At 41.2% G+C, this 117,705-nt stretch overlaps 2 protein-coding genes across 6 annotated transcripts; one reads left to right on the top strand and one right to left on the bottom strand.

Moving 5' to 3' along the window:
* Window positions 1-62,190: 62,190 nt before the first annotated feature.
* CEP162 (centrosomal protein 162) lies at window positions 62,191-101,104 on the top strand. Of its 5 annotated transcripts, XM_081856413.1 has the most exons (29): window positions 62,191-62,326; window positions 63,413-63,501; window positions 64,768-64,858; window positions 69,758-69,893; window positions 72,814-72,963; window positions 73,913-74,099; window positions 74,903-74,970; window positions 75,809-75,891; window positions 76,583-76,610; window positions 78,494-78,616; window positions 79,577-79,762; window positions 81,569-81,638; window positions 82,370-82,601; window positions 82,635-82,658; window positions 84,227-84,485; window positions 85,975-86,120; window positions 87,414-87,644; window positions 88,044-88,181; window positions 89,264-89,376; window positions 90,856-90,961; window positions 91,509-91,635; window positions 92,550-92,713; window positions 93,425-93,529; window positions 95,287-95,520; window positions 96,335-96,993; window positions 98,316-98,457; window positions 98,795-98,893; window positions 100,281-100,415; window positions 100,721-101,104. In XM_081856413.1, exons 3-29 carry the CDS (start codon window positions 64,799-64,801, stop codon window positions 100,943-100,945), a joined length of 4,230 nt encoding a protein of 1,409 aa, XP_081712539.1. In that variant the 5' UTR covers window positions 62,191-62,326; window positions 63,413-63,501; window positions 64,768-64,798; the 3' UTR covers window positions 100,946-101,104. The 5 variants fall into 5 exon arrangements, with proteins under 5 accessions (XP_081712539.1, XP_081712538.1, XP_081712535.1 ...); XM_081856412.1 differs by having other exon boundaries at window positions 82,370-82,658; window positions 87,417-87,644; XM_081856409.1 differs by having other exon boundaries at window positions 82,370-82,658.
* A 2,896-nt stretch (window positions 101,105-104,000) lies between these two features.
* On the bottom strand, window positions 104,001-108,689 carry MRAP2 (melanocortin 2 receptor accessory protein 2). Its single transcript, XM_081857459.1, is given in 5 exon segments — window positions 104,001-105,011; window positions 105,014-105,369; window positions 106,589-106,688; window positions 108,323-108,459; window positions 108,595-108,689. Coding segments are annotated over 5 exon segments (687 nt in total). The 5' UTR covers window positions 108,654-108,689; the 3' UTR covers window positions 104,001-104,976.
* Between the last annotated feature and the right edge of the window lie 9,016 nt (window positions 108,690-117,705).

The raw sequence follows: 117,705 nt of genomic DNA, 5'->3' as shown, positions 1-117,705 counted from the left end.
GGAGGAAAAGGAGAAATGTGTGAATCAACTGGGATTTCTGGTTTTTCTTTTCCTTAAAAAAAAAAACACACCTACCAAAAGCGGTATCAGATACATAAGATGAGTGCCCTTTGTATTCTGTCTTGATTTCTCCACTTCCTCCAGAAAGCCTCCATCTACCACGTCGCAGAAGGTTCAAAACTGCAGTTAGAAGTCACTCTTCCAAAGAAACAAAGATCAGCAATGGAGAGAACAAAAGGCCCAAGTGTAAAAGTGGGTCTATATTGTTGCCATTTCATTGTTTATTTAAACAAACCTAAAAGAAGCAGAAGACAATAGTGGGATAAAAGGTTCTGCAGCAATAGGAAAAATAAACATGAATCTTAAAAAAAAATAAAAATCCTGACTGTTACTGAGCAGAACATAATAAAAATATGGATTGCCTTGTTTGTTTACTTTTTCATCCTAAATCTTTCCAGTTGCAGGACAGATTACAGGATCTGCATTTTTCTTTCAGGTTTCCCATTACTAGCAATGAGAAAAATAACAAAGAGCAAATTCTAAGAGTCATCCTTGCACGATGCATTAAGAACTGCAACAAATATTTATTTGAGGCTGACCCTACCAAGGGCAGCTATATTATTCGGCAGAACGAGGTGACCATTTCAGGCAGTAGTTGCTAGGAGGCAGCAGTGACGGCCCATTGACTGATCCTCCTGAGGACCCTACCGCCATTCCCCTGTCCTGTGGCCTGTCCTAGAGGCCACAACCTGGCCTGCTTCCTCAGATGCTGTGGGAAATGCTATCCCACCATGAGAGCTCAAGCAGGATTCAACTGCCACTTGCTTGTTCTTCGACTAGGCAGCCAAATGTCTTGGGCTAGCCCCAGGAATGATGGAAACCCTCCCACAAGAAGTTGGCTTAAAATGTAGCCACTTTGGGCATCAGCCTTTATCCTTCTCTTTTCCCAGCTATCATTGAGGTGAAGGTGGTATTAGCATAGATCAGGCTTGTTCAGAATAAAGCGGGTCACAGAATTACAGTGGGCCATAAGGAGCCTTTCATAGACTGATGTTTCTATGATCTATGGCTTTCTCCTCACTGAATCATGGAATGCCTGCTGCATCATTTCAATTGCAATGGGACTTTAAAAAACCATAGTTAGATATGCTGCAAATGTCCCAGAAATACCAGAACATCCCTTTTTTTTATTGTGAGAGAACAGCATTGATTTTGGTTGTTATGATCTTGTGCGATTCCCCCCCAAAAGCATTTATTTATTTGGGGGGGCTGCGATATTTCGCAGCATCCAAGTCATACTATGTTCCCCAAAAAGCACTCACAGGGGAACCACAGCATGAAATTGTATGAGATAAAGAAAACCAAATGTATGAGATACGTATGAGATAAAGACAACCAAAATGGCTGCCATGCTCTTCAGATAAGAAATAGGAAGATGGCATCCAGGAAGATTTTGGCTTTAAAGTGTTGAAGGGTATGTAGTTAGTGGGATTTCAAAAGAAGAATTTGTTTCTAAAACTGAACATGATTCAAACAATTATTTAAATGTATAAAACGTTATCAAATATTTTTTGCTGTTGTTTAGTCGTTTAGTCGTGTCCGACTCTTCGTGACCCCATGGACCAGAGCACACCAGGCACTCCTGTTTTCCACTGCCTCCCACAGTTTGGTCAAACTCATGGCTATCAAATATAGCCAATCCTTTTTATTTTAAATTACTGAAGCTGTTATCATCCCATCCACCCAAGAAAGCTTTTTAAAAATTGTTTAGCTTCATCGCTACTAATAGCTATCCAGGGAGCTACAAAAAATTGTTCTAGCTGTTTTATGGAATTCAGAACGGAAAAGTAATAATTGTTCTGAGTATTTTAATGATCTATTTGTGTCTCAGAAGGGGACTTGTATGCCATCCACTCTCTGTGTCTGGTCCTGGTAATGGATGAGGAAGTATTAGCAATGAAACGCAGCATAAAATAATTTCATGCATTTTCCTTATTTTCCTTCATGTGCCCCTAGTGCTAATTTATGAAACCACGTGATTCTCAGGCAAAAAATGCTGTAAAATCTCAGACAAAAAATGCTCTAATTTTTTTAACGAGGAGATATATTTTCTGTTAAATGGCACATTCCATCATGTGACCTCTGTAAATATTTGAGTTCAGTGTTTTGTTTTTTAAAGTTTCTAACTGGTTTAAAATATCAAAGGTATTCTGATTGTCCATAAGGAGTTTTCAGTCCCCTGTTCTAAGGCCTCCCCCTCCCCTGCTATATACTAGCACCATGGCCACTTCTGTTGAAGGCTTGGGCAGATGCCTGAGGCCATCTTTCAGCAACAGTATCAGATTTGCTTATAGGACTGAAGTAAATATTTTCATGGTCTGTCACCTTGGTTTTATTAAAGGTGTTGGGCTACCCTACTAACCAGCTTTGGAAAAGTCTCCCTTAGTCTTTATGTTGTCCTTGGTATTAATAAAAGCAGTTCACTTTCAGCCTACAGCAAGCTTTCTTGCCATGGTTTATTTGGAGCACTTTTACAATTAAATAAGTTTCCTCAATATGAGGTATTTTACTTGGTATTCTGGACTGAAAGCTCAACATTTTGCACAGCTGTTAAGCACAGCCCTAAACATGCTTATGAAGAGGTAAATACCACTGAGTTTAATGAAGGCACGCTAGTAAGTATATTTAGTGTTATAGGAGTGTGAGTCTGATTGCACTGAAAATGTATTTCTTGTATTAAAGAACATTTTTTTGGGGGGGGGGGAATTGAATGATAAGTTTGACTCACTTTAGAGCTCCTCCGGGCATCCTTTTTATTGTTCATTAATAATGATTAGTACTCATTATGGTTTTGGGGCAGTTAAACACAATCCCACTTTAAATACAGCTTGCATCTGCGAAAGCTTTGGGCTTTGTTTCCTGTCACGGCATGCCTTGTAGCTTCTTGCTCAAATCCTTGTGGATTTTCGTGCCACAAAGGTACTGGGGTTCTTATCCTGCTTTTGTATAGTGGATCGTTGCAGAAGCATTGCAGAACAACTAATAAAAGGGAATGATGATGTGGACAATCCGGTATAAATCTGTTACTAATGCCACTAGCATTGCACCACCAAAGTTGGATCCAAAGGTGCTGCTTAGTTTATGGTGAGGCTTTCATCAGTGAAATGTGGAGGGAAGCCATGTTCAGCTATCCCACTCCCTCCTGCAGTCCCCTATGTGTTCCCAAAATCTGCTCTGGAAGGTCTCCCATTTTTTGGGGACAGACTTAGGGGGAAGTGGGCTGCAGGGTGGGAAGGAAGAGTCACCAAAAATTGTTCCCTTCCTCATTCTACTTGTAACAATGGACACAGCTCATTATTTTTACATATTAAAGAGTTTCTGTATCTTTAATCTGGGCAGTTAGTGTGCAATGAATTTTTTTACTCCCTGCAAAATCAAAACAATTAACTACAATGGTAGCAGGATGCGAGAGAAAATATTTGACTTTTTCATTGCACTGTTTCATTGCACTGTGTCTTTCCAGGGAATTAAGGAACTGAAGAAAGACTCAAGGCCCCTGCTCCACCTTCAAAATCATATAGGAAGTGTTCAGATTTGGTCTCTCCCCCTCCTTCCCCTTTTCTTCCTACCAATATTGATACACTGCTGAGTTTAAAAACTATAAGCAAAAATGCCTTAGATACCCTTGTAAAGAACTCTGTGCCTGCTGTTTATATAGCAAGGGCAAAGCAAGTGTATGCTACAAGCTCCACATGCAAGCCAGAAGATTTGTGTGTGGTCTGAATGGAATTTTTTTTTTTAATCATCCTGTTTGGGAACAAATTCAGGATCTGTTTCTGTTGGCAGTTTCCTCCTGTTGTGAATATATTAGTATCGTTCTCAAGGCCTCTGTAGAGCTGCAATGTTAACAATGTGAGCCTGGGGGCTGATAGACAATTGTACTCCATCAGGTCAGATGTTGCTAATGAGATGAAGAAGAAAAGATTACCTCACAAGAAAAGAAAATTCGTGTGGGTCAAACCCAGCTAGTGGGCTCTAATCAAAATCTCTTTTACCATAAAAGTCCAAAGAACATCTTATCTTGACAGTGAAAACATGATGGGAACAAATCCACCATGTTTTGGGAATACAAAGTGGATCCAAAGGGTGCCCTCTAAACGGAAAAGATTAGCAACCACAACAAAAGTCAAGAGCTCTCTGATGTCCTCTAAAATGCGAAGCGATGGCTCATGAGGCCAAACAGTTTTGTCATTAATCACAAGGCAGGGATACTTTAAGCACTGGAATTCGTTCATAGTGTTAGCCAGGCCTGACCCAAAACATTTTCCTGCCTAAAACAAAGGAGAGGATGGCGACAAGAAACCAACCGACAGTTCCTTCCACGCTGCTGAAACTCTTCATGTCAGTTCTTCATTCAAAATGGCAGAGAGTGTGGTTATCAAATCATGACATTCAATGAAATATGGATATGCTTAGCAGGGCATGTTCAATGTAGGAGAGGCCCAGTCATTGCAAAAAGGAACTGAGACAGAGCAAGCTGTGTCTTGCACACTGTTGTTTCTCGAGACGATATTTACTGCAACCTTTCATGGGCACCATTAGCCCATTAGCACCATGTTGACAACCCCTGCAACTGTACATGTGTCTGTGTGTACACACACACACACCCTCCAACATTTCTACCATGAAAATAGGGGCGTCCTATTCCACAGTAAGAATAATTTTATTATTTATACCCTGCCCATCTGACTGGGTTGTCCCAGCCACTCTGGGCGGCTTCCAACATAATACAACATCAATTTTTTATTTTTTATTAAATTGCTATACAGGGCTGCCTTCAGATGTCTTCTAAAAGTTGTTTAGAAGTTACTTATCTCCTTGGTTTGGGGGTCGCTTGATTCCATAACCTCCTATGAAAATAGGCACATACTACCATACGCTCCAACATTTATCCGATGAAAATAGGGACATCCTAAGGAAAAGCGGGACATTCCAGGATCAAGTCAGAAACCAGGACAGCTTCTGTAACTCCAGGGCTGTCCCTGGAAAAGGAGATACTTGGAGGGTCTGCACACACAAATACATATGCAGAGAGAGCAAAAGAGAAACAAATTTACCAGCTCACATTCACAGTACAGTGGTACCTCTAGTTATGAACTTAATTCATTCCGGAGGCTCATTCTTAAACTGTTCTTAACTAGAGGTGTGCGTTCGCTAATGGGGCCTCTTGCTGCCGGCACACGATTTCCGTTCTCATCCTGGGGCAAAGTTCTCAACTTGAGGTAACTCAGGTTAGCAGAGTTTGTAACCTGAAGTGTTTGTAATTCGAGGTACCACTGTACCATGAACATCCTTACAGCCATCTTAATTTACATAATACAGTTTGATATATGCCCTCAAATATCTGAATAGGTATCATTTTTTGCTGAATAAATGAAGTATTTCACATAAATTCTAAAGCAATTTCCCATTAGGTTGTATGGTACGCTCCTTTCCTAGTCATCCTTAAATTGCTGATCTTCTACTGTACAAGCTTCCAGCAAACATTTATAAACAATAGAAACTGGTTTGATATTGTGACAATCCAAATATTCCTTCCAGCACTTTAGGGAATGCTGAAGCGCTCAAAGCTATAAATAGACACCAACACATGTGCCAGGTGAAAACATTCAACCAGGTTTTTGGCTGACAAACATCCTATATCCTTTTAATTTGGGGCGTATCATTTTGCTTTGTTCTTGTTCTTCTTTTTATTATGCATTTTGTGCTTTTATTGTGTATTTTTATGCTGTGAACAGCCCTGAGATCTATGGATGAAGGGGTAGTATACAAATTTAATAATAACAGCAGCAGCAGCAGCAGCAGCAGGTGTGTAAAACTGAAAATATTGCCATTCAACACTCATTGGTAACCTAGCATCATTAGGGGGTGGGACATGATCAGAGATTAATAGTGCAGTTCTATGCGAGCTCCATGAGTTTAATAGAAATTACTTCCAAGTAATTTCTTCCAAGTAATCTTCTTCCAAGACTCAAAATGATTCATAGAAATAAAGTTGAGGGTGAAGCAACTGCATTAAACAGTTTATACTTGAATTCCTGGGTAAAATTCAAGTTTTCTTTGTCAAATTACTTTCTCCCCCCACTCCAGCGCATAGGATTACTGTGTTGGTGATATGAGTTGTCCGATTTCTCTCCATAGCTGCAGGAATGCTGCTTTCTTAGTCTTACGGTGCCCAGAAGGACATTTTGAATGCGACTTAGACAAAGTGTTGTAATTCACTCCCTTAAATTTGATGGCCGAACATCCCACAAAATGTGAAAGGTTGGGGAAGTAAAACTTGCTTTTGAGAGAGTTGTTTTGGAAGATTAAAGCCTGTATTTTAATAGCAGCTAGGGAAACCCAAACTAGTTTTGAGAATAGCTTTTAAAAATATTTTTACTTTCTGTTTTTGGCCTTTGTGTTGTGAAGGCACAGTGACCTAGCAGAGGGTAGGCATGTTTTCTGAAAATCTCTTTACTAAGCTTCTATGCAGATGTTTCCTAACTCCCATCTCATTCCTTGGTCTTGTAAAACAAATTATTTTTTTACCAGTTCTGCTAAAACTACAAGAACTTCTTGTTTATGTTTATTATTATACATACGGCATAAGACACATATTACATGAATATTCACTATGGGTTTCCTAAACCACCTGGTGCAGAAACAAATGTATATAAAAATGCATATAACTGTATAAAAATACTCATTTATTAATCCTTATAATATTATGCTGCAGAAATATAGAGCTGCATGGGGAGTGACTCTTTTATACATATTATCCATGTAATATATGCATTTTTACATGTAGTTTTGCATATAATTAGTCAAGTGTTTTTTTTTAAGCAACAATGCTCTAGCTTCTCAAATTGCCAAATTTTATGTATAAATTAAAACAGATTCCTCCTCCATCTCTACTGGAAGGGCCTAGAGTGACCTGCAGCAAAAAAAAAAAAAAAAAAAAAAAAAACCTACCTTTTGGTTATTCATTGATAAAGGACGATGCTCCTCATGTCTGAAATCTTGTGCACGTTTAACACTGCGGAAGAATGGTTGAACTTAGGGAGACTTGCATCTTAGGGCTTATCCACACTTCCTTTGTCCTGCTGCTCTTCCCTCCCCTTGGAGGAAACCATTCTTTAGAGCTCAATCAGAGCAAATGACAATTCAGGTTTTCTACAGATTGACGTTTGCTCCAATTTAGCACTAAAGACTGAGTTTTTCCCTGGGAAAGGAGCGGGGCAAGGGGGAAACCACTTGGACCCATGCTTTCTAGTGTGGACGAACCTTCAGTTAAATATGCACAGGATGAGGCTGTTACAATATATTATAAATTATGCAAATTAATTATTATTCCTACTATTTATAATATTTATTTAGTGGCATTGTATGTTGCCCATTACACAGATCATAGAAAGATCTCAGATCCTGCCCAGAGGGAATACAATCTACAACAGAGAATGGATTTTTATTTCCCCCCTGTGCTTTTTGCAGAATTTTCAAGTTGCAATACAATAAAATACAAATTAGAAGAAATAAAAAAGAAATAAAAATATGATTAAAACTATACAGCATCTAGCACAGGGCACTGTAATTGTTACAACAGGCATAAAAATCATTAAGTGGCCTGCGAAGACTCTCAGCGATGTTCAAGCGGTCCAGGTGAGAAAAGTTTGGGGACTACTGCTCTGCCCCTAATAACAAGGTAGGCACCAGGCGAGTTTCTCTGTGAAAGGAGTTCCACAAACCTGGGGATTTTTTGCATTAGCATACCATCACTGCTCCCATCAGGGTCACAGACCCCCCTAGCTTTCCAACGCTATATATGTGGCACCTAATGGAAATATGAAGCCCACAACAAGGGCAATTTCACTGTTGACCAATTTTTGCCCAAGTGGGATCACATTTAATCACACAAAGTTCTTCCTCAGGAGAAATGGTTCAATAGTTATGCAGATGCAACAGCAGCAGTCTGGTTTAATTTTCTGTCAGCTTACAAGGTGTGCCTCCCCACACTTTTTTTTCCAAAAAAAAAAGTATTATTTGAAGGTTTCTTTCCCCTTTTGCTAGATTCCCAGATTCAGGACTGAAAATGAAGCGTAAATCTTACTGCCTAATAACCACGTCCGCTACTTCCATAAAATGCTACTTAAAAGTCGATAGGCTGCACATGTTAAATACATTAGAGCTGTTAACAGACCATTGTAAAGTAAGCAGAATTTTTAATAACCTGCATGGAACTTTCAGAGATGCTGTTTTCAACAGGGACCAAGCTTCATTTATGCTGCTTCGCAGCTTGCCTAAGGGAAACCCTTCTGCCATTTCGAGTATTAACAGAGGAAAAGAAAACAGGAACAGTGCCTAAGATGCAGGAAAAAGGTTAACAAACCATGAGCATGTGAATGCCTCTTGCTCCCCCTTTTTGCGCTTCCAATGGGAATTTGAACAAGGCATATTTTGATTTTAATTAGGATAACTTAGACCCCACTTTTCCATTATCAACTAACCCTCAAGGCAGCTAAAAGTATCCATGTTAAAAATGGAATTAATCATAATCTAAAACTAGAAAACAAGACAGAATTTTTTAAAACACACACACAAATAATACAAAATTTCATGTCAAATAAATAAGCATTTCTCAATTCTCGTTTTTCAGAACTTATTAGCAAATGCTGGTTCATCCTTTGAAGACATTTTGCTTCACTTGCTTTGTGCTGCTACTTGTTGCCAAGTAAGTGAGCTGACCAGATAATAACACATATCAATAAGCAATATTAACACCCAGGCGCTAAACCAAGTTAATTTCAGTGACTTTTTTCCAACGTGAGTAAATTTAGAATCAGGGGATTAATATGCCTTCTCCAATAATCCAGGCTTTTAAAGTCTTCAGCCCATTAAATGCTCATGAGAATTCATGAGAATTTTGTCCTTGAAGCTCACAAAATTAAGGGCAGTTTAGTATCTGTTTCTAGCCCCCTCCAAATCTTTGCAACAGTTAAAGATGTAAATGTAACATAAATATTTGGTTGTGTCTTCTACCATCTCTGACCATCTACCAGTATTTTTTTGAAAATTTCCATCCATATACCATAATGCTAATGTTGTAATGAGTTGGATATATGGATAGTATACTACTTTCAAGGTGAAGAATTGTGAACATTGAGCTAAATTGTGCCAGAACTGTTTTGAAGGAACAATTCCATCTCCATTAATTCTGATAAGTTTCATAAGACCCTGCATGAAATTATTAGCATAATTTGGACATCATAAAGCTGTCTCTGCACAATTTACAGAACTTTGTGTGCCTTGCCATATTTTTTACTTGGCAATTATCTGGACAGTTTTATTCTGCTGTTGTAAAATTGTAGGGAGGTATGCTAATTTTCCATGGTCATAGTTCTCCAGTTTCAGTGGTCTGTGACAATGTTCCAAGGATAAATTGACTAATTTTTCAAACAATATTACATCTCAATTTAATGTTGCTCTGCAAAATCTGCTTCGTTTTATATCTGTAACAAATAATCCAAATTAGTCTTCATTATTCAGGCAGCATTTTCAAACTTGTTGGCATTCTCCTTCAAAATAATCATGTCACTGGAAATGCTTCTAATTTAAGGGTTCATAACCTATAATAAGGTGCAAAAGATTAATGTCCCATGCTATTTTACCACTGAGAAACCAATTATAAATTGTACAGAAAATGGAACCGTAAAAAAAATGGAAAGCACTACATTATTCATACACTTCCCCTCCCACACTTACCTGTTAGTTGGCAAGTAGGAAAATTGTACAAAAATACAAATAGAGGGCTTGCAATAAAGCAGTTATCGAAATGTGTAGGATAATCAGATATTTTAGATCGTAATTTAAGTAACACTTATATTCAGCTTTAAATCTGATTGCAACCAGATTCTGCAGTTTCTTTTAACACTAAATGTAGTCTCTCTCTATTTTAAAAGATTGCTTACTGCTGTTTCTGAACTAAAATATTTCTCTCTCTCCATTAGCTTCTATATTTAGTACAGAAAAAAAATTGCTTGCATGTATCCTGTAATTTGCTACTAGCCTAGCTTTTTTCAATATGTGTTCTGTAAGTAAACGTTCGTTCCCACCTCAGTTTAGTTATAAGTGCTTTACCATTAAGAAGAACTCTGGAACTTTCATGTTTTCTCAGTTTTAACTTTTATCACCACAAATGATTTGCCCACACAGCTCTTAAATCAGTAAGCGCACAGTCTGGCTAGAATATAGCTGTGTCACAAACCCCAAATCCACTTACTATCAATCAGGGAGCCAATTCACACATTTCGATGGCCAAAATGTATTAAATTTATATTCTTCACTTTTTGTTAATTTGGCCTGTTGAAACCCGATAGCAAATGTTAATGCACACACACTTTCACTACCACACAGCCTAGCCTAGAGCAGAGTATATGTTGATTATCTTACCCTGTCAATGGGATAGCTTAAGGGCAAGTTCGGGGAAAATAACAAGCCTTGAAAACACACAGCTGTTATATCCGGCTGTGCGGAATGGTAAAGGTGTTCAGGAGGAATAGCTGGGCAGGACTCCCATTCCTCTCTGCCCCCCAGCATCAGGGCAAGCCCAAGACATTTTGGCACCTGAGGCAGACCCCCCAAAATGGTGCTAGATAAGAAGGGGTGAGGGAATAGCTACATCAGGAACAAGAGGGGAAGAAATACTGACATCGGAATCTGCTGCTCCAGTGGATTGCGGGTCTTGAGACAGCATCTGCTTCCTGAGGCAATTACTTCACACTGTCTAACGGTAGAGCTGGCCCCTCTCCAAATCATGCCTTGTCAGCCTGCTGGAGTCAAAGGGCATTTTCACACCTAAGGCTAAAAGTAGCTTTCATGCAAACCTATATTTAAGAATTACATTTTTTCAAAGGCTTCTCTTCTATTTTCTCTTGTGTGTGAGCTATCAGTAGAGGCTCAAAGGCTAGTATTGAAAAGCTTCCACATGTTGCGATCTGCATGTGTGAATATACTAAATGTCTTGCGAAGTAGCTTTTGTGTGTGTGGGAAAGTTATGACAATGAGTTCTTTTGTGTTTCTCATTACCCAAGCCTTTAAAGGGTTCATCTATCCCAATTTCAGGGTGGATTATTGTGACTTTCTCCTGTCCACTTAGTCTGCATGACTCACTGGGCCACCAAACAATCCTTTAAGAGCCTACTAGAATTCTGTGTCCTTAAAAGTGCCTGGTCTAATAGGGACATTGCTTTGTTGCTCTGTAATATAGTTTAAAAGGCTTAATAAATCTTTTTGCAGCTATTAAGAACAATGAGCTGGCCTCTGAACATAAGCATAATTTTATTTCATTTACTTGTAACTTTCTTGGCATCTATTTCTTGCTTTCTTTTATACTAAATATGGGTTTTATTTTTTTAAAAAACCCAACAACTAAATTTGGGGTTTTGGTTGTTGTTGAGCCAGTGACAATTCCAGATATCAAACAAGCAGGATTCAGGAGGAAACCTTGCAAGGGCTTTTTCTGTTAAAACATTCCTTTCTGTTTGTACCTATTTGGAGGGGAGGGTGAATTGCAAATGATTTTTCAAAAACAATACAAAAGAGGGAAACAATGCATTCTGGGAATGCCCTATTGTCTTTTTAAATAAAATAAAATAAAATAAAATAAAATAAAGGAGAATCAAATGCACATTCCACTGGGTGTTTTGAAGGAATTCCGAGGGGGATGAATAGCAAGCATGTACATAACCACACACATATGTATAGAGAAATTTACAAGCTACAATATCCAGACATCATGAGGCTCTGCTAATAATTTTCCCAACCTTACCAGACTGTAGCTACATTTATGATCTGTAGATTTATTGATTTTTGTTATTTTATCCTTTCCATAATAGGAAACTACCCTAGGACCATTGACCTACTCTTGTTATAAATATATTGTCATTTACTTTCATCATTCTGCAGTGCATGTGAGCCTGGAGCTCTAGATGTTATTATGAACCGGCGGTATTATGAAGAAGGTGGTTATAACAAGGCTTTAAAATAACCATTTAACCTTTCATACACATATCAAACATCCTTTTTTACACGTTTGTAACTGCAACACATCTGGGCAACCAAATGCAAGAATTCATAGCAATGGCCTAAGTGAATGCAAAATATGTGGCAGTTCTCAGAGTGTACAACTTGAGGAATGGATGATGATGAACATAAAGCTCTCATTGTGTTTTTATGCAGCCTATAAGCTTTTGTTATAATTCCCACTTTACTCACTAAACATAAGCTTCTGGCCCTTCTACAGTTCCCTACAAACATGAAAAATTAAGAGGACCAATATAGCCCGGACTCAAAGCATAAAGACATGGTTTTTTTAAAAAATGGCACAAATTTCCCAACAGAACATCCCCTTCCCCTACACACATGCCAAACAATGACAAAGCATGTTTTGCTCCTTGCTCACACACACTTTGTACCAGTGGTGGTTTCTCCATCACAGTCAGTAGTTGCTATCTGCTATACAGTATTTAAGGGGACAATCTGATGGTCCATGCACCAATGTAAATAAATTCATAGGCGCTTACACCAATGCAAGGGCTATTGGATCATCCTGCAAATTATCTGTTCCTGCTGCCTTATCAAATCTGCACTGACAAAACTGGCACCAGGCTTCTCCAGTGTTCACCAAGATTGCCAGATAATCACGACTCAGTTACGTGGTGGCTTAAACTGGACCATTTTATACAACAGTCAGTAGGGCCTGCAGTGCAAACTTTCAGTACTGACTGCTGTTGGCTCACAGAGGAAACAGGACAAGTTGTGGTACCATATGGTAGTATTGTTTGGGTGTTTGCACGCTCAGGGGTGAGGGTGTACATATGGGTTAAAAAGTAAAGGAGGATAATACACACACACACACTAGTTCCTGACTAAAACCATCCCTTGACTTAGGCTTGTCCTAATAAACATGCACAGGGGGCTGATGGGTGTTCCTATCATGTTGGCTCATACCCAACATTGCGTGAGTGGAAGGTAGCTTGTATAATCAATTTTCCCTTCCCTTCCCCCTCCATACACCTTCTCTATCCCTATTGAACATTACAGTGAGCATCTTGCAGGAGGGGAAATTATGCACAATGTTGAGGACATGAAGGGACTGCAGCAGGAGGAGTGGAAGAGAAATGTCATTTGCACAAGCTGGCTTCTGCTTGCGCAATGCTGAATACAACTCTTTAACTTTTTAGTCCTGATAGCAGGTGGTCCACAGAGTCACCACAGGAAAATAAGCTCTGTCTTCAGTCCAACTCACAAAAGTTACCAGTAATTGTATTGATGCTAATAAATTACATTCTGCTATTTATTATGGAATGAGTTCACTGAGAACTTTGTCTGAAGAATGAAATCCTCACTTAACATTATTTTGTAGTATCTGCTTGAGATATTCAGGATATGGAATGCTATATGGCACTGTAGTGTTTTCTAGTGATTTTTGGTGCACTTCAGGTTTCTAAAATGGCAACACCAGGGAAATGTGTGTGTGTATGTGTGTTTATCACTCTGAACTGAAAAAGTCCCAGCATTGTTTAATTATTATTATTATTTTAATCCCTGCACTTTCATTGACAGGAAACCCATTTAATCCTATTTTGGACATTATTTTTAGATGTTCAGAGATTTGGTTTTTCAAATCAGCCTATATTTGGAAATATTATTGTGGCTTCCATATCAAACCTTTGGAATTCCTGTTATGCTATTTAAAACTTATCCAAAGCTTAAAAGATTGACATTTCAAGATTATTTCCTCATCTGTTGGCTCTTATTGAATTTATTTAAGGAAATTGCATTTGACAGGACCAATTACAACATGTCTAATGGCTAAGTTATACTGAAACTGAAAAGTGAAATTTGACAGAGAAAGAGGGAGAGCCCATAAAAGGATATATCACAAGTTTAATTCTCATCCCAAGTGAAATTATACAAAATTTTGATAGAATTGTATGCATAATATCTTGGTTACTAATCATTTCTGTAGAACGCCATGTTACAAAGAAAACCAGGTTCAAATCTCCACTCAGCCCCAAAGGTCTCAAAGTGACTTGTCACTATATCTCAACCTAACCTGCCCACACCTGCTTCTTGTGAAGAAGAAGAAGAAGAAGAAGAAGAGTTTGGATTTGATATCCCACTTTCTCTCTACCCGAAGGAGTCTCAAAGCAGCTAACATTCTCCTTTCCCTTCCTCCCCCACAACAAACACTCTGTGAGGTGAGTGGGGCTGAGAGGCTTCAAAGATGTGTGACTGGCCCAAGGTCACCCAGCAGCTGCATGTGGAGGAGCGGGGAAGCAAACCCGGTTTCCCAGATTACAAGACTACCGCTCTTAACCACTACACCACACTGGCTCTGTGAAGCATGTATGCTGCCTTGAGCTCTTTAGGGGAAAGGCGGGCTACACATACAGCAAACAACTAAAAGAAGGCTCAGATTTGTATGACTTTATATACATATACCTCTTGTATCACATGCTATTGGAAAGTGCTATAGTGTGCAAGTCTGAGCTTTCCATTGACATTTACTTGGCATTTAGCCTTTGTTCTGATCCAGCAAGACTTTCTGATATTCGTATATTCTCAAGGGAAGTACAAATGACTGACAATCCCCTCAGCTCCAATCCAGCATAGTGGAGTAGGAGATGTATATTGTGCTCTAGGTGGCTTAGTTTGGGTCCCAGGCCTTTTAGACTCAACTATACATGATCTGACAGTGGTTGCCAGGTGCAAAAAAAAATTCAGCTTCCTTACCCCACTATTGCCACATTGGATCTAGATGAGACCTTACACACCAAACACTGGTTGTAGTATCTAACTGACAGACAAACCCATCTTGTGTGTAGATCATTTCTTTACATCATATTTTCTTCTGTTGTTTTTTTTTTTAATAACTATGCACAATTGATCAAACACTTGCTCCTGCACAATCCCCACTGGTTTGTGATTCAATGGAAGTAGAATTTATTGGATCATAAACAGGAAATGCAAAAAAAAAGCATTCTGTTACACTCAAACCCATTTATGCATATAATGTGCAGGGAGCTTTCAATTTGCCATGAAACTAAAATTAAATAGCTGGTTACTTTGACCCCAGTATAAAAATTGAATTACATAGCATTGCAAGCTTTGATGCCTACAATGGGTACACTAATAAGTATGGCTTGTCTTTGTAAATCTTTTCTTCTGATGTAATGGGAACAACTACAGTATTGCATCACCCTATGTCAACGCTAACTAAATTTATTTTTGCCAGTGACATTCATCAGCAACTCAACGCCATGAATTGAGTTGTCAATTCTCTCTTTTGAGAAAAGGCTTTTGTTGTATAAAAAGAGCGTTCCTTCTTCTAGAATAGGGCCCACCAGTAGATCACAGTAAAAACTAAGGGTGAAACAGAATTCTGTAAATGTTTAAATTTTGAAGACTTTTTGAAGTTGAGTTCTTAATTCTGAGCATTTACAAAGTTCACAATTGAAGGATACTTTTTAAAATGTAAAGGCTTTATTTTGCTAATGAATGTTAAGACAATCGTGTTAGTAATCATATTGCTAAATTCACATAAATGTACTCTCCCACCTGTCAAGAAAATCCCTAAATCCAATAGTAGCCATAACTCAGGGAGGGAAAATCCAGTTGGGAAATGAACCATCTCCTAATTGTTGCCAGAAAACCCAAGCAAAGCATTTGCTGGAAACCACCAAGTGCAAATAAACAATGGTGTTCAGTGCTGCTTCTTTGCCTTGAACCAGAGGTGGGAAACCTGTGGCCCTCAAGATGTTGCTGGACTACAACTCCCATCGCTCCAGACAATTCAGCATGCTGGCTGGGGTTGATAGGAGTTAAAGTCTAAGAACATATGTTTGCCCATCTCTGCCTTAGTTCTGTGCTTGTTAGTACAGCTGAATCAAAGAGCAGCAGCATTTTACTAGTGTTTCATATGGCCTCCTCCATAGCGGATGTAATGAGGCAAGGTTGGCAGCAACGAGGGGGAGAAACTCAATTCATTTTGCATTTAAAGGCGAGCCCACCTGATTCACACTTCCCAAAATACTACACACACTGAAACAGCCATCCTTTGAAATTTGCATGTCTCTGGATGTTCTCTATCTAAATAATGTGTACATTAATGCATATGCGGGGATAAATTGTGCATAGAAATGCATATATTAATTTAAATAATGGGGGGGACGTATTCTATTAGACAAAGCTGCTTTAGGGAAATGTGCAGATTTACATTAAAATTGTGGTGAATTTTCACCTAAAAAAAAAAGCAAACTGATGTGGAAACGTGGTGAATGGAAGGTTGAAAAAAGAGAAAATGAAAGAAACCAAAACTTTTAAGATTTTCCCATCCCTAGTGGCAGCATATGAGAGGAGTGTTGCAACACCTCATACGTGAACTCCCTGCCCCAAAGGGACCCTTTCTTTTTGTGTTCTGGTAGCAATTGAAAATGTTCCTTTTCTGAGCAAGCTTTAGTTTAATATATTCTTATATATTAATCACTACGGTTTGGATTATTGTTGCTTTTATATCTGCTTTTTTGCTAAGCTGTTTTGCACATCTCCTTTGTGGAAAGGAAAAGTGGGGCATAATTTAAAACAAAACAAAACACCCCATTTTATTGATTTGTTGTCTCTTGGAAGAGGCATCAAGGATGAAAAACACAGGATTGAATCTGTGGAATGAGGCTTTTCCTCCTTCTCCTTTAGCAACCTGGACACCCCCAAAATCTTATCCAGAGGGGCCCCCAACCTTCCAAAAAAATTGTGGGGGCGCAGGGGGAAAGTAAGGAATGGGAAGTCCCATTGTGTGAGCATATATTTGCCACTCTCTTGTTGCATTCCACCCAAAATATGGCACGGGTATGTTTGCTTGTTTGTTTGTTTGTTTGTTTTTGAGCTGGCAACCAAAGCTACAAAGGTGCCATCCCCCACTGAAATTTTATTGATATGTCAAATTGCTAACTGGTTAGCGCAAGTGAGATTAAACAGGCTATCTACACAAATATATTAAGAACGTAACCTGATATTTTAGACTTTCAGTTACAGCCTGAACAGATATAGCCTCACAAAGAGCTCCATCTGAAAATATTCCTCCCAGATGTGATTTCAGCAATGGTCCATCGTACATCGCGTTGATGAGTTACACTAAGGAAGCTAGAAAAGGCCAACATATCGGTTTTAAATTTCATATGAGGTTTTCACTTATGTCCACTTCAGGAAATGAATAGTGCATTCATAAATTGTGTTGGTTTTGTGGCAGTGGGCAGGCAGGGCGGGGGGGAGGGGGTATCCAGGAGATGAACCTTAGCATTTTGATTTAGCCCCAGAGTATTAAATTTCTTTAACACTTTACCACATTAGAATATGTTTTCCATCTCAACAAAGATGATGCAATATCATGAACTGGGGAGTATGGGGTGGGGAGAGAATTGGCAAGAGTGGTCTTCCATAACAAGCCATAAAAATTTATGATGCGCATAGTCTGATAATGGCACGCAATGAATTGAATATTTCCTTATGGATGCTATTTGAGAAGATATAGCATGTGAGGCTATCATAACACTTCAGTCAGTCTGCAATTGCTACTTTAAACTGTTTTCCTTTTTTACTGTCTACATAACATATTTTTTCGACAGTGTCAAAATTGGGTCTGACTTCATAGGGAGATGAAAAGGTACATTATTTTCCCACATGAGTTGTATTTTCTACAGCAGTCCTTCTTACATCTTCTGTCTTGTTTGTTTTTAAATCCTTTTCTTCCCCTCCTTCTATCTTTTTTTGAGAGGGAAGCAATGGAGCTTTTATGCTAGTGAAGTTTCTGCCACCCTTCCAAATTTCAACATTCATTTTTCTTCCATAGGAGCTTTTATAAGGTTAATTGCACTATAATTGGGGGGATCATTCATGGACCAGGTCCTTTTCCATCCTTCAGATTTTGCAGAACCTCACACCTGTTTTTCTTAGGTTTGGGAGCTACATCAGTCTATAAATCCTCCTTTGTTTCCTGGTATAGTTTCTTATGAAATAAAACTCCTCCCTCCCCTTCTCTCTCCATTTGCCCAACTGTTTTCAATACTTACAGTCATGCCTGAAGTTGTCAATCAAGGAACAGCTTATCAGTCTGGGCTTTTCCTTTTTAAGCTTAAACGTGGTGACTTTGGAGACCTGTCAACACCCAGTTGCTTTTAGCCCTAACAATAAAGTCACACTCTATCTCCTACCTAGTAGCTTTAGATTAAATTCTGATGCCGTATACGTCATATTTACATAGTTAAAACTCATAACAAAGCAACCCACAGGCAATAGGATGTAATAACCATGCAACAGAGCCATTTCCTCTCTCCTTTTCTCTCTCATACTATGTTTTGTGTAGTTTATTGGATGTGAATGTTTTGAAAATGAAAATCATCTGGGGTGGGGGGAGTCCTCGCCAGGCGTGAGGTTTCAGAAGAATTCAACTGAAAGAATATATAGAGCTGTAAATACTCGGCCACCTCTGGTATTATAAAACAAAAAATGGGCTCAATTTTCCCTTTTATTTCCACAAGATGAATAGATTTTATTTTAGAGTGGGGGGGGAGGGGTTGGAAGCATGATTATATGCTCTGACAGTCTATTTTTAATATGTTTTATTCTGCTCGCATTAAAGGAGAACAATTAACTTGGAGTCAGAAAGCCTTAAACACCAAAGGTTTTACAGTTTTCGGTTTAAGGCACAAAGGACCTATTACAAATACAGTGCGATGTGAACTTTGCCCAAGGACTGTGTTTTAAAGACCAGGTCTCTCTGTAACACTTTTTAAAAACAAGCCACTCAAGGGAATCTGACATTTTCTTGTCAGCATTTATAGGGCCAAGGAGCAGAGCCAATGAAAATAGCCATATGAAAAAAAAAAGGCTGTTACGTACCCCTCCCTCTTAATTGGTAAGCTACAGGTCGCATTGAGCCTTGAGTCTCAATCTAGAATCCAATGTATACTTTAATGCACAGACAGAGTGTGTGTGCATGTACTTACGGGCTGCCCATAGGCTTCTGTTCGGTGTGAACATAATGCTGGACTAAATGGGTCTGTAGCCTGATCCAGTAGGATTCGAAATGGACTGCTGGCCCATTCTCAGAATGAATAAGTTGCCACTGCAGTTCACCCTCTTTCCACTAAAATGAATGAAGACCTCGAAGACAGTGGATCTCAAGATGCAAATCAGAGCTCCCACAAGCAACCAGTGGATGAAGCTAAATGTCAATAAATAGAGATGTATTTAATAAGCAAAGACTTGTTTGCATCAGTGGTGGACTATGGGCTCTCAAATTTCAGCGGCACCCTGTGCAATGCTAAAATTCAGTGCCCCCCGCCTCTTTTTCACTCTGTTCTACAGCACTGTTGTGGTGCTCACTGCAGCGTGGCACGCAGTGCGGCCCAAGCAGTCCTGCTACTCTAAAATTGCCTCTGTTTGCATGCTGTCTGTTATATCTTGAAGGACTGTTGCTCCATGGTAGAGTGTCTGCTTTGGATGCAGAAGATCTGAGATCCAATACTCAGCATCTCCAGGAAGAGCTGGAAGAAACCCACATCTTCAAAACCTGAACAGATGCTGTCAGTCAATATCACCAATACTGAACTTGATGAACCAATGGCATGATCAGTATGACAGAAGGGGCAACATCATCCACCTGCTTGCACAATGGAGTTTTGCTTGCACAACGGGTCTTCCAGGTTTTCTTCTTCCCTGTTGCACAAACTGATGCTCACACTATGTTGGTGCTCGCTGCTGGTCCCATATATGACTGAGTGTGAGGACTTTTTAATTTTTTTTCTACTGTGTTTATAAGAGTCCAACTGGTTAATTGTACTAGCCACACTGGATAAGCAGTACTGTTTTTTCTTCTATTTCTGCTAGGTATTTCAGTCTGAATGGATCATAAGATATGACTGCAACAAGGAATCTTCCTTCCTTCCTTCCTTCATTCATTCATTCATCCATCTACACAGTGGAACATCCAGAGCTTTGGATTAAAACTAACAGCTGATTAAAGAATGATGTAACAGAATCCACACCAGTAGAACTGACATAGAAATCAACTGTGCAGTGACTGGGAAAATAGATCTGAAACCGAAATGCCTCATTTGGTTTCCCTACAAGGTGGAAACAGGAGTGAAGAAGCTCACAAAGTTTTCCCCCACCTAATCACAACTCTCCAGATCTGCCCATTAGAACCCACAGTGGAAATCTCCTCTCTCCCCTTTCCTTGTCTGCCAAATTGCTGAGATGAAGGAGAATACCATAGCAGGCAGCTGGCCTGGAAAGAGAAGGGAAGCCCATTCTGAGTACACAGTTAAGCCTTCTCACGGGGGAGCTGGGAGGGATTCCTGCTGCTTCTCCCATCCTGACGCAGACCCTGCCAAACTGTGCACTTTAGAATCCCCCCCCCCCCTTTTCTTAGATCTTAAACAAAGCCTGGTCTATAAGGTCAATTCCCCACACCAGAGTGTATGGCTCTTCTCCAAGCTTCTCCCTCTGTGTCCCCCTCCCCTCTTTCTTCCCTCTTCCATAATAGCTCATTGTTTTTCTTTCCTAGATGTGAATCCGTACTACATCTGGGTGTTGGGTCTGATCTCTCTAAGCCATTCTTTCATTCATGCCAGGTGGCCTTTTTCTTCCTATGATCCCTGCTGAGCTCGATATACCGGGGGCTTCCTGGTCACTCGCCCTCTGCTCCTCCAGAACCCCTACTTAATGGCGAGCCTTTACAAGTGCACTTTTAGGAAATTAAGGCCATCTTAGCCTTCTTCCCTCAGCCTGTTTATGCTTCCCTGGCTACGCAGCCAAAGGCTGACTTTGTTAGATTCATTCACTTAGCTTCTGGAGTGAATGTTGGTCTCTGTTTCAGGCAGAGAAAGTAAGAAAACCTTGGTATTTTTAACATATGGGGTCATAATGTGCAACGTATGCAGCCGCATGTGTAATGGAAATACATGCATATGTTTGCTATGGTGGTGATTGCCTCAGATCACACCATTATGCGCCAGAGCACCATCTGTCTTGTCAATGTTTCCCATTTGTTGGGTTCAGTAATATCATCATCTTCTTCTTCTTCTTCTTCTTCTTCTTCTCCTCCTCCTCCTCCTCCTCCTCCTCCTCCTCTTCCTCTTCTTCTTCTTCTTCCCCTAGCAATCATCTAAGTGAAATGCCTTCCTTCATATCAGCAGCATCCCCAAATCATTGGGTGCTACTCTGGTCCTGTTTGAGGAGGCTGGATGGGGAGGAGAAAACAAGAAGACCCAGGAAGGAACACCTGATTTATTCCTCCAAAGGGAATGACACACCCGCAATTCATGGATTCGCATTTAACTACCACGAAGCTCTTTTGTTGATTCATTGCATCAGCTGTTGATTGAAGGTGACAGCCCTTGTTAAAGTGAGTCAACACATGTCAGAATACGGCATGGCAGGTCTGGGTTCAGACTTCTTTTGAGATGATTTCCAGGAGGTGTTTTGTCACTGGCTTTCCCTCGCTCAGCCCATGTTAAAGAAGCAATGGCCAAACGACATCTGCGACTAGGGATGGGGATGGGAATTAAATTCAGTTTGTGTTTAAAGTCAAATCGATCAAATCTGCACTTCTCTGAAACAATATGAGAATGGAAACACAGCCAACTTTCAAAAGCTGCATGTATCCGAATTTTGCAGTGCAGTTTTCTAGCAAAGCAATGTTTACAAAAATGCATACACTGGGGGAAAGTGTGCATAAAAACGAATATGTTAGTGAAAATAACATGCAGTAATACATTGTGTTAGGTTAATGTGCTTGCAAAAATGTGTACATTAAGTCAAAAATGCATGCAGAAATGCGCTTATTATTCACACTAAAATGATGATGAATCCACAAATCCAGAAATATGGAGAACTGATTTCAAGATAGGAAAAATGAGAAATTGAGAGAACAGAAACTGACAGAGACTTCTTTCTGTATCTGCAACCCATGTAGAAAAAGAAACTGATGCAAACCTCAATTGGCTGAATGTTGATCACATTTTGGTTCCACAAAAAATGTCAAATTCAATTGGACTTGACCTACCTGAATCCATTTCCCCAAAATATTTGTAGAAAAAATAAACTTTCAATGCTGAGAAAAATATAAAGAATTATATCTGTCTTTAATTATGGCAGATTCGGAAATTACTCTGGGTTTCATTTTGCTATTCGTTTCCCAAAATGTTCCTAGTATAGATTTGAGAGCACGGAGGATCACAGAAGAGAGCTGGGAAATAGGGGGAAAGGGGGCTTTATTGAGCCCTGTAGGGAGGTCTTATACTGAAAGAATGAGAATGAATAGGGTTCTTTTATTGACCAGCCACCACTTTTCTTGTAATTTCAACATGATATATGATGGACACCAGCTTGATATTCATTGACAGCAGCAGCTTGACATTGTTAGTTGGCTAACGTTCCTCCTCCCCTCAATTTGGGCAAATATTTAACTCTTTCTTTTGAGTAGTTTTTAACCATACAATCTTAAACATGTCTACTCAGAAGTATGTCCTATTGCATTCAGTGGGTGTTACCCCCTGGTAAGTCGGGTTAGAAGGTGACATACATTAGAAAGCTCTTAAAAGTGTTGTTGGGGAGAAATAGTGAGGGGGAAATACTGTTGGACCTATGGACACTGTGGTTACTGAAAACAGACATGTTGCTTGAGCAGAAGGATAGCCAATTTCAATTTCCCAGCAGTGATTGCTACCAAATGAAATGCTTCTTCTTATAGGCAATCTGTGCAGCAAAGGATTATGTGTCATTGCCCCTACGGTTTTTATGTGTCCTTGCCCCTACTGTACACCACAGCTGAAATACAGCATTCATTTCAGGTAGCCAGAATTCCATCCATTTACATCACAGTACATGATATCAGTGCACAAGAGCCCATAGGTTCTAGAGGACCCACCAGACTTAGAAATCTTACTATATTGTTCTAATAATTTTTACAAAAGTTGTGGGTTTTATAGTAATCTCAGTTTGTTTTCACTTTTCCTCTCTGATAATATTCTAATATAACTTTGTCATGTCAATTACTATTATGCATAAAATGCATTTGCGTTTTATATACATTGTGAAGGCTTAATTAATTTTATTGTTTTCACAATAGGGTTTCATCTCGTCAGAAGGTATACAACTGGATACGTGAGTATAATGAAACTAAATTGGAATGGGTTCAAAATGCATTTTGCACAAGGTTCCACAATGAAGCATTGCTCCCACTAGTCCTGACTTTTTATTTAGCTTGACATGATTACTTATAAAATACAAAGTGTCTTCAGAAAGCTATAACACAAGTCTATTATTAGAAAAATACTTTTGAAAATTCATATAAAACAACAAGGAGACGGGACGTGCAGTGAAAATGAAACTTGCGTTCAGGAAGGCAGCCTTCGTGGCAATGTTTCCATTTCATTCCTTATTTTTGTCAGATTTCTCATTTGTTTTTGTGTACGTGTGTAATATATGTAAAAATTAGATGACGATGAGCAAACTCTATACAAAAGATTAATTTTAAATCTCTTGACTTTCATCTACACACACATCTGTTAGGGAGAGTAATATGTTCATTCAATAAAGGGAAGATAGCAGAGAATCCCATTACAAAATATCTGACATAGTGTGTTGATTCCAGAGAATTTAGGGCTGTGAATGAGGCCCTTTGATGTTTTTTATTAGATCATTTTCTTAATGATACACAGGGCAGGTTTCCATTTATGATGGCTCCTACGCAAACACCTCAGGAGGAGCCCATGTGGGCTTCTGCTGAGCTCACAGCTGGGCTCCAGTCATGTGGAGACATCATTTGTGAGGAACAATGCCTCCCTGAGAGGGCTATCGACTTAGCAGCACGTATCACTCCCACATGGAGGAACCTGTTCTCATAAAACAATACCTCCACATTCCCGATAGAGGGTGATATCCAAGATTAGTTCTACTTCAAGCCACTAAAATCAGTGGACCAACTCCGAAGTACAGCTCAGTTGGATAGAGTACAGATATCCTATTGATAGGAATGGGCAAATCTATTAGTTTCAGTTTTTCTTTTTTAACTGCTTGAGTGCAGCTCTCCACATTTCCATATCAGATTGCATTTTTTAAAGTCCCCTCCTTTCCAGTGGCGAGTGCCAACAGGATTGGAGCCAAAACAGGACCACTGGGAAATGTGAGAGAGAGACCAGTGTGCACGGGGAACTCCAAACTCTGCAGAAGTTATACCATTTAAAAAATATAATGTTTGTGTTTTAATGAGAACATTCTTGATCCAATGTGCGAATAGAAACACAGCTATCCTTAGAAATGCCCATTTATTTGAATTTTGCAATGCAGTTCTCCATCAAGGTTATGTGTACAAAAATGCATATACTAGTGCAAAGGGTCGTATAACTGCATATATTAGTGAAAATAGCATGCATAAATACATTACATTACAGAAAAGTGCATGTCAAAATGTGTTTATAGGAAGAAATTCACACTAAAATCCTAATGAATTTTTTTGAGATGTTTCTTTTTAAAAAAATCACAATTCCTGTATAAATATGGAGAATAATAAACCAAGAGAAGCTAAAATTGAGAGATTTGTCTATCCCTACTTGCCACCTCAGTTTGCTATTACATAGAATGATCATGGTGGTTTTGAAACCAGAGCTAGTCCTGCTATATATTTTGTATGGAGTTTTCATACTTGAGAGCAGCTCTAGCAACAGTTGGTAGGAATGTACTTTTGTAGATGGAATTGGTCTTTTTCGCTCTCACCAAATGAAGGCATTTTTTTCCAGACAAACTTCAATCAGTACTGCTTCCATTTTCAAAAATATGAGTTGAGAAATGAGCAAAAAGCAATAGCAAGTATGGTGTTTTTTTAAAAAATATATATGATGATTTTGTTAATTAGACTTAGTGCATAGTGTTATTTTGCCCATTCTGAAAACTGAAATTGCTTCTCAGGGGAAAAAGAGATTAAAATGGTCATTACGAATGCAGGACCTGTTTTCCAACATTGTGTTGAATAAATTAAATTGTACATTGTAGTTGCAACAAATGCCCTTATCCACCCCCTCCCTACTCACACACTGATCGGTTGAAAACGGTTGAATTATTTACAATATGCTGGAGCAGAAAATGGCAACCTCATTAAGCAAATCCACACCATCATGATCTGGGATCCAAGAAATGATTCCAAACCAAATGATTGTGTGTTTTTTAAACACACCCATAGACATGTCTTTCTCAATGCCAGTGGAGCCTATCCCTTCAATTGCTAGCTATAAACTGGGTGAACTGTATGGGGTCCATTGACATCATATGTACGGAACGAAGCCAGTGGAGGTATAGTGCTGAGAAATGTTGTTTGAAGCAGAGGCATTTACATGTGTACGCTGCCTCATCCTCAAACCCATCTCACAATTATTCTCATATGGTCGTATATTCTCTTTTTGAATTGTTTTCTTTTGGTTTTATTGCTTGCTTATGTCACATTACACGAGATTGGTGAATGTCGCCCAATGCTGGGGATTGAATCAGGGTTTGGATTTTCCAGGCATTGGCTGCCTGCAACATAGATGTTTTCTTTATTACAAAGAATGAGATGTGCAGAAAAGACAGTAGATAGAACTTCTTTTATCTCCGTCTCCAAAGTCATTGTGTACTTCACAATTGTAGAAATATACAGGACATCTAAAGCACCCTCCCATCGCATCCCACCCCAGGAAGAACACTAAGTCCAAATTCTCAGGGCTGCTGAGGTAGTTTGTCTATCGCACAAAAATATGTACATAGGCACATACAGTGGTACCTCGGGTTGCAGACGCTTCAGGTTACAGATGCTTCAGGTTACAGACTCCGCTAACCCAGAAATAGTACCTCAGGTTAAGAACTTTGCTTCAGGATGAGAACAGAAATCGCGTGGGGGCGGCACAGCAACAGCGGGAGGCCCCATTAGCTAAAGTGGTACCTCAGGTTAAGAACAGTTTCAAGTTAAGAACTGACCTCCAGAACGGATTAAGTTCTTAACCCGAGGTACCACTGTAGTGGTAAAGTCTATCCTTCTCTTTCTTACATTTTAGAGTGATTTAGCTTTCTCTTCCTCTCCCCTAATTATTGTTATTTTTGCGGATTCCCTCAATTTTAACATTTAACTTTAAATTTTGGTACTTGACATTATTTCTGTCACCAGATTTGTTGTTTGTAATTTCATTGTGTTGTTTTTATGATGTATTTTAAAACTTCCTTATATGGTGTTTTGAAGGCCTTCATCTGAAAAGCAGTAAAACAAACAATATTAAAACTAACATAAACATAACAGTAGCAAGCAGAGTATGTGGTGATGAGCCTCACTCAGAAAGGAATTCCAAAGGACTGAAGCCACCACTAGTAAGGCCCTACTTCTAACCCCCACTGATGACTAGGGAAGGAGTTGGAACCAGAACTGGGCCTACCCCCAAATACCTCAGTAGTCAAGCGAAGACCTTCCTTTGCACTTTATATGTACCTATCTGCTGAGCTGCATTGCATTTATCCTTTCTTGGAAAAAGCAAATAAGACTATGGCTATTTATTTGACTCAAGAACAGCTTACATATGGTTCCCAGGTGATCACCTATCATTCCAGTCAGCATACAGGGCCAGATCTGTTTAGCTTCAGCAGAAGAAATGTGTCATGCACCTTCAGACCATTTTCTGCACTTAATTCAAAACATCAGTGCTGACATTGTTACTATTAACATTGCTTCTTTTGTTCCTGGCTCACCAGGACTCAGGCAAGAAGCCTTGCTCATTGCAAGGCTCAGCCCTAGAACATATGAAGCAATTATAAGAATACAAGAGAGTCCCTTTGAGCATGTGCAGAATGCCTCTGCTTCACTAAAGGGTGATCAAAACCAGCCCCTGCATATCTTGAGATTACATAGATGGAGGTGTTTCCAGATCAGAAAAGTGATTTTTAAGAAGGACTGGCCCCTGGTTGCTTCTCCCGCTTCCACCCACAAATGAAATTAAATACTGGTGGGACTGATTTGTTTCAAGCTGAAATCACTAAAGATAAAATGGAGCGATTAAATTGACTTGGTGTGAAACAGATTCCAAATACGCTTCCAGACATTTATTGCTCTATCACCAAAAATCCCTGAAACTTTTCCACTTACCTGAAATATTTCATGTATCCTTTGACTGCAAAGGATCCATACCCTCCAACATTTCTCTGATGAAAATAGGGACATCCCATTCTATAACGATAATTTTACTATTTATACCCCACACATCTTACTGGGTTTCCCCAGCCACTCTGAGCAGCTTCCAACATATATAAAAATATGGTAAAACATTCATGTTGGATAACTCCATGCTCTCCAACATTTCTCCAGTGAAAATAGGGACATCCTAAGAAAAATTGGGACATCCTGGTATCAAATCAGAAACCAGGACAACTTCTCTAAATCAGGGGTGTCCCTAGAAAATAGGGACACTTGGAGGGTCTGCAGTTCTGATCAAAGCAGGGAAGAAAACAAAGATGGGATTTAGCATTGATTAAAATGACATGTGGGATGTGACATTTAAAAAAGACCTTTCAAAGTACAACGTATTTTAAGAACAGACCCTTTTATGACTCATACCCGTTGGCAATGGTCCTCCATTTAGTTCTATATCCCTTTGGTTTCTCTAGAATTTACATTGCATAACTGTGTACAGTATTTCAGGAAGTGTTTATAATTGTCACATTCCTGTTTTCTGAAGTCTTTCTTTGCTTAATTAATAACTGACTTTGTAACATTTTTACATATCCATTGGTGTGGTTGCGCAGGATCTAATCACTGCTAAATAATATCAACCAGGGGACAGAATGTATTGTGTGGACAGGCGGAGTCCCCCAAACCCTGGGCGGCCCCCGTGTGGAATAACGACTCAAGAAAACATGCTATGGGATTAAAATTGGCCACAACTTTATTATGTTTCAGATGTGGGTAGACCTTGGCTCAGGCATTGGGTGTTTCTCCCTCCCAGCCCCCCGCTGGGGATCTGGGGAACATCAGGGTTATCCAGTGGGGGGGATGGGCTGGCTCTGGAGAACATATGTTCAAGCAGAGAGAGCCCGCCCCCATTATGCCACCATCGCAGGGGAGAGCAATGACGACCTCTAGGCGTACGACCAAAGCCTCCCCTCAAACAACCCCTTTAACAGGAAACCCTGGTATCGCCGTTGCAAAGAGGAGGGGGGCGTGGGTCACCGTTGCACGCCGCCCCCCATTCAGGGAAGATAGACTAAAGGATTCCGCCCAAGGCCTGATACTGCCAAAGTTGTGACGCTTTGCTACGGGAAAGGCAAACCTGCCAATGCAGGGGAATTCCTTTCTGGCCCTTCAACAGCGACCTTGATGTAGCAGCGCCCGCGTACCTGTGGAGAAAAGGTTAACCTGCAAAAGAAGTCTTAACTGAGGGTGGGTAGGGCGGGAGAAGCTCTGGAGCCAACTGACAATTCCCAGGTAAGATCCTCCCTCTATTGTGTGGGCAGGTAGTCCCTCCCCCTACCTGGCCTGATCACCTTGGCAACGCTTCCTCAGGCGGGATTGGACAACTGACTGAAGTAGGCAGAGACCTCCAGGTATCCCACCTGGGGGGAGGCGAAGCCAAGCCTGTGCTAATGGTGCCGCATAAGGTCCAGGGGCTGCACATGACCACGCAAAGGGCGTCCCCCATTTAATGTGGGGAGCGGTCATTGTTCCCTTGCAGCCCTTGTACAGCAATAAAACTAATTAGGGAGGCAGATACAGGCATTGCACATTTTCAGAGTGGTGGGAGCAGCATTATATAGTGCCATGACTCACCACAGCACATGCATATGTCAGTATTTATTTTTTGCCCATGGAAGACTATGCTCACACTGCTCTTGAGACTTTCAGCAAGCATTCCAATACAATCCTATACATGTCTGCTCAGAAGTCCCATTTTATTTTAATGGGTCTTACTCCCATTTAAGTTTGTAGAGCCTTTTGGGAGAAGACAGGCCTTTATATGGGACAAAACTGGTCTGCACAGGAGCTGGGGAGCATCTGGTTTGGAACAAATCATCGCACAGGAATGTGGGTGGGGAAAATTATTATGATCATTCAAATGCAGAAGGGGTAAAACTAGGCATTGAGAGTACAGGGACACATGATAGCTATTCAAAGAGGTCTAAAGCCCATGGCCAAAATCAGAAATGTTCAATATATTTGGATAGAAACACTGTATATAAGTGTTTATACGCTAGCGCTAGAAGCCTCCGAGCCAAGATGAGTGAGCTGGATGCACCATATCTAGGAAGCACAATGGAAATAGAGAACCCCAGTGGGTGATACAAACCCTATAGGAAGAACAGGGAAAGGTGTACTGGAGGTGCTGTCACTCGGTACGTTAAAGTTAGAAAGCCCAAACGAGGTGGAATCCCCCACAGAATCGTAATTGGCAGTGTCATTGGGCCCCAAGAATAATTTGGTACTAGGGAACTGCTATCATCCTAATGGTGGTGGTGGTTCATTTTTCATTTGCAGGCAAACTTATCTAATTCATTCTCCCCCCCCCCCAAAAAAAAATCTGAATCTCCCATTCTGCTACAAAAAAATGTGGATTCTGGCTACTACAGTTAAAATTAATCACAAATTACACATTTCTAAGGGTAAGGGAGGCCTGGAACATTCTACATTTCTTAAGTGTCAAATTTACTCTTTTCCTCCATCAGATTACAAAATTTGGCTTTAGATGATGATAGACAGACAGACAGACAGACAGACAGATGATAGATAGATAGATGATAGATAGATAGATAGATAGATGATAGATAGATAGATAGATAGATAGATAGATAGATAGATATAGATGATAGATAGATATAGATAGATATATAGATGGATAGATAGATAGATAGATAGATAGATAGATAGATAGATAGATAGATAGATGATAGATAGATGATAGATAGATGATAGATAGATAGATGATAGATAGATAGATAGATAGATAGATAGATAGATAGATAGAGATAGATAGATAGATAGATGATAGATGGTAGATAGATAACTTCTTTTTCTGGACCAAGCGTGCTTCCCAGTCACCCAAACATCCCCGTGAAGGTGCCAGAAATCCAGAGTTGCCAAAAATACAACTGAAAAACCCCAATGAAGAAGGAAGAAATTTAAGCAATGCTATCATGCTAGCTTTAGTCTTACCTAAGTGCAAAACAGTCTTAAATTTTACATTTTAGTTTTGCCTCTGGAAATACAGGAGCATTAATTACTTAATTAAAAACAATTCTGTCTTCCAACATGTAGGATGAAATGGCCCAGGCCACAGGAAATCTCTGGGCTGGTTCATCCTGACCTTTCACCTCTCACACGTTATAACATTGTTTTCCTCCTCCCTGTCCATCTGCTTTAATCATTAGCGACACTGTTCCCCCCCTTCCTTTCTTTTTTGCAACTGCACTATGAAGTAAAGTCAGCTGTCATCAGAGCATATTTAAACTCTGACTGTTAGATTCCACTGAATCAGCTGTATGCCCACAGGTCTCATTACAGCTAAGGAAGAGCAGAAGTGCCGTTTCCTAAAGACTCTAGGGGGAAATAAGCGTTTCTACATTAAAAAGTGGTCTTGGATCTTTTCTAGGTCTTACAAGTGAGTGGTAAACTAAGGAGCCATGCAACTAATATAGTAAGAAAGAGGCATCAATTTCAGAGAGAGAGAGAGAGAGAGAGAGAGAGGGCGAACAGTCTTCCAGGCCTAGAGAGGCTGGATTAGAAACAGCAGTGGAAGGGTTGTGATATCACCAAACAGAGCATCTTGGGAAGCAAAACACACTGTGACTGCCCAGAGTCCAGGGCAGGCAGGCTTCATAGAGTTGCCCCAGCCTCTGGTGTACGCTTAGCTGGGGCAACAGGTGTCCCCAATGCTGCCTGCCTGCCCAGGGTCCTGGTCCTTGCAGGACTTTCTGCAGTCCTCTTGAGTGTGGGGAGCTGGCAATCCCACAGCAGCTGCAAATAGTCCTCTCAGTGGGGGAGATGGCAGTCCCTATGGAGCTACTTTGGGGCTGCAGGTCCAGGAAAATTCTGTCTCTGATGCTGTCTTTGCAGAGTCTTATTATAAAAGTTGCTTTAGAATGATTTCAACTGAAGTTAATTAATGGACCAGTTTTTAGATATCATATTGAATGTTTATTGTTGTGAGCAGCCTGAAGTCCTTTCTGGCTGAAGGGGAGAATATGTGACAATAATGGTCACGATAGCCCATTTTGTCACTGGTAAAGCTATCCAAGGAATTTAGGCAGTAAATAATGCCTGTTAAGTCTTAGACATGAATCAACTATCAAATAGTTATTTTTAGTTGCGGATAGAAGTCTGTCTTTTGAAAAGCAATTAGCAATTGTGGCCAAAAGCAGCCTTCTCTTTTGGTTTAAAAAAAAGGTCATTCACCAAAGGTTAGTTATTTACATAAATTTAATGTACACTGGCTATCTTTATGCCTGCTACTTGTTTATAGGACTGCTCACTAGGTGACATCCCACAGGGAAGCTGGCTCTTCTTCTTCAGAAGCAGGGAGATTTGTCCCAACCTTCCATTCTAACCACAGATTTTGGCAAGTTTACATAACCATATAATACTCAGAAGGGAGATCCTACAGCTCTGGGCTGTAGTACCCTTTCAGCAGGAAAACGTCGTTTTTCATTTCTTTATTTAGGAAAAAAAATTATTGGATGCTTAATTACAAAGCTCTCCAAATGATAAGCATAATAAAATCCATAAAAATGTGTCTTTTAAAAACACAGATAAAATATAGTTATCTATATTTATCTTGAAATATTTCAAGATAAATATAGATACATAAATTGTAGATGGCTTCTTGCCCACTCTCCTTGGTTTCTCTTCCTTCCCTATATACCACTTTACACCAAAACACGCTACAGGTTGTTGCCTGGCACAAAGTGATGGAGGACAATTATTTTTTGAATTTTGCATTTTTAAGTTGAACTGAACTTAATTCACACCTTCCGGATTAATATGCCTATCACAACATAATTGCCCTTTGGGTTTTGTACTGCTCTGAATTTTGCTGCACACTTCCTGGCTCAAAAATCATACCAAAAGTGAGTAAAAGGAGACATATTTTAGGGTTAAAACACATTGAGAAATGCAGAGAAATGCAAAATATGCATTTGAATAGGTATTTTACGATGAAATATATATTTGAATACATATTTAAATATATTTTTTCATGTGGATTTATGCACATATGTGTGTGTGTGTCCCCAGACCTCATGGAATCTGGCTGTGCCAGGACATAGTCAATGGCTTGTCTTTCTCACCCTCAAGTGGGGGAAATGACAGAACTCCCTTTGGAATTCCTTTGTATACTTAGACCTGGAAATGGAATCTTCACAAAAGGCTCCGCTGGCACCATGAGCCAAACAAGAGCCCAAAGAGCCGAGGTTCAGCCCTGTAGCCCAAACACAACTTATCATAATCCCTTGCTGCCTTCTGTGCTTGTATAATACAGGCCTTCTTGAGTTACAAGACACTTTGAAGATCTCACCTTCTCCCATTACTTGTCTTTTACATAAAATATCTGCAGATGTGAGCCTGCTAGCCTGTCGGAGTGCTGGAGTTCATAATTTATATAAGCCAAGACTTCCATCGTCTTTATGTGCCTCGAGACTTATCACGCGGGGAAGCGCCTGAGGGAGGGAGGCAATCCTGCTGCAGGAGCACCCCCTGCTGACATTGCTGTGAAGACTGATGTTAATAGCCATGCTGCAGCTGAGATGTCGTGGGGATGATGAGGTGTGAAAATTAGCGGCTCAGCTTGGTCTCTGCCCAAAGCTGCTGGTGAATGGGGAAGGCTTTCAATGGGCATTCTGGGAAAGGAAGGGACAGGGCAAATTGGCAACCCCAAGTGATTACGTTGCCTTAGCTGAGAAGAAACATGGCTGTGTTGAAAGAAAGGATTTCTAGCTGTTCAAAAGTATTGCAGTCTAGGGCTAGTCTAGGGCTATAGTAAGCATGTTGCTGAAGGAGAATTGAAGGGAATGTAACAGACCTGTTGTACACCAAGAGTGAGGAGCCAGGGGCAAAAGTGGGTGGAGCAAGGAATGTGATTCCCCCCCCCCCTTTGTACAGTAGGACACTTTCTACACACCAGAAGCCATATCCCTTATCCAGGCGGAAGGACACATTCCAGCCAGACAAAAACACTTAAGGAGGGTGCAAAGGAGGGCCAGTGAGGGGCGGGGTGGCCTGGGGAAAGTCCCAAGGGCCTGGAATCGTACAACTGGTTAATGTACATGCAAGGAAGCAGAGTAATGATGAGTTGTGTGGCCAGTAGGGAATGTGAAGAAATTCAATTTGCATTTAAAGGTGAACCTACCTAATTCAAACATTCCGAAAGCATATGTGAAGCAGACCTATGCTTCAAAATTCACACTTCTCTGATGTTTGTAATGCAATGCAATTTTCCAACCAAATATACTAGGAGAAAATGTGTATATAAAGCATATGTTAGTGAAAATGATATACAAAGATGCATTATATTATGGGAAATTGCTCTACAGCAATGTGAATATTAGGCAACATTGCATACAAAAATGTGAATATTAGGGAAATTCACACATAAATGTCTTCTTCTTTGGCTCATAGACGAGTAAGATTGTCTTCCATGAACATGGTCTTAACAGTGAGTCCGTAAGTGACTGCGGAGGCTAATTCTGGATCCACATGTACCTCTACAGTAGGGACACAAGTTTATGGGCGGGAGTTGATCATGGTGAAGGTTTGCTAAATGTGCCTTCTTTTTAGCTCGTTTCTCCCTTTCGTACTGAGCTTGAGCGTCTTCAAAGTCCATTACACCTTTGGTAAAGGCTGTTCTCTAATTGGAGCACTCACAGGCCAGTGTTTCCCAATTGTCAGTGTTTATACTACATTTTTTTAGATGTGAATCAGTGCCTTGAGAGCGTCTTTAAACCTCTTTTGTTGACCACCAGCATTACACTTTCCAATTCTAAGTTCGGAATAGAGTAGTTGCTTTGGAAGATGATAATCAGGCATATGTACAACATGACTAGTCCAACAAAGTTGATGTTGAAGAATCATTGCTTCAACACTGGTGATCTTTGCTTCCTCTAGTACATGGGCATTAGTTTGCCTGGCTTCCCAAGTGATATGTAGATTTTTTCAGAGACACCGTTGATGGAATTTTCCAAGGAGTTGGAGATGGTGCTTATAAGTGGTCCATGTTTCAGAAGCATACAATCAGATTGGTAGTACAATAGCTTTGTAGCAAGTATTTTGGTTTCCCTGCGAATGTCCCAGTCTTCAAACACTCTCCTCTTCAATTGGGAGAAAGCTGCACTCACCAAGCTCTGGCGATGCTGGATTTCAGCATCAATGTCGGCCCTTGTGGAAAGGTAGCTGTCCAGGTAGGAGAAGTGATTTAACACTTTCCAACGTTGCACCATTAAGTTGGATTTGAGGCACTGCAAAGGGGTTGCTTTGTGCTTGTTGGTGCAGCACTTTGGTTTTTTGGATGTTGAGTGATAGGCCAAGCCTTTCGTAGGCTTCTGTGGATCCTCTGAGTGTGCGCACATTACATTGTCATCAGCATAGTGAAGCTCTATGACAGAAGTTATGGTAACCTTACTCTTTGCTTTCAGCCTACTCAGATTAAAGAGCTTTCCATCTGTTCGATATATAATTTCTACTATGGTGGGTAGTTTTCCTCTGACAATGTGTAAGATCATGGCAATGAAAATAATGAATAGAGCTGAGGTGATAACACCACCCTGTTTAACACCTGATCCCACTGTGAATGGTTCACTTTGAGAGCCATTGTTATCTGCAGTTGTTTCTGTCATATTATCATGGAGGAGCCGAAGGCTGCCGATTTCAGGGTATTGTGATTTACAGTGTCAAAGGCCTTAGTCAGGTAGATAAACGCCATATATAGGGGTTGGTTCTGCTCTCCACATTTTTCTTGATGCTGTCGAGCAGTGAAAATCATGCCCACTGTCCCCCAGAAGGTCGAAACCATTTTGGGATTCAGGAAGGGTAGCCTTGGATGTACATAGTTAAGAGGCAGTTTGCTAAGATCCTTGAAAGAATTTTGCTGGCCGCAGCTAATAAAGAGATGCCTTGTTAGTTTCTGCAATCCGTTTTAAAAAAGGTTGATAATTTTGGCATCTGCTGGGATCTCCCCTCTCCCAGATTTTTTCGATGAGCTTGTGAAGTTGTTATATAAGTTCAATTCCACCCACTTTGAAGACTTTGGCAGGTATCCCATCAGGTTTGCTGTCTTTGTTGTTTTTCCTTTGGTTAATAGCTGTACACAACTCTCCCAGATTTGGAGATACTGCAAATATTCAGAAACTTAATATTCATGATACACGCATGCGCGCACACAAATATGTATCACATGTGGAAATGTGGAGGAATTCAACTTCAGGCTGGAAAGAATGAGAAACTGAAAATGCCAGATTCATCCACCACTCACTAGCCACATACAATATCAGGTGGGCATGCACACATCCTCTGCAGAGAAATCAGAGGAGCAGAAGTAAAGCATGGTACAAAATACTGCAGTTTGATGCTGTGTGTGTGTGTTCTTCCGATAGCACCATAGCTTTGGTGGAAGATATATCACACCTGTGCACAAAATGAAAAAATATTCACCTACTGACTAAAAGGTGGATCACGGCAAAAGTCTTAAAAAACCCATGTAAAGCAAATCTGAAGACGTCACTGCCTTATATTTTCCAGCAGTTACTCTAAAGAGACTCTTGAGCCCTGGTCTTAAGGAAATGATCTGGACAGCTGTGCCTTAAATATGTGTCATTTCATAAGCTGCTATTTGCAACAGGACTGTACCATCACTAAGAAAATTACCTCTTAGTGAGATTCACCTCTGAATAGATGTAGCTGGATGTTCTTCTCTGGATTTGCTAATATTACTAAGGTGCTGTGTCCATGCTGCCTTAGCCTCTCTATGAAGCAACTCAGCACTCACCAATTTCTGCCCAGCACTGCATAATAGGTTTGCCATAGTAGATGGTTCTGAGAAGTATGACTTACACTCTTTTTAAAAAAATCTCACATGCCTCTTGTTGGAATCTGAAGGGCACACACAGTCAAATGTGGCTCATGAACCTTTAAAATCTTTGAAAGGGACAGCATGGAAAATATCAGGCCCTTGGTTCTAAATATTTGAAAGTGTTGTGTGCCCCAGTTTCCACAAAGCACACCCTTCACATCTACTGAAAGGCTCATATAAAACTAAAGATGCGTGCGACTTTGAAGGTAACAAAGTTTGCAGCCAACATAACAGACTCAATAAATTGGCAGCATCAGTGCTAGCATATATTTTAAAGACACTGAGGACACTTGGGATGCATTGGTACCAAAACAACGACTATTACAAAAGATGGCATTGCCTCTGAAATTGAACTCAATGACCCTAATATTTGTTATGGCTGCCCATTAACATACTGGGGAAGAGGAAGAACCTATGGCACTCTGGGTTTCTTTGAGCTGAAAATTCAGGACTTTCGTTCACAATGCAGCCATGAGTTGTTGTTGTTGATGATGTTTGTTTGTTTGTTTGTTTGTTTGTTTGTTTGTTTGTTTGTTTGTTTTGCAATTGAGAGAAAATGGTGGTCTCATCTTTCAGCATAGGTGTAATTTGTAGCAGGACAGATTTGAGGCAATTGGTAGGCCTTATTATGCCAAAGACACAAACTGATAAGTGGCAAAGAAGAATTCTCAATAGAAATGGCATGAGGTAATAGTATTTATGATAACGAGCACCAGTCCCCAGTTGGTGTGAAAGGTGTGGCTGCTTATGCAGTGGTGGAAAGGGGCATGGTTGCTTCCAAAGGAACTTGCTGTATTTGCATTTACAGCATGTGGTGGCAAGGAGCCCTGTGTGCTAGCTTCTGCAAGCTATGGGTAGCTGGATTCCCAATTTTTGAAACTCTGTGATATATGTGTGCATATTCAGGATTGGAGTGAATTCAGGCATCTCCCTACTCACGTATATTCACATATATTACCATCCCTGAACAAAAGCATTTTCTTGATACTTTTGAGCTATTTTCACATATCCCATTGTGAGCAGAAGTGAAGAAGGCTGAACTTTCTACAATGAAGTGTCTAAGTATTTGTACTTCCTGATTTGTATCCACAGAGAATAAGGTTTATGCTTAAACCCTTTAACTACTTACAGCAGCCAGCAAGAGGATAGATTTTCAAGTCCTTTCATGTGAGAGAAGGGGGGGGAGCTTAGAAGTGCCAATATTTTTCTTCGGCATCAAAACCTCTGTGCATTTTTTACCCCTTTAGATCACTAAGTATGTGGTAAAGGAACTACATCCTGAACTTGCCCAGGCACTGGAAATCAAAACACATATTTTATATTCCATAAATGCATCATTTTTGAAAAGTAATCTCTTTGTGCCTGTCTTGATTTGGAGAATGAACTTGAATGACCTAAAATTGGTCTGTGATTTCCACCACCCGCCTTCCACATCTTCCTCCCCACAAGAAGACACAGTTTTCTCTGTGAAATACATTATAAATCAGCTAGAAGAAAACATTCTGTGTGTCTTCTCCTTCCTCCTCCTCCATCACTACCACAGCCAGACTATCCTCTATTTTCAAAGTTCAGATGATGATTGGTTATAACAGAGAGACAATGGAGTCATAAAGGCACAATGAATAATGGTTTTCAGAATGAAGTGTATGCCCAGACGTAAGCTCCCATTTCCAGATGGCTGACAAAAAAAGTGGGGTGGAGACTTGATTTCAAATAAACGTGAGCATGTTTTTTGTGCAGCTTAGAAAATGAAGGATAGGACTACTTCAGAGCCATTATTTTAAGCAGAGTAACTTGTGCTGAGCTTACAGATCTGGTATGAATAAGATTTTTGTCTTACTTGAATAAAAATCATATGTGATTCCAGGCAATGGCCTGGACCATTTGCTAATACTAATTGTTGTTGGTTAAAAGTAGAGTAGAAGATTGTTAAAGCCTTCCCCGGCAGTAACTTGATCTGTGGAAATGTACTTTGCAGGAACTGTGATGCTTTTTGCAGCTGTCAGGCATTTAAGACAGCCATGCTCACGTGACTCTACATCTCCTGTTTAGTAGCTCAGTAATAGTTTATAAGAATGGCACCCTTTTGCTAGTTAAATGATTACACATTCAACCTCTTTCATTCTTATCTTCCCACCCCTGCTCTGCCCTGTGCATTGAAATCAACAGAAAGCTCACATCTGCCAACATTTTACTTCAGAAAAATAGATAACTAGATGATGTGGCTCTTTGAAAATAAGGATATGAGATTAACAAAGTATTTTAAAATGCAGCCAGCATATTAGGAAGCTTCTGAATCAGAAGTCGGAAAAAGTTTGTTGTTGCATTATAACCAAGCTTATATCAGCAGCACATTGAAAACATGGCTCTAGCTCAATGAGAAAACCAAATCATATCAGACTCTTCCAGCTGACCTACTAGTGATTCAATATGCCAGCAATTCCTTTGTTCATTGATAGTTTGAATGCCATTCAGGCTCAATCTATCCTATACCTGGCAATACAGAGTTGTATGCAAGCATGCCATCGTCTGTCCAAACCTTTACCTTTACCTAGGTATTAAACCTAAGTCTAGAGTCTCTTCATAATCTTTCAGTACAATAACAATATAGCCAGTTTAGTGCTTTTGAGTCCCACTGAAATCCGTCTGAGAGTTAGACTATGTGAGTCTGTTTGTTCAGTAGCAGCACGTGTGGCAAGGCAGAGCTTCTCTCCCAAAATCAGTGTCACTGCTGTTTACATGGAAGGGTCATGGTGGGGCAAGGTACAGAAAGGTCAGGACTGCATGAATGCACTGGAAGAAACACCATTTTGAATATGGTGCTTCTGTTGGTGTACCAGATGTACGAAGGCATTGGTTTCTGTTCTGACCTGTGTTTGTCACATGCAGCACTGTTTCCATTCCACTGCAGATTGGCCTCCAACCAAAAGTATGTTGTTTGTCTCAAAACACAGTAGCAGAATTTTAATTAATTAGTCATGCTATCAGTAATATTTCAGGTAAATCTCTCTAACCAGTCTGTGATTAAACTGGAGATGGAGCTAAATGGGTAGTTGATTAGTGGTGTTTATATAGGGATAGGAAGTAGAACAAGTACATATATAAACCTCTTTAAATGCAACACCATTAAAATAAATGGATCATCTTTAAAACAATCGTAATATGTCTAAGCAATTATCAAACTAAGTATTATTGCATAGTCAACATATTCTTTATTATAGTATGCTTTCAAAAATTATTACTTTTGGCTTTCAGTCCTTTATTTCCTGGTCTGTCTGTCCCACGCCCATACCCAGCTAGAGCATGTAATAAAAAAAAAAGCATACAAAAAGTATTATTATTATTTTGAATCCAGAAGAACAACAAAAGCAGGCACTACTACATTAATATGGTGTACGTGGCATGGATTGTGCATACATTAATTCAGTGCTGGAAATAGTGAACCATAACAGAACCTTTGTGCCAATACTGGTGGCAGCTGGTTGGATATGAAAACACTGGGGCTGCACCCTCCACATCTTGAGGGGGTGGGGGGTGGCCCTGCGTGAATACTATTGAAGGGATTGATATCATTGATTGTACCACCTAGCTCTACACTAGTACAGATCTACTAATTTATATAGTTATTGATAGGCGCTAGCAAAGCAAAGTTGTTGAAGAAGAAGAAGAAGCAGAAGCAGAAGCAGAAGCAGAAGAAGAAGAAGAAGAAGAAGAAGAAGAAGAAGAAGAAATAATAAGCTTCTAGCTTCCATTTGGTAGATCAAATATTGTTTGAATTGCATATTCAAACCATTTTATCCATAATTTACATGCTGTTTGATGGGGTGGGGGGGGGTTATTTTCCTGTTATTTGCATCAACTCACATCTGCTTTTAACTATTCCCATACAATTGTCTTACAGCATGCCTCTTTCTTACATGATCTGACTGTTGTGGAAAACAGTTTATTTACAGATGAGGACACTGCTCAGTAAATCCTGACTCAAATAAATTACATTAAGCAATACTTTCTATAGCTAGCAGCACGTTGAGCTAAACTACTTTGGGTAAGTGCCTAATGCAAATTTGAAATGGCCTTCCATTACCTGAAGCATACCTCAAGATGGAGATATTAAAACAAGGAAAGGTCTTGCCATATACCTTCAAGAAAGTAACAAAGGCTACTAGCCCTCTCCACCCATCCAGGTGCCCCACCCTACAACTCTGCTATCAGTTGCTTGTCATATTAACCTACTCCTGAAATTGGGTGCCCAGTGATGGCTTTTTGTAAAACTTTTTGTTGGATGAAGTATCTCTTCATTCACTCATGGAACAAAGCACACACTCAAAAAAAAGTGTGATGTGTGCAGATGAAGAAAATGAAGTCTATGGGAGCCTCTATGAAAATGAAGTCTATGGGTGTTTCTTACATACCTTAACTTTGCCGTAGTCTGGTAGGTGTTTTGCTTTTGCATTCTTGCATTCTCTCTCTCATTCTCTCTCTGTGTTGCTATGCCACTTGGTCAAGTTCAGATGTAAAAATCATAGTCCAAGGAATCAAGATTCGGGAAACCAAGAAGAATTATGTCCCAACACTATCATGCCCATGTTCCTGGGGTCCCACCACGCTCAGAAGAAGATTTGGATGAGGATGAAGTTCAGGCCACTTCCCTGAGGGAAGAATCTTCTCCTGTGCCTTCCTGGCCAAAGAATGTGGCCCTACCACCATCTGTGGGCTCAAAGGAGCTCCTTCATCTCCTAGACCTCACAGAAACTAAAAGATACAGAATCAGGCAAGGGCCCTTTAAGAACACAGCTGCCACCTTGAAGGAGGTGGGGTCTAATATAAAACAGGCCTTGTCTGCCTTTATAAGACTGCAGATGCTTCAGCTCTCTGTTGATGGAGCATTGTTGCATGAAGGGCCACTGGGAACTGTCCAGGGTCCTGATTACTGACTTGACTAGAATATTCGTTCTACATCTGACTTGGCATTGCCTTACTGAATTGATTGGACTTGGCCCTGTCCGGCTTGTCTTGCCAGAAGGAACTCAGTCTGTTTGTGCCCACTTCTCCTGCTACATTTTAAACCAACTAAAATTTCTGGCCAGTCTTCAGAGGATGAATAACTGTGCCCAAGTTACAGCTGTTCTGGAGGGGTAGGATCAACTGATGGAAGCTGCTTCATGCCATGGATTCAATTTGAGTATCCAAAGATTGGCCTACCTTGGGCATTACCTTCCGGAAATTTGTGTCTTAAGCCCCGATCTATGAGGGTCATTTATACACGGGCACACACACATGTGCAGGGAGCTATTTTAATATCCTCAGTGAGCAGCCATTTTTCCATGCTATGTCAAAAGCTGTCTTTGCAACCTGTGTTGTTGCTCAAAATGAGTTTTCCCTGTGTCTGTGGCTCTTCTTCCCCCATATTTCCCTGGATTGTGGCCATCTAGAATACACTTGCTAGGGAGACTTAAAAGAGGAAAATTCACACTCATTTGTCCTTTTATGCAGAATGGAAAAGGTTTTCCTCAGTGACACCCTGTGCCCTATAAGAACAAAAACAGTACAGTGGTACCTCGGGTTAAGTACTTAATTTGTTCTGGAGGTCCGTTCTTAACCTGAAACTGTTCTTAACCTGAAGCACCACTTTAACTAATGGGGCCTCCTGCTGCCGCCGCACCACCGGAGCCCGATTTCTGTTCTTATCCTGAAGCAAAGTTCTTAACCTGAAGCACTATTTCTGGGTTAGCGGAGTGTGTAACTTGAAGCGTATGTAACCTGAAGCGTATGTAACCCGAGGTACCACTGTACTGAGATTCTTTCAGGTGCCATATTTATAATGTGAGGAAAGCAGGACTCCTATATAACATTTCCACAATTGGCTAACACTTACCATGTGGGTATTCACCCACAACAGGGTTGCCACACATCCTGGTCTTACAACCAAAGCAGGCGTACATATATCAAAAACACTTTTCACCACACATCCTCTTCCTGCACCTCAAAGCAGTCAAACACAAAGAGAAGAGACCTGCCAAGTTTCTGCAGTCCCTTCTTTATAACCCTAAAGAAAAGTGAAGTGCATTCTGAAAGATTATCTAGGAGTCCATGCATGACCCTTGTGTGTGAGATTACCATTCTGCTGGAACTTGAGAGGGCTCTGGTTATGAGGTAAATTTGACAGCAGAAATTTCCCTTCATAGTGAGAGCATGCTAAAGATGAGCTGATTAGTCTAGAATGCAGGTGCAAGGTCCTGAGATTAAGAAGGAAAGAGGATTATGCTCCCCTTCATATCTAGAATCATATTTCTCAAAATGAATTACTTTCAAAAGCTCATTAAGCACCAACCCTGGGCCAAAGCAAATTATGTTGTGGAATGATCACCCCCGAGAAATGCTCCTGGCACCATTATTAACAGCTTTTAGGTGCCAAGCTAAGACCTTTTAATTCACTTAGGCCTTTGGTAACTAAGCTGGTCTCTGGGGTGGTTACTTTTAGTGGACTGGGTAGGACTTGTCCTTGTTATGCTATTGTATGAGTATTTTAGATGTTTTTATTATACATTGTATTAAAAAATTTTGGGTTTCATTGTTTTTATCTGTTGCACATTATCTTGTTAAGTCACCTTTAGATTTTGTTTTTGTAAAAATCAACACATGGCAGAGGAAGAAGAAGAAGAATTGAAATGACTGGATGAGCTGTGCTTTTACTAAGGGCATGCTAAAAGACAGCTAATGGAATTCTTCCATCATCCTTTTAGGATGTGTGTGTTTAAGGATATGCTGTAACCATATGAGCCAGTGCCACATTCCCTTCCGGGACATACGAACAGCATTAACTTGGTTCTATCTTCAAAATTCCAACACCCCATAGAAGTTAGTTGCTGACACCCCTAAGTAAATCAATAAGGCTGAGACTTGAAGTTTTATCCGTGAAATGTGTTGGCTCTGTGAACTTCTTCCCTCCAGGATTATGTCAAACTCCCAATTACTTATCTTAGTACTCCTGCAGGCCCCCATCTTTGCAGCACACACTACGGAAAACTCATGTTTCAGAGGGCATTGCATTCTCTATGAAAGCCATTCTAATCTGGCATTTCCACACATTACTACTCAGTCACAGCTCATACTGATTTCAGACAACAGGCTCATAATCTTCACGGCATGTTACCGTCCCATTCTCCCACCCATCCATTTCCATTCTATCTTATCCTCAGCATGTGCAGATATTACCTCATCCACCCTAGTGCTGGCTCAAGAGATTAACCCCAAAGTGATATGATAAATGCCTCATTCAACAACAACAACAACACAATCCCCTGACACTGATTTCTGAGTTTTGTTTTAAGCCTCACTGAAGAGTGTGACATTGCTACCAGATATTGGTTTCCTTCCCCCCACCCCCATTCCCAGAGGCCAGAGCCAAATAAGATTTCGTAAATCATATAGACTCATCTCTTGCCTAGGATTTGGGTGTGGAGATTTATCCTACACTTTTGATAACAATGCTGCAAGGACACAAAGGTAAGTATGTTTTCCCAGAAATCCACTGGATATGTGATGCTGTTGTTTTTAGTAAAGCTTTCCTGTGTGGAATTCCATATGGCTAACTTTTAAATCAGACCAGTATCCTCTACATCAGCCTTTCTCAACCTGTGGGTCCCCAGATGTTGTTGAATTACAACTCCCATCACCCCTAGCTAGCGAGGCCAGAGCTCAGGGATGATGGGAGTTGTCCAACAACATCTGGGGACCCACAGGTTGAGAACCACTGCTCTACATGAACAGCATTAGCAAACCAGCGATCTATGGTTCAGTTGGATGCTGGGTTGGTATGCTAGTACTGCATTTAAAAGGAGCAGCCCCTCAATTTTAAGAAGACTGCAAATACCCTCAAAGTATGGATATATTACCTACAGAAGAAGGTCTTCCAACAAAGGCCAGGTAGTTGGGGATACTCCAGTTCTGGATGGTCACATGATTTGCTCCAACTCTATAAATGTTACTGCCATCTGTCTGTCTTGAGAGACAATGGAGGAGTGTGCCTTTGTGGGTGAAGTCAAACTGTTGGAAGGTTGCATTGCCTGCTGTGGCTGCAGAGACCCATACAGGAGAGACATGTTTTGTTGCAGTTGGGCAAATGAAGGCATCCAGTTGTGCTATGGCAGATGTACCAAAGTGTTTCTTCTCTCTGTGCCCCTCCCGCTCTGTGAAGATTATGTACATATTCCCAGTGTCACATTTAAGAAGAGGGAACAAAATCTTCAGAAACTTACCAATATCCATACTGGTTTCCATGTATTAAGAATGTAAGAAGAGGCTGCTGGATTAGGCCACTGGCCGACTAGTCCAACATCCTGTTCTCACAGTGGCCAAGCAGATGCCTGCAGGAAACCCACAAGCAGGACCCAAGCACAAGAGCCCTCTCCTCTCACATAGCTTCAAGGAAGTGGCATTATTGCCTCCATCTATACAGGCAGAACACAGGCATGGAGTAGCCATTGGTAGCCTTATTGTCTATGAATTTGTCTAATCCTCTTTCAAAGCCATCCAAGCTAGCGGACATCACTGCCTCCTGTGAGAACAAGTTCTATAGTGCAACTACACTCTACGTGTATTAAAAATTCATATTTTTAAAAAAACCAATCCATAATATTCAGTTCACTCAGATCCAGTTTTGTCCAGTAGCCTGGACAAAAAAACCCTAAAACCTAGTCAATAGCCTTGTTCGTTCCCATTTGTAGCAAATAATAAGTATAAGTTGTGTCTTCACTACTTCAGTATCTTCAAAAATAAATAAATAATGTCATTGCTGCTGCCTTTTACAAGTGGGGAGAGTGCTATTGCACTCCTGCTTGCAGACTTCCCACCAGCATCTGGCCAGTGTGAGAATAGGATGGTGAACTAGATGGGTCTTTGGTCTGATCCAGAAAGGGAAAGGTCTCAGCACTGGCAGAGCACCATTTTTGCATGGAGGAAGAGTCTCAGTTCCGATCTCTGGCGTCTGCAGATAAGAAAGGGAAGGTTCCTCGACTGAAATCCTAGAAAGTTGCTGGTCATCAGTGTAGACAATACTGAGCTTGGTGGACTCTGTATACAGGCAGTTTCCTGTGTTATTTTTTTCTATTTGACTCAGTGTTTCCTGAGAGACCCAGTAAAAACAGTGACTTGAAAAGGATTATTTCTGCATCAAAGTAGATACTTGTCTGCTCCATAACTGCATGGATGAGATACAAAATGCCTCTATGTCATTTTTTGGGAAGCCTTTGTATGCACACACAAGCTGAAAGCGTGCCTGTTTGTTTTCAGCCCTTTAAAGTGGGTTTCTCTAACTTTTGTATTTTTCACTTTATGCATGTTTGTGTGTAGAGATGGACTGATCTGTTAATTTTGGTTTCTCTGTTTGTTGTAGGAGTCGTTGTACAGTTTTTATTGAAATGTGTGTGTTTTTTCTTGTTTCGTGCCATAAGTTTTTTGTTTTGGGGTGGGGGTTTCCCCTTCTTTGCTTTTATGTAATGCTTTTTATGTTTTAAAGCTTCCTCAGTTGCTTAGAATCTGTTTATGAAATAATAATAATATATATATAATGGATCATGACCTGTCCTCTGTAATGAAATAGGAGCTGCTCCCTCCCATATTCCAGTTGTCTTGCTGCAAGTGTACTTTTAAATCACAGGTTGTACAAACATTTAATTTAAAAAAGAAAGGCAGAAAAATACCCAACTATTAATTCATCAGATGAGTAAGCATGAAAGAACCAGCAACAGTCAGCATCTGTGGAGGCCAAAATCCCCAAAAGAAGACAAGAAAAACTACCACAGGACATTTGTCACCAGGAAAGGGTTGCTGTAGACTCAGAAAACAGTCCTTCGTCACTGGTCAAAAGGAGCAAAAGGCAAACAGGTTCTGGTTTATATGCAGCCGTCCTTTGTTTGTTTTCATTAAACACCCTTACTGATCTTAACCATCTGTATTTGTTAAACTTGTTTCGTTCCTCCGTACTTTGGAGTACAAACAATACCATATGTGTGCTCCTTCACTGCTGGCATTTTGGCTCATCACACTGACATGTGTCTGAAAGGCTACATTTGCAGTTGTTGTCCCAGAAGTGGATGTGATCCACTGTGAAATTTGAAATATTCAAGGTATCTCTTTATTTACTTTTTTGCATGAGAAAACATAAAAGGTGCCTAAATGGGTAATATTAATCTCGACTAAAACTTGAGTAGTGACACGCATTTAAATATCCCGCAACTGGAGATCTTCAGGAAGAATATGTATTTGTGTGGCTCACCAATGGGATAAATGGATTCTGTTTTTTGTCCATTTTAGAAATACAGTGGTACCTCTGGTTATGTACTTAATTCGTTCCAGAGGTCCATTCTTAACCTGAAACTGTTCTTAACCTGAAGCACCACTTTAGCTAATGGGGCCTCCCAATGCTACCGTGCCACCACCGTGCGATTTTTGTTCTCATCCTGAAGCAAAGTTCTTAACCCGAGGTAATATTTCTGGGTTAGCAGAGTCTGTAACCTGAAGCGTATGTAACCTGAAGTGTATGTAACCTGAGGTACCACTGTACTGTCCATTTTAGAAATACTGTGCAGAGACAATGTGGTGAACACTGAGGACAGAACATGTATGTGCACCGAAATATGCAAAATATGAAAAAGGGATATTCAATGCTATTTTAATACTGAGTTATTGCCAGGCATCAGCACACATTTTTTTCTCAGCGTAGGCAAGGTCTCTGGTCATAAGGGGTCTCTGGTCAATCTCACAGCTAAAAACTTTATATGAAACTCACAGCCAAGAAGCTGAGATGTCCCTTGTATGGAAGAAGGGTGTGTTTGCATTAATAATGGCTAAGGTTCTGGGGACTCAATCCATGCACAGATGCTACTGCACAAAAATGTCTTGCTTTCTCTATGCTTTTGCCAAAAGCCAAACCAAACCAATATTCAAAGACATGTGCAGAGTTCCACCTGAACCGGATTTCTCAGTAACAGAGGGACTGGCCAATATGCCCAGAGGTCCACTAAAAGTTCCTCACCATGGCAAGGGTGAACTGACCCCAACAGTGCCACCTACAACCAAGATGTACTGTCATTTTCTTCTGCTGTAGTCACTGTTCTTGTGTGGCATGACCAAGGGCGGCTGTATGCAATTTGGCTTCTTTGCATCCAATTCCATGGGGTTGGATTGTGGCCTTAAACAGATTTTAATCTGATTTAATTGACATTCCTCCTTTCACTCAGGAAAATGTAGTTTGGAAGACAGCTAACACTATGCCTAGTGATCCCTTTCACAGGAATACAGGAAATTGTGCCAGTTAAACTGTTTTACAGTCAAAGAATGAAAAGTATTTGAGAGTCTGTTGGAATTCTAAACTCAGGATTATAACGGACAACCCTTTCCCCTTTTGTTATATTTCCCCCCATTTTCTTTTTATTCCCCAGCTAACATTGTAGGGCACAGTAGAATATTATACCTTTGTTAACTATTGACCGTTCAGATGTTTGTGTGCTTTATTTTTTGACTTGTAAATTTAAGATAAAAAAAACCCCTGTTTTATATTTATAGTGCAAGCATGCCCTAAATGTACCAAAAGAAAAATACCTGGTTCTAAGCTAAAGTAGCAGATTAGGCCTGGGTCACTTCCTTTTAGCCTAACCTACAGGGTTGTTCTGAGGATAAATATGAGGGAGAACACATACGCCATCTTGATTTCCTTGGCGGGGAAGGGACATACAAAAGTAATTTTAAAAAATAAAATGAATGAATGTCACTAACCCTCACATCTGAGGGCCTTTCTTAGCAGCGCAAAGAAAACTTTGTGTAAATAAGAATCAGGCCTGTAAGTGTTTTAAAACCACATCACACGTTGGGGGCCACATCAGATGCGTTGGCTTTTCATTGTAAATTATGCCTGCTATTGTAATCTATCTATCTGGATCAAACATTCTTTGGCATTGCTTTCCAAAGATCCGGTTGCAGCGACTTTGTCGGCATTAAGTGAAATCAAACATGGCTTGTGAACAGAGGTTTAGTGATGAATAAATCATCCCAGAAAGCTGGAGAGAGAAACAAATCCTCAAACATGCCAGTGTTACGGTCCTTGCCTTTATTTCTCCTGCAGCTTTCCCCATTAAAATTCATTTGCAGCGTTGGGGTGACATGTGTTTTGCCTTATTCAGCCATTTGGAATACAGGTGTACTGCTGTGTTTTTTGATGGAGTGTTGCTATTCTGGAGTGCTCTGTCCAAAACACAATCCCACACATGCAATCCAAACCACCAAGGATGAGTCAGACATCATGTCATTGCCACGATAATTATTGTACACGTTTTCATGCAAAGCTGCAGAGCATTTTTCATTAGTCAACAGTCTCAGCGCCAAAAGCTACACCCCTAAAGCTTCGAGGCTGTGTTTTCCTTAACTTTGAGGAATTTGCGATTTACAAAGGCATATATTGTGCAACCTATACCTAAGCCAAATCAAATAGCAAAGTGCAGAAAAAACCCTCCAAACCGTATAATGCATGTATATATTTTTTTAAAGTACAAAAATGTGTATGTTTTTGTATATATCTCAAGGAAAGGCATTTGCTCAACAAGTTTTAGAAGCCTGATAAATTGATCATTTGTTCCGGGAGAAGTGGGGGAGGGGAATTAAGGATTTATCCGCTGTGTTTACATTAACAATTTTGCATTTTTATTGTTTGTTTGGACTTGCTCCTGAAAATTACAGCTGTGGTCCTTGTAAAAATGGAAAATGAGCACCCCTGCCCCTGTTTAAGAGGCAAAATGGATACTGAGCATAATAGTTCGAGAGAGAATTCTTGTTAAAAAAATTGTTTGGATAAAAAAGAGAATTGGAATGAACTCTGTGTTCAGCATATTTCCATAACATTTGCTGTGTTGTGACTGTTTTGTTTAAAAAATCTTTTTTTGAAATGCCAGGGAACTAGAAAAACCATTTGTTATCATTTATAACAGACATGAAATCAGGAAAACTAGAATCCCAACAACGTACTTTCCTGCGAAATAAATGACTGTGTGCTTTCCATTATCTGGAGGGGACAGGGAATCAAGCATAGGAGTGGTGCAGATCCTGGCCTACCTGTAAGTCAGCTGACATTACTCATGAATCCAACAGTATCACCTAAGTTGACTACATGTTTGCAAAATATCTTCTATCAGCTTTGACTGGTAGCTTAGCTGCAACCCAATCTGAACAGGGATACAGTGGTGCCTCGCAAGACGAAATTAATTCGTTCTGCGAGTTTTTTCGTCTTGCGGTTTTTTCGTCTTGCGAAGCACGGACTTTGGAAAAGCTTCAAAAATCACCAAAGTCTTCAAAAACCTCAAAAAAAGCTACCACACCGCGTGCTATGAGTTGCTCCTTGAAGTGAATGCACGGTTTTAAGAAAAAGGAAACAAACTTGCAAGACAAAGGAAACAAACTTGCAAGACGTTTTCGTCTTGCGAAGCAAGCCCATAGGGAAATCCGTCTTGCGAAGCAACTCAAAAAACGAAAAACTCTTTCGTTTTGCGAGTTTTTCGTCTTACGAGGCATTCGTCTTGCGAGGTACCACTATAGGGTGGCTTTGGTTGTCTATATTCTGGTTAGATGACTGCAATGTGCTGTGCATGTGGCTACCTTTCAGGGGCGCTGACTTGCCCCCACACACACATTGAGGGGGTGCAACCATGTGATGCATCACGTGTCACGTGACAGCCGCCCGGTGTGTGCCGGGCAGAGGCAGAACACATGGAAGGGCAATCCTCGAGCTTGCTCATTGCAGCTCCTGCCTGGCTCCAAGGCTCCCGGGCTGCCAGGTGGATGCTGGGATGAGTGAAAGCGAAGATCGCCCTCACTCTTTACAGCTCCCGCCAAGCTCCTGGGCTCCAAGGGCTGCCTGGTGTAGGCTGTGGCTGCAGTGCGTGAAGGGCGCCTCGCATCAGTGGGGGGCGGTAGCCCCCTCAATATGGGGTTGGTGCAGCCTCTTGTGCCCCATCAGGGCCTTCTTTACCCAGGGGAGCAAGGGGTGCAGGGCACCTGGGTGCTGAATTCTGGGGGGCGCCAGGCGCCCACCACTGAAGACGCCTAAGCATATTGGATTGAGCTGCTATACGGCAGCGGGTCAGCGACACCTTTGACACGACTGATCTTGCATCGCCTGCCTGCTAATGCTGCTGCAGGGAGAGCTCTCTGGAAAGTATCGCTCACCAAAGCCAGGAGGATGGGGAGTAGCAGGAAAGAGGGAGAGACAGACAGAAAGAAAGAAAATGCGCCTATCTAGCGACAGGAGTGTGCACAGGCTCTGGAAGAAGAACTCGTATATGCACACTCAGAAAGGCCCTCCCAGCTCCTTTAGAAATGAGGTTGCTCCCACAATGAAAGGCTGCCTGAGATGGCTCTCCCACGCATGCGCACAATGCCCGTCGGTCTCATCTTTCAGACACCTCTCTACGACCGTAAGCGCATGCGTGGAGTCTTTACACCGATTCCCAATGTGTTCTTTGTCTTCTTTAGAAAAGCTGGTTTAAAACAAAACACACACAAAAAAACTCCTTTTAGAGCCGCGCAGGTGTGAGCGCTATTTATCAAATGATAAATGTGGCATAAGGCATAATAAAAGTTAATTTGGGGGATAAACTAAATTTGGGGGTGCTGGGCGGATCTTTGCACCCCGGTGGCGCATATGCTAAAGACGGCCCTGTGCCCCATATACCCTGCATGCCTGCTACCTTTGAAGACAGTTCAGAAACTACGGCTAGTGAACACCATAGCAGCTAGACTCGGACAAGAAAGTGTTGTACTGTCTGTCAGTTTGTTACAGGACCCGATTCAAAGTGCCGTTTTTAACCTTTAAAACCTTTTATGCTTCAGGACCTGTACGCCATAAGAGACTGCCTTTTGCCATAGGAATCTGTCCAGACCCTAAGATCATCACCTGAGGCTCTTCTCTGTGTGCCACCTCCAAAAAAGGTCTGGAGTGCGATGATGAGAGAACAAGCCTTTTCTGTAGCACCTCCCTTCTATGGAATTCTATCCCCTGGGATGCCCACCTGGTGCCAACTTTGTCAGGCAAATATATTTTTGTTTCCCCAGGGGGATTTGGGCAGAATGTTTGTATTGTGACTATGTATTTAACATGCTTATTTATTTTTAATTGTTTTGTCTACAATGACCAGCAAAATTTTCCAGGAGTTCTCTCCCGTTTCACACGCGGTTCTCTCCCAGCCCTCTCTGGAAATGCCAGGGGTTCAACCTGTGACTTTCAGCATTCAGATCAAATGTTCTGCCACTGAGCAACAACCCTATAGATATTCTGAGGTAAGAAATATCCAATGATATTTCTTTAGTAATGAAAATTCTCTTTAACTAAAGGCTAACTCTCAAACATGAGAATACATAGCAATAATACTGATCCAGCATAGATTTAATCTAAAATGAATAAATTTACAGTTTGCAATCTGAGGTGATTTACACATAATCTTGATTCTTAAGTTCTCATCCCATAACAAATGCAATTGCTATGGGATTCTTTTGTTTTGAAGACTTCTTGCTGAAGCACTCTCTCTTTTTTTTGGGGGGGGGGAGACTTATGAAGATCCCTTCCCCAGGATTCTCAGAAGAAACACCCATTCATGTACTGTTTATTATACTTTAAAAGTAAAAAAAAAAGTGAATGTGAAGAATTCTCTTTTTTTTATTCAGGCTGAAGAGTGACCTCAAGATGTGGGAAAGTTGTCTATTGCTTATGTTATTTTTACACCCACTTTTGAGTGCTTTGAGGCTACATTTCCCCTGAGTTATGACAGATATTGCCACCCACCTCAGTTCTTCCTGCCTCTGCCCTAACAGAACCTCTTTGTTGTTTTATCTAATCAAATTCAGAGCTTCTGCTATAGTTGGCTCTCTAGGCTGTTCAAAGTAGTTATATTTCTGATTTCCCAGGCTTCAGAAGGACTAAAAATAACTAAAGAAAAATCCGAAATGGAAGGCTGAAAGCTCTGCCAGCATTTTGAAGCAACCTACTTAGAATTCAGAAACAATTGCCTACAACAGACAAGGCCCAAAGCTTAGTTTCTGTACTGACATATTGGATAAGACCATGGTAGGGAGTTGCACTGGACCATAGGAAACGATCTTGTACTGAATCAGATCATTGGTCCATCCAGCTCAGTCTACCCGGACTGGCAGAGCATTTCAAACAGGATACACTTCCAGCCTTACCTGGAGACAGGGAGAGAAGGGAATCAACTGACTTTGCAAAACTAGTTAATTCACAGTTTCTGAAACAATATGAGAACTGAAACAAACTTCTCTGAATTTTGTATACAGTTCTTCAACCAGCCAATTTTTACCAAAATACATATATTAGAGAGAGATGTGCGTAAAACTAATATATTAGTGAAAATAACGTTTAAGAAATGCATTATATTAGGGATGATGGTTGGGAAAATATGTACTTCAGTCACAGCTGCATACAGTTCACAAACTGCTGCAGAAATATGGAGAACTCAAGATTGTAAAAATTAGAAACAGAGAACAGAAATTGACAGATCTGTCCATGCCTACTTGGAGATATAAAAAACAAAACAAAAACCCAAGCCTTTGATGTTCTCTATAGTGTGTTTGAGAGAAAATGAAGCTATACCATGCTTCTGTTAAAGGTAAAGGGACCCCTGACCATTAGGTCCAGTCGTGGCCGACTCTGGGGTTGCGGTGCTCATCTTGCTTTATTGGCTGAGGGAGCCGCGTACAGCTTGTAGGTCATGTGGCCAGCATGACTAAGCCGCTTCTGGCGAACCAGAGCAGCACATGAAAAAGCTGTTTACTTTCCTGCCGGAGTGGTACCCATTTATCTACTTGCACTTTGACGTGCTTTCGAACTGCTAGGTTGGCAGGAGCAGTGCAATCAGCTGGAAACTGTCTTGAAATAGATGGATTGGGTTTTACAGACTGGGATCTGAAGTGAACTGCACATGCCGTTGGGCTTCAGCTCCCTTTGCATTCCTTAAGTTTCACAAGGTAGGGGTACCCCATGAGGTATGGGGCAGCTACTGTCAGAAGGAAATCTCACCAGTTACATTCTTTGGGCTTTAACATTTCAGTGCCACCCCCTTGCCTTCTGTTGTTTGTCCCTGTTGTGGCAGCCCCTGTAATGCCCTCTCAGCTTGGTGCCCAGTGAAGGTGAACTGGTCATGCTCCCCTAACTCCACCTCTGATCTCACCTGTTCCCATCATATGCCTATGGAAGCATTTTCCACTTGCACATGAGGGTGTCTGGGTTCCAACACGAGAGACTATTGTATAATTTACTGCCCGTAGACTGAAACCCTTTTTGAAGCATATTTGGAAGCAATCATTAATAATAATAAATATTGTTTAGCAGCTACAACTAAGCTTTGCTCAAAAATAAATATAAACAGGGGGTCTTGCTCATAGCCTTCCAATCTGAATATCAGATTTATTTTTTGTCCTGTACTTTTTTTTTAAAATGCAGTCACAGTTTTCCAGAAATCAGAAATGGTCAAAGCCACACATCATTTGTAATTCTGGAATGATGAGCAAATGATGTTGAAATCTTTTTTCCAAACTCAAGAACCTCACTCCACTCCAGACATCTCATAGTCACATACTATTGTATGCGAGTGCTTATGGCTATTCTCTGGCTGCTTTCCTTATAGTTTCAAAATAACAAGTTTGGAAATATAACCAGAAGCAGCCATTATACCAGGCAGACACTGGCCCTGATAGGACTTATTCTGGGTGAAGCAGAATTCATATATTGAGGAGGGGAGAATCAATTCACACAAACATGTCCCGGGGAGTGCCATGAGAGCCAGTGTTATGATGTGCGAATAACATCTATTGAATTTACAGGTTATTTTTCATTTTTCTAAAAATGAACGCCTCCCAGGAAGCTAATGGTAATTCTGAGTGCTATGTGGCTTGTACGTGTGCGGTAAGCCCTTTTGTTATTTTTGGTTGCAGATGCTGTGTGTTATTTTTATTGCATAGTCATGTAAGGAAGTAGCAGCAGTGGCCACAAACAGAGAGCACAGTTTAAGGAAAATTCTCCATTCACTGCTGTTTGTTTGCTTTTCATCTCGTATGAAACTTCTAACCTTTTATTTTTTAAAAAACAACAACACATGGCTTTGAAAATGGCCTAAGATTTATTATCATAATATCTGATTTCACATATTTTCAAGTTCAGTCCTGAAATACTATCTAATCAGATGCCTCAGGCAAGCTCAGCAGCTTCCCCCAATTTCTCTTTTTTAAAGCTTCATCACCACTTGGGCATATTTCTGTTTTGGAAATAAAACATACAATGTGCGTGTTTACACACACAAGGACACACACTACATTACTGCTGCAGTGTTCTACCATAAAACATATTGTTTAACAAATTATGAAGAAAATACCCAAGACTAATCTCACTTTGGGGTACTTTCCCCCTTTTTTTCTTAAAAAAATCTTTATTATTATGATGGTCATTTCTCATACAGAATGGTCGTTAATTGACATAAGCACATAGAAAATGCAGTAAGAATAATGAATGCAAAAAGTAGAAAAATAAAATTATAATACAGAGGAGAGGTGGAAACCGGGAGACAACTGAGACTTCAATGCTGCATGCAATTATCACATATAAGAAGAAAAGTCAAATTAGTTCTCAATAAAGCCTCTCCACATAGGAGATCAGATCAGATCAAAACTTTATTAGCAAAGCCAACAGGCCACAGCTATACAAGAATTAAAAATAAAAATAAGAATAAAAAGAAGAAAAGAGCAGGCAAAAGGAGGTCCGTCAGATGAACAAGTCTGTCACTCAGATGGTGGCCCTCAATTTCACAGCTCTCTCGATGTACCTCGCGACCTTCTCTGTTATCTGACTATCCGTATCAGATAAGAGAAAATACAGTGTAATGTCTGGTGAGCGGCCGGGGTTGGAGAGAATGAGTGGAGTAATAATCTCATTCCTTAGGTCTTTGTAAATGGGGCAGGATAGGAGGACGTGGGACACTGTTTCCGTGTTACCATCTCCACATGGGCAGAGACGTTTTTCAAATGGAGTCTTTTGATAACGACCTTCGAGTACGGCAGAAGGAAGAACATCCCATCTAGCCAATGTAAAGGCACGTCTGTATTTTGGGATGGTTAATTTAAACAGATATGAAGCTGGGGAGTCAAAATGAGAAGGGGGAGAGTAGGTATACCATGGGCACAGTTTCTTTAAGATAGTCAGGTTGTTTTGCCGTTCAATGTCTTTCAGGCGCTGGCCTATTAGACTCTTTGCTTTAATGAGGCCCATTGATAGTAGGGACTGTGAATGCAAACCGCATGTAAGGAGTTTTTGATGCACAGTTTTGAACCACTTGCTTTTGTGAGGGTCTTGCATTACTAGAGGCAGTAGACCAGGTGGATTTAGATTAAGACGAAGCCAATAGTTGAATGTTCTTTGCCAGGTCTGAGTTTCTACAGATGGAAGGCAGGCCTCGAGTCGTAATGCTGCGTTTGGAACACAGGTGGGGACGCCGAATATCTGCCTTAGGAATTTAGACTGAACAGTTTCAAGACTGGAGCAGTGGTTCCCCGTCCAGATTTGTGCCCCATACAGTAACTGCGCCAGAGGTTTTGCTTGAAAAACTTCAAGGGCTGCTGGGATGTATCTGCCCCCCTTCGTGTAAAAGAAGCGGGACAGCATCTTAATACTTTGAGCTGCTTTTTCTTTGGCACATTTTTGATGGACATCCCAGGACCCAGTCGACTGGAAAACGATGCCCAGATATTTGAAGGCTTTAACCTGTTCAATTGTCTGGTTATCCATCCTCCAGCTGTACTGTCTGTGTTTCCTCGCAAAAACCATAATTTTGGTTTTCTGATAGTTTATTGCCAGTTGCTCTCTCCTGCAGTATGCTGAAAGTTCACCTATGAGCCTATTTAAGCCTATTCTTGTTCGAGATAGGAGTATCGCATCATCAGCATACAAAAGTACTGATATTGATTTGTCAGCCAGTTTGGGGGCGTGGAAGTCCGGAGATGACAAACAGTTAACCATATCATTGATGTAAAAGTTGAATAGAACTGGGGCCAGGATGCAACCTTGCTTGACCCCCTTGCTGACAGGAACTGGTCCTATAAGATGGCCATTTAACGAAGTTCTTACATGCAGCACCGTGTCTTTATATAAACAGCTGATCAGAAATAATAGTCTTTTGTCTATACTTGATGTGCTCAATTTATCCCAGAGTCTTGCACGTGGAATTGAATCGAAAGCAGCCTTTAGATCGATAAAGGCTGCATATAGCACCCCACGGGTTTTTTTGGCATATTTGTCAATTAAATAGGCTAGGGTGAAGCAATGGTCTATGGTGGATCTGCCTTGTCTGAAACCCGCTTGCTCTTCCGCTAGAATAGCTTCAGTTTCCAGCCAGCTAGTTAGCTTAATATAAAGATGTTTGGCATATAGTTTGCTGGGTATAGGCAGAAGGCTGATTGGTCTATAGCTCGCCGGGTCTGGCATAGGTCCTTTTTTATAGATTGGAATAACTATTGCCTCAGTCCAACCATCTGGGAGTAAACCCGTTGAGTCGATCCAAGAGAATAAAGACGCCAGCAGGGGGGCCCACCAGCCAATGTTGGACTTCAGAAGTTCGGCAGGGATGTAATCATTCCCTGGGGCCTTGTTGTTCTTTAATTGTGCGATTAAGTTCTCAACTTCCTTTACAGTTACTGGTGGCCAATGAGGTAGGTCCTCCAATTGAATGCATAGTTTGTAATGTTGGGCTTCCTGGTCATAGAACAGAGATTGAAAATGGCGCAACCACTCCATTGGTTCCACTGTACAGATGGAATTAGTACGCTCCTGATCCAGTAGACCAGATATGGTTCGCCAAAAGCAAGTAGTATCTTTCTCGTGTGATGCCTTAACCAAACTGTGCCATGCGGCTCTTTCAGCTTCCAGTTTCTTTCTCCTTAGTAATTGTTTGTAAGACCGTCTCAGATAAATATAAGCATTAAGTAGGGGAGCAGTCCCTAATTTCCTATATCTCTGGTAGGCTGTTCTCATTTGTCTCCTTGTTTGCCTGCACTCCAGGTCGAACCAGCTAGCTCCGTCCTTTGCCCTCTTTGTAGCGGCGCTTTGTATCACTGTTGTTAAATGGGGTTTCAATCTTTCCGAAAGTAATTTAAAGCGTTCCATAATCGCATCTACTGAATTGCCTGACACAATAGCGGAGCGAATAAGCTTTAACTCCACTGACTGAAGAAAGAGGGTTAGATTTTCATTCAGTATTGGGGACCATTTGAGTCTTTTGGGAGCAGGTATACCCAAATTTACAGAAGGTATATATTGTGGCTCGGCAATAGAATAGTCAAAAGGCCGACCTGCAAGCTCTAAAATTAGAGGTAGGTGATCACTCAGAGTATTGTGGCCCACTTGAAACTTCCTTACAAGGCTGTGAGCAAATCTTGAGATTAGAATATAATCTATAACGCTTCCCCCAGCCTTGGAAAAATGGGTATATTCCCCGGGGCGATCCCCCTCTATGTTGCCGTTTAATATCAGCAGTTCCCTCCGTCTGGCAGCCTGCACTAAGCAGAGACCTGAAAAATTACTTCTGCTATCTTTGGACAGTCGTGTCGCACCAATATCCGTCTGTTCTTCAGGGTCCATAAATAGGTTGAAGTGAGTGTATAGACTATTGTCATCTGTTCCTATACGAGCGTTAAAGTCTCCACACACAATAGTCAGGGCAGACGGGTAAGTAGATTCGAGAGGCTCTAAAAACGCCTCTAGCTCAGCCCATGTAGCCTTGGCCACGGGATTTTTTTGGCCTGGGGGAATATAGACATTGACCAGCAGAAGAGTAGTTCTCTTGAAGCTAAGTAGAGCGGCTGTTGCTAAAGAATTGCAGCTGGGTAGGGCTGTTAGAGAATGCGCCAGCTCCGTGGAAATGAAGCAAGCTAGGCCACCACTAGATCTGCCGCCCCTTAGAGATGGAGAGGCAGGCAGGTAGTGGCAGTTATACCCATTGAGAAATATAGGGTCATTCTGCCATGTCTCCTGAAAGAAGATGATGTCAAATTGCTTAAGGTAGCACAAAAATTGTTGGTTGTTTTTCTTGGCGTGCCAACCCGCGATATTCCAAGACAGCACTTTTAGGCCCCGGGCCCTTCGGGGAGCTGGGTCTATGTCACCACGTCCAGCAATTCTTTGGTGTCTAAAAAAACACACCCATTGGCTCTTTTCGAGGATGACTGCTTGGAGAGAGTGTAGTGATCCTCTCTTCTTGGTGATTTGGGGCTAGATTTTGGAGTTGGGGGGGAAGCTAATTCGTTCGGAGACAATTTAAGATAGCTGTGCCAGGAGCTTTGAGATTTCACACCTTGATTTGGTCTTACTTTATTGTACATCACAGGGGGCTCAGATTGTAATTCCACGTCTACACATTTAAAGGTGCCTCCCACTGTCTTCTTATCCACTAGACATTTGGGAGATATGGGCTGCACATGCGGGTCCTTCATTGTCTCACCTTGGTCATCCTTTTTTTCTAGTCTGCTTCGAAGTAAATCAAGTCTTTTCAGGATCTCAGTTTGAGCTGGAGAATGCAGTGACCAGAATCGCTTTATCAGCGAGAGTTCTTCCTCCAAAACGGAGTCCTCACTATCACACGTGCGAGGCCAGACGCCAGTTGGATGTGGAGCTTCCTTTTTTTCATTTGGTACTGTTTGATGGAGATGATCCTGCTGGAACTTATGCTTTCTATTTTGATGGTTTTGGTGGTTGGTTTTTTCCCTTTTATGAGCTTCCATTCCTATGCCCTTGGGCCCCATCAGAGAGGTTAAAGGTGCTCTATTTTCAAATATTCTTAATAGGACTATTCTTTCTTTTTTGAATAGGTTTTTAGCTCTAAAAATAAGGCTGGCCAGATTATGATCTAAAAAGGTAATCAATGCTCGTACCGAGCAATCATCTTGATGTAGATACTCTATAGCGGCTATGTCGGATGCTTTTACTACCCCCGGTAAAATGCCACTTATAATGGACAAAAAGTGGTCTATACGGTCCGACCCTGCATAAAATCTAGGCGGTTTAGGGTAATTAGCAAAGACAAGCTTTTGTGGGATTAGGACTAAACTCCATTCTCTTTTGGGACACAACATCTGTCGAGCTTGAGAGGAGTGGTTCCCCTCAATAGTTTGGGTCGCCAGCTCACCTCTGTCTACAGATTCTGTGCTGGCCATAAGAGGACTCTGGGGCGGTATAATTGTAGCTGGATTAGTTCCTTTGTCCCAGCTCGGTGTTAATTCTTCAAAACTTGGTTTAGATTCTTTTATAGGTGTATCTACTTTACGTGTCTCTTTGATGGCACTCGAGTTGGATTTGTTTGTTCCACTTGTAGAAAGGGATGGAAGAAGGTTAAAGAGCTTCTGCCAATATTTTTTACAGGTACGGTGAGTTGTCTTAAGCCGCCTTAGATTTTTCATATTTTTGCTTTTCTTCATCTTAGGCTCAGCTTTTTTTTTCCTCCGGGGTTTGCATATTTATCTGGTTTTGTTGCAACATTAGCTACAGATACCTGAATCTATGGCATGTATAGCAAGGTTTGGAATAATTCTTTATTGGGATGAGCAAATAGAAAGACCTCTGTTTTCTATACTTGGAAGTGCAGCCTGCTGTGAACTGAACAACAAAGCCCAAGTCTTGAATTTTCACTCCTGCTGCCTTAGGCAATTGTAGCCTTAGACTTCAAGTAACCTAGCCACAAATTTGTCAGAGGACCACCAGCCCAGTCTCTACTGAACAAAGCAGAGACAGATGGGGCCATGTTGAGCAGTGACACTGAAAATCCATTCCAAAACAACACATTGTTTTACAGTTCTGAAATGTTGCCAACTCTACTTTTTTCATGCTGTTGCCAATGTAACACACTTATTTAAGATTACTTCAGTTTTGGTAAACCACTCTAGCATCTTGGCTTCACCACAGAGTGTCTTAGATTGTAAAGCAGAGAAGAGGGAATGTATGGCCATGCTGCTGTTGTTGGACTCCAACTCCCATCAGCTCCGGTCAGTGCAGCCATTGATTTGGGAGGATGGGAGTTGGAGTTCAATAATATCTGGAGGACCACAGGTTCCCCATTTGTTGTAAAGTGTGTGCAGCTGTACACAAGAGGCCTGGGCTGTGATCCTGAACACTACTGGCAAACAAGTCCTATTGAACATAAGAGGACTTACTTCCCTGTATGAGTACATAGGATAGTGTGGTTTCTGGCTATCCCCACTTGCTGCTATGCTGCTTGAGGAAAACATCTCTGTATCTTCCTCTGACTTTTACTTTCTTTCCATTAACAGTTTGCCTCCAGTTTCAGAGTGTGATTGCTAGAAAGCAAATCTATCTTCATGCAGAGCAGTGTAGAGGTGAGTGAACATGCAAACAGGGGGCAGGATCATGATGACAGCCCCCCCTCTAATCTACACACATTCAGTTTGTTATCTATTGATGTACACACAACCTCTCTCATGGAGTTCAACACTGAAATGCTGTACATATATGCCATCTCACACTGAAATGCTCCACACAGAAACTTTCCATGCACACACCTCACACTGAAGACCCCCTCCCCGTATCTTCCCCCCACTGAACACCCCACACCCTGCCCCACATGGAAATCTAATGCAAAGTGTGGGTACATGAATGGCAAGTTATAAGCAAGCAGTTTGAGAGTTGCACAACATGCATGTTGATTACAAGACGGATTTGTTATGGCATTGTCCTTAGTTTCCCAGCTTTGTGAAGATTGAGCCAACACTAGATAGCATTAACTCTGTACTCTGATGTTAAACTGGAAGGTCTTTTTAATCATACGATTTTATCATAAGATTTACACCAAAGCCTATGCACACTTCCTTAAAAGGAAGCCCCACTTAGTTCAAAGGAAAATTGCTCCCAAATTTAATCCTGGATCTGGCATTTCAGAAACAGGCTGCCACCATATTGTCTATGTTACAATCACCACAACTATTTTTATTTAGCCTTCCAGTACTTCCTTTGCAGCGGTGTGATTTTCACTGAACCCCCTCTGGAAGCCTGAGGGGGATGCATTCCTGGTATGTGTCGTGGGGGGAGCCTTTCGCCCTCCAGATGTTGCTGAGCTGCATCTCCCAACATCCTTGGCCACTGGTTATGTTTGCTAGGCACGATCATCTTCAATGCTAAACGCTTCTATGATAGCAAAAGCAAAAACAGAATTCTCAAGAAAATGTCGCACAAGCAGAGTCAATGATGCCTGCAGAATGCTTTTACGGTGCTGATGTTATCGACACGGCCAGTAGCAAGCTGTCTTAAGAAGTTGAAAGCGAACCAAACTCTTTCCTTTTGCTCACCTACGTCCATCTCCAGCCGCCGCCCCACACCCAGTTCTCCCCGTGCATTTTTCTCCTTCCCTCCGTTAGGCATTTTTCTCCTTCCCTCCTTGCTTCCATTAAGCCCCCAGCCCCCCGAAGCGCTGTGTTTCTTTCCTGGATTATTGCTCGATTTAAGACACAGGGCCGGTTCCTGGCTTCAGGCGACGACTTCCTTTTCCCCTCTCCCCAGAGAAGAAGAGCTACCCATAGAAATCAGAAATTCCGATTTGTTACCATGATGGCTGCGTCTGAGCACCAGCGCGCCCTGCCTCGAGCAGAAGGCGGCAGCAGAAATCAAGCCTTACTACATGGGTGTGCAAAACGGTATTTATTTATTTAGGTTTTAAACATTTAAAATGCAGCGCTTTGCTCTGCCCTCCTTTCTCCTCTCCAGCAAGTGGGATCACGCGCTGAGATAAAACGGGTCCGGAGTTGTTTTTAATTCGCGCGCGGGCTGCGAACCGTTTGTACCACGTGACGGCGAGAGGCCGGTCTCTTTCCCTTCCTCCCCTTGTAGATTTCCCTCCCCAATCGGCGCTGCCTCACGTGACCATCACGTAGCCCGTAACCCTACGGTGGCCCGGCGAGTTCCGCTCGTTTCCTAGGAAACGGCGGCTGACGCCTGGCGCGGATGGGGCCGAGTCGCTCCGCGGACCCTCGTCGTCCCATGAAGAGTTCCGCCTCGGCAGGTGAAGTCCCGCGAGGGGATATAGAAACGACCCGTCGCCTTCCCGGGGTGGGGGGGGGGGTGAGAAAGAAACGGGCCACCTATGACGAGGCCTCTCAGCCCTGCCGGAGCGGGGGGGGGGCTGGTCCCTGGGAACTTGAAGAGGGAATAAGCAGATGCAAAAAGGCTAGAGCTCTCAACAGGTGTGGCAGATGCGAGGAGCCTTTGTCTCCCTGTGAATCAGGTGTAAAGCCCCCCCCTCCCCCCCCTACTTCTAAGCGCCCTCCCTCGCTTGCCAGCGTTGGAAACAGAATGCTGGGCATTTAAAATGGCCCTCTTCCTCATCAAGCAACGCAAATCCATATGGCTCATACGTCAAGCTGCTCATATCCACCTGTATCTATATGCAAGTCTGCATATACAGACTTGGGCCACGCAGTTGAAACTGATCTCTCTGATTTTCAGTACGGCTAATTACGTTTAGTAGGACAGGTGGGCTCAGGCTGGCAGCTCAGGAAATCCATAAGGTCCTCTGCATGCTTTCCTGGGAGTAAGCACCATCGCACTCAAAGGGCTGAGTTAAAACAGGCATAGGATTATAATGTAAGCTTTCCTTAGACACTTTGTTAAATTTCTTTGATGATAAATGCAGATAAATTGAGGCACTACAGATGAAGGAATAGGATTTTTAGTTTTTACAAAAGGCCGAAATATTTTCTTTCTTTTTTCTTTCTGTACTTAGTTGTAAAGCAATACAATATTATTTCTTGTGCCTTTTTTATTTAAAAAAGCAGATTAGATTATGTGTCATGAGAGGTGGCATTTGTAATCTTCTTACCGTGTTTTCTGAGACTTTTTCCATGTGCTTACATAACAATACCTTATTTAATTGAATTCTCTGCAGTCATCCCTGTTGTTTTATATTGTAGTGCCATGTAGGTTTCAGAAGAACAATGAGCACGATATGGAAAATATGCTTTGTGATAAACTTCCCAAATTGGGATTTGTTTTTGATATTTTGTGTCGGCACTTGACACATCTAGAGAGCTTTAAAATGTCCTATTAGAGACCAATCAAGACACTTCTCATTTACTTTTTATATATATAGTATATATTCCTGGATCATGAATTACTTGAAGAAGGTTTAAAGGCCTGTTGTTCACCCATATTGGCTCAGGAAGGGATTTTCTTTGAGAGGTAAGTTTGCTTGTATTCATAGTGACAAAAGCTTTATTTACATTTTGGGAAGTGTTTCTATTATTTAGTTATCTGAACAAAAATATTTGAGATCTTTGACTAGAACATAGCTAAGGAGATATCCAAGTTGCACAACATAGCAAAACATGGTACATCTAACTATTTCAATCTCAGGATCATTTCTCTTGTGTTAGTTGAATGGAGTGGGTGGCTTATAGGAAATAATTGTTTTGTTTGCTTGTTGTTTATTTATATGGAGCCATCAGCATTCAATGTGTTTTATAGAGTAATGTAACAAAAGACGGGATTTGACTTACAAGATAAGAATTCTTTTTAATAGAATTACATACCCTCCAACATTTCTCCTATGAAAATAGGGACGTCCCATTCCATAATGATAATTTTACTAGATAGATAATTTATTACGGTTGGAGACCAGCTTATAAAACACACTTGGGGGTACAATCCCAGAAGGAAAACAAACATTTAAAACAATGTACAACAATAAATTTAAAATTTATAAATGCAATAAGTGTATAGTATAGACACTTAAAACTTTAAGATAAGCTACCGCAGAGAGATAACAATAATTTTACTATTTATACCACACACATCTTACTGGGTTGCCCCAGCCACTCTGGGCAGCTTCCAACATATATAAAAATGTAATAAAACATTAAGCATTTTTTAAAAAAACTTCCCTATACAGGATTGCCTTCTGATGGCTCGGGGGGGGGGTCAAATAATTCCATACCCTCCACCATTTCTCCAGTGAAAATAGAGACATCCTAAGAAAAAGCGGGACATTCCAGGATCAAATCAAAATCTGGGACGGCTTCTCTAAGTCAGGGATGTCCCTGGAAAATAGGGACACTTGGAGGATCTGGAATTAACTCATGGAAGACATGGCTTTCAGTCTCTCTTGTGAGAAATGACAAAATTCCAGCAAGCTTACTATCTTCCACAGATAGAACCTTATGTAAGAAGAGTTTTCATTTTAAGACTTTGGTATTTACATAAGAGTGCAGAAGTACGTGACTTCCGGAGCATGACTTTAAAGAGCATTAGAGTTCTGTGGGGTCAGACCAAGGGCCTGTCTACTCCAGCATGAATGGTTTGTTAAAGGTTGTCAAACAAGTATGCTAAGAGCAGATTGGAAGGTTGTACATTAAAAATTCAAATACTTGGCGGCAATAATTTAATTTGTGCTTTATTCTGTTTTTGTTGTTCATCCCGTTTCTTTTATTATCTACTTGGTAATTTCAGGGATTTGTGAGTTTAAACGCAGTTGCTGATTATGGCTCACCGGTTTTCAAAAGAAGACCTAGATGAACAGTTTGAACAGTTTTTGAAAGAGGTATTGTTATACTTTTTTTTCTTTACTGTATTCTTTCAGAGACATACCTGCAGTTTGGCTAAACTTATTAACATCTATGATTGGCTTACAAGAGATGAATTCCGATTTATGGAATTAACTTTTGGAAGACAGAGCTTTCATTTTCTTTTGTGAGAAATGGCAAAATATACATCTCTCTTTAGCTTGTTTCTAATTTTTACAGAGCTTGGTGTAAACAAACAGATCATGTTCTTTATGAGTGTGTTTGACTGTTAAGTATTTCCTGTAAATGAAAGGTTCTGTAGCTAGTCACTGTTAGATCTGTGACAGTGGGTGATCCATCAGTGAGACTCTTGGTTATCATTCTTTATTGGATACCATAGCAGGGATCCTGTTGCTTCCTTTCTAATGAGAGGAGAAGCAACTACAGTGTGCACATCATAACCATTGCCATATATATGTTAGGGTGATGTAAGTTCAGCAGTTAATGCACATAGCAGCCAGCCATTCTGCACATTCGCCAGGCCTCATTGAGAATGTGCACATAATCTCTCCAGTGTTTTGCACTCTGGATTCAACAATGGAATTGATTCAACTAACTGGTCCTGCTAGTGAAAGCCTTATAAAGGACTTCCGCTAGTGTAATGGAACTTTCCCCCACCCTTCTCTGCCCAGCCCCCAAATCAGCTCTGCAGAGAACTCCAGAACAGTGCACAGCAGGAGGAGAGGAGAGATTGTTTCATCAGACAAGCAGAAATGCTTCCACAGTTGGAATGTTTATAGCAGCATGATGTTGAACTCCTCCTTTTATACGTAGGGCAGTAGTCCATGCTAGTCCTACTCAGAGTAGACCTGTTGAAGTTAATGAACATGACTAACTTAAGTTCATTAATTTTTAGTGGGTCTGCTCTAAGTAGGACTTGGTTGACTACAACAGGCCTTGGACACTGTGCATATCTCAACTGCATTTTGTACATTCTCTGGAATCTTGAGGAATGTGTTTATCTGTATTTTAGTACTGCCTCCCATGCTGCTATTAAGCATAGTCCTATATGGCATGTCTACAAGCACATTTTGTGTGTCTGTGTAAGTGTAACCACACACTTGTAACCCACACATTGTGTGGACACTCAGGCTTGTATCCAACTCACGACAGACCCACTGAAATAAAGAAAGTTAAGTTAGTCACATCCATTAATTTCAGTGTGTCTACTCTATTACTTAGTTGGATGCAACTCTCATCTTTTGTAAAATGCTTCATGGTGCATGCCATTAATGAGGCAACCTGGTTTAATTACACTGTATGCTAGTTTTTCAATGCTACTATCATGCTACACTTGGCTTTCCAATAAGAACCATTGTTATTTAGATCCAAATCTCACCGCTAACTCGATCTAACTGCTTTGTATAGTCCATGATTTTGCACGGACATACAGAGGGTTTTTTTGTCTGTCAGACCGGGGCTTGGACGGTACAGCTAAAAAGGCCTGGATAATTCCTTTCTTTTTTCAGTCTTTCTCATTATGGTCATGTTCATGCAATTTATATATCAGGGACCCGTAATGCTATTTTTTTCTGTAAGTGTTTTCTTTCCCAGCTGTTACTCTACTGTTTTTGAAGTTGACAAGATGGCTAGACATAGAAGGTTTCCAGATCTCTGTTGTAACATCTGGGGACATTTCAGTTTCTTCAGTTACAATGCTCTGAGGAGTATCAGCATCATCCTAGTTCCACTTGCTGAGCAGAGGATGCAGTTAGTCGCAAAGAAATAGCAAGTGATAACAGAACTTGCATCAAGCACCTGTCAGTAGCTCCCAATGCAGTTGTTTTGTGGCTTCAGTGTTGCATTTGAACTTGTGCTCTGCCTTAAAAACAGAACTTAACTTTGACTTTGTTATTTATATGCTATGCATTAAAATTATATTAAAAACATAAATCTGCTTTCTCTGGATAGTTCAATAGCTTGGAAAAGTAGAAATAAATGCTGTTATTTTGTCTTTACCACTTACTTAAGGGCTGCTTCGTATGCTATGTTTCAATACTTGAAATGTCTAGAAAAAGTCTATACTATGTACGTTACTGTGGGTTGATTCAGATGTAAGACCAAACAATGGTTTGTGTTTAGACTTTTTAAAAAAACACACCTTTAAAATGTATTTAATTAAAATCATTTCTATTTTTTTTATATAATAATATTTATTAAATTTTTAAACAATAATCAACATACATAACAACATGATCTTTTTCAATAACCACATTTCATTCTCATCTTTGGACTTCCTCACATCTCTTGTTCCTGCATTCTGAGCACATAAATTTTTCTAGCAAATTATTTACTTAATTCAGTTTATATCATGTAATTGTCCAGTATTAAATCTCAAATCTTAGAATTTAAATCACTCTTTTTTTTTTAAGAACTTAATTCTAACATATTATTTATCCAAAATTTGTCTTTTCTTTCAGTCACGTTTAAATTTATATTCTTTGTTACTAATTTGTTGGAGCCATATTATTACAGATCTTACATCTTTCTTAACATTCGTACAATTTACAGTGTTTTTGTAAATAGTCCTTAAATTTCTTCCAATCCTCCTCCACCAATTCTTCTCCCAGGTCTCGGATTCTGCCAGTCATCTCTGCCAGTTCCATATAGTCCATCAGTTGCATCTGCCATTCTTCCAATGTGGGCAAATCTTGAGTTTTCCAGCCTTTAGCGATGAGTATCCTTGCTGCTGTTGTGGCATACATAAAAAAAGTTCGGTCCTTCTTTTGCACACTCTGGTCAACAATGTCCAAAAGGAAGGCCTCTGGTTTCTTAGGGAAGGTATACTTAAATACCTTTTTCAGCTCATTATATATCATTTCCCAGAAAGCCTTCACTCTAGGACAGGACCACCAGAGGTGAAAGAATGTTCCTTCAGCTTCTTTACACTTCCAACATTTATTATCAGGCAAATGGTATATCTTTGCAAGCTTGACGGGTCATGTACCACCTGTATATCATTTTCATGATATTTTCTTTCAAAGCATTACATGCGGTAAATCTCAGACCTGTGGTCCATAGCTTTTCCCAGTCAGCAAACATAATGTTGTACCCTATGTCCTGTGCCCATTTTATCATAGCTGTTTTAACCGTTTCATCCTGTGTATTCCATTTTAGCAGCAAGTTATGCATTCTTGAAAGTGTCTTAGAGCTGGGTTCTAACAGTTCTGTTTCTAACTTTGATTTTTCCACCTGGAATACTATCTTTTTGTCCGACTTAAAAACTTCTTTAATCTGAGCATAATGTAGCCAATCTCGCACTTTATCTTTTATTTTCTCCATACTCTGCAACCTCCAATTATCTCCGTCTTTTTCTATTATTTCCCAATATTTCGGCCATTTGGCCTCCATATTGAGTCTTTTCGGGGCCTTAGCCTCCATTGGTGATAGCCACCTTGGGGTCTTGTTTTCCAGTAAGTCTTTATATTTTATCCAGACATTGAACACTGCTTTTCTGACAACATGATTCTTAAAGGCCTTGTGTATTTTCACCTTGTCATACCACAAATATGCATGCCATCCAAAAGCATTGTTGAATCCTTCCAAATCTAAAACATCCGTGTTTTCAAGAAGCAGCCAGTCCTTCAACCAGCAGAAAGCTGCTGATTCGTAGTACAGCTTTAAGTCTGGCAGGGCAAAGCCCCCTCTTTCTTTAGCGTCAGTTAATATCTTAAACTTAATTCTGGGCTTTTTGCCCTGCCAGACAAATTTAGAAATATCTCTCTGCCACTTCTCAAAACACCCCATTTTGTCCACAATCTGTAGAGTTTGAAACAAAAACAACATTTTTGGCAATACATTCATCTTAATAGCAGCAATACGTCCTGACAAGGAAAGTTTCAATCTTGACCAAATTTCTAGATCCCTTTTAATTTCAGACCAACATTTTTCATAATTATCTTTAAATAAGTTCATGTTCTTGGCTGTTATGTTTACCCCTAGGTATTTTACTTTTTTAACCACATTTAATTCTGTCTCTTTCTGAAACCTTTCTGATTCTGAAGGGGTCATATTTTTTTCCAAAACCTTGGTTTTTTGCTTGTTAAGTTTAAACAAGCAAAAAACCAAGGTTTTAGGGGGGGGAAATCATTTAAAATCATTTCTAAACTACATGATACTTAAAAAAAATTCTAAGCAGCTCACAAGCAGTACAGATCAACATAAAAGCCGTGAAACAATCTCACAATAAATAAAAGATAAAACAGAAGACCTGTAGTTCAGTCTTCAATCTTATGGATCAGGGAAAGCCTGCACAAACAGATACACCTTTACAAGACTTCTGAAGCAAATAATTAATGTTGTGTCACATACAGCAGAAGAAAAGACATTCTAAAGTGTAGGGAAAACCTTGGAAAATGATGATATTTTGTCACCACCCTATGATATTCTGTAGTGTGCAGTCCCACAAGTAAAAATTTCCCCATATCATCTAAGTGATCTTAGAAGTCTGCAAGCAATCCTTTGGGTAATTGTTGTGTTCTGCACATGGTTGTACAGAAAGTCTTTGGCATATGTCTGCAGGTTCTGCTACAAGTACATAAGCGTCTTTCTTTCCCTTCTCAGGAATGACAGTGATGAGAAATACTGGGGAGTAGTCAGAGATTAATTTGTCAGCTAAAACAGAAAAAGAGAGGCTAGAAACCGCACAAATATCACACTTTGCCATAGAATATCAGTACTCTGATCCTCCGGTAAATTACCATGGAATTGATCATCAATATTAGTTAAGACCCATTGAATTGCTGCCATATGCTCAACTCTCTTTGAGATCAGTGGGTCTTAAAAAAGCTTAACTTTGAACAGGTCTCATGTCCTATTTTATGGAGACCCAAGAAAATAAATCGTAACAGCACAAGTGATTCTTGCTTCTGATTCAGTCACTTTCAGATGATTCACTTGGAAATGAGCCAAAGAAAAAATCCAGCATTCCTGACACTGTTGGGCAGGTCACAAATAAAGAACTGAAGAAGAATCCTGTGCCGTGGTGGATATCCGAGGACGATTCCGATAACGGTAGTGAATTCTGTTTGGATTCTGTGTAATGTTTTTACTACTTGTGACCACAAGATGGCAATCAAGGCCTTTTGTGTTCATAGTTTTTATGATTTTTTTTTTTTTACAAATAGAATTATTGACGTTCCTGCGTTAGATAAAGTAATTTTCAGTTTTAAAGATGCTGTTCTTAAAATACAGACTACTCAAGCAAGCCATTGTGGAACCTGTGTGTCAAAGTAGGTGAGCGATGCAGCCTCTGCATGCAAAAACATTTTCTCTGAATACTGTTTGATTTTACTTACGCAAAGTTCTTGTACAAACATCTTGTTTTAAGAAGATGACTGTTCTGCATATTGAGCGCTTCTTTCCAGGTCACATACTGGTTCCAGAAGCACAAATTAGGTAGGTTCATATTTAGTTGTGAATCAGTTTCTCTCTTATCCCTAGTCAAGTGGAGTAGTGCCTAAGGAGTGAATTCACATTATTTTGGGCCTTATATTTGGTGAAGGATTTGTAAGGTTACCCGAGGACAAAAGTGTTGCATGGAGAGTGCAGTCAGGAATGTATGGCACCCGACTGAGATAGTGTACTTTGATTCCTTTGGTCTTCCGCCAAGGTTGCATTGGCCAGCGGTGGCTGTTTCCAGTCATGGACTTCTATACTTGGCATGCTAAGACATTGATGCTGTCTCAAAGGTGCTTGCCCCTGCCATTTATTAAATCCTTTTTTGGACTTAACTTGTTTGTTTGCTTTTTGGTAACCTCTCCCCAAAAAAATTGACATGATGTCTTCCTTGGCTTTCTGCACATGTTGTTTTTCTTTCATTTCCCAAGCTTCTAAAACAAACAGATTTATCAAACAAGAAAATGAGAAGAAACTCATTGGGGCAAAAGATGAAATGATTGAAGATAGTGAAAACAAATCACCACTTTCAAATAACCAGTCTGGTACTAGATTTAGTTACCCCTTTTTAGAGATCAGCTTTGCAATAGTTGTGCTATATTGCAAGCCAAAATCAATTATTTCCCAGAAATAATGGTTTTCCTTTGTTTGATAGCAGTTCTGATCAAACAGATATTGGCTTTAATTATGTGTGGTATCACCAACAGTATTTGGTGAACGCAACTTTGACTTGGGTAAAAAACCTCATGCTTTTTTAGGCAACATACAAAAGTATGTAAATATGATATGAATTAATTGTGTAATCATGAGCTATGTGTAGAGATGATGCATGGTGCAGTTCTCAGCCAGGAATTAGGATTGCACAAATTCAATCTAAATATTAAACCAGTTATTATAATCACATCCTTTATTCATTTTTACTGTTAAGTTTCATTGCAAACAGTGCTTGAGCAAACCAGTTTTGTTTTGTTTTTTACACTGAGCATCCTGACTCCATGAACATGTGCAATATTTCTTGTAAAGCATTAAATAAATAGTTTGGTGTATACTTCAAGGAAGCGTAATTTAGCCAAAGAACTGTGTGGTGTTGTTTTAGAGGAGTTGTCTAATTGTGGTGCTTCTCTAGCTGCAGTGTGAAAATAGCTAGATATTGAGTCATTTTTTTCAGCTTGGTAACAAAATTTACCCTTCTTTTTTTGGTCCCTAACCACTTGTGACTGTTTGTGTGTAGTTAAAGTAGTTGCTCCTAAACCCTTTTCAAGTGCATCCCACAGCAAGGCACTGGCTAAGTACAAAACACTGGAAAAATCCCTTAAGGCAAAGAAAAGTGTGTGTTCTAACAAAGAAGAAATCTCTGCTAACAACAACCATGACCATACTAAGGGTAACAAGCATAAACTGGATTTTCAGTATGATTTTAAAAATTATTATTTAAAAGAACTATCCACACATATAGCCTTTTTGTTAAAAAGTGCCACTGAATGTAGTCTGTTCTTTTTTACAGCTATAAATTGTTGCCTGTTTTTAACTTTTTTATATGACTTTTATTGCATGTTTTATATATTATTGATGTAAACTGCTTTGATGTTTTTCTTTCTATAGTACAGCAGAATATAAATATTTTTTATCAATCAATATACTGCTGAATGGGCTTAATTAAGTAAGCAGGGCTCTGTTTCCTGGCCTATGTTTGAATCTAGTTATTCATTTTGCAACTTATGAAATATCCTAGGTTTTTCATAAAAAATCTTTCAATGATTTATTAATAGAACTTCCAAACTAGTTATCAGCTATAATGTAGGAGCCAGTGGTGCAGGAGTTAACGTGAGTGAATGTCTATTATTTTTAGAAATAATCTAGAAAATGAAGTTGCCAGGATAGTGCACTTTGTGAAATAGAGTTGTGAAAGCAAAGATCCATCGCTGGAATCGAGAGAGCCCTGTGCACTGGCTTCCTTGTGGGCCTTGGGGATGTACTGATTATCTCTTCCAGTTGCAGCCCTCAAGAAGCTTTTAGACAGTCCGTAAACTATACGGACCAATGAAGGGATTTTTGACACCTTAGTAGTGCAGTGCACTTTGATTTCTCCTCCCAAATAAAGATTGCTTTCTCCCACATGCACCTCCCCAAATCTTGAGATCCTCTTCAGAGAAGCTGCTTACTAGGGAGGGGACTTTTCAGTAGTTGAGCTGCAGCTATGTGACCACCTCCCTGGTGAGACTCGCCTGGCACTTTGTTTTTTATTATTTCGGTGCCTGATAATACCTTTTTGATTTTCTTCAGGCCTCATAATTGTAAACCACTGTTTACATGTTGTGCATTGTTTAGCCTTACAGTGAAACCGGTTTTATCACTATCCCTGCTGACGTGTTGTTTTTAAAGCTACGATTTGTTTTTAATGGCATCTATTTTATGTTTGCAAGGCATCCAAAGATCAGTGTTGTGGGGCAAGCTATATAAATTCCAAAAATAAAACTGTGTTCCAGCATGGATTTTTATGTCAGACTTTTCTTCCCCCTCCTCCTTTTGTTTTAAGGAATACGCAGCACAAGTAGTAGTTTCCTGAAGTCGCGAAGGCTTTCTCATGCTATCCTGGAAGTAGACGAAGATCATGCGGGAAGCATTCAGCTCCAGCAACCTAGTGGGGTTTCCGTTTCTTTAAGCAAAGATAGCCTGGAAACTAACGGTAAAACTGCTTCAGACCTCAAACTTCCCTCTCCCCCAGCCCTACTCAGCTTTATTTGGCAGATTAAATAACTGTTAAATTATATGTTGAATATGAACTGACCCCCTTAAAATAATATGATACTTATTTTTACACTGGCACTAAAACTTGGGAGATGCTGCAATCAATTGATGTTATATAGTGCTGTTCAGTCCTTTAGTGTTCTCTGAATTGCTCTCATTACAAATTACTTCAGCCCCTCAGTCTGTTCCAGCCATAGGAGTTCTGGTGCACACATGCAGCTCTCCTACTCGGAACATCTTCTCTATTGGTTTCCATGAAGTTATACACAACTACAGTGGTGCCCCGCAAGACGAACGCCTTGCAAGACGGAAAACCCGCTAGACGAAAGGGTTTTCCGTTTTGGAGGCGCTTCGCAAAACAAATTTCCCTATGGGCTTGCTTCGCAAGACAAAATGTCTTGCGAGTTCCTGCGGGGTTTTTCCCCCTTTCCCCCCTTTTTCTAAGCCGCTAAGCCGCTTATCAGCTGATCCGCTGATAAGCCGCTTATCAGCTGATCCACTAGAAGCCGCTAAACCGCTAATAGCGCTAATCCGCTAAGCTGTCAATGGGCTTGCTTTGCAAGACGAAAAAACCGCTATACAAAGAGCCTCACGGAACGGATTAATTTCGTCTTGCAAGGGAGCACTGTACACCAGAGTTTTGTGAGCACTCGGTGCCAGTTTCATAAACACTCAATAAATGTATAATGCTCATGAAACTCTGCTATTTTTAGAATAGGTTTGTTTAAGATCAAGTCATACATTTTTGGGCATTATCTCTGCATTTTCTTGATCTCTCACTTAAGGCAGTGCCTGGACACTAGACAATTTCCCCCTGCAATTACCTTCTTATGAAAATTGATATTAATTTGCTGTACTTTTTTATATTCTGGTGCTTTTAAATTTAGATTCAGTTGTAGCTTCAGGGCCTCATGAGATCTTTTTGGGAGCCGGATTGGATACTTTAGAAGAACAAGAGGAAAAGGAGAAGTTCTTTGCTGATCTTGAGAAAGGAGCATCATCTACGATAGACTATTCTAGATTGAATAAGGAGCTGGATTCCAATGATTCTGAAGGATTAAGAGCATTTCTACGGTAAAGTTAAAATAAAAATCAATAGTTGTAGTAATATTCAGAACTCTAAACATTCCTGTGATATTTTTCAGTAATAGTTTCTTAAGCAGGCCATAATAATATCCAGTTTTTCTAATGATGAAACCTCAATTCTCTGCTTTGAACTGTGCAAATTAAATCTTCATCTTATGGCTCACTGTATTCAGGATTCTGATTGAATTTGTGGCTAACCTGTAGGCCTCCAGCTGTTGCTGGACTCCAACTCCCATCTGCCCCAGTCAATGTGGCCAGTACTTGGGGTTGATGGGAGTTGTAGTACAACAACATCTGAAGGACCACAGGTTCCTCATCCCTGTTTTAAAACATGACTTAATTGTGAGTGTGCTCCTCGCCCTCTCTTATGACTCCTCCCTGCGCATTCTGCACACAGCAGATTAGCCACAGTGTGGCTTGTCATGTCACGTGGAACCAGATAATGTGTTTTTTGGTTTGTTTCAAAAAAGCAGTAAGTCAATAATAATTATAATACTGTACTAATAATTATACTATAGCCTGTTTGTGCTGCACATGGAAGCAGGAGGGCTAAGAGGCACATTTGCTATGAAGCCAATGTTTAAAACAGACCATGGCTTAGTGTCGAGAGTTCTGTACTACTTGCAAAGTTGTCTATTTTGCATAGTTTAGATTTTTTAAAAAATTTTTAGAATTGTTAACTACCAGAACAGCAGAGCAGTCTGAACTATGAGCATGAAAACAAATTTGTTCTGTCTAATACTGCTGAGTGAGAGACCTTTTCCTAGAAGTAGTACTGTCATATTTTGCAGAAACCACTCTGAAGCCAAACACTCTGAAGAAGGCATTGAAGATGAACCAAGGAACCATGAAAAATCTGGTAACTGTACTTCAGTGTTTTATTATCATTTGCTTTAAAGACAGCATTTTATGGATAATAATTTCACTAATGAAGTGAATGATCCATGTTGTTTAAAACTGAGTAATTCTAATAAATCCATGCAGGACAGGTCATGATAGCCTAAAGTGGAGCGCCCATATTCAGAGCCAATAAAGCTGTAGTTACCAGAGACAAATGAAAGCATATTGCTGTCCGCCATGGGTAACAGAGTGCTGAAACAGATATATCGGGGTGTGGCCTGGAGAGGGGTGTGGCCTAGGGGGGAAATTCCAAGGTCTAGTCAGAAGGACCTGGAAGGCCTCGCTCAGGCTTGATGTTTTCCAACCCAAGATAAAAGTTTTAGTCTGATCAGAGAAGGTTGTTCTTACGATCTATCAGTACATGTCGGAAATATTACAGAACAGGTGGATGCTGAAGAACATTTTTCAATGCTTACTGCAGAATATCAGATTTTTTGCAGAGCACAGTGTGCACTTTGGAAGGGACTCCATTCCAAATGATGAGGGTTTAAGTATTGGGTTTTTTCATGCCATCCAGGTTCTTTCTGCTAGGAGGAGGGTCGAGAGATTATCCCTACCCCCAGAACCTTTGTCTAATACTTGAATTTGTGCAGTTCACAGTCTGCTGAAGGAGGGGGCTAAGCTGTTTACTCATGAATAAATCTGCTAATAAAAGGGTTCCAGTCTGTTTTTTGTATCCATCTCTTCCTGGCCATTTGATCTGATCTGAGGAAGAGCTATATAGAGATGTAGGGAGATGGCTGGTCCTATTTTCTTACAAAGAATTAACCGTATGCCTTGTGTCACACACATTCCAGGTGATTATAGTGAAGATTTTGAAGAAGGTTCAGAATCTAATGAAGAGAATAAAGCTGAGCAGGTTCTTGTGACAGAAGCTAAAGTAAGCATTTTGGAAAAGCAGAACCATTTCATGTTTTCAACATTACTTGTAAGTCAGCCCTGTGATTTTAGTGTCGCTTATACCCCACAAAGAACTTACCAGACATCTACAGTGCAATCCTATTCAGACACACTAAAGGCCCATTAGGTTCTTTGGTAGTAGGGTAGCAGATGATGATGACGATGATGATGCATCGAGTCCAGACGTAATGGATGCTCTTTAGTTGATAGGCTTGCTATTTAGGGTAGGGGTGGACTCTGTAATGTTTAATATCTGGCCATTCAATCCCATTTGTAACTCTCAGGGTGGCTTTACAATCCAGAAATAAAACAAAGGACAATAATAAATGTGACAAAGATCAATGTAATCTGAAAACTGCAGCAGACTTGCGGGGGGGCGGGGGGGGGCTGGTTCAGTAGCAGTACCGATGCAGAAAAAGATTAGGAGATAAAAGGCATGTTACCAAAAAGACATTAACAGTGCCCAGGCATCACTCTCAGTCACAAAGTAGAATAGAAAAAGGTTTGTGAATTGCAGGATATGTGCCTTATTATTTTGATAAAGGCAGGATGAATGTCCCTGCACTGTAGTTGTATAGCAGTGATATGCTCACCATCTAAAGCATTCAAGATTATCAAAATATGTATATTTCACATCATGCATATTCATATGTATTCTCTTAACTTTTTAGGAAGAAAAGACTGGCATGCTGGCTGAAGGTACAAAAAATTTACAAGATGTGGAAACGTGTTAAAAATACGGCATAGGGCTTGAATGTTTGATTGGCTTTGCTGTACCCAATTTTGGGTGAAAAGAGTCAGAAATTATCCATAATTTTTAAATGGACCTCAGTGCTAGCTCCAATTGTGCTGGCGACATTTGCTTTAGAGATGCTTTGCAGATATCTGTAGAAGTAAATGGTATTCCTTTTATTCCAAATTGATGCCTACTATTGGCTTCCTTTTGGAATCAGAGGATTAGCTCTAGAACTGAATATCTCCTTCCATTTGTAAAAGGGACCGAGATCCAGTAGGAGGAGGGAGAAGTCAAATGTTCACCAGTCTCCCTCTCCCATTATTCTAGAGGCTCTTCCAAATCTCTGGAGGACCTTTTAAGGGAGTATAGGGTTCTGCCGCTTAGAGTTTTTCTTACAGTCATTTATTGTTAGATAAAATAAACACACAGGCAAGGAGGAATAAACAAAAATCATCTCCTCCCTTAATGTAGTAACAGTGGAGTCATCAGTATTTATCGCTATTAATCCCCATTTTTATCTGGGAGGACTTGAGCAAGGTCTGGAATCAAATTATTAGTAACTGAAACCAGCACAGAGCGTTGTTCCTGAGTTTTGAGAATCATTTTGAGAAGTAGTTCAGATGTGTAAATTGTGTTTATACTGGATAATCTAAACCAGCCTTCTGCAACGTGATGCCTCCTGTACTATTTATTGGACATTAGCTCCTGTCAGCTCCAGCTAGCATGGTCAATGGTCAGGAGTGATCCAGAATAACAGGAGGGTACCAAGTTGGCTTTAACAATAATTTTATAAGCCAAACAATCCCAGTAAAATAATTAATATGTATTTGTATTAAGTTCAATATATTTATATTTTATTGCAGTTCATGATCAGGTAAACTTCCTTGCAGTGCTATCTTTCTGACCTGTCTTACTATGAGAAATGTGGCACCCAACTGCATACCTTTTTACACAGAAGCAATTCCCACCGAGTTCATTGTGACTTTCTTCCCCAAAAGGGTGCCTAATTGCACCTTTAGCTATGAAATTTATACCATGCTTTGGGGAAAACAAGCTAAATCTGGGCAGGGCTTGAAGCAATTGAAGAGCCATAGTTGGAGTTTGTGCTTCAAAAATCCTTTATAGTGAATTGTTTACTATAAAAAATTGTGTTATCCATTTCCCCCTTCCACCCTGTTTATCATGAATGCCTTCTCCACTTTTGAAACATCTTCTGGCCTGGGGCCCTAGCCTCACTTATTAATCAAGCAAAGCGATCCAAGCCCGCCGTGCACCATGTGGGAGGGGACGGAGGTCTCCTTCCACCTAGCCTGGCTACCAAGCCTCCACTGGCAGGGGAGCCCCACCAGCACCCCAATGCACCCACCCAAATAGCAGGTGGGCAGAAGCTACCATTGGTAGCAGCCCTCCGAAATCCACCAAAACGAGGTGTTTCAGGGATAAGGAAGGGATGGAGGGGATATGCTGGGTCTTGAGCCAGCCCTGCTGCCACCACAGGATAGCAACAGGCCTAGTCTTGGGGGTGGCACAACAAAGAGGCTCCCCCACCCATCTTTTGCCTGGGCTAGCACAAGGGCCAGAGCTGTGGATGTGGCCAAGCCACTCTGGCAAGCCCTGTTGCTCCCAGCCAGAGGTTTGGGTTGCCGCCTTATATATCTTACTCATGTGCTTTTTAGAAGCTGCTAGGGACATCTGAGATTGCTGGGGTGGCTACTTAAAAAAGTTGTACTGAAATGGCAGAAGAGCAAAGGTTAGAGTTTGTAACCCTCATATTGTCTGCTATGGGAGATACAATTGTGTTGCACATCAGTGTTCTCTAACTTTTCTCTATCTGTTTTCTCTTTAGTTGTCCTTCTCGATTCCCAAGACTCGACCCTGGAGATGCAAAAGATTGGTGAGCAGCAGGATGCAGCTGTGACAGAACACCCTCTACCTCAAGAAACCGCTGTCGATGAAATGAATGGAACAGGTAAACCCTCTTTATTATTGACTACTTCTTTCCACATCTGTTAGCCATGCTGAAAACAGAAGTAAGGCAAGAGCAGTCTGTCTTGGTCAGTTCTAGCTCTCTCTGCTTCACAATTACCCTTTGATCATGTAAACATTTAGAGCCTTTTTCAGCCAAAGCTAAGCTCTTTGAAGTCATATTGATTTCAACAGGAAAGAATCAAGCATTTCAAATTGAAGAGACTTAGAAGTGCATAACTATAGCTATGTCTTCATTGCTTAATGTTTTCTCAAGGTAAAAGATTATGTAGGCAATTCCTAAGTTTTGAAAATCTAGTTCTGAATTGAAGAAGAGAAAGAGAAATAAACATTTCGGAGTGATTTGCTTTTTTTTTTTCTTACTAAAAACAAAAAAAATTCCTTCCAGTAGCACCTTAAAGACCAACTAAGTCAGTTCTTGGTATGAGCTTTCGTGTGCATGCACACTTCTTCAGATACATGCACACTTCTTCAGATGCATGCACACGAAAGCTCATACCAAGAACTGACTTAGTTGGTCTTTAAGGTGCTACTGGAAGGAATTTTTTTTGTTTTGACTATGGCAGACCAACACGGCTACCTATCTGTAACTTTTTTCTTACTAGTTACTGAGCTTAATGGCTAAGGATGTAATTTATTTTTTTGTCACTGGACTGGTGGCAACCAATATTTAATCATGTGAACTTCAGCCTAACACTGCAATCCTGCACTTGTTTCCTTGGAAGTCGATCCTACTTAACTCTTGGGGAAATGTGCATAGGATTGTAGCCTAATGCTGCAATCCCTTATCCATTACTAGGGAGTAAGCCTCACTGAACTCAGTAGAACGTGTTTCTCAGTGGACACGATTCTACTGTTAGTATCTTAGGTAATCGTTGCTGTTGCTTTATTGACATTTCAGCTCACTTCATCTTGGTTGACTTTTTCACCTGTCCCTCCTCAGGTATTTCTGGTGCACAAACGAATAGTGATATTGAAGCTTTGCATCAGGCCTACTGCCATATTGAGCAGTCTTTAGGAGATTCTGATGAGCAAAGAATTCATGGTGGCAAAATAGAAGAGAACTTGGCTAAAGATGTTTCACCGAACATAGAAGGCTGTCCCAAAAATACCTCCACTGCTGATTCTGGTAAATATTGAAAATTCCCAATACAACTTTATTTTGGCATATGCACATAAAAGGTTCCTGATTTATTATTGCTTCCAGCACAAGCTTATACCAACACTGGTGGCTTGGGGATGGAGTCCTTAATTCTCTTGGAATCATGTTATTTTACCTTTCCTCTCAAGACACTATTTTCTCATCTCCAGCACTCAATCCTTCTGTTTAGTAGGCTGCAGTTGCACTAGCACCAAACCACAGTTTACCGTATTTTTCGCACCATAGGACGCACCTTTTCCCCTTCAAAAATGAAGGGGGAATGTGTGTGCGTCCTATGGAGCGAAGACAGCATAGCCCCGCGACCCTCTGCCGGCTGGAGAGGTGACCCGCGGCTATGGCAGGAGCCTCTATAGCCGCACGCCTTTGCGCTGCTCCCCGACCTGCCCTTTGGGGCTGGTGGTGGGCTTTCCCCAGCCAGCCCCAAAGAGCACGTCAAAAGGAGCCTGGAGAGTGAGAGGGGTCGGTGCGCACCGACCCCTCTCGCTCTCCAGGCTCTGAACGCACCTTAAACGGCACCTTGTTTTAGAGGGGGGAAACAAGAGGGGGGAAATTCTCCCCCTCTCTGCGCAGCACCTCCTGCCGCTTCGCTGAAGGGGCGCTGGGCAGAGAGGGAGAGAATTTTTTTTTCTTGTTCTCCCCCTCTAAAACAAGGTGTGTCCAATTGTCCGGTGCGTCCTATGGTGCGAAAAATACGGTAGTTAAAAGATTGGCTGCACACTGTTGCAAAGTCAAGCATAATTGTTAATGCAGTCTGTCTTCTGGTGTACACATGGCTTCAAGAGCACTCTCTGAGCCAGACTGAGGGGCAAAGTCCTTTTTTAAAAAATCTCCCTTTTAATTCCATGATGACTCATCCTGCCATCTGCAGCATCAGAACCCGCACTTGCCTAGATGTTTATGAGGTCTTCCTCAGCTTTGAGGATAGTGTTTTGGTTTCCAAGGAGATGGCTCATTCTTTTGTTCACAATAGCTTCTTTCCCTTTATTTATTGATAATATTTATTACCTACCCTTCAACATAAGGTCCCAGAGCAGGTTGTAGCAAGATAATATACAGTTATAAAAACAAGTAAATCCATTACAGTCATAAAAGCACATAAAAATGTTCCAAATGGAACAAATTCAGCAAAAGAAGTGCGCAACATAAAACAATATCTTAATGGTCTCAAAGGCCAAGATAAAGAAGAGCTTCTTCCACATACAGTCTTCATAAGTGACTATTAGCCCCACTGACCCTCAACAGCTTGCTGTGGAAGCTGCCACCCAGTGAATTATTATTCATCTGTGTCTTTGCTACCTGCTCAGATACTAGCACAGCATGAAAGTAAATTCTGAAGCACCGACGATTTAGTTGCTCATTTTTAGAGTGGTAGGTCCTTAATCAGATACCATTTGAGTGTGTTCATTTAGTAATGTGAAAGTTGACCCAGGAGTCACACAAACTGTTCACTCACTAAAAAAGATTGCATATACAGGAGACCTGACCAAAATGTAAGACAGTTACTAAACACGTACAGAAAAGTGAAGATTAATTGGTTTGTAAGTAGTCTGGGGAGGTTATGCATTAATCTCAAAAGGATTGCTGCTGTTACAAAAGGAATGTTATGACATAGACAGGAGAGATCAGACTACATATAACAGGAGACTACCTATAGCCAAAAACATACAGGATGTGCACATGCATGTACATGAACACAGAATCAGTGGATGAGTTTCATTTGAAAGTATTTCATTACTGTTTTTGATCTAGAATGTTGTCGTTTTATCTACTTAGATCTCCCCACCATAGAAGAACTGATGAAACCTATCAGAGCAGATTCAGATTTTACCAGGGACCCTGCAAGGTATTCATTCTAGAAAATACAGTTTATGGCAATTAATGTCCTTTCTTTCTGTCTTGTTCTTTGCCCCCTCCCCCTTCTTCAACCTCTGTCCAAATGATTTGGGAGTTCGCCTTAGCTTGCAGTTTGTGCTTTGCAGTTGAGACAGATCAGTCCTTAAAACCTAATCCTGAGATTAAGTCCCATACTGCCAGTACTCACTTAATACAGTTATTGGCTTAACTTTGAAGCTGGCATGCTGTTGTGCACCTGAAATAGATTCTAATGGTTCAGTCCTGCAGAATGCTAAACTAAGAGAAGAGGTGCTGTGACTGGGCAGAGTTTCCAGCATAAGTGAACAGCTCTTCTCTTTGCACCAGCTGTAGGAGCCAACCCTGGTCTTTTCTAACATAGAAAGCTGTTTTATGTTAAGTCAGGCCATTGGTCCATCTACCTTAGTATTGTCTACATTCATTGGCTGCATCTGTCAAGGGTTTCAGGCAGGGACATTCCCAGCCCTACCTGCAAACGCTGTTAAAGAAAACTGGGAATATCAAGCTGTGTCTTTTCCACTCAACCTCATATAAGGTCTGCTTTTTAGCCTCCAGCACTTACGGTTTCTTCCATGACTGCTTAAAGCCCATCCTGCAGGCCATATGTCTCAATGTATCCCATTAACAGTCAAGTAACAATAACGTGTAATGCATATAATCTTTGAATCTTTGGATTGTACTTTCTTCACTCTTTTTCTGTAGCCCTGTGAAAGCAACACACAACAGCTCTGATGAATTAATGAGCCATTTAATACTGGAAGAGCAGCAGAATGATACTGCTCAGGAAAAGCAAAACATTGGCTGTTCATTGGAGCAGCATAGTGGACAAGAGAATGTTTTTGTTCAAGCTGTTGCAAAGGAAGATAGTGAACTGATTCCTCATCAAAGGACTGGCAAGGACAAACGGATTGATAAACTTAAACATGATGTGTTGAGGCAAAATAGTCTCCCAAGTTCTTCAGTATTGCATCAAGACAAAAAGACTAACCAGGTAAACGGCATCTCAGTGTCTTAAAGAGATCTATGCAAGTATAAAGATCAGCTATGCACATAATATCATGTTTGTTTGTTTAATAAGCAGATTGTACATAATATTCACTAGTTAGGCCCTTGGGTGCTACAAGGATTAATTAATTGATTGATTATTTCTTCCTTAATATTTTTATCTTACTTACCTTCACCAAGCACCAAAGATGGTTAACTAAATTAGCCTCCCTAGAAAGAAGTCCAAGACACTGGGCTCAGCCAATAAAGATCTCTGTTGTTGAATCCCTACTATTGTTCCCCATTGTTTTCCTCTAACCCAGGGGTAGGTAACTTAAGGCCTGTGGGCCGGATGCAGCCCAGTCACCTTCTCAATCCGGCCCGCGGACGGTCTGGGAATCTGTGTGTTTTTACATGAGTAGAATGTGTGCTTTTATTTAAAAAGCATCTCTGGGTTATTTGTGGGGCACAGGAATTCGTTCATATATTTTTTTCAAAATATAGTCCGGCCCACCACATGGTCTGAGGGACAGTGGACCTGCCCACGGCTGAAAAAGGTTGCTGACCCCGGCTCTAACTTTTTCGCTGTTGCAGTTTCCTCCTTGACCTCTTCCTGCCTCACCTGTCTTGACACTCTTGGCTAATCTTCTCTGATTATGCAGCTTTGAAGACAGAAGGTGCCTTGTCTTCTGTGTCTGAAGCAGCTGAGGGCTAGGCAGCTGAATATCAAAAAAGTCTTAGTAGGCCTTTATAATATTATCAACAACTGTGAACAATTCCTGTTAAATCAGACTTCTTTCCATCCCACTCTTACCCATGTTTACTCGGGTAAGCGAGATCAATTTCAGTGGGACTTACTTCCAGGCAAATTGTTTTAAGAATGCAGCCTTCACCTCTCTCAGTTTGCCCATCAGTAGCGGTGAGGCAGAGCCACTCTTCTGACAGCTGTGTCGCTGCACTACCTGGATAGAGCAGGGCAATGGAAGGTCAAGGCTGCTTAGGTGCACCAGCAGTAGTGCTGGATTGGCCAACAGAGCTCTGACCCCAGCCCCATCCAGGTAAGCTGCAGTGATGGCAGTGCCAGGAAGGCTGTTTCACCCTGCCACAGAAGCTGGTACCTCTGCATGGGCACACAAATTTGTTTCCTGGTTATTCTCATTTTCCAGACTTTGGGAGCTAAGAGGAAATGTTACACATGAGCTGAATAGCACAACACATTGAAATGTAATCTGGTATATATCATTGGTGTGGAACCTCTATTCCCTTGAGTCTCATTAGACCTGCCAGCCTCAGAGGTTTGCTCACCAGGTTGTTTTGGGCACACTATGCCCTACTTTGCCTGGCCTGATGACCAGGGAAAGTTCTAACTAGCTAACAGGAAGTGTGGTCCCAATTCTTCCTTTGCATTCTGGCTTGAATTCAAGCAGATTCTTTCCTTTGAAGTTCTGTCACCTGATACCTGATGATTGACAGGTGATGATTGACTTGTTGTGTTAAGCTCATTGTAAACACTTGACTTGATTTTACATTCAAAGCCAAGCTGGTTGATTTAATAATATATAATGTTGTCTCCAGACCCGTCTGTCCCACACTTGGACTAAAGAAGGTCTAAATTCGGTGATGAACAAACAAGTAACATTCAGAAATACCAAAAATACAGCTGCTGTACATAGAAAGAAATCTCTAAGTGGACCCCATAGCTCTGTTAGGAGTTCTGGATATGGAAGATCCAGTTCTCCATTAAAGCACTTTTCCACAATTAATGAGAAGAAGACATTAAAGGAAAACGTCAAAAAGCCAGTTTTAAAAACAAAATCTCCTCCAAGACAAAAAGGTAATGGATTTTTAGTGTGTCTTTAATGCAGATGTGTTTGATTTAATGTAGGGAAAATGTCAAGTGTAGGATTCCTCAAGGTTAAATATTACTGCATACTGCTTCTTGCAAGATGATAATACTGTTTAAAAACGTGGAACTTTTAGATACATTCAAACATACGTTTTAACCTAAAAAAATTTGTTGGTAGATTTACCAGTACTCAACATAGCAACGTGATTGCACAAGGCATTTCAACTTCTTTAAAGCAAGGTGTAGTTAGTTAACTGCACTTCCAGTTTGTCAACTATATTCAGCAAACTGTTTGAGACTGCAGAGTATCTTTGACCTCGAGTTCCCGAGGCAAAGCCACTGTGGCCTGAGACTATTTGTAAGGCAGCAGATAAAGAGTTGGCCATGAAGGAGTCCCAAAGGGAAAAGATCACCCTGTGCGTGCCCTTTTCCCTCAGCTTCTCATTACAAAGAGCTCCTGTGCATCTTCTCTAAACTGCTTTTTGAAGATGGGATAGATGATCAAGTTTGATGATTCAGGGAAGCAAGTCAGAATTCAAAACAAAAAATTGAGGACCTATTTGTTAGTGTCCTTCAGTTTGGTAAACACGGTGCTCTGTTTAGGATACTCTGAAAAATATAGAACTTTCTCCTAATTTGTTTACAATCCAAATCTAGATGAGGAGGAAGAGAAGTTGACAAAGTGAAGGGAAGCTGAGGCTGGGATAACAAGTTGTAAATACATTCCTGTGCATACTTACCATGTGGTCAATCTGTATAGGATTTGGCTGCACAACATTAAGTGAAAGAATTTGTGCAAAGGATGTGTTTTAGAGAAGGATTTGATGTCAGAATTCTAGATACAATAAGTAGCAGTGGGATTTGTTTAGAGACCTTTGAGTAGGTAAGGTTGTTAAAGCAGGAAGGAAATATTTTAGATGGTGGTATGTTTACAATATAAAAGCACAGAAATAAGGCGAGGGGGTGAAGTTGTAAAATGACTTGTCAGACACAAGTGCCTTGTTTTAACATGCATGTTCCCTACAGGATTGATCCTTGTTTAAAGTGGATCCCCCCCCCCCGAGAATTGTAAGAGAAGATTATATGTCATTTTAAATACTTAGGGGGTAATGGGATATATAAAGAAGAATAGTGAACTGTGGAAAGTGGTTTAGAAGTATGGCAGCAGTATTTGGTTTTGTAATTTTAAAGCAGGAAGACAAGAGCAGTGGGCAACATTTAATGTCACATGAGTGACCTCCACCTCCTCTAGAAGTTCCCTCAACACAGCAAAGAGGAGGAAAGGAAGGGGAAGTTATTTTATGGAAGCAGAAGTCTATTCTACTAGTGAACAGGCATCGTGGAATTTCGCCCAGTAGTAGTATTCGCTTTTCCACTTGTACATTGCATGATCTGTTCAAAGAAATGTTATGTCTCCATATAAATAGCTAGGGCTATTAAGATTACAGCGCCCACTATATTTTTTTTCTCATCAAAGAAACATTTTCTGGAACTATGACAATACAGACAGCAAACAATCCAGTTTCTACAAAGAGAAATTACTGTGCTACACCTGGACAATCATCTGCAAGCAGTCTTCAACAGCCAGCTAAAGAAAGTGACTCTTGCTTACAGACACACAATGTAAGTCATTGCTCCTAAATTGAATTTTTTTAAGGGGACTTGCAAGGGAATAACAGTACTGCAGCAGATATAAACTTTTTGTAGAGTCATAGGAATCCCTGCTGTCCTGGAGTGTCTCAGTATCACCCAGGTTGTCTACCCTCACAAATGTGAGAAGAGAATACATATGTAATTTGATGCACTCTATCTGTTCTGATCTGTGGCCTGATTTACACTGCACTTATAATGTAACTCCAAATCATTGCACAAAAAGTGTGTGCAGCATTAGAGATCCCGTTCGGGTTACAAAAGTGTGTTGCCTTCTCTTTGAATTTAATAGAGTAAGTGTCCACTGGAGGCAGGACAGCTGTCATTAAAAACTGCATAAGGTTGGATGCAGAGGTCCATAAATGAGAGTGTAGGAAGAGGCAACTTCTATCCCTGCTCATTCATGTAAGCCTTCATTGAATCATAGCCTCTGGCTGGTGGAGCCAGTGTGGTGTAGTGGTTAAGAGCGGTAGACTTGTAATCTGGTGAACCGGGTTCGTGTCTCCGCTCCTCCACATGCAGCTGCTGGGTGACCTTGGGCCAGTCACACTTCTCTGAAGTCTCTCAGCCCCACTCACCTCACAGTGTTTGTTGTGGGGGAGGAAGGGAAAGGAGAATGTTAGCCGCTTTGAGACCCCTTTGGGTAGTGATAAAGCGGGATATCAAATCCAAACTCTTCTTCTTCTTCTGCATAAGGCAGACATAGGCAAACTCGGCCCTCCAGATGTTTTGGGACTACAACTCCCATCATCCCTAGCTAACAGGACCAGGGGTCAGGGATGATGGGATTTGTAGTCCCCAAAACATCTTGAGGGCCGAGTTTGCCTATGCCTGGCATAAGGAGACCTTTTGATTTTCCATTTGTGGAAATACTAAATTAGACCCAACCCATAGTAAATGATATTGATTTCACTTCATCTCCAATGGTTCTCCATCTATTAATTTGATAACATCCATATCTATGCTACAGCACAGGGTGCTCCCAAACAACTGACTACATTTTTAATGCATGAAGTTTTTTCTGCAGTGCCAAAGCTACCTCACACTTGAAACGAGTTGACCTTGAAGCTGACATCTTGTTTCATGGAAAACTCACTTGCATTGTTGTTGTTTTCCTCTCTCAATTTAAAATGCTAAATGGTTCTCATAAAATTCAGTCTTTGAAAATTTTGAAACTTGCAATTTATACTACAGAAGTGAAAGAAAATGATCCATAAATCTTGGTTGTGTGATGAGCTGTCAGAATAGTATACTTTTTCCCCACAGCAGGTTGCCTCATATTCTCCATCCCAAAATAGTGGGAGGGAGCTTTATTTACTGCAAAGAGTTCAGGAAGCAGAGGAAAAATTGGCTGAAGCCCATGATTTGATTCAGAATCTAAAAGCCGCATCTTTGCAAAAGGAGAAGGAAATGGAGACTAAGATCCTAGAAATGAAAATGCAACAAGATAAAGACCTTTTTCAGCTAAACCAAGAAAAATACATTCTTCAAACACAGGTACTGTACCTAGTTATATCCTTTCCCTGTTCAATTTTTTTTTTTTAAAAAAAACACTTTTAATACAGTTCACTAAAAACAGCATTTACTATATATTTCATTTTAGTTCTGATAAAATCAAATTGGGAATCATGGCAAGCCATGGATAAAATGTTGTCTCTCATAGCTATCTAAAACACCTTGCAGGAAGTGACATTTTGCGTTTAGAAGGCTATTTCAGCTGGTAGCCAAGCAAGCTGCTCCCCACGCCCTTAATATGTTTTGCTATATTGCAAGGAGACAGGCATAAGATACAAATAAGAGAACAGTCTGTTAAATGTACAGAAATCTGTTAATAAGGGCTTTTTCTTCCTAGTGATTTTATGAAGTATACGTTATTCATAGTTCATGTTTTCTCAGCTAAATAACAGAGAAGACCCGAACAAAGGAACAAAGTTGTCAAATGCTTTGGGAAGAATTCCTGATGATGGAGAAATGCTGAAAGAAATCCAAAAAGAAGTCCAAAATCAGGAGACTCTCCTTCAAGGGTATCAACAGGTAGATATACTTAATATTGTGGCTTCACTGAGTAAAACTTACAAAGTATTTACACAGTCAGTTTTTAAAGCTGTATCCAGGTTGAGAACTATGGTGCATTGTATTAAAATAAAAGGAGAGGTGGGGAGCTTGATAGTGAATTGACCAGATTGTTGAAGGTCAAAGGCAATGGCCCTCACACCACTTATTATTGAGGGGAAGTGCGTGGAACAGGTCTCGGTGTTTCGATTTCTGGGAATGGAGTTGAGAGATGACCTAACCTGGGGAGAAAACAGCAAAGACCTGATGAAGAGAGCACAGCAGAGGTTATATTTTCTGAGAATCCTCCAGAAAAACAATCTCTCAAAGGACCTGTTGATGGCATTTTACCATTGTACTGTGGAGAGTGTATTAACTTATGGTCTGTGTGTGTGGTTTGGGAGCTGCACGGCCAGGGGAAAAACAATGCTGTCCAGGGTTGTAAAGACTGCAGAGAGAATAACTGGGTGCACTCTTCCCACCTTAGATCAAATCTATGCTGTCAGGTGCCATAACAAATCTGCAGAGATAGCACAGGATAGTACACACCCTGGAAATTATCTCTTTCAGCTTCTGCCTTCTGGAAGAAGGTATAGGGTTATAAAGACCAGGACTAGCCTCCTGAGAAACAGTTTCTACACAAATGCAATTCTGGTTCTAAATGTAGCATAAGGAATCTCTTTAGTATATTGTATTTTAAAATGGGGTTTCAGAGTTTTTAGGGGTTTTTGAATATTTTATGTAGATTTCCAATTTCATTGTTCTGTATGGGACAATGACAATAAAGATATCGTATATGAAAAGACATTGGTATCTGAAATTGGTAGATAAAAGACTGATAATGAAGGTAGAGCAGCTGGACAATTGCTGGGACATGCATGAAAATGTTAGTCCATTCATAAGCAAGGGACAATGTGCATTGATTAGTTCAATGAGGTACTTATTTATATGGAGACAGAAGAAAAGGCTACCCTTCTGGAATTTGTAAAGAGTAATTTCTAAGAAGTGTCTTTCACATGAATACATAACAACTAAGTGAATTAATCCTTGATATTTCAATGAAGGAAAATGAAAGATTATATAAGCAAGTGAAAGAGCTGCAGCTAAATAACAAGAAAAATGAAGAAAACATGTTTAAAGAGAACCAGCGTTTGATGGCTGAGTTGGTGTCTTTACGGTGAGTTTATTTGAGTATCTAATGAAAAATGTAGATGACTTTAAGCAGGTCTTAATGTGAATGTAAAGAGGAAGCTGCCCACATACTTGCGATTAAGCCCCAATGAACACTATAGGTCTCTTTTCCAAGTAAACGTACATAGGATTGAAATGCATGTCCAATTTTTTGTGTGGAAGGGAGTTAAACTTAATTCTTCCATTGAAGTCAGCTTAATCAGGCTTAGGATCACAGATATCATTTATTTATTTTAGAAAATTATATACCATTTGACTGTAGCAGCAGTCATGTATCAAAGCTGGCAAAGTGTTTGGGTGTCTTCTTTTCAGTGTCCCTTCCATTTCTTTAACTTTTCAAGAAGTAGTATAACAATGATTGTTTGTTTTATTAAATTTAGTCGCTTGTCATCTAAAGAGTCTTCAAGGAACTTACAGTGAAATATATATATACATGAATACATTATACCAAAGAAAAGGGTTATCATACAACACATTAACATTCCATTCGACAAAAGGGGGAGAGGACCCTCGCTAACACTGATAGAAAAAGTAGTTATTGTGTGTTAAATAGATTGAAGAGAATCGTATGAATTGCACTTTTTCAGTGACAGAATACACCTACCAGTAAATAAGACCAAGGGTGCAATCCTCTACCCCCATCTTTCTCACCCATCTTTTAGTAATGCATGCCATTGGGCACTCTCATCCATGAATGAGCACTGTCTTGTTCTGTACAGACCTGGCATTTAGCAATAGCACCACCAAGCTGTTGGGCACAGTGGAAGAGCATCCAACAGTATTCTGGGGCTGTGGAAAGGCAGATATAGGCATCAGATGGGAGCATCTTTTGTTCCATTGCTACCACTAGCTGTGCCTATTTTTTCCTTCTGTCACCAAGTTACATGGTCCCCTGTGCCCTGGCTCTGTGCAACTCCCTGCAAATACATGCTGCATGCAGATTACCTTTCCACATCAACCCCCAATGCATCATAGCAGTCAACAATACAGTGCCCATCCAACCAACTCACCATCACATAGAGAGAGAATACCCATGCAGCAGGGAAGGAAGGGGGAAGGGGAGGCGGAAGACACAATAAATCGCAAGAGAGAGGGAGACAGAAAGTCTCAGGCGGCCTATCCCAAAGCTCACCTGGGGTACTTTAACATTCACCCACCCCTACTTCTTCCCTATGGGTCCTGACTCCCACTAGATTCACAGCCCCTCCCTCACTCTGACAGTACTAGGGAAAATAAACATTCACCAATATTTCTCACCAGAGAGAGTAAAACAGTCTTCCAACAATCAGCACCAAACTATACATTGACGTGACATGTGAATCAGGCCAGCATGAGTTAACAAGGACTGGATATTTTAAAAATTACTCTGATTTAATTGCAGGAATAGTGTTTAGATAGAACTACTTCAACAAACCACAAACTGTATAAAATTAATAATCCTCTCTTTTTTTCAAAATTAAACTAGAGAGCAACAGGATAAAAATAACCTTTTATCATGTGGAGTGCAGAATGCTGAATCAGCTGGGAATCAGAGTTTCACTGACCTGATTTTAGAACTTCGGGCTGCCAAGGCAAGTACTTATGCTTTTTCTTTAGACTAGTTTGCTGAAATAGTCACTACTTAAAACATTATACATTTTGCCAACAAGATACTATTACTATTATTTATTTTTATTTCAAATAATGAAACAAATGGGCCATTTACAATAAATTGCTGTGGCCAAGCTGCATGGAGACCTCTAAACAAGACACTCTAATTTGCATTACATTGACTCTGCTGGCACAAGGGGAAATAACAAATCTGCTCCCCTCTGCTGTGCAGGTCAGGCTCTTTTTTCCCATGCTGTGGCCCCAGTACAGCAGATCTATGCCTGGAAATCTCTCACTTTATCCAGACATCTGTTATGATGATCAGTTCACTTCACTTCAATGATTAGAAGAGGTGTTATCCTCATGGCTGAATTGATTTTAGAATGCTGTGTTACTTTTATTGTTGTTAGCCGCTCTGAGCCCAGCTTTGGCTGGGGACGGCAGGATATAAATAAAAATATATTATATTATTATTATGGCATGTTTTCTGTATCTCTCTTTTGTTTTCCTGGGGTGTGGGGGATGAAGACTATAGAAAGCAATTTGCTTGAAGAGAGAAAGCGTCTAAAGCAAGACAAGCAAGCCCTTGAAGTAGATTTAGTGCAAGTGAAGAAGGAACGAGATTTAGCAAGAGCCCAAATCACTTCCACTTCAGGTAAAGCACTACTTTTGAACAGGTTAATCCTCTGTTTAATAATAAGATCTTTTACTTCATTGACTGTAAAATCTGTGTTTCCATTAATACTGTATTAAGCTTTTGTGATACTGTGTCTTGCATTAACACACCAGGGAAGAGTGAGGTAATCAAGAGAGATGGCGGGGGCAGTAGGTGGATTATATGTACATTAGCAGCTACCCCTCCAGAAACACATGAGCAGGGTACTTGCACAACACTTGCTTCTGTGAGTTGTCTACCAGGGGGTGGGCCTGTGTGATGAATATCTCACAAACGAAACAATTTATCATCATACTAGCATAGGAAGCTGCCTAATGCAAGGTCCTCTTCAAAGTGTCGAGTCTTTTCGGTCACCTGATCTTGCTCCTTTCTGGAGATGTTAGAGATTGTACCTAGGACCCTTTGCATGCAAAGGAAACTGCTCACATATGAATTGGGGACAGGCAACAAGAGCAGTTCCGAGAGAGAAAGTATGCATCAAAGATTGGGGGCAGTGGGAGAAATTTTCCTAAATTTCTTTTGATGGCAACGTGGGATGGAATTATGGGGGAGGGGGGGATGTTGGTTCCAGGCCACTGGTTCTTTGCATATCAGTAGTAGTCTGGTCTTCCTATGTATATTATTAGAATGGAAAGGAAGGAATAACAGCTCTCGAAAAAGCTCTCTGCCACCACTACAAATCGTCAGACTTTAAAACAATGATTTATAGCTTTTCTTTGCAAGCGTCATTTTCACCACAAAGAGGAAATCTAAATAACTTACGGCTTTTGTAGAAAGCCTTAAGATATTTAAAATTAATTTGCCTCTATTTTTTCCCCAATGCCCAAAATAAGCTTAGTCTTGAGTCGGATATGCTTTGTCACACTTTTTTAATTGGAACATTTTCTTCCTAGCTGAAAAATCATATGAGAGGAAGATTGTAGAAGAATCATACAAAGACGAAATTGGTCGCTTGCAGAAAAGACTCCAGTGGTATGCAGAAAATCAGGAACTCTTAGACAGAGATGCAGCTCGCCTTCGAGGAGCTAAAGAAGAAATTGATAAACTGCAGCATGAGGTGATTGCATTGTCAGACTTCCCTCCAGTACCATTCAAGGCAGTAGCAAGGCAAAGGCCGTCTGAGACCAGCCAGCAAAATCTTACTTTTTCACATAGAGATAAAAGGCTAGGGTACCATGCAGTCTGAACTTCAGGAATTTTACTTTGGGAATTGCTGCTGCAATTCCCTTTTGGCCAGAGCTGAGTAGTGACACTTGGGCTGAATCCCATCTAACGTCCTTCAGGTTTCCAGCTGTCAGGGGCTCAAGCAGTCTGCTTGCACATTTATGATTATAGATTTATTTGTCATAAAGTTCCCAAAGGCATGACTTTCAGTCATAGGCTGCCCCATCTCAGCCTATGGTCTCCCTTTCTTTGGTTTCACGGTAGGTCAGGGTTTGTCTGAATCTAGGCTGTAATTCAGTTTCCACTCCAGAATATGTAGTTAGAACATTCTGCGCATGAGGTTTGGCACTAACTAAACTGGGATAAAACGACCCGTTCATTTACCATGCTGGTACTGATTTTCCCCTGCTGCTTAAATTACAAGTTTTGTAAATAAGATTGAGGGGATCATTTCCTATGCACCGTGGTTACCAATTTCTGTGTTTATCGTTCTTGTTCGTACACATGCAAGTCTTCAACGGTTTTAAAGAAGAGGTCGTGCTAATGATAAAATGAATGGATTGCTTACATTCCTCTTCTGTGTGCCTTTCTGTGTACTGTGTAGGTGGATCAGCTTAGAAGTGAAGCTGGGAATCAGTCTGCACAACAAAAGAAACGGTTGAAGGACAGAGCGGCAGATGCCAAACGAATACAAGACCTTGAGCGGCAGGCACGTAGTACAACAATTCCCCTTAACAGTCAAGGGAGCAAGGGAGGAAGGATAGTCTCTGCTGGTAATTTAGTGTGGCGAGCCATACTCTGGCCTCTATTCTTACGAATCCAGTTTCGAGATGTATGGTAGCATCGGAGACGTGTTTAGGCACTTGAAGGGCTGATCTTAATTTGTTTAGATTGTACCAGTTCTAATGGTACACAACTAGAAAAGGGTGATCTCGGTGTGACATCTGTCACCCCACTGATCGCCAGAGTTGATTCGGCTGCTAAAATTAGGTAAATGGGAGTGCTGTAGGACAGAGATGGGGACACTGTGGCCTTTCAGATGTTTGTGGACTCCGGCTGCCTTTGCTTGGCCTTGGCCAGCATGACTAGTGGTCAAGAATGGAGTTGTTCTCCCAGCAACATCTGGAGGGCTACCGCTTTCCCCATTTATGCTTTAGGAGAGAAGAATAATGGCAAATTGTCAGCACAACGAAACGCTGCTTCCCATATATCTTAACTATATATTGCAATGTTTCAAATAGCATTGTATCCAAAGGTAGGGCACCAAAATCCAGGTAGGTGAGGAGCTTTGGGTGTCAGAGAAGAAACTGCAAACCAGACTTCAGATATGGGATAAGTAATATGTAATGAAGTTTTTGCTACATGTGTTTATGAAAAAAAGATTTTTTAAAATTATATGGTCTATAGCAGGGGTCTGCAACCCGCAGCTCCGGAGCCGCATGTGGCTCTTTTACACCTTTGCCGCGGCTCCGGGGCAGATACTAGCGAGGGGAGGAGGCGCATTGTGCGCCCCGACACTCCCCACTGTGGCGGGCGCTGTACTGGCTGTGACGTCGCATGGGGGCGGTGCGTGCGTTAGTCACGCACCGTCCCGACGTCACCTTCCCGCTCGCTGTCAGATTGGAGGGCAGCGGCGCGCATGCTTTAAATGTCGCAATGGTTTTGCGGCTCCCAGTTTTTTTTTATTTGGAAACGGGTCCAAGTGGCTCTTTTTGTCTTAAAGGTTGCAGACCCCTGGTCTACAGCTATTGATGTCAGAGATAATTTTGTGGTTTTAATAGTTGATTCATGTAATTTGGTGATGGCTTTTAAAGCTATTACTTCCTTATACTCTCATTTCCTGTATGTATATGTTTATGGCATATGGGAAAGAATCATGCAACTAGTTTCAGATCCTCAAGGGAACTTTGGGTGTTATCATCCTAGCATCATACACAGTAACAGGCAGTGATTCTCCAGGGTCTCTGCCAAGGGTCATTTTCCTCACCTGCTACCTAATTTATTTTAAGTGGTAATGCCTGGGATTGATGCTGTTATCATCTGCATGCAAGTCTCTATGAGTGAGCTATGGTCCCTTCTCTGTTCTCAGTCGACACCAGTGTTCACCTTCCTAGCATCTAGCAAACCATTTTTGCAAGAGAGGAGTATTATGATAAGGCACTGGGTCTGCTGTTCAGTTTTTTTAAAAAAAGAAAAAGTTGTAAAAGCCTCTCTGTGTGCCCAAACTCTTAGGCACAACTTGCTTTGTGACTTTTTTTAAAATCCCAGCCATGTCTCATTAATGATAGAATTTTAAATTTGGAAGCAGTATTTCTAAACATTTGCAGTGCAAAGTGCGTAGACAGGATTACATCCATGATCTTAATTACTGTCAGTATATTCTCTGTCATTGGGAAAATGCAGCTCATGTGATTTCAGCCTAGTTAAAACACAGTAACCAATAGTTGTTGTCCTAATTTTTGAAAGGTTAAAGAAATGGAAGGGATACTGAAACGAAGGCACCCAAATTCTTTGCCAGCTTTGATATATGCCGCTGCCACGGCCACTGCTTCTGAAGGGGAAGGCAATCCATCAGCAAAAACGAATACAGTGGATTTTCTTGAGAGAAGAGTTAAGAAGCTGGAAGCCGAACTTGAGGGTAAAGATGATGAAGCGAAGAAAAGTCTCCGTGCCATGGAGCAGCAGTTTCAAAAGATAAAGGTGATTTAGACTCCACTGTGCTTTTAAACAGCAGTATTGTTCTGATGTGGTTGCGTAGTTTTTGTTTCTCCCGACGAGTAGTTTGAGCTGCTCCTAGGTGCTCCCAAGTGTTAACTGAATCCTACAGTAATGAACCAAGGAGTGGGAATTAGATCATAGTTACCTTTTATATATTCTTTAAAAACTCTTTGTATTCTAGCACCAGAAATTTCAATACCTTTAATATTATAGACATGCTCCAATGCAGGCATATTCATGGACAATAAGTATGCTCATTCCTGTGCAGATTCAGTTGCATAGTCATAACAAAAGAGGCCTACAGCAAGTTTGCTTAGGCTCAGAGGAACATCCCAGTGGGGATGTGGGTCTAGGTGCCTATCTGCTTCCATATTAGCAATGTGTGTGGAAGGCTGCTTCCATATGCAGAACTTCCTGAATTAGGGTGCTCCTTTATCTGAGCCTTTTAGGGTGCGGAATTAGGGTGCTCCTTTTATCCTCTCCTTAAGCTGCACGGGGGGTTAAGGGTGAGGGAGTCACAAAACCTGCCTCTTCCCTTTGCACCCATGGAAGCATCCCATGAGCAGAGATGCATTCACAGTTAGTCTCAATACAGCCCATTGCGAAAGGACCCTGCAGATTATCTGGTCCAAACCCCTGCAATGCAGGAATATACACCTGTTCCATATGGGGATCGAACCTGCAACCTTGGCGTTATCAACACTATGCTCTAACCAACTGGGCTATCCCAGCTGTGTGTATGATGCAAATCTAATTTACCTAGGAAGCGTCACTTCATGGGGTCTTGTCTTTGCAGATTCAGTATGAGAAGAGGATTGGGGAGCTTGAGCAGCTGCTGGAATATAAGCTGCTGAACGAGCCGCAGAAGCTTCCGGACAAGGCCGCCACCCTTGCAGCTCATGAAAGAGAACTTTGTAGTGTAAATGAAGCCCACCAGATCACAGTGCAAAACCTTCAGACTGAAATAAACTCTCTCAGAAACCAGTTAGCTCAGCTAGAGCTGCAGAAGAAAGCAAAAGATGATGCGGACCTCCAGTCGCTAGAATACCAGGTGGAGCAGGCTCACTCTAAAGCGAAGCTGGTAAGACTAAATCAGGAAATGATTGCCAAAAACAGAGAGATACAGGACCTCACAAAAACTGTAGAAAGGCTTCAGAAAGAGAGGAGGATTATGCTCTCAGCTGGCAAAGCAGATGCTAAAGAGAAGCCTTCAGGAATCCTGAAAAAGGATATTGTCAAACCTAGTCAGCTGAACCCCAGAAATGAAGAGTTCTTCCCCGGCACTCTCGATGAGAAAATATATCAGCCCCACGCTTTTGCCGATTGTCACATTTCAGAAGTCCTGCAAGAAAACAGCCATCTGAAAGATGATGTAGAAAAGTTGACTCTAGAACTAAGCCAGGAAAGGATAAAAGCTCAAGCAGCCATGGCAAATTCTGAAAGTCTTGTAAGAAGGTAATTCACTTAACACTGAGCAGTTTTTAAAATGCGATGTTCAAGGTCACTCCTTGGGCTTGGGGCAGGAGTGGGGAACCTGGCAGCATCCAGATGTTTCTGACTACAACTCATGTCTTCTATAGCCATTAATGGTGCTGATGGAGTTGGAATCCACCAGCATCTGTATGGCTACAGGTTTCCTACTCCTGCTTGTAGGTACACTGTTCTAATAACCCCACCACCAACTCGGGGCACAGAAAAACCATACCCTGCCATTTGAATAAATTGTGTAAATTAAGCCAACATAGAGATTTTTTTGAGTGTATTGTGCTTCCAACATGGGAAGAGTCAATGAGTTATGCATAGCTTTGTTCACTGAACAATGGAAACCTTATCATGCTGGAAAACAGTGACTTCCTCTCCCCGCCATCCCTATTTTAATTGTAATGCAGCTGCAAAAGGCTGCCATTCCACTTGGGGCAGTGGTGGCTTGAAGCAGCACATTTTTATTTATGTATTCCGTTTTCATGGGAGCTCAGCCTAGCTGTAAATCTGGATGTGTAAATGTCACCCCAAATAATTTCACTGATACTCCAGTATACAAGAGGAGCTTTAAAAATCAAGCCCCCGCATAACTATTTTCTAGGGAAAAAACCACACACACAAGCACACACCCTACATTTAATGTGCAGTTTGGTTCTAAGGCAGCTGTCCCCATCAGGGACTAAGGGCCAAGCTAGGCATGACCTTCTTCATATCTTTAACCTTGTGCTTGTATTTTCAAAATGTAGTAGGCGCAGGAGGATGTGCGTTGGATTGGGGCCATGACAAGAGGAGCTTTAAACTCCTTTCTCCAACTGCATACCTGATTCTCTTTCCACTTATGCCTGTTATTTGCAATTGGATAAAATCTTCAGTTGGCACCATTTTCTCCCATGGTTAGCACTGGGTGGTGGGAATGGCATTTCCAGTTGGGACCATGGTTGGGGGACAAAGGCTTCAAGCCCCTTTCCCATGTCACAGTACCTATCCAGCTGGGAAGACCACATGCCAAATATTTGTGTTTTTAAAGGGCATGCAGACCAAGGCTAATGCCAGGTTCATTTGGGGGCAAACCCAACATTTCTTTAGCATTCTTATCCCTTGCCCTCTTTTTGTACATGAGCCAAGATATATTGTACAGGAAGGATTCTAGGCAGAAAAGGATACTGCTACAGGAACATCACAGGCATAAATGCACATACAAATCTAAAATGTGTTGTTTTTCATGAAAATGCAGTGTTATTTTCTGATATTTCCAACAAACTTCTACATACTATTTTATTTTGCAACATTTACAGGGCAAAGGAAGATTTGGAAGAATACACTACAGCGCTTAAAGCATCACATCAAAAGGAGCTGGAGAAAATTCTTTGTCAGTATGCTATGGAGCATTCAACTTCCAAGGCAACCGAGTTAAATAGCAAAATTTCAGCACAGGAGGTGAGGAAGACCAGTCGTCTGTCTCACTGCTTCAAAAAACTGCCAGCGTTTCCTGTTTCTCAATGTTTCGTACTGTAATCTTGCCTCTGAAATATACTATGGTAATAGTTTTGTATTCATTTAAGGTGAAGTTCACAATTCTCCATTCCAGTGTCTTTTTGTGTTCCTAGTCATAGCTGATCTTACATGCTTACTCAGAGTTAAATTCAAGTGATCTTAATACAGCTTTACTCAACAAAAGTTCAAGTTGTTAAACCAAAGCTCCACTTACCTACTTGTAATAGGATTCAAGAGATACTTTGTTGAAAAATTCTAATAATTGAAAATCTTTCCATAGGTCTTTATTAAACATCTTCAGCAACAAGTTCGTGAGTTGCAAAGAGATCAAGAAGCGCTTGCAGTTTCACAAAAGCGAGAGCAAATTCTTCAAAAAGAGGTAATTCAGAGTATTAGAAATTTGATTCTTTAAAACGACAGTTTGAGCAGGAACAACAATGTGGTGCCCAGACTCTGCCCTTTTTTCCCCCTTTCTGCAATTTATGTACAGTGGTACCTTGGGTTACATACGCTTCAGGTTACTGACTCCGCTAACCGAGAAATATTACCTCGGGTTAAGAACTTTGCTTCAGGATGAGAACAAAAATCGTGCTCCGGCGGTGCGGCAGCAGCGGGAGGCCCCATTAGCTAAAGTGGTGCTTCAGGTTAAGAACAGTTTCAGGTTAAGAACGGACCTCTGGAACGAATTAAGTATTTAACCCGAGGTACCACTTTATTGGCTTTGGTGCTTTGTTCATTGAGACTTTAAGCCAGAGTTTTCCATTGCATTTTAAATGGGAAACGGGTGCAGTATTGTACTGCAGAATGAGATATAAAGCCAAAAATAAAATGTTTACATGTGACAATGTGCGCATACACACACACACACAAAATACATACCGTATTTTTCGCCCTATAGGACGCACCGGCCCATAGGATGCACCTACGTTTTTTGGGGGGGGGGAAATAAAGGGGAAAAAAATTATTCCCCCCCCCCACAGCCGCGGCTTCAGCGCACCCTGCGGGAGTTCCCTAGGCTGCGGAAGCTGCGCGAAGCCCGAAGCTTGGGGCGTGCTGAGCTCAGCACGCCCCAAGCTTCGGGGTGCAGGCAGCTCTCCCCAAGCTGTGGGAGAGCTGCGCGAAGTCATGCAGCTCTCCCACGGCTTGCGGATAGCTTCCTGAAGCCTGGAGAGCGAGAGGGGTCGGTGCGCACCGACCCCTCTCGCTCTCCAGGCTTCAGCGAAAGCCTGCATTCGCCCCATAGGATGCACACACATTTCCCCTTCATTTTTGGAGGGGGAAAAGTGCATCCTATAGGGCTAAAAATACGGTATATACCTTGGTTTTCGAAAAGCCTAGTTCTCGAACGTTTTGGCTCCCGAACGATCGAAACCCAGAAGTGGTGGTTCTGATTTTTGAACTTTCTTTTGGAAGCCAAACATCCAACAGGACTGCTGCAGCTTCCGATTGGCTGCAGCTGCAGGAGCTCTCTCTAGCAAGTGTACTTGGGATTCCAGCCTTGCCGCTAAGGTAGTGCAATCCATATGACTTCTATCCTCTTTACATAATAAATAGTAGGGATATTTTAATAAACAAGTGCACTTATTAGATTCCAGCGTGCTGCATCCCATACTGAATCAATGGGGATGGTGTGCTTACTGAATTCCTTTTGGGGAAACTCCTATCCCCAGAAATGTTTTGAGTGGGTGTAAGAACATCTGTTGCTGCTAATGCGGTTGAACATACACAAAAAAAACAACAGGTAATTTCGTGTTCTCAAATTTTAGATGGCAAAACTGTTAGAAGAACTTGGAGAGGCTAGAGAGAGCCAGACCCCAGAGATGAAACGATTTGTGTGTCTAGAAAGGAAGATCAAACACTTGGAGGCCAGATATGAACAAAGAGAACAAGAACTTCATCAGGTAAATAAAACAGGGAATTCTTCTCTTTAAAAAGTCAATGTTTCAAATGTCTGAGTGCAAATGCCCTTCAAAATGCTTAATGTAACAAGTACTTAAATTATGGAGTCTCAAGCCACATCTAAAAAGTCTGATAGACCTGCAACCTGATTTAGTCAGTATTTAGATGTGTTGATTTGTAGAGCCCCTTCCAAAGAATTTTTAAAACAAGAATAAATGAAAGGTTTTCTAAATGCTCTGATAATGAAACAGTCGGGTTTAGAAATTATGCTGCCATCTCTCATCAATGAACCTGCTTACTTACCCAGGTAATACAGCAAACACAGCATATTGCGGAAGTTGAACAAATCCAGGAAACTGAGAAATGGCGGAAGCTGGCACTATTGAAGAACCAAGAGCTTGAGAAATTTCGCATTGAACTGGATTCGATTTTGGATGTTCTACGGCAGCTGCAGAAACAGGGTGTTATCATTCCACCAGGTGGCCCAAGCATGCCGGAAAATGACTGGAAGACTAGAAAGCTCCTCATTTAATCAGTGAAACAGCTTCAATAGAGAGAGAAGATGAAGCCTTGCCACAAAAGGTGATTAGTTTTTAACTTTATAGTTGTGCCCAGATTTCTCCTGTATACATTTATCCCGATCCTTGCTGAGTTGTTTTTATTCTGTATATTAAATAATACTACTTGCAAATTTGAAGTGCTGAACTTTTTTTCCCCTTCACAAAAAAGAATCTCCGCACTTTATTGGATGCATTAAAAGATTTGTCTACCAAAGTAAACTATTGGTGACCAAGCAGGAATATCCATCAGCAGCGTATGGTGTCAACTTTCACCAGGTCTTTCTCCTTTGGGTGCACGGGTGTCAGCAAACTTCCATTTTCATTCCTGCTCCTAAACCTGTATAAATAAAGGAGCTTCTTTCCACTCTAGAAGCAACTACAGCAAAGCTTTAAAGTATGGATTTCTATCTCTTGAAAAGGTATGAATAAAGGCTCTTGAAAGGTAAGGTGTATATATATCTCTGCTAACACAATTTTCCAGGTGCTTTTCTAAAAATCAAATTAGGAAAATGCACATAATTTCAAATGATATTTTATGTTTTATTGCTGCACCTGCCTTGCTAGTGCAGTCTATATATAATTTTATAAAGTATTTATAAAATGACTGCTCTTAATACCACATAAATTGTGACTGTAGCATTGACAAGGTGACATAGGTGCATCAATAAAATGGCAGCAGATTTCAGTCTCCTACAGCTGTTGCAACATGACAAAATAAAGGCATACAGGTGGTTTTTAGGCAATTAGAGGCAACTGTTAAATCGTTATCAGGTTAACAGCTTTTTAATTCCTTGGAAGGGACAGAATGAACATTTGCAAATGGCATCTATTCTCATCCTTTTCCATGTCAGTTAATGCTGGAAAAGTGCTGGTTTAGATATCCTAGGATGGAAAGATTTCATTGGCAAGGCCGCCAATCATAATTGGCGATCTTGAGCAAAAACAGGACCATTGGCCATTAAGGCCACTTTCAGACATCAAAGCCAGCTAAAAATTAGTCAGCTACATGAAAAGCACTGGGCCTCAAGTCAGTGTGAAAGTCGCACCATCTGCCCTAGAGTCTGTTTCCTCTGAAACAAAGGGGCTGATTTGTTTCTACTCTGCTTTGAGATTCCCCAAAGTGAGAACACTAATGGTATCCTTTCCCATAAATGATGTGCCACTCTATTTGGCCATGGAAATACTATCCACTCTAGTATTGATACAGTGACACCAAAATGCTACAATATTTAGTCATGTAAATTACTAATTTACATGCACCAGCAGCAGGCCATTTAATGACACTCCTGATGCCTGATCCATCACAATTAGCGATGCCTAAGCTTTTCGCTATCCATAGACTGGTGGAGCCCTAACTTTGCAAGGGATCAAATAGTATGCATTGTTTAAAAAGGCCTTTGTGGTATCAACATGGTGCCACATTACTTCACATGATCTCCACCTTCCCTAGAGATTAAATGAAGTCATAGAAAGTGAGGGAAGGGGGCAGAGCAGGCAAGCTCACAAAGGCGCAACTACTTTAACCTCCAGATGAGGTCCATCTTTTAAAAAAACCAGTGTGTCCCTACACAGTCTAGATACCCGTTCTCCCACCTTCTATTTTTTAAAAAAGAAATAACACCTAGCAAAGTAATATACAAAACCATCATTTCTGGCTATAAACCTGCCATTACAGACATGGTGTTGTGTTCCAGCTTCTTGTTCTTTTAATACAAAGGTTAAAAGGTAAAGGACCCCTGAACAGTTAAGTCCAGTCAAAGGTGACTATGGGGTTGTGGCACTCATCTCGCTTTCAGGCCGAGGAAGCCGGCATTTGTCCACAGACAGCTTTCTGGGTCATGTGGCCAGCATGACTAAACCACGTCTGACACAATGGAACACCATGAAGGAAACCAGACTGCACGGAAACGCCATTTACCTTCCCGCCGGAGTGGTACCTATTTGTCTACTTGCACTGGCGTGCTTTCAAACTGCTAGGTTGGCAGGAGCTAGGACACAGCAACAGAAGCTCACCCCGTCGCGGGGATTCAAACCACTGACCTTCTGAGTGGTAAGCCCAAGAGGCTCAGTGGTTTAGACCACAGCGCCACCTGCTCCCTTATGCAACTACTACTCCCTAATGCAACTGCTTTAGTAGCAGATATATATGTATATGTATACTCCTTGGACTCATTCAGACTTAACACTAGAAGCAAGCTTTTGAGATGTAGAAAGCTGCTCATTGAGTGAAGGATGTTCAATACAAAAATGGGCAAATTTGAATTTCAAATTATTTAAACAAACCAATAGGAGCATTTAAGGAGATACTATGTTAATTTGCTTTGCTGGAACAGTTATGTTATATAAATCCTCAGAAAAGGCAGTGACAAACAAACAAACAAAAAAACCACAGGAATGGTCAACAAGATTCCATCCCACCATCAGAGAACCCTTGTAAAATAAAGAAAAAATAAAGCAAAAAGGGACTTACATTACCACAGCTGGAAACGTTTCCCAGGCATGCTGTATGCTGATGTGATGGTATTTGCAGAGTGGTCAGGGCATTTGGTGTCAACAGTAAGGACTCGTAACGGTTAGAGTCCTTATGATGCTGTCAGCTAGATGTCACCATCTTCCTTCTGATGGAGGCACATTTCTTTTTCATAATGGCTAGGTGTGGTATCTTCTTTAGTAGATCAGAGTCTTCATGAGCAAGCCAAAGCCCCCTCCCCCACATCCCAGGGAGGTGGGGCCATTGCCACATCTGCAGCCCTGCAGTGGCAGAAGGTAGGGCAGGCATATCAATTTGGTCCAGTGACAGCAATGGGGCCATTTGGGGGATTTCTGCTGGTTGATGTCAACAAGGATCCCATCAGTGGCCCATCCAACTGCCTACAGGCAAAAGGGGAAGCACTGCTGCCGCAGAAAACTGACACTGGCTTCAATCCATGGCTCAGTTTGTAAGTTTGTTTCCATAGTGCTATGTGCAATGCAATTCAGAAGCTCACTTAAGACTAGATATTGCATGGCACAATAAAGGTATGGCAGTTCACAGAAGGTTGCAGGCTTTATTTTTTAATATAAAAATCAACAACCCAGTTTATTTCAAACAATAGTACTGGAGAAATAATGTATATCAAGAAGTTACACTCCTGGATCAAGCATAAAGAAAAGCAAAACAAAACATGCTATTCACACGGAAACCAATTAAGAGCATCTCCGTTTACTTTTTCAATAGGAAAAACAACTATGGGAACACAAGGAAATAGAAGGTACTTGTCTGAGCATGATGTATACCTACAGGGCTTTTTGTATACATGCAAAAAGCATGCTAGACAATTGGTCCCAGTAAGTATATGTGGTATACATATGACTGAACACACAATAATAGTTCTTGCACATTATGAGGATTATAAAGCACACATACAGCATAGATACCCACTCATTCCTGCAACACAGCTTATGGCATAAGGCTTTCGCCACAGAATGTCCAACTACTTCTAAATTACATAGAACTATGTCTCACTGTAAAGCCATTGACCTTAGTGCAGAGTTCGCTACTAGTGCTTAAGTCCTTTGATCTCAACAGGACTTAGATAAATTGTGGCAATCCCATTTATTTCAACACTTAGGTACAATTGACTTCCTCTGAATTGAGTTTTTGGAGGGTTGTGTTCTTAGCTTGCTTAAATGCAAGGCTTAAGAGTTTTGTGACTTTCAAACACACTCAGGGGCTTCACATGTACACAATCCAACAACTCTCACATCCCATCATATTCCAGCATGGATAACTTCCTTATTAAACAGCTGTCCTGTACTTCTAGAAATAAAATGAAATAAAACGATAAGCAGTGTAAAAAGCTCTGGCTACATCAAACACTTAAAAAGACCACATAGAACTATCCCATGCTGGTTACCAGAGTGTATTCAGCTGTAGTCCTGTACTCACCAATGAAAAATAGGATAGAAAGTAAAGGAGAAATGTGTTCTGTTTTAATGTAAGAAATACCTTGCTCAATATTCTTCAGTCAATAATCTGGTGGGAGGCTGGACTCAGTGTTTGCTCTCTAAAATGATAGGCGGTTCTGAAATCAGCAGGTCGTCCTCACCCAGGGAAGAATTCTGGTCAGTGTTCACAAAGTTGGGGATGTTGAATTTTGCATGGCTATTCAGCTCCTCCTCCAGTCCCTCGCTGCTTTGAATTACTTCCTGAAAATGGATGTTACTGTCCATAACTGGCACTCTCTGGCATTGCTTTGCCCTGTCCATGTTCTCATACTCATTGATGTAGCAGTGAAAAAGCAGCTTGGATTCCTCAGCAGCCTGCTGAGAAATGATCCTATCAGAATCGAGAGGCCTTCCAAAGTCTGCCACAAAGTTGTTCATGCAGAGCCTTTTCTCAGAAGAGTCCGCAGTGCTAGGAAGCAAGGAGAGAGGAGCGGTGGGTGAAAAATTGGGCACCATTTTGTTTAGGAACACAGTATAAAAGATCAGGTGCCAAAAAACTCTCTGGAAACAGACTGGGCTGAGACAGGAGGGCAAAAGAAATGTCCTCCCCATTCTCTTGAGTCAATGGCTTGCCCTTATCCTACACTAATCAACTGATTACATGCCTAATCTGAACCAACCCTAAGTGCTGCAAATTCTGTAGAGTTCATTGGAAGGACTGTCCTCCCTGCCCCACGACAAACCATACATTTCTGATAACAATAAAGCAAAACACCTGTGAAAACACAAACTTAACATAGCAACTGAATGGAATTACTTGTCCTCTCCAGATACTCCTCTTAAAAGGAGAAGCTTGACATGCAGTTCTAATTTTGTGTTTTCAACGCTTAAAAAAAAATCCCCAGGAATTTTGAATGTTTTCCACATAACTGTAATTTTCATTTAAAAAACCCAGTTATAAACAAAACCTAAGCCATACCAATTTAAATAAAATCACTAAACTTCTTTTCAGGGGAGCACCCTTACACTCAGAGAATGGATAAAATTGTGTTGGAATCCATCTGCCAGAAAAGGTTTGCGATAGATGGGCTCTGCCTCCTGCAAGCCAGCAAAACCCTATAGCTGGACATTCTGTATTCCCAATGGTTATGGAACTGGGATGGGGAACCTGATGTCGATGGTTTACACTTCCCATTACTCCCAACCATTGGCAGTGCTCACCTGATGTCGATGGTTTACACTTCCCATTACTCCCAACCATTGGCAGTGCCAGCTGAGGATGATGGGAATTGGAGTCCAGCTCCATTCACAGGGCCAGTTCTCTATTCCTCATCTCAAATATTCATTAGGCTATCTGATTTATTTCCAGACATCCTGGTTTGAGGGTGCGGGAGAAAGAAGGCTGATGGAGCTTTGCCCCTTCCATCTTTCCCCCAGCTCCCAAGCCTTGCCATAAACCAGCATCTTGTGTCCTTTTCTTCATTGAAGTAACTGGCATGCCTTCATTGACAAGATCAAGGGGACATCATCTTTTCAGAATGGACAAGTTACATAGAATTGTACAGTGGCTAAAACATAAGCTGTGTTGGGTCTACTCTATTTCTGAGCGAATTCCAAAGAGCTATGGCAACAGAGGTGCTGCCGCCACCTGGGTCCTGGGCCTTAGACGTCTGTTTGGTGGTACTTACTCTTGGTGTGGTGCTCCCGCCTTGGTCAACAAGGTCAGTACAAAGAACATAAAAATGACGAAGACAACAAGGCCAACCCAAAACCCAATCACAATCGAATCTGTAAGAGAAGCAGAGAAGGAGGGAGATTAATCAGCGTGGGTGCATTAGATTTCCATTAATACAAAAATGAAAAATGAATCAGCTGTTGCCCAGTCCTTGGCTGATTATGTTTCGTGTACATTTTGTCAAGCCCTGATTTGGTGAGGTTCATCTCTGCACAGAAATGTATTTGTGCGTGCTACTGCCCCCAGCTATATGTACAATCCACATATATCACTGTCTGTGTCAGCTGTTCACAGTGTGGGTCACTTGTGAGCAGGCTGGGGTGCCTAAATGCCCCTCCCTACCTTCCTCTCTAACTTGCAGCAGGTGATCAGTGATGTTAGAACTTGCACTGCCAGTCATGTAAAGAACTCTGGATTGAAGCCAGAGTCTTGTATTGTTAATATACACTGTCAGTGAAATCAGGCAAAGAAAAACTGTGCTGCTTTGCAGGGGCGGAGGAAGGGGGTGCAGTGGGGGTGGGCCGCCCCAGGTGTCACAACTGAGAGAGGTGACAAAATGCCAGGCGGCACTCACTGCGAGGCCTGCAGAGCACCCAAGCCACACGTCTCTCCTGGGAGTGACGCGGTGGCTTGAGTGCCCACAGGTTCTGTGCTGCCCCAAACAGTCCGCCCGTTGCCTCCCCCTCAGCAGTAGGGCAGCTGAGTGGGAGGAGACAGGCAGACTCCTCAGAGGCCCCGTGGAGCGTCCTGCCCCAGATGGCCCCGCCCCGCAGGTGGCTGGCCCCATCCATGGGTGCAGGGCACGGCCCTGGGCATAGGGCACACGTTCCGCCCCAAGCACCCGAACGGCTTTCTCCACTGCTGCTGCTTTGCAAAGATTCCTCTAGCACATGTACAGCATGGGAAACAACCAGCTAGGTCTGTGCGCACAGACACAAACACACACATTGTGGCATTTCCTTTCCAATAGTCCGGGGGTTGAATTTAAAACCAGCAAAGAAGGCGAATTCAAATGACAGCAAGAACACAAAAGTAAGATACTAAAAGCTATTTTTTTCTTAGCTATATAATTTTCAAACAATAAAAGGAACGATTACCGCGTGGCAGAGTAAAGCAGCTTATAATTAAGGCTGATTGCAGCTTCTTTATGCTCTGCTCACATTTGACGTTTTGCATACAACTCTGGCAAATTCCATTTGGAAAGATAAGCCTCCTTTCATAAAGGACTATAGTGCTCATCACAACAGTCTTGGCAAAGAACAGCTCAGATCACAGGAACAAATTGAGGCTATGTGATTATTACCAAGGCCATGAAACATAGGATGAGCAGAGACAATCTAAAAAGAAGCTCGCCATCTACCCCTGAGGCATGGAGTGATCCTGAAATGACTGGTGCTCATAAAAGAAAAGAAATTCCTGGCTCAGAAGTCAGGGTTGCCCCCTTGCCTATCTGTAAAGACCATGTTCTCAAACTACGGGCACAAATATTTAAGAAAATTACAAGGGGTAAGTCAACGGTGCTATCAAATTGACTAAGAGTGTGCGTGTGTGCGTGTGTGCACGCACACACGCGCACACATGCACGCACGCAATTTCAAAAATGCATTTTCTTGACATTCAAGTTGAGAATGAAGAGTTTTAGTAATTGAAACAACCAAAACATAAGAGTTTCCATATTAAGACTTACACTTATGAGCCTTGAGGCCTTCAAAGGAAACTGGCCCATATTCATAATATTCATATTCCCAAGTATAATCAGAATTCGATAGCAAAGAGTGGTGGGATGTTCTGTTGGAAATAAATCTGGGTCCAGCCATCTCCAACCTGCATCAATACAGAAATGCAAAGACAACAAGCTTTAGCAGAAAAAAACGCAACTGAACCAAGCCCCCACCCCAAACCTCTCAGCTTTCTACCCACGACTCCTCATTCCAATCAGCAGCAGTTCTCTTCTCTTACAAATGCCAGCCTTCACCTCCACCTTTTGCAGTCTGTTGATGGATGGCTAAAATCAGCATTGAAGCGGCTGAACACAAGGTGATTCCAGGACTGATGTTCGGCTATATATAGCCTTTCCTCCATGGAGCTCAAGCTGGCATACAAGGGTTCTCTCCCTGACAACATTCCTGTGATGTAGGGGACACTGAGAGACAGACACAAGGTCACCCAGTGAGCTGCATGGCTCAGTGGGAATTAGAACTCTGCCTTCCCAGGCCCTAGTCCAAAACTCTAACCTTTACGCCACCTGGACTCTCTGGGGCTCATAGATTTTATGCTAAAAGTGAGGTGCTGTGGACCAGCTGTAGACACATAAAAGGAACATAATGCTGTGTTATCATCCATTCAGAGACAGCTTGCAATTATTACAAGCCCTCATTTTACGTTTGCATAGTTTACAAATGTATGCTTATATGTGTAGCACAATGCCACAATCAGGCGCCTTCAGTGTAGTTTAGGTAAAGGTAAAGGTACCCCTGCCCATACGGGCCAGTCTTGACAGACTCTAGGGTTGTGCGCCCATCTCACTCAAGAGGCCGGGGGCCAGCGCTGTCCGGAGACACTTCCGGGTCACGTGGCCAGCGTGACAAAGCTGCATCTGGCGAGCCAGCGCAGCACACGGAAACGCCATTTACCTTCCCGCCAGTAAGCGGTCCCTATTTATCTACTTGCACCCGGGGGTGCTTTCGAACTGCTAGGTTGGCAGGCGCTGGGACCGAGCAACGGGAGCGCACCCCGCCGCGGGGATTCGAACCGCCGATCTTTCGATCGGCAAGCCCTAGGCGCTGAGGCTTTTACCCACAGCGCCACCCGCGTCCCTCAGTGTAGTTTAAAGGACATTAATAAGTTGAAGCCTCACAACCGTTTCCACTTTAGAGGAAAGAGAACTCTGAAAAATGTGTGCACATATATTAAGACTGTTCGGTGCAGTACAGGCTATTTGGTATTCTCTCGCTATCCAAGCGTACCTGTCACAGAGGGATTTTTGAAAACCCTCTGCAGGCTTAGTGTTTTAAAAATAGCTGGGCTCTTAATTTTGATAGGCAGTTCGTAATAAATTCTGCACAGTTTTGAAAAAAGTGTACACTCTAGTCAGCCTCAGGAGGTAATCTGTTAATTCTAAAACTAACTACTAGCATTAAAAAAAAAAGAAAATGTGATAGCCATTCATTTCTTTCCGTTCTTCAGACGAAAGCATGTTCAGTTTCTTGCCAGGGCCCTTTCACTTTTAAGTATAGCCACTTTCCAACTGACTCTCAGTATCTAATCACCTCATGTCTCATAACAAACAACTCTGGGGCATGATGTTATTTTCCAGTTGTCTGCTCAGTGGGTGCATACAAACATTTATTCACTGCACTGAAAGCATTAGTCATCATACACCCATTTTTAGCATTTACCACATTTATCATGCCAACTTCACAAAGCAGACAAAACGTAGGATTCCTAGCATACCCAATCAATGCACTTCATGGGATCAAACCCAACATTCTGTCCTGTACACCTGAGTGACGCAGGGAAACTGGGGCAAGGGGGAGGGAGATCATTTTTGTTAATCATTCACATTTGACGATTTGCTTCCTCCTCCCTGCCCCACCACTTTCCCTCTCATGCTCCCTGGTCTTATTTAAGCTTGTCAGCTTTCAGAAACAGTGTATGCTACCAACTGAAGTGCTAACATAGTATTCTTTAATAAGAGATGAACGACTAGCTAACGGGTCTCAGACTCTGGAAAGATATTGTGGGGGCTTACGTTGTGCACAACATCATGGATTGCAATGTCGCAACATTGGGCACAGTGCCTGGCGAGACGGCCAGGCCGCTCAGCTTCCATGGCCGGGGTTCCTTCGCCGCCTCCTGCTGCTGCCATGGGCTGGAGGCCGCTTCCCCTCCACAACAGCAGGAGAAGGAGCCAGGTTCCTGGCTCACACAACCACTTCAAATGCCCCCCTCATAACAAGTGTCTGAATTTGACTCCCCCTTTGAGCTCGAGGTCAAATGTTGCTCCAGTCCCTCCACGCCACCCCTGATACCTTGCAGTCACTGCAGTGAAGTGTAAAGTGGTACCTCGGGTTAAGAACTTAATTCGTTCTGGAGGTCCATTCTTAACCTGAAACTTTTCTTAACCTGAAGCACCACTGTAGCTAATGGGGCCACCTGCTGCCGCTGCGCTGCCAGAGCACAATTTCTGTTCTCATCCTGAAGCAAAGTTCTTAACCCGAGGTACTATTTCTGGGTTAGCAGAGTCTGTAACCTGAAGCGTATGTAACCTGAACCGTATGTAACCTGAGGTACCACTGTACATCCTTATGAAGCTTTTAACATCCTTAAGAAACTTTTAACAACAGAACAGATCCATGATCTGGCAATGGCATCAATACAGTCATTTGATCCCCTAAGGGCTAGATCAGCACTTTATTTATTTCTTAAATTTGTATACCACCCTATACCCGCAGGTCTCAGGGTGGTTCACAAAATAAAATCACGATATCAAAACACAGAATACATAATCAAAATATAACCTGACCAGGAAAAGGGAGTGGATCCCTCACCCTTTCTGGCTCCTTAATGACGATCTGATATTCAGAAATCAGCAGCTGATGCTTTTATTAGCATGAACATAAACATAAGAAATGGGTACACCAGCCAAAGAGACTTCAAATGCCTGGATCCCTTTGCAACAAGTGTGGGAGGACTGCCCAATCCTTGGGTGATTTTTTTTTTAAAAAAGATGGGCCACCAATGATGGCTATTCTGTGCTTAGGGATGGGAAGGCCGGGGGGGGGGGAGGGAACCCAGGAAAATTTTTCCAGTTTTCCCCCCAGGTCTTCCCATCTCTATCTGTGCTTATGAGATATTTATCATTTAACAAGAGAAAGCAAAAGATCCACAAAATTTTCCCTAATGTGTTCTATATTGCAGGCAGGGGAAAGAGGCGTCATTGTACAGTGGTACCTCAGGTTAAGAACTTATGGTAATTCGTTCTGGAGGTCTATTCTTAACCTGAAACTGTCCTTAACCCGAGGTACCACTTTAGCTAATGGGGCCTCCCACTGCCGCCGTGCGATTTCTGTTCTCATCCTGAAGCAAAGTTCTTAACCAGAGGTACTATTTCTGGGTTAGCGGAGACTGTTTTCTCCCTTCAGTTACTCAGTGTAGAGGTACATAATTTTGTCTTTTGCCAGGGGGATTTTGGAAGGCAATAGACACAGCATCAAACTATATCTTTAAAAAATATCAAAAGGCAGAATCCACATTCTCTACCTGCCTCAAGCAAAAGGCATCATTAAACCACCAGCAGCATCTTCAATTCTCACCATAGTGAGTCTCTCCATGACATCAATTTAAATTTGAGAGCTCCAGGCAAATGTTTAGTCAGAGAACTGACAGACCAGGAAAGCTGTTGGAAAATTGCATTTGCAAATAATGGTCGTGGGTGAAGTGATGATAACAACAGGTTTCTAGTAGAAATTGATGATTCAGCAGATTGTTTTACGTGTTCCCTTACTCCTTATACCTCAAATAAATCTGGCAACAAAGTGTACCTCATAGGTCATCCAAGGAGTCCTCTGATGGCTTCTACAAATTAGAAGACAAATTTCTCTCTTTTAAAAATAATAATAATACCGTACTAAATCTATAACATGAAAGCCCCGGATGACAAACCTGCCACATTGTGGCAAAATCCTTTGCAGATTTACAGCAAAATCTTACATACATCAGCAACTGGCTGTCAGATGGCACAGCTCATACCTGTGGAAGCACACGTTCAGCATTGGCTCCTGAACTTCAGAGTATAACCCAAGATGCTTTTCTACCACCACCACCACCCCACACAGGATGGGTCAGAGACATAATGGTGCTTGAGGTGGCACATCTAAAATGGCAGTCTCCTCACCAAGCAGTGTGGCAGTGGAACGTTCCAGTGGAAAGTGCCCCTGCTCAAGCCACATTGAAATAAACAGGAATGCTTAATGAGTTTATGGCCTTAGCTCAGTGTAAACTGAGCTCTTCTGCTGCTCCTGCCCATTACAATGAGCATTGCACAGAGAACTTCCTGGTGGGTTGTGCTCAATAAATCATGTCTCTCCCCATTCTATTCTGCTACATTTAATGGCACCCACAAAGTGCCTTGCTCCTGCATGCACACACTTGTGGGTGTATACACACACCCTGAAACCATCAAGATGATGCCTCCTGTCATGGCAATGAGAGAGGGGGGTGGAATATGCACACATACACATACAAATGCACCATGTGCATACAGAGTTCCAGGACTTAAAAGCTTAGCGCAACACTCCACAAGGAAACAAGTCAATCTGAGAGATTTTATGCCCGTGAAGCCATCTTCCATGGGTTCCTGCAGCTGATAAATCAGGCTGATGAAATGAGGCATCACCAAAAAGCAAAGTAAGGAAATTTAGGAAGAACCATGGAGATTACTCATCTACATTAATGAGCTCCAAGACAGCTAATGCAGCAACTCAGAAAGCAAAGTAGCTTTGATAAATGCTCATTAACAACGGTTGCGGCTGTAAAGCAGAAAATAAAGCTTAGATAGCGTTTAAGGATCTTAGCACAGAACTAAAATTAGTTACAGAAGAGATGGCCCCCTATTGATTCCGTCCTCCTCCATCTCCCTCTCCCCTCTTTTCATTCTCATTCTCACTGCTTCCCATGGTGCTGGTCCAAGGTTCATACTGCCTCCCCTGTTGGTATGCATCTGAGTACCAGTTGCGGGTTATCACAAGTTTCAAGATGGTGTTGTGCTCAGGTCCTGGCTTGCAGGCTTCCTGTGGGCATCTGATCAGCCACACAGGACTCGATGGGACTTTGGCATCATCCTGCAGGGTCCTTCTTGTGTTCTCCTGGGAACAGTGGTGGTCCTCAGTCCCTGTGCCCTACTTTCTTTTGTTGCATGGGGGAAACAGTGTACAAGGACCAGTCAAACAGATTCCCTTTGGCCCCAGGAACCAAGCATCAGTAAGGATTCCCAGAGCCTTCCCAATCGGTTAGCCCGTTGAGCCAAATCAGGGCCCTGGTGGTGGTCAGCTTAGTGAGTCGCAGACCCGCCAGATTAATTACTGGATCTCTGCCTCCTTTCTTTTATCAAATGTTTTGTGCCACTGGGGAAGTGGTTATTTTGTATTGATTTGTTTTGGATGTTTGTATGTGATGCCAGTAAAAGGTTTGATGATGAGTAAGGATTGACATGACTCTGTCAAGGCTATGTGAAGCATTCTATCTTATTATAAATGGCCAATAACACCTAAGGCAGAAGAAGAGGAGCCTGGCATGAAAGCAGAAATATGCCAGAGGAGAAGAAGAAAATGATAGTGGCAGAAAGAGAAATGGAAGAGGGAACGTATTAAGGAAGGAGAATAAAGAAAAAGGAGTGTCTCTGTAGACACATCTCTCCATTGCAAGGCAACACTTGTCTTTTAAAAGCAAGCTCACATAGAAATATTTAAGTATAGTGTGTATACTTTATCATTAGTGTCTTGACACTTTAGAAACATGGAACAATACAATGGTAAAAAAAGAACTGAAAGAGTCAACGTCTAATATTAGCACAACTAAGAAAGGAATGCAGTATAAGATGAAGTAGTCCTTTCTACCTTCAGTGACCAGTGTGATGGGCTTTACCAGGCAAAGGGCCTTCTCAGTGGTGGTGCCCACCCTGTGGAACACCCTCCCATCAGATGTCAAGGAAATAAATAACTATCTGACTTTTAGAAGACATCTAAAGGCAGCCCTGTTTAGGGGAGTTTTTAATGTTTGATGTTTTATCGTGTTTTTAATATTCTGTTGGGAGCTGCCCAGAGTGGCTGGGGAAACCTAGTCAGCTGGGTGGGGTATAAATAATATATTTATTATTTTTATTATTATCATCATCATCATCATGATGCACAGAGATATAATTTACTATTTATCCAATACAGGAAAACAGAATGCTGGACTAGATAGGCCTTTTGTCTGATTCAGTAGGGCTCTTCTTGTCTATCAAGGGCAGGAATTGCTTCATTAGAAATACACTGCCATCATCTCCCTGGCCCCACCTGAATGAACCACATGAGTGATAACAGCTCCCTCCTATTGTGAAACAAAAATCTTCGCTTCTTAAGAAATTTCAAAACAAACAAACAAACAGAGGTTTACAATAACCAAAAGGCACCTGTTTCAGGATTAAAAAGTACACCTAAATACATTGTTTCCGGTTTCTCCTATTTAGACTAAACCAAGGTTTTCTGATGCTTTCACAATTCAACACAAATGCTCTGTTCACTTCTATCTGTCTTGCTCTCCTAAATAGTGTGACATGTCAGGGATGTGCCACATGCAGGCATTTTGGCGTTGCTCATAACTTCTTCCCACAGAAATACAAGGCTGAATTCAAAGTTGCACAAGTGAATGACCACTCACACTATGGAACTTCACATTCTACTCTTCTCCCTGCAACTTTTTGCACCCCCAGCCCCATAAATATCTGCTCCAGAACCAGAAGGTCCCCCCCCCTCCAGATTTTGAGAACACACAGAGGACTGCAGAGGGAGGAGAGGGAGGTGAGTCCTATTGTCCATGCAGAACTCCACTGCATTCACGCAGACAGCACTGGAAGCAACACACAATCAAGTTGCCTTTAACAAACAGTGCCTTGTTCCAAGAAATTCCCACCTCAAAACTGTGAACATTGGAAGTTACTACCCCACTTCTCCAGAACAGCAGTGCAAGGTCTTACACAGGTGGCCTGCTTAAATTTATCATTTAAAATTTATGTGGCTTATTAAGATCAAATAAGATATTCAAATACACACACACCCCCGACGGATGAACAAATTATCCACTTCTCTGTACATTATAATGAGGCATCTAATCATAAGCCTGCATTTTTATCAAAGCTTCTATATGTTTAATCAGGGCTTGCATTTTAAAATAAGCTTAAAGATTTTCAAATGTTTCATGCCAGGCAGAAGACCAGCTGCTTAGAAAGAACCTTGGCAATGTTTTCCTCCTGAACAAGGGGCCCCCTGATTTATAGCAGAAAACAATTCTCAAAGTCGTAAAAAAAAAGGAAATTACAGGCTGAGAGCGAGGACACTGATCCTACATGTTACAGAAGATAAAAAAAGCAGAGATAAACACAATTAGGAATGGGTAAAATAATACCATTTGCCTCCCAGTAAAATGAGCCATATCTTCTTCCTAAGGTTGAAAGGCCAGGAGCAATGGAGAAGCATCTAGCTGGTTGTGAAAGGAGGGGTGTAAACTGAAGAGGCTTCTTTTGAAGCTGTTTTTTTACTGAGTTCCTTTTTTACTTTACAAAGGCCTTATTCCTTTTAAAAGGCTACCTATGATAATGTATGAAATATATTAGCTTAAATATATTGGCTTAAATGTAATTATGCAAAGGATTTAAGAAATGCTAGATTCTTATTTCATAGAGTCATATTGCAATAGGAGACCAGAGGGGCAAATGAGCCCAGCCTCCTGCCAGACAGGAGACGCCATCGAGCACTCCTGATATATAGTTGTCAGGCCTTTTTGTTTAGAAACCATCAAATGAAGGAGATCTTTCAATGTTGATGTGAACTCAAGATCCTTGACATCTGTTGAAGATAAAAAATTAAGATTAACCATCTGTTTTAGAAGGCAATAGGGCAAGGAGGGCAAGAGGTGAGCTGGTAATTAAGATTCCTTGTTGAGACATATGTAAGATATATTACTACTTATTTGTCATTTATAGATGTAACAATATATAGCTCTTTGTGTTCCATAAAAGGGCGAGGAAATGGGTGTATCTCTTGTGATTGGTTCTAGCAAACAGCCAATAGGAATTTCAACCAGGCTGATTGGACAGAGGCAGCCACAGGAGGAGCAAGGGGGCTGGATTAAGGAAATATAAGTGCTGGCCAGAATGGCAGGAGGCCAGGCCAGAGCTTGGTAACCATATACCACTGAGCCTCTCATTTATTTGTCTGACAAATAAATTACTATTTTAATTTCTCTATTGCTGCGTTGAATATTTCATTCCAGCTAAGCGTTAACCACAAGCAGAGGTGCTACAATAACAACTCGCTGTCTGCAACTGCATTAAAATTCACACTGTTTATTAAACCCTGGTGTTTTCCAAAGGTAACACAGATATGTAGAGCAGAGGTCAGCAAACTTTTTCAGCAGGGGGTGGGTCCAATCCACTGTCCCTCAGACCTTGTGGGGGGCCGGACTATATTTTGGAAAGAAAAAAAAGAACGAATTCCTGTGCCCCACAAATAACCCAGAGATGCATTTGAAATAAAAGGACACATTCTACTCATGTAAAAACATGCTGATTCCTGGACCGTCCATGGGCCTGATCCGGCTCCCAGGTCTTAGTTTGGCTACCCATGATGTAGAGAGTGCCTGGCATTCGCTTCTCCCGCAAAGAATACAGTACAGTATAGCTAGGAAGATACAAAGGGAAATAATTGGGTTGCTTGACTGTAGCAATTACTGTAACAACACAAAAGAGGGTTAGAAGCGAAAGAAAATAAAAATGACCTTCCGAAAGAGCTACGTCAAATTACAACCAGCTTACAGCTTACATATCTTTTTTATCTTATAAAAAGATTTTATACAAAGATCCGTGATCCTCTTGGTACCCAGTCACAAAGGGCTGGAGAAGCTTTGCTTCAGTGACCCAAACTACTCCAGTGTTGATTTTTTAGCACAAACAGCTATGCAAACCTGTTACGGGTGTAGAGCTCAAGGTTTAAGCGTGATTGTGCAAAACAGGTGGATATTTTCTTGCTAGAAAGTCAGGAAGTGGCTCTCATCACTGGGTGGCAACACTATGCTAAATTTCCAGTAGGTGGGTTGTAGATGTGTGGGGAGTATTGTATTTTCCCATTACTATTATTGCATTATTCTGTTTTGTGTAAACCACCTGTGGCCTCTTGATGAAAGGCACTATATAAATTTAACAAATAATCATCCTAATCATTTTGGACACTTTATATTCTTATTAAAAGTCTAGCTGAAGGGGGGGGGGAGGAAGGAAGAAGCTATGTTTCTCTTGGATCTACTTCCCAAAAT

Source organism: Podarcis erhardii (assembly GCF_964252035.2).
Source record: "Podarcis erhardii genome assembly, chromosome: 3".
In the NCBI taxonomy this organism is placed as follows: domain Eukaryota; kingdom Metazoa; phylum Chordata; class Lepidosauria; order Squamata; family Lacertidae; genus Podarcis; species Podarcis erhardii.
This window is presented reverse-complemented; position numbering and strand designations above follow the sequence as displayed.

Coding starts and splice junctions, on each gene's coding strand:
- CEP162 (XM_081856409.1), top strand. CDS start 64,799: ATGGCTCACCGGTTTTCAAAAGAAGACCTAGATGAACAGTTTGAACAG. Junction 75,892..76,582: donor TTCTTGTGACAGAAGCTAAA/GTAAGCATTTTG, acceptor TTAACTTTTTAG/GAAGAAAAGACTGGCATGCT. Junction 76,611..78,493: donor GACTGGCATGCTGGCTGAAG/GTACAAAAAATT, acceptor TTTTCTCTTTAG/TTGTCCTTCTCGATTCCCAA.